This window comes from Ursus americanus, chromosome 3 (assembly GCF_024610735.1).
Source record: "Ursus americanus isolate L20-20 chromosome 3, mUrsAme1.1.p, whole genome shotgun sequence".
Classification (NCBI taxonomy): Eukaryota; Metazoa; Chordata; class Mammalia; order Carnivora; family Ursidae; genus Ursus; species Ursus americanus.
The window spans coordinates 71848038-71992216 of NC_142129.1; positions in this window are offsets into that span (position 1 = coordinate 71848038).

A 144179-nucleotide genomic window follows, 5' to 3' on the forward strand; every position below is an offset into this window, starting at 1 on the left:
CTTATCTTGGCTATTCAAAAATTCTGCAATAAACATAGTGGGTGCATATATCTTTTCAAATTAATGTTTGCATCTTTTTCAGGTCAATATCCAGAAATGGAATTATTGGATATGGTATTTTCAAGTTTTCGAGAAACTTCCATTCTGTTTTCTATAGTGTCTGCACCAACTCACATTTCCACGAATAGTGTGTGAGGGTTTCCTTTTCTCCACATCCTTGACTACACTTGTTATTTCTTGTCTTTTTGATTCTAGCTATACTGGTGGGTGTAAGGGGATATCTCACTGTGGTTTTGATGTGCATTTTCCTAATAATTAATGATGTGCATCTTTTCATGTATCTGTTGGCCACTTATAGGTCTTCTTTGGAAAAATATCTATTCAGGTCCTCTGCATTTTTAAAGCAAGTATTGTTGGTGTTGAGTTGTGTATGTTCCTTACATATTTTAGGTATTAACCCTTTACTGGATATATTGTTTGCAAATATCTTCTCCCATTTGGTAGGTTGTCATTTTGTTTTGTTGTTGGTTTCTTTATGCTGTGCAAAAGCTTGCTAGCTTGATGTAGTCCCACTTGTTTTTGCTTTTGTTTTCCTTGCATAAAGACACACCAATCCACAAAAATATTGCTAAGATCCATGTATAAGAGTTTCCTGCTTACGTTTTCTTTTAGGACTCTTATGATTTCAGGTCTTACATTTTGTGTTTACTTTTGTAAATGTTTAAGGAAGCGGTCTATTTTATTCTTATGCAAGTAGCTGTCCAGTTTTCCCATCACCACCTATTGAAGAGACCATCTTTCCCCTATTTTATATTCTTTCCTCCTTTGGTGTAGATTAATTGATCATAAACACATGAAATTATTTCTGGATTTATATTCTGTCCTATTGATCTATGTGTCTATTTTGTGTCAATACCACACTGTTTTGATGACTACAGCTTTGTAGTATATCTTAAAATCTGGGATTATGATACCTCCAGCTTTTTTCTTATTTCTCAACATTGCTTTGGTCATTCAAGGTCTTTTGTAGTTCCAAAGAAATTTTAGTATTGTTATAGTTGTTTGAAAATGCTATTGGTATTTTGATAGGGCTTGCATTTAATCTGTAGATTGCTATTTGGGTAAAATAAGGGCATTTTAATAATACTCTTTTAACCCATGAGCATGGTAAGTCTTTCCATTTGGTCATCTTCAATTTATTTTACCAATGTCAGAGTTTTCAAAGTCTTTTATCTTCTTGGTTAAATTTATTTCTAGGTATTTTATTTTTAGTGCAACTGTACATGGAATTGTTTTTCTCAATTTCTCTTTCTTTTTGCTCCTTAGTGTGTAAAAATTCCAAACATTTCTATATGTCAATTTCATATTCTGCAACTTTACTCATTTTTTTCTAATAGTTTTTTGATGGAGTCTTCATAGTTTTTTAATATATAATATTATCTACAAATAGTGAGTTTTTATTTATTTTTTTAAGGTTTGAGATAGAATGTGAGCGAGAGCATGAGCAGGGTGGAGGGGGAGAAGAAGACTCTACACTGAACAGGGATCCTGATGCAGGGCTCAATCAGAGGACCCCAAAATCATGACCTGAGCTAAAGGCAGTGGCTTAACCAACTGAGCCACCCAGGTGCCTCATGAGTTTTACTTCTTATCAATTAGTAAGGGTTTTTTTGTTTTGTTTTTGTTTTTTGTCTGATGGCTGCAGCTCACACTGTCGGTACTATGTTAAATAAGTGATAGATTCGTCTTGTTCCTGATTTCAGAGAAAAAGCTTACAGCTCTTCATTATGATGTTACCTATGGGTTTGTCATATATGGCTTTATTATGTAGAGGTATGTTCCCTCTATACCCACTTTATTGAGTTTTATATCATGAACAGATGTTGAATCGTCAAATCTTTTTTTCTGCATCTACTGCAACGATTTTTAACTTCATTTTGCTAATGTCATACTGGTTGATTTGCATATATTAAACCATCCTTGCATCCTTGGAATGAATCCCTTTTGAACAGAATGATCCTTTCAGTGTATTCCTGAATATGGTTAGCTAATATTTTGTTGAGGCTTTTTGCATCTATGTTTATCAAGGATACTGGCCTCCTCTTTTTTTTTTTTTTTTTTTTTGGAGTTTTTTGTTGTTGTGGGTGTGATTTTGATATCAGGGTAATGTTAGCCTTACAGAATGAATTTGAAAGCATGACTTTCTCTTCAATTTTTTCAAATAGTTTGAGAAAACTATATAACAACTTTTTTTTTTTTTTTTCAAATGTTTGTTAGAATTCACCCATGACGCCACCTGGACTTATGTTTATTGGGAATTTTTTGATCACCAATTCAATTTCATTACTAATCAGGCTGCTCAGATTTTCTGTTTCTTCCTGAATTGGCCTTGGAAGTTTGCATTTCTAGGAAATTATCCATTTCTTCTAAGTTGTTCAATTTGTTGGCATATAATTTTTTTTGTAATTATCTCTTAAAATCCTTTATTTCTGTGATGCTGATTTTAACTTCTTCATTTCTGATTTTGAGTACTCTTATTCCTGAGGAGTCTGATTAAAGGTTTATTAATTTTCTTTTCAAAGAACCAGCTCTTAGTATTACTGATCTTTTCTATTGTTTGGTAGTCTTTATTTCATTTATTTCTGCCCCTATCTTTATAATTTCCTTTCTTTTACTAACTTTGGGGTTGGTTCGTTCTTCCTTAGTTCCTCTAAACGTAAGTTTAGGTGGCCTGAGATTTTTCATGTTTCTTAACGTAGGCCTCTATTGCTATAAAATTCCTTCTTAAAACTTTTTTGCTCTACCCCAAAGATTTTAGACTGTTGTTTTTTCATTCTAATTTGTCTCTGGGTATTTTATTTCATCTTTTATTTCTTCATCCACTCACGGATTTTTCAGTAGCATGTTATTTAGTCTCCACCTATTTGTGTTTTTTCCCCCATTTTTTTTTCTTGTAATTGATTTCTAGTATCATACCATTGTAGTTCAAAAAGACACTTCAGTGATTTCAATCTTCTGAAGTTCATTGAGGCTTGTTTTATGGTCTAACATGTGATCTATCCTAGAGAACGTTCCAAGCACATTTGAAAAAATGTGTATTCTGTTGGTTTTCGACAGAATGTTCTATATATATGTTAACTTTTTCTGGTCTCAAGGATCATTCAAAGCCACTATTTCCTTCTTGATTTTCTGTCTGATCTGTCCAATGATGTAAGTTGGGTGATAAAGTCCCCAACTATAAAATTGTCTTACTGTCAATTTCTCCCTTTATGTCTGGTAATATTTATGTATTTAGTCACTCCTCTGTTGCATGCATAGACATTTACACTTGTTATACCCACTTGTTGGAATGATCTCTACCACCATGTATGCCTTTTGTCTTGTTAGATCACGCAAAACAGATTTTAAAACAAACACTGATCATTGCTACCCAGCTTTCTGTTTCCATTTTAATAGTATATGTTCTATTCCTTCACTTTAGTCTGTATGTGTCTTCAGGTCTGAAACGTGGGTCTTGTAGGAAACATATAAATGGGTCTTTTTTGTTGTTGTTTAATCTTTTTAATCTCCTGTCTTTTGGATTGGAGCCTTTAGTTTATCTACATTTAAAGTAATAATTGATAGGTATGTACTTACTGCCATTTTGTTAATTATTTTCTGGCTGTTTTTGTAGTTCCCTGTTCCTTTCTTTTTCTCTTACCTGTGACTGAAGACTTTTAGTGTTCTGCTTGGATTCCCTGGGGGTTTTTTTTTGGCAGGCCGGGGGAGGTGGTGGTGTTTATCTATTACAGGGTTTTGGTTGATGGTTACCATGAGGTTCATAAAGAACATCCCATATTTAGGATATATTTATCCTATTTTCAATTGGTCACCTAAGTTTGAACACATTTCAACGCACCTTATTATATTCCTCCAATTTTTAATGTATATTAGGTCTTAATTTTTTTTGTGGTATCCTTTAATTTTTGTAGATGTAACTGAGTTTGCTAATTTTATCTTTTTACCTTCATATGCCAGCTTTAATTGCTTTACCCTTTTACTTTTTGTCTGCTTTTACCAGTGATAGTTTTTTCTATCATAAATTTTTTTGTAAGATTTTATTTATTTATGAGAGAGAAAGAGAAGGAGAGAGAGAGAGAGAGAGGCAGTGAGAGGGAGAGCACGAGCAGGGAGGAGAGGGAGAAGCAGACTCCCAGCTGAGCAGAGAGCCCAACTCAGGGCTCCATCCTGGGACTCTGAGACCATGACCCAAGCTGAAGGCAGATGTCCAACTGGCTGAGCCACCCAAGTGCCCCTCTTTCATAGTTTTCCTACTGAGTTCCTGAGTTAAGCCCCACTAATTTTCAAAGGCAGATGTTTTGGGGGCACATCTTCCCAACGAAGATATCCCCAAGACAGAGGGTTCCCAGTGCAGGGCTTGATTCTCTCCCTCCTCAGGGAAGACCTCTGCACCTGTGATATCCCTCATGCAGGTGGGTTGCCATATCCTGTTCCCAACTAGGTCTCTGCCCCTCCTACCATTCTCAGTGTGACTTTTCCCTTCTATCTTTATCTGAAGTAGAGCTGTTCTGCTAGTTTTTAGGTCATTTTCAGAGGGAGTTATGCTATATATTTAGTTGCAGCCTTGATGTGTCGGTGGGAGGATGTTAGGTCAGGATTATTCTACTCTACCATATTCCCAAACTCCCAGAGTGACTCATTTTTCAATGTCTCTAAAATTAAGTGCAGAAATATTAAAAATATTGAAGTGTTATTTTTAAAACTTCAGCTTTTAGAGAATTGACTGACTTCTTGCTATGAACTATGAAGAAATAGTAAACATATGCTCCTAGACACTCCTCTGTACCATCTTCCTCCAGGGATAAATATTTTTAATGTAGTTTTTTTTTTTAAGGCATTTGCAATTTTTTATAGGTCCATCAATTTAATCGATTTAATGCTCAATAGATTTCCCTCAAAATGTAGTTCATAATTGCTACTACATTCCTTGAGTCCCTTCATATTTGTGAATACCTAATTACATAGAAGCTTAAATACTTCTGATTGGATAATTTTACTGCATACTGTTCAATTATTTTTGGACATCATATGCTGATATAGAAAAGTCTGAGCCCAACTTGATTTTTTCTCCCTTGTGAATTGTTATGTCTGGAAGCCTTAAAAATTGTCTTGAAATAGAAATAGTTAATATGCCAGTATTTTGATCAGAAATGACATCCAGTAATGTCAACCTACATTTAAAAATCCTAAATATCAGTGGAGCATATAAGTGTATTTTTGGAGGTTAAGTTATTTGTCATACTTTCCTGAGCCCATCATGGGCTGTTCTGAGTTTACTCAAGCAAGTAAGTAATTTTTAAAGAACAAGATCCTCCAAGGAGAGACAGGGCAAATCCATTCTTTCACCCATGGCAGAAAGTGGGTGAAAGATGTAGCTTTTATACAAGCAATTAAGAAATCAGTTGAATTTAAAGACAATCTTAAAGGCCACACATGGGAATTTATTAAAGGTCAAGTTTAAAACACCTGAAGAACCCGGGGGCGGGGGGGGGGGGAGTGCGGGGGGAGAAAAAGAGGCCTTCGCATTCAGTTGCAAGCTCTTCTTTAGTGGCCTCCGAGAGGCACTTACAAGACCTGGGAGGAAGCAGGAGATCAGAAAGTCATAGCAATGCAGAGGCAGTTGCTAAGGGTGGCAGAGACAGACCCCCAAAGTGTTCTTTTTTCCTAGACCTTCATTTCAAACCAAAATAACAAAAAAATTGCTACTCCACCGGAAAGCAGAACTTTTCACCATCAGGACACAGGTAAAAATATTCATGATTCCAAGAGACATATGAAAGATCCTTTGGAGAAAAGGTATGAAACCAGCTGCAGCCTTGGAAGCTACAGAGAAACCCCACTGGAGTAGAGAGCGAACTCCTGTCCAAGAGGAAGCATAGATACAAAGCTCAGTTTCAGTTACAGAAGGAGACAGTATAAATGTATAAAAGGCTTTACCCCTGGGGTCCAGGTTCTTAGTTTCTCTGTGAGTCAGTAAGTAGAGTGAGATAACAGAAAATAACTTGTTTAAAACAAGAACCTAGGAGTAAGAAACATCCCCAGTCTTATCCTGAGGGAAGAGAAGGGGTGTAGAGACCCTTATCTGTAGCCCAAGTTTGAAGGAACTGCTAAAAGCTCAAACAGACTACGATGACGTTGAAACAAAATCCTCTGGCACCCCAAGCACGCATTAAGAACAAAATAAGAGGCAGCATACCATGGGAGCAATTGGAATCATGATAAATAATATTTAAGCCAAACTCACTTGACTAGATGGACTCAAATCTTATTCCAGATGCCTGATGGAAGAGCTGTGCCCATTGATGTGCATAAACTTTTCATCACGATTTTCTGTTCTTCATTATAGAATATCTGGCATTCCATTAGGAGCAGAGATACATAATCTAAGCAAGAAAATGTGGCCCATTGCCAATAAATGAACAATCACCATGATCAAAGTAAAAATGATCCAAAGGGTGAAGCTATCCATGTAGGATTTTGGAATAACTATCATTCATGTTAAAGGATTTAGTGGGAAAATTGGAAAGCATGAATGGGCAGAGATGCAATTTCAGCAGAGGGATTAAAACCACAGACAAAGGCAAGTGAAAGTGCTTGAAACAGAAGCATGGGGTCATTGATGGCAAATTCCTTCTAAAGGATTATGAAAGAATGAACAAACCTAACAATCAGGAAGCTTCAATATATTGCAATAAAAATGACCCAAAGTGAAACAAAGGAAAAGAGTGAAAATAAAGTGAGTATCCATGAGACATTATTCAGACCATTTAAATCTAACATATGTATAATTAGATGAAGCCAGAGGAATATACAACATCAGACTTTTCATCAGAAAGGATGCAGAACAGGCATAAAACACTGAAAGATAAGGAAAAAAACACTTTCATCCTAGAATTCTATTCGAGCAAAATATCTTTAAGAATAAAAGGACTTGGTTAGACAAAAACAAAAACAAGAAACCAAACACCTTTGAAAATGTACTGTCAAAGCTGTGCCTCAAGGTAAGTTAAAAGACATTCTTCCTTCACAAAGAGTAGGATCCTGGATAAAAACCTGTATCTACACAAATAGAAAAAGAGTGCTTAGCAATGTAAAAAGACAGTAAATATAGAATACCATTTTTCCCCTCCTTTTACTTACTTGAAAATATAATGGACTATCTAAATAAAAAATACTGTCTTCTTGTACTTACAACATATGCAAAATTCAAATTTATGACAGACATAGCATAAAGGAGGACATGGAGGAGAAAGTATAATGTTGCGAGGCTTCAACACTATGTGAAATGATACAATATTACTTAAAAGTAGACTATGATATATTAATGTTGTATTGTTTGTGTTGATGAAACCATTAAAATTTAAAAAGAGAAAACTAAAATCAATAGTAGAAATAACATAATCATGATAATCATTGTTTTGTTTTTGGTTTTTTGTTTTTTTTAAGATTTTATTTATTTATTTGACAGAGAGACAGCCAGCAAGAGAGGGAACACAAGCAGGGGGAGTGGGAGAGGAAGAAGCAGGCTCCTAGCCGAGGAGCCTGATGTGGGACTCGATCCCGGAACGCCGGGATCACGCCCTGAGCCGAAGGCAGACGCTTAACGACTGCGCTACCCAGGCACCCCTGTTTTGTTTTTTAAAACAAGGATTAAGAGGAAAAAAGGCAGATAAGCACTAAAAACTAGCAAAATAAATTTAAATTCAATTTATTAAAAAGCTATAGTTTTATATTTGACATTCTAAACACCCAACTGGAAACAGATTGTCCAATTTAAAAAAATCTGTTTAAAATAAATCTACTTAATATATATAAAAAGAGTATGTTAAAATTAAAATTGGGAAAGACTCTTTAAAATTTTTATTTATTTGACAGAGAGAGAAAGAGAGAGAGCACGAGCATGCACAAGCAGGGGGAGCAGCAGGCAGAGGGAGAAGCAGGCTCCCCGCTGAGCAGAGAGCCCGATGTGGGGCTCGATCCCGGGACCCCGGAATCATGACCTGAGCTGAAGGCAGACACTTCACTGAGCCACCCTAGCACCCCAGGAAAGATGTTTAATACAAACAGTAATTAGGGGAGAGAGGAGTTGGCTATATCATTATGAAACAATGCAGACTTCCAAACAAAACATATTATCAGAGATAAGGAAGGAAAATTCATAATGAAAAAGAAATCGTTAAGAGAATACAATTTTATTCTCTCTATATAACTATGTATATTCACAGTTCCCTCAAAATATATAAAGAAACTGAGAGAAATGGAAATAAAAAACGTTTTACACTCACAAGTAGAGACTTCAATCCGCTCCGAGAGGCAGGAATACATGAAGACTATCATCGATCAACCTGAGCTAATTGAACATGTCAAACAACAGAACACACATACTCAAGCATTCACGAAACTCTCACCAGGTGACCATATTTTGGACCTTAAGATAAACAAATAGATTTAGAACATTGTAAACAAAAACCAAATTCACTACAGTAAGCAATAAAAAGATATCTCAGACATTCCCCATACACTTGAATATTAAAAGCGCACTTCTAAATAAGATTGGGTCAAAGAGAAAATCACAGGGACGTTAGTAAACATTTGAATTGAATAAAGATAATGAATATTTTTAAGATGTGTGCAACGCAGCTGTAGCGCCTACAGTTTACACATCATATGCTTATATTAGAAAACAAGAAAAATCTCCAAGTAAATCTAATCCTGTACCTTAGAGGAAAATTAAACTCAATAAAAATTTGACCTAAAATGAATACAAATACAGCTATAAAAATAGAGAAGTGTTTGCCAAAGACACTGATAAGTGACTTGTACACAAAAAATATAATGAACTCTATAAAATTTTCCAAAGAGAACATAAACATCCAGTTTAACACACACAAAAAAATTATAAAAGGACAAAGACTTGCTCAGACATGCTGGCAAAGATACGGATAGCAAATAGGCCTATGAACATCAGTGTGCTCAGGAAACTAGTCATTAGGTACGTGAAAAACAAAACCAAAGTGAGATATCACTACACATCTATTAGAATGTCTCTAAAACAAAAGGAAAAAAAATCCCTGACAATTCCAAGTTCTGGTCAGGATGAGGTACAGGTAGGGCTGTCAGACAGAGTTGTGAGGATGCAGAAGGACAGCACTACCTTGGACAATATTTTTGCAGCATCATATGAAGTGAAACACCCACTATTGTGTGTGACAGCAATCCCACTGGTAGGAATGTCCTGTTTCTCTAAGAGAAAGTTTTTCCAAGAGAAATGAAGTGAGACTTGCAAATAAAAACCTATTGCTGAATGTTTTTAGAAGCTTCGTCATTGCCAAGAGGAGGAGAGAATCCAAATGTTCACTGGTGAAAAGATAAATCGTGATACAGCTAAACAGTGACAGAACATTTAGCCAATGAAACAAAGTACTAACACATGCAGTGACACTGACGAAACTCCACGACATTATGTTAAGTGAAGAAAGTGAAATTCAAAAGTCTATGTATTTCAAGATTTCATTTATCTAACACTTTGTAAGAGGCAAAAGTGTAGGTACGGAATTCTTATCAGTGGTTGCCAAGGAATGTGAGTGGACGAAGGGAATGACCACTGACTGGCCCTCAGGAACCTTTTGATGTAACGGAAATATTATCTTCATCATTGTGGTGGCTATGCAAATTATTTATCAACACTAAAAGCTGTACCTTACAGGTGAATTTTACTCTATGTAAAGAAATTACTAAAAAATAAGAGAACATGGGGAGAATCTAGGTGTTTTTCCCCCAAAGGAAAAACAAAGATCATCCCCCTAAAGGAAAATCCTTATGATGAGACCAAGAGAAAAAAGTTAGCAAAAGGCAAAAGAATTAAAAATGAATTAGAATAAAGTTACAAAGTATATCATTTTCCACTTCAGGGTCATGGGAGCAAGTAATAGACTCCAGATAAGATGCCCTATTATGAACCTTAATATATTCATAAAAATTCATATTTGTATTTACTTTCAAGTTTATATACTGTGTTTTACATATATTATCCCTTTTGATCTAAATAATTAAGTGAGGTAAATGGCATTACATTCCAGATCCAGAAACTGATGGACAGAGCAATTCAGTAACACACACCAGGTCTATAAACCAAGGCCTGTAACTCCAAATCCAAGTCTTTTTTTTTTCTGTATCTTTCATATTGAAGAATATTCAGAAAGGTGCACATAGTGAAATGGAATGTGTGCTCAGAGAAATGCAGATAAAGGTACAGTTCAATGGATATTCACAAACACCCATGTAGCCAGAACAGAGATCAAGTGTAAGAACATCCCCAGCATACCAATGGTACCTCCGTCTTTTTAAGGGGGAGTCAGTATAGGAAATGAAGCCTTCATAAAATTTTAATTCTGTGGTGCTATTATCAATATAAATAACTCTCCTTTTAAGAGTTCTTTAAATAGTCAACTATTTTACTATATTTAAAATGATTACTTATAAAATATTATTTGCATATAGCCTTTTAGGAACATAGATAAAGGCAGAGCAATAGGAAAACAGCTCCCAAAAAGTATCAATGGGTAGTCACCACTTATAAAATTATTAACAGAGTATATTTAAAAAGTTCTATTGATTCCTTGTAACCATAAGCATGGTCAAAATGCATTGACTAACGGGATTCACTTCACTGGTCAAACACAATTTTTAAGATATTTCTTAAGCATGACTAAGATGACCTTAATGTTTCTTTCATCTTGACTAGACCTTAGACAGGTGTCTTCCTAACTATGGAAATAAGCCCAGAAATAAACTCATGCATGTAAGGTCAACTAATATTTGACAAGAGAACCAATAGTATTCAATGAGGATAAGACAGCAACTTTAATAAATGTTCTGGGAAAATTGGATCGCCACATGCAAAAGAATGAAAGTACATCTCTATCTTATACCATCAGCAAAAGTTAGCTCAAAATTAATCAAGCACTTAAACAGGAGACCTGAATCTATACAACTTCTAAAAGAAAATAGGAAAAAAAACTTCCTGACCTGTCTTGGCTATGGGTTTTTTGTTTGTTTTTTTTGTTTGTTTGTTTTTGGATAGGACATCTAAAACACAAGCTACAACATTAAAATTAAACAAATGGGACTAAACTAAAAAGCTTCTTCACAGCAAAAGAAATGATCAGCAAAATGAAAAAGCAACCTACAAAATGGTAGAAAATACTTGCAAACCACACATTTGACAAGGTGTTCATATCTAAGGTATAGAAGGAACTACTACAACTCAATAGCCAAAAAATAATTAATAAAGAAAAAACAAAACCCACAAATTACCCAATTTTAAAAAGTGCAAAAGACCTGAGTAGGCATTTCTCTGAATATACTCAAATGGCAAACAGGTACATAAAAAGGTACTCAACATCACTCATCAGGGAAAGGCAAATTAAAACCATGAGGAGATCTCTCCTCACACCTATTACAATGTCTAGCATCAGAGAGATAAGAGGTAACAAATGCTAGTGAAGACGTGGAGAAAAGGGAACCCTTACACACTGTTGGTGGGAAGTAAACTGGTGCAGCCATTGTGGAAAACAGTATGGAGGTTCCTAAAAAGTTAAAATTAGAACTACCACACAATCTACCAGTTCTGCTTCTGGGTATATATCCAAAGGAAACAACAATAAAATCACTATCTTGAAAAGTTATCGGCACCCTGGTATTCATTGTAGCATTTATAATAGCCCCAACCTGGTAACAACTCAAGTGTCCATCAATTTATGACTAAGAAAATGTGATACACACACACACACTGGAGTATTATGTAGTCTAAAGAAAGAAGTAAATCCCCCCCCCCCCAATTGTGAGAACAGAAATGGACCTTGAGGGCATAAAGTGGAGTAAGTCAGATTGAGAAAGACAAATACTATATGATTTCAGTTCTTATATGTGGAATCTGAAAAAACAAAACCCAAACTCCTAGATGCAGAGAGTATACTGGTGGCTGACACAGGTGGGGAGGGGGGTTTGGGGAGATTAGTGAAATGGGTGAAGGTGATTAAAAGCTACAAACTTGCAGTTAGAAGTTCTAGGGATCTCATGTACAACATGAGGACTATGGTTAACAGATTGTATTTCAAAGTTGATGATATTAGATCTTAAATGTTCTTATCCCAAGGAAAGAAAAATCATAGGAAGTGATGAATGTTAATTAAATTTGTAACCATTTCACAATACAGACATCAATCAAATCATTTTGTTACGAACTTTAAACTCACACCATGTTAGATGTCAATTATATCTCAATAAAACTGGAAAAAAAATTTTAAAGACCTGGAAACTATCTCCTGGAAACATCATCATCACAGAAGATGGAGCCCCTGTATCCCAGTGTCTGTGGGAGGGTGAAGACCCGACTTTGAGAACTGCCAATTAGCCAACATAGGTGGCAGTCACCACGTGACCAACTCCGCTCCTCCCGCGGGCTCCAGTACTTTTCCACTAGCTCACCCCAGTGTTCAACAACTCTCTCACATTTTGTTGCAGGGGAGTTGACTTTTCTCTCTCCCTGCCTTCAACAATCTTGAGGAAAGTTTTTCTTGCCTGTTTAATTTCCTCCGGTGCAATTTTTCTTTGCTAACCATCTCCCGTATTCTAGGTGATAAGTCCTAACCTCAGACTTTTGTTTCTACTCAGCCAGATAACTAAGCAAATAATGAGTGTGCAAAGTGCAATATTCACATTTACAAATATGCTGTAAAAAGCAGCTAAGCCAGGGTGTTCCCCCACCCCCGGAGTACAAAGAGCTTTAAGTTACAGATTAGAAGACAAAATTGAACCACGAAGGATTTGGGGCGGGGGGGGGGGAAGCTTGCCTAGTATACATCCTATGAAGGAAATGCTAAGCCAAAAATATATGAATGACAACATGGGCACAGAGGTTATGCTGTTTGGGGAGGAAGAGGTCAAGAGTTGCTGTAACATAGTGTCAGGATGTTTCCTGAACCAAAAAGGAGAGTTGAGGTAGCTGGTAGACAGACCACATTCAATTTATGAAAATTCTAAGTAATCCTGAGGAATGAAGACTGTAGGAATTGCAAAGTGAGTAGAACTAGATCGAAAGTCAGGACGTAGGGGTATCTGAATATTCTTCTACTAGCCGTGTAAAGGTTGAGGTGCTGGTAGACCGACTCTTCAGCAGGATGTGAATGGAAGAAAGCCCTCACCTTGCAGACCTCCCTGGTGTAAATACTCTCACTATGGCTGATATCAAGCTGCCAATGGTTTAATAATCAGATTTCAGAATTCCCGACTTTTAACAATTGTGTTCTCATGAGCCAGTGCCCTTTGCGCTAGAATACCACTGGTGTCAGGGCAAGAGAATGGCCTTTGTCTAGGTGAAACGGTAAGGTTACTAATTCAAACAGCAGCTGTGGCTACGGGCAGGGGGGCATCTAATCAGGGGCATTATAAGAGTAAAGCCCACAGCCCATGTGAGAGGTATTATTCACATTATAAACAGTCTTTTTCTTAAGGGTCCTTTAAACAGTCAACTATCTAAAGGTCAAATAATGTGTGTCAGGGGTCAAGTAAGGCACCCATGGTCTCCAACTTTGTCAGAGGCAACGCCTAGATTTAAACCCAGTCTGCTTGATTCCAAAATCCCACAGGTAGGATTAGGAGCTTGACTCAGGTTCACCTGGAGAGTGAGCCTAATACATTGCTCTAACAATTAACATAAAATATATCCTAACCTAAAACGACACCTGATACCTGAAAACACATAGGAAAAGTCAGCTAGCAATATATTAATTACCACTACCCCGGTTTTGCCACACCCCTTATGTGTAGTGGCTTGTGTTAGGGTAGAGATGCAGCAATGAATCATGAGGCGTTAACACAGAAAGCAATTTTCTGTGCTTAAAAAGTTTACAAGCTGGGGAGAACAGTACATTTAAAATACTGGGGATTTTGAATTTTCTTTCATAATCCTTTCTCCTCCGAGTATAAACTAAATCTTCTAAAACAAATCTATGTGAATTGGAACATCAGCTTCTTTTCTAGCATCGCAGTGTGGGATAGGCTTGACTGGTTATGATAAGCTCATCAAACATTCCCTCGGGTTAAAAGGTAAGATAATGGCCCTGTAAACAAACATTATGTTTCCTACTGTCCTGCTAAAATCCGAAGTAGAACTGCCGTTTTGCGTTATGCAGGTAATGATTCATAATCCTCAAGTAACTGAAAACTCTTGTTTCCCCTGGAATACCTCCCAAAGGGGAAAGACACCAACGTTCGGCCCAGCTTTGACCACTGGAAATTACATAACCTGTTGTCCATGTCACACACCATTGAGTTCAGCATCCGGGCAAAGAGTTAGCTGCACCTCAGGTGAGGTAAACCTTTTAATCTACATAGAAAGTAAGAATCTTGTTGGCCACAGCTTTATAACCTCTGGTGCTGCGGACCCACAAATAAATCACCCAGAAGATAGAAAATTTGGCAGAAAAATTTGGACTCTAAAATAGCCTGCAAATTATTTAACTTTAGAAATTCAATAAGTGCTATCAAACGCGCATGATGAAGATAAATGTGTCTCCTTCAAGTTTCACAGTTTGGCACACCAGGGAGCACCGGAACGGCAAGGTCACCAGAGCTGGGACTGCGTTCGCACTTTTGAATTTGAGTCCTTGATAAATAAAATATCTTCACTCAGAATCGAAACACACATTTATGAACAAGAATCCGCAAATAAGGTATTGCTTCTGACTGAACAATACTTAATCCTCAATGCAAATCAACGCCCAAGAATGCGTGTCACATTAATTCTTGCAGGAAAATTGCTAGGTTACATAATTACATTCTTCTGACATTCAGTATTTTTGTTTAATGTTTATTATTCTTTATCGCCCTAAGTTTTAGCCTTGGCATAGACACACTCACTGTGAAAACAAACAGCAAGTTGTTATTTTGTTCTGACCAAAAATAAATGTACTACAGCTTTTGTAATAAAAATTAGAACTGCATTTTGCATGTAAACATAAAAGAGATGTGCAACCAAAGCGTGATGTTCCGGAAAAAAAAAAGTTATTTAAGTTTTGGCACAGAGGGCAAGTTGAATTTCTTTTCTCAGCAAGGTCTCAAGTGGAAAACAAATATTTGCCCTATCTCTGTAGTGAACTTAGATTCTGTTTGTTTTAAAGGAAAGAGGGTTCACAATGTGAGAATTATGTGAAGACTTTATATGGCATCTGCTTGAAATCTGTTTCCCCTAAACCACTTCAAACTGAAATTTTCATTCAAGTCAGTGAAGGGGAACTGCCAGTTGCCCTCACACGCTGTGGCGTGACTCTTTAATCTACTTTCTCCATCTTTTGCTCATCCCTTATGAAGTGGATTCTGACGAAGACCTTTTTTAAAATACAGCATAAGTATAAAATACAATAAGAAAATATCACTCACCGTTTCCCAAACGAGGAGGCAGGACAGGCCACAGGAAGCCACGCAGGCAAGCTCGGAAAGCAAGGTCCATCAGCAGGGCCTAGGGAGGGAGGGGAATTGTGGGTAGGGCTATTTATTGTTGTTTCCTCGGATAGGAACAGGTGAGACAGGGCAAGCTGATTTGCTACTGGCTTGTTTGAATAATTTCACTGGGCTCTGGGGCAAAGGGCTATCCCCAGTTTTCTGGTGCCTGGCCTTGGGGTTCTATAGGGGGTATGCGATGGCCTGGAGTATAAGAGCCCAATTGGTTGGGCATACGGACTCTGGATTGGTTCGTTTTATTTGAAAAATACATCCTCAGGAGGCAGACTCCTCCTGGAGAAGGGGGGTGGGGACGGCAGGGAGGCAAGGCAAAGTGATCTTAGCATCTTATCCAGTTTTCCAGAACGAGGCAGGTCTAGACATGCATGCAGGGCATGTTTACAAAAGCTACGAACACGGTGCACACAAAGGGGTGACTTCCTCTCACACAACTGAAGCCTGGAACACGCGTATGGGGGGCTGTTGGGAGCCCACTCTGACTCCCTTCACGGGGCTGTTGAATCAACACCACTGTGAGGATCAGCTGCTGAGAGCTCCCAGCTTTCTCCTCGGCAGATCTGCTCTCAGTGCGCGGTGCTCGGAACGTGACTGCGTATCAGAATCACCTGAGGAGCTCGCGAAACCTAGATCACGTGTGCCCACCCCCATGCCCCCGAGTTTCTGATTCAGCAGTTCTGGGCTAAGGTCCAAGAAATGATCGTTTGGAGCAAGTTCCCTGGTGATGCCCAGGTGCTGGTCTGCGAACCGTACCTACACTGAGAACAACTGCTCTAGACCGACAGGAGTCACCTCCCCCAGGGATTATACCCTCTGGAGTCAAGGACTGACTGACAGCGGGTGTAAACGTCCAGCTCCCTTGCCTCAAATCAGGGTCGCTCTGCGCCGCCGTCCATTCTCCAAAGCTCCACAGAACAGGCTGTGGCGGCTGACGCCCACATTTCCCCAGTCCTCTTGCCCTCCCCACAGCTGCTTCCCTCAGTCCCTTAAGGGTTGCTCGTTAGTAAACCACGGACACGGTACAGACTACTGAGTTTTTGTTTTGAGGAAACCCAACTTAACACAGATTTTTACTCAAACTATCTTTTTACTACTGAAACTTCATCTGAGAATTGTTTTACCATTTTAAAGTTTATCTTCAATATTCTTGTTGATCCTTAAACACAGCAAAGGTTTTGAGGGTGGTCAGTAGAAGTCAAAATAGTGGAACAATTGGAGGTAATTGGGGCTATTTATTTGGACAGTGGAAGGCAAAAGGGGAGATTAGTTAGCCATCCCGGTCAAGAGCATCCCGGGTCTACTTACTGATGGCATTTTTGTTATAAGACAAATTAAAAAGCAATGATTCTACCTTCTGGCACTTTCCGCTATAAGGTATTGCCTGAAAATGAATTTACATTTTGGGAGGGGATGAATTCATGCATTCAGTATTGTGGGCAATATTTTGATATCTAAACTAACTCCCCACAGCAGATTTGTTTCAATTAATGAAATGTAATTAAATTATATGCATGAATGAATAAATGAATTAATATGCATTTAATAATCTAAATATATCAGATACCAGGCTAGCCACTTTTTCATATACCGTTTATTTAATTTTTGTGATTAAGGACTCTAAACAGGTTTTCAGAAAACAAAGAAATTTGGTGTATTTTTAAAAGATAAAGTAGAGAAAGAGCACAAACCTGTTTAGTGTTCCTGTTTTCCTGTCAATAATATAATTCTGTTAATACTGTTAAGTGATTTTAATGAATTAATATGATTAGTGTCATAATTAATGTTGCGAATGCCTGAATAATTAATGTCATGCCTACCAATGATTTTGGTAAAACAGTGCAAATTATGGGACTACCTCTCCTTCACCCTATTTCAAGCTTTTGAACAGAATTGACCACATTTAACTCCAACTCTAGAAGGAAAAAGGACAAGTATTTTTGACCTGTACTTTCTTATCAGAAGCCAGAACATGTGATGGGTGAGGTGGAATAGTATGAAACAAATTTGAGTTGATGCTTCTTAAATTAGTACTAAGAACAATTCATGCCGTGGATTTATGCAACTCATGCCCCCACTCTATGGTTTAAGAAAAATAGTTTTAGTTTCATCAGACTGTTTTAAGATGCAGCACATCGTAGTGGAATGAGTCCAATATCATGTGTTCAAATTCAGGTTTTTGTACTATCTCTGTTTAATCTAAACCAAGTTATAATTGTTCTGGTCTCAACTTCTTTATCTCCAAATGGGTGATGATGATGCCCATCTTGGTAGTATGTTGTGAAGACGAAGTTGGCTACGTAAATTTCTATACACCATAACCAAAACATCACAGGTTCACAACAAACATTAATTTCCCCCACTTTTAATTCTGTCTTTAGCTCCTTCTTTTAATCAGCACATATTATGCGCTCCAGTCAAGCTAAACTACTGCCATCTGGAAACAACTCCTGTAGTTAGCTAGCCCTCGTACCTCTTTACACCTCATGCCACTCACCTTGATTGATTTTCTCTCTATTTTTTCCCAGCGTTTTTGACTGGCCTCCTTGATTCTCTAATACGCTGTGGTTTATTCCTCCTATGAATATCCAAGGATACGTCTCTGATGACATTTGACCCATTTTGCCATGTATTATTCTTGTACACACATTTTTTCTTAGATGCTATTGAGTGCAGGGGCACCTGGGTGGCTCAGGTCATGATCCCAGGGTCCTGGGATGGAGCCTTGGGCTCCTTGCTCAGCAGGGGAGTCTGCTTCACCTCCTCTCGCTCCCCCTGCTTGTGCACTCTCTCTGTCAAATAAATACATACAATCTTTAAAAGAAAAAAAAAAGATTTATTGAGTGCAGTGTTTCATTCTACCAACAGCCAGTGCCCTTTGTATATGTCTCAGTTGAAATTATGACAAGAAATATCATAACTATACTAGTAGTTGTTTGTTTGTCTGCCTCCCACACTATATCATAAGCTCTTGGAAAGGATGGTGCATTGCCTCTACTTCCTCTTTATATTTTCTATTTCTCTCTGTATTTCTCTACATACTCTATTCCTCTATATTTCACCTCAGTGCTATACTTTCATTGCTACTCCCACTTTTGGAACAATATGGAAGTTCCATTGTAGAGGCATATATTTCCGAGTCTGTGTTTTATCTTGCCAAATTCAGTGGAAGTTTTAATATACTGAATAATTTAATGGCTAAAATCAGTGGCCAGTAACCTGAAAGAGGGCCATTATGGGAGAACTCTTATTGTGTTCAGTGTTCTCTATGAGACAATCATAGTTTATGGGGGCCATAAACAATTAGAGCCCAAGGGACCTGGAATCTCCAAGAAGCAACTTATAAGTTACAATCAGGTGGAGTCAAAAGTACCCACCAGGTCATTGGGGTCAGAGCTCCTAGGCCCCCTTCTCTTAGCTGGTGCCTGTCCTATCTTCCTCCTGATTTTCTTCAACCTCTGAAGCTATTCTTGCTGCCTTTTACTTAGTGGATCTGACTCTACTTCCCAATGTTTCTCATTATTACATGTTATCCTCATTTGGCTCTCCTGATTGCTGTATGTTGATTGGTGTGATTTGGACCCCATATTAATGCCTAATTCCAGACTGTTTTCCATTTTTCTTGTTTAGTACTGATCATAGTCTCACTGTTCAATCCGTCTTAGCATTACAACCAAACGTGATCTTTTTTTTTTTCTGTAAAAATAACCTTTTAAAACTATGGACATAGAATATTTCCCTTTCTTTGCCAGACATAACAGAACTTGAACTTATTTGGGTCCTTGTCATCATCTTGACAAGAAATAACCTGAAGTGTCAGGTTATTAATTTTGTGTGTGATATTGGGAAAGAGGAATGTGCTTTTCTATAGACATCTTAGGGAATAGGGACTCTAGAGGCCTCCTCAGGTCCTCTCAGCATATAACTTTAGAAACTAATTCATAGGCAAAATTTGAATCTGAATCTGCCATGTCGAAACCACAAAGAAACATCTGGATGAAATTGTTGAAAACATGCAAGCTGTGGCTATGTGTTTTCAGAATCACCCATAAAGAAGGCATAGGCAGTGTTGTCTCTGGCAAGCACGGTTTCCAAAACTGTAGTTATGACACCTCTAACAACACTTAGAAGTAAATGGTCAACATGCGTGGACAGGTAATAGAACACCTTTTGGCAGAAACACAATCTGAAAGCAGAAAGTGTGTTTGTTTGGTTGGGGTTTTCTTGAGAAATACGCAGCATCAAATTTTTCAATACAAACGTGGACTACAAAAGACTATGCATTGTACTGCTGGGGAATATGCTGAAGACAAATCTTCATAAGGGTAAATGGAGAGTTGAGGGGTATAACCAGATGTTTCAAGCAAAAGAACATCACAGAGAAGACATTTGATAGGTTATGTTAACATGAGCTACAACAAGGCCGAGACCAAGGCCATGCCCGCGGGAAAAAAATATCAGAGATGGAACGAGGGGTGAGCAGAAGGAGATGATGCCGTCATGCTCAGTGCTAAATGGCATAACCTTTTCATAGACTAAATCTGGGCATGCAAGAAAGCAGCACCATACCAAACAAAAATCCTCTTAGACAGCCCCACACTCCAACTTCAACAAAGTGACCAATTTCCAATTTTGGATATTGTATAAGCACGACTCCAAGCATTCTAGATGGTTGTACTCCCATTGTTCTGCTGAGCTTTGTCTTTGTAGACAGATTGTCTGGGTCTCATTTGAACCTATAGCTCTTCTAATAAACATGTACATTCCACTCTCTGAAATGCAAATCACCTTCGTGATCGCTGGGGAAACACGAACTACAAGCTATTTTTCTATTTCATCTCATTAGCAAGAATTCATTTTCCCTTTAGATATAAATATGATGTTTGGGTAAAAAAATAAAGGATTCTGTGAGATACATATTTTTAAGTTATATTTGCGGTACAGTTATTTTTAAATTTAATTCCATTTTCAAAGGAAAATAAGGCAATCTGGTTCTTCATTGAAATATATTTTAACTTCATGAGTTTATGTGTCTTATAGACAAGGCTTGAATAATACATGAAAACTTGACTTCACCCTTTGTTTAAAACTTGAAATCAAGGTGCATTTTACTTTCATCTCAAGCATTAGTAGAGGAGGCGAGAAACATCATTTTCTTAACTCTAAAGTCAAACTGCATGGCCAATCAAGGTTGATTGATTGAAGATGTCTAAAGACTGGCAGCCGATATCCTCCAGTCTGCTGACCTTGCGTTTCAGAAGACAGATTAAAACAGGCTGTCTCTTTCTAAATTCAAATGGATTGGGGGGAAAAAATCTTTGTGCCTTGATCCGTTATGGGGTTTGTGCTTAATTGATCTTTGACTCATTACTGCAGCTGAACATCTTACTGATGCTGACATGAATACTTGTTTACAAAATAGTAAGTCAGGATAGTAGATCATCTTCACCTTTAAAACAGAGTAACAACATAATAAGGCGATGAAAACAAACTATACAAAAAATTATAAAACAGCTCCGATCAAGCAGTACTCTATTCGATTACCTTCATTTAAGACGTATCAATAGCAGTGATAGGTTGCTGACATTGGTACGCCCCATATCCATACACCTAGCATATTTGCTGATGACTTTTTCAATATTTAACCTCAATATTATTTTCAATATTTATCATCAGCTTGCTAGAGTACAAAAAGAATTCCTGTATAGCTACTGTACAATGACCATATGTACTGTAACAACTCACTACTCTTTGGTAAAATAATGAGTTGTTTGCTTCTTCAAGTTACATAAGAACTTTGGATGGCTGTATAACCTGAAGTAATTTTTGGTGTCAATTCCATTTATAAAAAGCAATTCTTGGAGCACCTGGGTGGCTCAGTGGGTTAAGTGTCTGCTTTCACTTGGGTCATGATCCCAGGGTCCGGGGATGGAGTCCTGAGTCAGGCTCCTTGCTCAGCAGGGAGTCTGCTTCTCCTTTTCCCAGTGCCCTGCCCCTACTTGTGCTCTCTGTCAAAGAAATAAATTCTTTTAAAAAAAGTAATTCTTAAAAGTTTTAAGGTAATATTCTGATGTAGAGCAAAAAATTGCTAGTGTTCTTCCATGGCCATGATTTTCCTTTATTTACAGCAAATTGAAACACTTCTATTGCTTTCTATCAAATTATATATTCATGGTGAAATTTACAAGAATGTTTCAAAGTTACTTGATTGATAGAGGAATGAATTGTCATTGAATGGATTTGTAAGCTGAGCGTAATATGTTCACCATCAAATTATAGATTTTGCATGTAATAAGAAACATCCAGATGATATACCACGTGACTTTAGAATATCCTCCTTCTCAAATATCACGGGTAGGGCTTCATTCGTTTCCCATTATTTTATGTTAAGAAAATAGAATTCCCTTATGAGATCCTCAAGGATTCCCAAGAAAGAGTATTCAAATACTTAATACACTTAACGATGTGTGTGTGGGAGAGAGAGAGAGAAAGAGAGGAGTTATATTAATTTCTTCACGTGTGTGCTTCTGTTGTATAGTCACAATAAATTTCATTAGATCTAAAACAGCATCAATTAATTGCAAGACGCATTATTCTATTTACTGACACTAAAGAGAAGATCTGCCAATTAAACTATGACAGCACTGAGCTGCCATCAGTTATAAGACGCATCTGATTTCAGAGGTGTCAAACGTGCACAAGAAAGTGCATCTTAGACTACATGAACTATGGTAACTCCATCCTGCAGGTAACACAACCGTGCTCTTCCCACAGTGATTCCTGTGGCCGCTAAGAGTATGAATAAGGAGCACTACCCAGGTGCTCCTCCTACTTCATTTGGGCTCAGTCTCCTCTGGTGTGTCATCTTCTTCATTGTTCCTCATGGTTGCAGCGCTCCAGAGTTCAGGCCTCAGATGTCTCTTCTACTGTCTTTCACTCCATACGTGATCTTACCTAATCCCTTGCCTTTAAGTATCACGTATGTGGCAGACAGATCAATCTTCCATCGTGAGATCATTTCTAACCTCTCTCTGACCAGCTGCCAGCGTGATCCTCCCACAGGAGACCTGAAAGACAGCCCGTAATTCTGAATCTAACACAGAATTCTTGGCTGTTGCTACTTCTAGTTCTCCTAATCTTAGTAAATGGCGCCAGCCATCCAGCAGTTTAGACCAACAATTTAGGAGCCTTTCAAGATTGTTTTCTCAAACCCCCTATTCTCTCTTCTCAGGTCTAATTTCAAAATTGGTTCAAAATTGGTCAGCTTTCGGTCACCTCTGCCACCCTCACTCAAGTCCTAAGTACCCTCAGCTTTCTCAAGCGCTGCTGCCTTGGACTCTCCACTGGTCTGTTTCTGCTTCTATGCTTTCCCGTTCTCCGCAGTGTGGCCAAAGGAATATTTCTGCAAAGGCAAAGTAATGTGCTTCTGCTCAAATCCCTTCATGAGCCTCCAAACTTAGAAAAGTCTGAACATTTCTCTTCTATGGCATATAAAGTCCAACATTATCTGGCCCATGGGGACCTGTTAGATCATTTCCTAGCACTCTTTTATGTGCACAAACACACACACACACACACACACACACACACACACTCACCATGACTCCACTCAACTGTAGGATTCCCAACGCATGATTGCTACTGGAACTTGGTTTTATCTTATTTGCCCCTTGATAGCCAGTGCTTGAGACACTGACTGATATATCATAGATGCTGAATAAATATTGATGACTGAATGAAAAAAAAAATGATCGGATGGACAGATAAAGCAGGAAAAGGCTTTGTAAACACGGATTCACTGTCTCCCCTTCCCTGGGGTCTGGTGGAATACGGACTGGATGCAAATCTGATGCTGAGTCTGGGAGCGCGGAAGAAATGTACAGACTTATGAAAGTCAAAGGCTCTTGACTTCTGCCCAGGAATAGAGACATTTTGCTTAGAGAACTGACTCGAGACTGTTGGTGTTTTTAGATCAGCGCTGTCAACGTCTTCAGTAGCATGGTCAGTTACAATATTTGCTTTTAAAAGTCCCTAACTAACATTAAAAACATGCTATTCCAAATCTCAGGCACTCTTCAGATGATCGTTCCCCATGTTTGTCAGCCTGGCAATTGGGAAGTTAATGATCTGCCACCTATCAAGCATGGAGGCGGGGAAGATGTCTACGAGGCATTCAACTCGATTGCTGTCCAGACTGCTGAACCTAAGGCTAGGAATTTGATGTCAACGCTCCTCACCGCCGTCTGGCTATTAGGCTTGTGAGTCGCGGAATAACTGTTGTTATGAAATCCATCACAGAATGCTCTGTCCAAAACTTACATTGAGGCAGTCTGTGAAATCTGTCTCTGTGGGGCAGAGGGTCATCTGTCATTTTGAAAGAAGCTTATGTGAGCTCTGGGGCTCTGAAGGGGTTTCTCTAATATGAAATATTTATGTGCGAATGGGGATTGGGTGTGACTTTGGGGCTGTGGAGCAAATTATGGCACTATTTTTGCTGAAAGTCAGAATGTCATGGCAGTAGATAAAGCAGTCTGGGGTTCTGAATCTGTTCTGGTCACGTGGTTTCCTGGCTTGCAGCTCGCACCCAATGCTCTCTGCTCCTCCTCCATGGCTCTGAGCTTCTTAGCCTCTAACACTAAGGGCAACCACCAGCAGATCCATGAAAGGAGAGAGACACCAATTATGAAGACTCTCTAATACAAATGACCATCTTCTTCCCTTGGTAGAAATTATGTCTCCTACAGGTTCGGTGATAGTAAGCTATCTTTATGCTGGTAACTGTGATCCATTTTAAAACCATTTATTTTGGGTGGATATGAGGACCTTGAAGGTTTGGGGAGATGGGGAACTGGTGACCCTATCTAGGGAGGCCTGGATGACTCATTTAGTCTCAGGATACTCCTCAGTCGAAGGAAGAGAAAACAAAAGATACCTTGAGAATTTGATGGGTAATTACAAGGGCAACCAAATGGTAACTGTTAGTGGAATAATCAGTTTGACAGAAATGACAGAGCAAGTCAGGCTCACTTCTCAGAACTTCTAGGAAGTTCTAGGTTGAGACCTGAACTTAAAGTAATTGGAGAAGGAACTGTGTCTCACAAACACTTTCTCGTGTGAAACTCTGGGATAATGATGGCTAATTCACAAAATTGTTGTGAGAACTGAAAAGAAAAAAAAAAACACACATAAAAGTGCCTGGTAAATTGTGAATGACATAACAATATTTGAAAGTATTTTTTTTGTTGCTACTTTTGTTCAGTGGGAATGAACCTCAGTTATTGTCATAGCCTCCAGAGAAATGTTGAACTTCAGCTTAAGAAGGAAGCAGCTAATTGGACACATTCAGGTTTAGAGCATCAAACACAGTTTACATTTGTATCTACATCTCTCAGTCGCTCTCTCTCTTTATCTGACAAATATATATATATACACACACACACATATACATACATATACATATATATATATACACACACACATATACATACATATACATATATATATACACACACATATACATACATATACATATATATACACACACACATATACATACATATACATATATACACACACACATATACATACATATACATATATATATATTTTTTTCTCTGTTCTTCTGGAAAGATAGAGATAATTGGTATGTGGTCTGAAGAAGGGACATTTACTTTAGGTGAGCCCACACAATAAGTTTTAACAGTTCAGTCTTAGAATGTATTTAGGAGAATATTTAAACTCTGTAGGTAAAGTATCTAGGAAACATGGACAGCATGTAGCAATACTTTCCTGCTATCTTCCTAGCGTGGGGCATATACAAAGTGACGCCGTGTGTACCGTCCACAGCTGTAACAAAGGAGGCTCCTCACAGCTGGAGGCAACGGGTTAGGTGATGAGTGGCACCTAAACTCTGCCAGCAGCCTAAAAGCCGAGGTGGGGCACCCTGCTTAGAGATCTCTGGCTTTGGATCTACAAAGCATCAGATGCCGACAGGGTCACTTACTACCTTGGGAAAGTCGCTGAATCTCTGCGAACCTGCTGCCACACTTGTGAGACTCGCGTAATAATCCGTTCCCCTAGGTACGCTACACGAGGTTCAAATGACACGGTGTGTGTGAAAGATGAAAAAGTAAAGCAATGTATAAATTTTTGATATTAATACCAAAGATCATTTGAGCTTTTTACTTATTTGTCAAGGTTTGGATGCAATTGAGCAACTTGGAGCTGTAACTATACTTAAAAATAAAGAAGTTCTATAATGGAAAGTGGGAAAAGCATATTGGGTAGGGTGGAAATGGAAGAAAATGAACACGATTTTATTCACACATTGGTTGCTGAAGTTGTCACCACGCAAATGAGGTGGAATTATAAAAAACGAAAGAACATTATTTCCCCATGTTTCCAAAACATAAAATTTCTGCTCTTATTTACCATCTTATATTTAAATATTTAGTCTCTGAATGTCAATCCAGAATATGCCATGTTGAAATGCTGGGTCAGCATCTGAATCCTGTTCTTTTTCCAAGAGGACAACTGCCCAATCTCCCCTCCAGCCAAAGGATAAAGGAAGGTTTTCTAAAAGAAACAAGTTAAACTTACTTTCTATTTCATACACTAAAAATTCCTCATTTAATTTCCCCAGTCAATTACAGCGCTAAAAGATTTACTCCAGGAGTCGATAAGTAGATTGGTTGAATAAAGGACTTACTATTTACAATCTCTCCCCACTTTTTCTTACAATACCAGCAAAAATAATAAAGGGAGGAGGGAGAAAAGAGGGGAAAAAATCTGTTTAAATTTCTGTCAAGCTGGCCCAGCTAAAAACTCCAGCAGTGAATGGCTTGATGGCTAAGACTGATGAGCGCCATCTCCCTTGGCTGAATATCAAGTCTTGTCTCCTTTGTAATTTTCTCAGCACCTTTGGCTAAGGAAGAAGCATTCTGAGGTTGATCACACCTGCTTCCCCCCTAGTCCCGGCGAGAGCAACCTCTAACTAGGCAGACCCTCTTGCCAGATGAGAAGAGAAAGCAAAATATACAGAAAAAAATCTAAAAGCCACACAATGCCACAGTGGAGAGAGCTGAAGAGAGATGACATGGTTTTATTATTTCATTTCTAACTTCACAGCGACTCATACGTGGATAAATCAGATATGCACTGTCATTAAAATGTAGAAAGCCTCTTTGGAGGTAGTGAAGAACATTTTTGCTAATAAAAGCAGTGATGGGGCGCCTGGGTGGCACAGTGGTTAAGCGTCTGCCTTCGGCTCAGGGCGTGATCCCAGTGTTATGGGATCGAGCCCCACATCAGGCTCCTCTGCTATGAGCCTGCTTCTTCCTCTCCCACTCCCCCTGCTTGTGTTCCCTCTCTCGCTGGCTGTCTCTATCTCTGTCGAATAAATAAATAAAATCTTAAAAAAAAAAGCAGTGATAAATTAATCATGTCAACAACATGAAACTTTAAGTAGGTGTTTTATCATGGTCAGCCATGGTGTAATATTTTGAATTTGTAACAATGGAAAAAATAAGCCATACAACCTATATCCCAAATACATGATACGACATTGCTTTTAGGTTTTTTAATATAAGACATATCATACTTTCACTCCACTCAATTAGAATAATATATGTTTGGGGGCGCCTGGGTGGCACAGCGGTTAAGCGTCTGCCTTCAGCTCAGGGCGTGATCCTGGCGATCTGGGATCGAGCCCCACATCAGGCTCTTCCACTATGAGCCTGCTTCTTCCTTTCCCACTCCCCCGGCTTGTGTTCCCTCTCTCGCTGGCTGTCTCTATCTCTGTCAAATAAATAAATAAAATCTTAAAAAAAAAAAAAAAAAGAATAATATATGTTTGTTCACACAAAATAATTGCAAGGAAGAAAACTGTCTATGGATTACAGAAAATGGACTAGGAAACACTGCAAGAACAGGATAGGAAACACATAGTGTCAAATATTCAGTCCGAGATCAGCACGATTCTGTTTCTTCGGCAAATTCTTGGACCTTCTCTTTCAGGTTGCACTGGAATCTCCCTTCCAAGTTACTACAGCATAAATCAAATTTTATCATTTGTACTTCTAACAAGTAGAAAGAAGATGAAGTTCTCGTACGCTGCAGAGAGTGTATCAGTGCCTTGCTAAAGATGACCACGTCTGTTTCCCACGTATGGGTATAAGTGGAAAGAAAAACATAGCCCCCAGGGGTTTTATTTTACCAGTTGACATACTTACTGAGAAGGGTTATTTCTTGGTGATTTTCTTAATTTCACATGACTCACACATTTTTTTTTAACACCATATCTTCAAGCTCTATGCACTGGTGAAACACCTATGATGATATAAACTAGAAAGATGTTTCCAATGACCATTCTTAATCTTCTTTTATCTTCTCTTCTGAACTTGTTTCTTTCCTAATTCACCATAAAACATACTTTTAGAAGGATCCCAGAGGAAGCAGTTAGTTTGGATAAGAGAAGATGAAGAAGGATCTTCGGAAACTCTAAAATAGGAATGGGGAGCAGAAAGGAAGAAAAACCAGGCACCCAGATTCAAAACATTATAAACCCGCTTTCTCTGGCCACTCAGGACTTTTGCTTAGGCAAGTACATTCGGGAAAATGACTGTGATTATTTATTTAGCTTAACAAAATAGATATTCACTCTGAGAAAACCGGTGACCCAAACTGATGGGAACCACACAGTTACCTGCCTTTGTGAGAAACTGCGTTGTCCAAAGATACGGCAGAGAGGAAGATAAGCAAACCTCGGCTCCCTGAAGAGTCTAATCACATAACTTACTTAGAAGCAACTTCAAAGCTGCCAGGGAAACAATCTGAAAAGCCTGCCAGTGAGTCAGATCCTGCTGCTAGTAAAAGGTCTTTCAAAGGCTGGCATCTGGGTCCTGTGATTGCCATTCAGAAAGGGCGGCTGGGACTTCATGCTTAATCTCTGGCGATCATGTGCTCCGGCCATTACTGGACTATTTGGACTGTGAAGACTGTTGTCTGGATTCACGATGAAAGCCTATCTTGTGGTTTCACTTCGGAATAAGATTCTCTCACGCTATCCTTTTAATTGACTTACCATTTTGCATTGACTTTAGCATGTGTTGGCTCTGTGCTATGAATTCAGTAAACTCTCTTCTTTACAAAACTGGGGCAAAGTTAAAAACCCAGCTTTTTGCACACGTTGGGCTCATAAATCTCATAAAAAATGAGCTTCACGGGGCTCCTGGGTGACTCAGTCATTAGGTGTCTGCCTTCGGCAAGGGTCATGATCCCAGGGGCCTGGGATCGAGCCCCACATCAGACTCCCTACTCAGCGGGGAGCCTGCTTCTCCCTCTCCCTCTGCCACTCCCCCTGCTTGTGTTCCCTCCCTCTCTGTCTCTGTCAAATAAATAAATAAAATCTTTAAATAAAAATGAGCTTCACATCCTCTTTTTAAAATACTATTTTGAGACAGTTCTTTCATTATGACAAAGCTCACATTTGTTTTATTCAGAAATTTCTTTAATTCTTCTCCATATAGCAGCTACTATCATGTAGCTATTACAGACATTTGAAGTCATGAAAAAGCCTGTTGCATCTCCTGGTCCCTTCCCACCATAATACTCCGAATCATATCCCACGTTGACATGGTCTCCCCTGAAAACGGTTATGTCAGTAATGGAAATACTGATGCCAGTATTTTGGGGAAAAAATGTATTCTAATCTCTCTTAGGCTTGCCTAAGGAGGTTACCAAAACGGCACTTCCCCAATCAACCTGCATTTAGCCACCTGTGGAGGTAGCTTGCAGACAACCCAATTCACTCTCTTCTTTCTGCATGGCTCACTACCGCCGTCACCTTCCCTCAGCTCACTCCTAATGACTTGTCATACGACATCCTCCCCAACCGCACATAGTCCAGTAGACGATTGTATCCGCTTGGAATCCCTTCACAGAAGGTCCTACAATTCTCCTACAAGTGCATGCACCATTAACTGCCCCATATTTCAGTGGTCTTCTTCCTAGGTCTCAGTTTTGTTCTTGGCTACAGACCATCCTCTCTTTCCAAATCTCAGTCTGTGGTTTTAGCCTATTGTACTGAACCAGTCACAGTCTTGAGATGGGCTTCTTTGTGATAAGTCTCACTAGCTTGAGCGTTCTGCAATAATCTTCATGCAAGTGTGTATAATTCATATAAAACTAACATAAAATTGAGAAAACTCCACCTGAACACTGACACTTTTCTGAAGTCCATTAATTTTTTTTATTAAGACCATAATTATTATGCACAAAACTGTAGAGAATTACTGAACTTTAGAGGATTTTGAAAGATGACTGATTTCTAAGATATTTACCAACCAATATCCAAAGTTACAGAATTATAGCCATGAGACATGTAAATGTTATAGCTGTAGGCATTTGTTTGTGTCTTGAAAATTGTAATGTTAACTGAAGTTTCAACTCCAATTTAAAAGAGAAATAGGGCTGTAGATGAGGGTTTTGTGACCCTTAACTAAAATAAAACCCTTGACGTTCTGGTGTCTGTGGCTTTCCAAATACTATCATGACCACTTAGACCTGAAGCAAAGCATGATGGCTGATAGGCCACACCCATTTTTATAGCATGTCTAGCTAAACTGTTAATTTTAGTATGCAGCTGATTAGGGAAACAACTTATATACACAGCTGCGGTGGAAATATGTACCTGCTATTTAGATTAACCCAATTTTTAATTCTTAAAATATAACTGAATGGTCAAGTATAATTAGACAAATGAGAAAAATCAACAGCATTGGCTAGCCAGAACTGTTGACCCAAAAGACCAAAAATCTAAGAGGTAATTCAGGAAATAGAAGAGAGTTGAAAAATTCCAATTTTTTAGAATCAAATGCTATCAAAAGGTAACAAGGTAACATTGAGGGACCAGGAAAGGGTCCTTTGAAATTAAAATAAACACACACACACACACACACACACACACACACACAGATTGAGAGAGAGAGGGAAAGAGAGAGAGAAATCTGGAAGAATGCAGAATGTAAAAACTGATAAAAAGGGGATAGAATCTTAGATATAGAAGATTAATACAGGAAGTAGAATATCCAGCTAATAAAAATATCAGAAAAAATTGAGGGGAATATTGTCTAAGAAATAATTGAATTAATTGTTCATAGTTGAAGAAAGACAAAAATCTTTAGATTATATGGTCGCCCAGGGGCCTGAAGAAAATCCCACATATTAATAAAACCTGAACTCTCAGAGTGCAAAGATAAGAAAAAACAAAAGATTGTAAAAAAATTTCCAGAGAAACAAGGCATGTCTCCAATAAATGTACCAGTCATCAATTTGCACTACAGTTTGTGATCACTGATGTGATACGTTGGAAAACAGAGGAGTAGTATCTTCTGAGTTTTAATAGAAAATTTTGTATACCAAAACAATATAGCCTGGGTATTTCTTTTAAAAGAGGTAGAGAAGGAGGATTCATGGCTGTTTGTATAATTATGTAAAAATATATATATATAAAGACTCAATAGAACCTTCGTTAGTGTCACAGTATTACTATTTATTTATCTTTTTTTTTAAAGATTTTATTTATTTATTTGACAGAGACAGACAGCGAGAGAGGGAACACAAGCAAGGGGAGTGGGAGAGGGAGAAGCAGGCTTCCCGCCAAGCAGGGAGCCCAATGCAGGGCTTGATCCCAGGACCCTGGGATCACGCCCTGAGCCGAAGGCAGACCTTAATGGCTGAGCCATCCAGGAGCCCCACTATTTATTTATCTTAAAGATTTATTTATTTATTTATTTGAGAGAGAGAGAGAGAGCAAGCAGGGGGAAGAGCAGAGGGGGAGGGACAAGCAGACTCGTGCAGAGCAGGGAGCCCCACCTATGGCTCCATCTCAAGACCTTGAGATCATGACCTGAGCTGAAATCAAGAGTCAGTTGCTCAACCCACTGAGCACCCAGGTGCCCCTTGCAGTATTACTATTCAAAAAAAAAAAAAGAATCTTGTTTATTTCAATAATCCTCACAATCCTAGTTCCCTTGTTTTTGAAACCGTGACCACACCTGTTCCACCAGCTGATGACATAGTTGTGAGGAGGATGTGAAGTCATCAGTTTGAAAATACTTTAATAACTGTTAAACATAATTTAAAGATAAGTTTCTCACCTCTGTTTCTTGTAACTCTCACTCAGAAACAAGCCACTCACTCAATATCACTGTTTTATTTCTGGAGCATTCTTGGATAGACTGTTTCTTTTGAAATTTTGATCTTTAGATGTTAGTAAGTCTTCTGATCACTCGAATGGGCTGGTCACTATGGCATCAAAACGGAATGCGAAGTGTTCTGCGGTGCTCTGTTCATTGTCCATGTTGTGTATCCATAAAAAGTCTGATTTTTGTTTCAAAATTTAGGTTAAAATGAACAAATACTACTGTTACCTGCTCACTTTTGAACCCATATTTTCTAGTCTTTTTGCAATGAACTAATGAAAATACAATACTTTCTTGGGTACTGAGATAATTCTGTGGCCTAAGAGAACTAGGGTGGCTTTCCTTCTCTCTAAAACACATGGGACAATTTGGGAGCACATACGGGATTCTGGAAGCGATGCAGATTGTTTAGCGTACAGTGAAATGTTTTTCCTTATCTTAAAGCCTTGAAACATCCCAGTTCTTAGAGACAAATGCCAGCCTGCTTTACTCAAGCCTGCTGGCCAATCTCTCTCTCTTTACAATTTCTTTCCTGTAAGAAGAACAGATGCATGTATCGCTTTCATTGAAATTTTAATCCACTTCCTGTAAGTGCTATCCAGAAGCTGCTATTTCTTATTCACTTGAAGGGTCACTGGTGTGTCAGTACACATCCCTTTAGCCATGGCAGTTGCTTTTTGATTATAAATGGATGAGGGTTTCAGATGGATTCCTTTGATTGGAAGAGTGCCAGTGATATATTGCTTTGTCATCAGAACATAATTTCCTTATAGGAATAGTGAGTGGCCACCGAACATTTTTCCTTTGGATGTCTACAAGTACAATGCAGATTCCAGCAGGAGGCTGAGTAGAACATATAAATAAGCTATTACGTGTTGAAAAGTAGTCAGAACAGGGATTAGCTATTATAGATTGTCTATATCGATAAATGGTTTTTGCATATAAGTGATTTTCTGTGGGAGTCTATGATTACCTAGATAATTTCCCCAATTTACTTACATTAAATTTCAATTGTCTTTTGTGTTTCAGCAATCCCTGAGGGGGGCTGGGTAGGTGGGTGTGTGCAGGTGCCCTTCAAAAGAAGTATCATTTAGTCTCTGCTTTCAAATACAGAAACGGGAACATAATATTCTTTGCAATAAAAAATCAATCTAGGGGCGCCTGAGTGGCTCAGTCTGTTAAATGTCTGCCTTCTGTTGGGGTCATGACCCTGGAATCCCGGGATCCAGCCCGCATGGCTCCCTGCTCAGCTGGAGTCCGTTTCTCCCTCGCCCTCCTCCCATGGGCTCGTGTTCTTTCTCTCGTTCATTCTCTCTCAAATGAATAAATAAAAATTAAAAAATTAATCTATATTGCAGCTACATTCTTTTCATAAATGAATTGATGTGTCATATTCAAAGCACTATATTGCTTTTCATCTAAGAGAGGGTGCTTTGGCCAGAAGGAGAAGTTACCCTGTACCATCATCAGCCATTCGTTTTATCAGGTGCTTTTGAAATGTATCAATTCTATCTGCTTGTCTTTGTGCAGAGCCCCTGGATGCACTTTCGCTTCTCTGGTGGTCACTTCCGTTTGAAGATTACATGTTTCTTTGTAAGTATACTCTCCTGATCTGTTCCCCATTATCTTTGTGTGACTGATAAGATACGTTACTTTTTTACCCTTAAGACCTTTGGAAATAAATAATTCACATGAATAAATTTCTTATGGGAATACATTAGATAAGCAACTCTCTAATTTAAAGGAAGGTGACTTGTACATTTAATTGAATCTGATAAAGTAGTTGCAAAATACATTTTTCAACGGAATTCTTCTTATGTATATATTATTAATTCCCTGCTTCCTTACAAACATGTCTGTTGCAACTTTAAAATAAAAGACATATCAACAGATGCTAAGACAAAGGTTAAAGAATAAACCAGTATTATGTCTGCTTCCTAAACTGCACAGATATGTTCTTTTTGTTGTTGCTTGTTTTTTAGGGAGAGAGAGGGAGAGAGCATGCTCCTGCAAGGGGGGAGGGGCAGAGAGAGAGAATCTCACAATTTAAGGTTCCATCTCACGACCCTGAAATCAGGCCCTGAGTCAAAATCAAGAGTCAACACTTAACCAATTGAGCCACCAGGCACCCCGCACAATATGTTCTTAAAAAGCAACTTGGATAGAATACATATAACTATTCATTGTCGTTATCCCTGAATCACAGTAATGTCAACAACTTAACTTTTCTTTTCCATAACTACTGCCTCAAAAATGTTCAGCAAGGAGCATGCAAGACTTTTATGATCAAGTTACTATTTTAAAAATGAATAATTTTTATTTAAAATTTAAATAAGGAAATTATTTGAAAAAAAGAAAGCTCACCTAAGCACTACAAAAAGTATGGCTGTGTCAAGGCCCTGTGGTCTTCTACTACTTAAATTATAGAAATCTTAGCCTATTAAGATCAGATCATGAAACTGCCTTTTTTTTTTTTTTTTTTTGCAGATGAGTAGAGTGAATAGGTGACAAAAAGTTAAATTCTTTTTCCAATGGCTCAGTGGCTGGATCTAGGATTCCCAACCTCTGACAAGAGGTTTTCCATAATGAAAGCATCCTCTTGTTGAGGGAGATACTTCTAAGAATATGATAACAGCTTAACTAAAGAAAAAATTCATATTCATGCCTGACCTGTTATTCCTTTATTTCTTATGCTTAATTTTCATTCTCAAATAAAACTATCCATATCTGTCTCCACAAGAGCAGACAATATAATAGAGAGATCACACTTAATAAATATTAATTTTGCCACATATTTTCATTCATTTACCTCTTTCCAAGAGTCTAATACAAGTAAAGTAATGGGCAACAATTAAATAATGCAGGATAAGATGGGAAATACAGTGTACGTTGATAAGAGTCCGGGAAGAGAGAGGTAATTTAACTTTGCTTGCTAGCCGGAGCTCTCCGAAGTCGACTGGTGAGGGCGCATCTCCTCTCTCATGTCTCAGAGCCTGCCAGGGACGGGAGCCAGCACGGAAGCAGCAGCGCACTCCCCAGAGCATTATTTAACTGCTTGAACCAAGATGTTCTTGGGAAATGCACATTCCTGGACTTTTCATTTGCCTGATCTTACAAAGTTCCTCCTGAGGTGTATGATAATATGAGGGATTTTGTTTTGTTTGACCACTTTTATTTAAAATACTCTTTTTCTAAAATTCTAAATATTCTTGACAAATACATGGACCTTCTTGTTAGCTTCTGTATTAGTTTGCCAGGACTGCCAAAACAAGGCACCATGAACTTCGTGCCTTAAATAACAGAAACCTATTGCTTGCAGTTCTGGAGAGAAGGGCAAGGTCAAGGTGTCAGCAGAGCTGAATCCTTCGAGGGCTGTGAAGAAGAATTTGCTCCAAGCTTCTTACTTTACTTGCTGGTTTGCTGTCAATCGTTCATGTTCCTTGGCTTGTAGAGATCTCGCTCCAACGTCTGCCTTCCTCTTCATGCAGCGAGCTTTCTCCCCGCACATGGGTCTCTCTCCACGTTCCCCTTTTCATCAGGATACCAGTCATATTGGATGACGTACGGTTCACCCTAATTTCAACTTGATTTAATTTCAACTTGATTACCTCTGTAAAGACCTTATCACATTCTTGTCACATTGTGAGATCCTGGGGCGGGGGGGGGTGGTTAGGATTTTAATATATAAAATTTTGAAGGACATGATTCAACCCATAACAGCTTCTGCTTTAAGACCCAACTGGGCTGTGCCTTTCATACTTCTAACCTTCAGAGAAGTGAAGTCCAGAGACTCTCAAAATCTGGATGTCAGAGACAATTCCTTGTTTCTGCAATGCAGTTTTGAGAGTGACTATTCTCCTAAGGGTTCCCTCCTTGGCTTTTATTTTGCCTTCTCTGTTTCCCATTCTTGCCACTGAGATTCAGTTCTGGCGTCTTCAGTTCCAGGGAGACATGTTGCCCACAGGACTTTTGGGTCCCACTGCTAGTCGCGGGCCCTCCTCGGGCAGCTGCTCTGCGTTGGGACCCAGCAACCGCCATTGTATCACATGAGTATGGACTGTCTATAAAATCGACCCTACCTTCCAAGGAAGACTATTTCAAACTCTATTTTCGCTTCCCTAGCAATCACCTTTGGGTACTTTGGGTGAGTTTGACAATCTACCTTCTCTGCACTTAGATCAAGGGTCACTTTGTGGTCTCCTTCGTGTACCCTCCCTCATTCCTGTCACCACTGCAAATGAGTCCGCCATTTTGTGAGCAGAGTTAGTCATTTCACTGCTTCCCACACCAGCAAGTTCTCAGGCACCCACCTGGGAACAAAACCAAGTCCACTTGATCTAATTGCCATTCATATCCTAGTTACAGAAACCAACATATATTTGCTTGGTGAAACAAACACTCTCTAACCCTCACTCTTCTGCTTTGATTTCTCATCTCGCCAAAGCTCACACAAACTAGCACTGAGTACACTTAATCAGTTAAACCCTTCCATAAGAGCAATAGCAGGAGGTGCCAACGATATGCAAGAAACTCTCTGAATAACACTTTATCGATATTACCACTTCAGTCCACAGAAGATGCTCACGAGGGATGCATTATTGTTTACTGTTTACACATGTCACACGGAGACATTACTAACATTTGTTGAAGGTTTACTACAAACAAGACACACATCTACACATTTCACGTATCTTATTTAAGCCTTACCAAAAAACAGGAGGCAGGTTTAATTTGTGTCAGGCAGGGTCTCTGCAGGAAAAGGATGGCTCAAACTGAGATATTTTAATGCAGAGCTGTGACAAAGAAATAACACTGAGGTACCCAGATCATCTTGAGATGGTGAGATGTATCATCCCTGAGAGCCAACTGGACTAAGGAAGGAAGATAATTGATAGAGCCAGAGAGCAGCTGGGGCCCCATGGGAGCCGGAGCATGATGTAAGGGTCGACTGGAGGTGCCAAAGTCTGGAAGGGATGAAGATGCTGTCGAAGATAAGACAGGGCAAAGAATGAGCAAATTATCTCTTTTAAAGACTGAATCCTGAGGTTGTGCACGTTATTTCTGCTTCTGCCCCATTGATCAGAACTTAGCCTTGATCCCATGTCTAGATGCGAGGGAGCTTGGGGAATTCAGATTCCACTGTTAATTATGGACAGTCATGTACCTAAATCAAATCTGGAGAGAAAGGATATTTGAAGGCAAAGGGAAATTTCAAGCAACTGGATTGAAATTTGTTGTTGCCTTAATTTATTCCAATACATTATTGCTCTTAGGATGAATTAGTTTCTTTCCTCTAACACTGACTTCAATACTTCCACTTTGTTTCAACTTTTAAAAACAGTTCTTCTCTGCTCTCCTTCATAAAAGAGTTTTCAATATATACACCTCCTGGACTTGTTTACTTTTGATTAGCTTCTAAGCACCTTTCACCTCTAAATTACAACAAAGGAAACATACACTAAAGAAGAGAGACCTTAAATAATTATAAATAAAAATGCATGTCTGTGTTCATTCTAAGGGCTCAGAACCATCTTAAACCTTTTTATAAAAAAATCTACTTAGTTACCTTTCACAGGTAACAGGTACTTGTCAGTAGATATGAGTTTCTTGTGCTAAAGAAAACCAGGGTTTATGCCTACTTATAAAATACTTTCCTGAACCCTGAAAGCCAATTTAGCATTTCATGTCACTTTCAAAGTTTTTCTCACTTCAACAAGAGGCACTCATGTTGTCTGGGATGTTTGGTAATTGAGTTTCTCAAGGAATATGTGACACATTGTGATGTAGTGTAAAAGGATTTTAGAGCTACCCATTCCCAGACCCTTCATACTCGGCTAAAAATATATCTGTGTCCCTTGCCTGTGCCTCGGGAGGCCCTACCAACCTCATATTTCTTAATCTGATCTTATTTTCTGGCCATCAATTTGATTTCTCAGCAACTGGCAGTGCCTGGTCTTTTTTGAATAGCCTCATGTCTATAAATCTTTATCTCTATTTTTTCAATTTTCCTCCCAGTCTCTGTTGATCTTAACCCCTAAATTTTTATCACTTGTAGCCTGAATTACAGGTGACCTTTTCATTGCTCTCGGTCAAGTTTCCACTTAATAAGGCTGGAATGGCCCTTGTCATTTAAAAAAGAATAATGAACAGTCCTGAATGAAAGGTGAGGAATAGAAATACCCAGGGAGAGGGAAGGAGGGAGGGAAAGAAAAAGAGAGAGGAAGTGAGAGAGAGAGAAGAAGAAAAACCCCAGGGCCTTAAAAGTTGAGTGCTTCACTGCCTGTGTATTTTTCCTTCTTCTTTATATTCAATCTACTCCACTCCCTGTTTTCTGGAGAAATAGCTGATAAACTTGAATCTCTCTCTTGAGCCACTGTGAATAAACCAAGTACTTCATATGGTAGATAAACTATGATTTGAGGGAGAAAAAGACTAATACTTTTTCTGTTGACCTAAATGTACCTTTTTATAATAGCAAAAAGTAAATCACTTATAATTTTGTATTTCCTGTGTAACTTTTTTGATATTTATGGAATGTTTTAAAAGTGCTTTAAAGAAGTGACTATCTCCTTGTATAAAACATGTCTAGTCCCTTCCAAGCTACTTTGAACCTGACAAATTTAATTATGATGCCGGAGAGCATGTGGTAGACATCACCCTATGCAAACAGTTTTCTTTTTAAGTGTTCACCTTCTTTCCTGATTCTCCGATAAATCTGTCAGATTTGTATTTCGTTGTTCAACATGCATGAAGCAGGCATTTGAGTGAGTCGATGATAACTGCTATAAGATTAAACCACTGACAGGCTTCGCTGTCTGGGAATTTGGGCCCATGGGAAATACACACATGGTTAAACGAGTTCACCAGATGATGCTGATACTTCAACTTACTTCTTTAGATATAATTTTTGTTTTTGTTTTTTGAGATTTATCCATTTAGGAGAGAGAGAGCCCAGGAGGGGCAAAGGGAGAGGAAGACATTCAGACTCCCCGCTGAGCAGGGAGCCCCACAGGGACTCTGATCCCAGGACCCTGAGTTCGTGACCTGAGCCAAAATCAAGAGTCGGCCACTCAGTCAACTGTGTCATCCAGGTGCCCCTTTAGATACACTTCTTATTGCTTAATATATGAAGCAGTAACTTAACAATGTCAGAAGAAAATAAATCTACATGTTTCAGAATATTTTGGCAACATGAAAATCGTGCTAGATTGGAGCACCTGGGTGGCTGTCAGTGAAGCATCTGCCTTCAGCTCTGGTCCTGGGATGGAGCCCTGAGTCACAAGTCCGGCTTTCTGCTCAGCAGGGAGTCTGCTTCTCTCTCTCCCTCTGCCCCTCCCCCATGCTTATGTGCACTCTCTCTCTCTCTTTCTCAAATAGATAAAATCTTTAAGAAAAAAAGAAAGAAACTCATGCTAGATTAAGATAATGACAATCAGTACAATTAGTAAAAAAAAAAAGATTATGCGCTTAAAGGGCCTCAATTTGAATTCTTGTTCTACTATCTATTTTAGATAGAAAGATGATATTTCACAGACTTAATGAAGTGATAAATCTAGAAGAGTGATATAGTGTGATGTGTGTGTAACAGCCCCAGCAATGACCACCCCCCCAATCCCATTGCTGGGTAACCTCTCTTGAGCATTGTGGAAATGGGGCTACCCTGTGGCTTCATTCAATGCGTGTTTATTAAACAACCACCATGTATTTGGGCTTAGTTAGGTCTAACAGAGGAATAAAAATATATCTGGAAAACTTGCTAACTTGCGTGACAATCTGTAGCAGCTGTTGAGGGAAATGGTATATATCTCTAAAACGATCAACAAAGAACATGATCTCTGTCATCACGTCAAATACCATAGTGGGTAGAAAATTAGAAGATACGCCAGAGCACTGTGACATGAAAGAAACTAGAGCAATATTATCCAGACCACATTCCAAGGTATCTCGTAAGAAAATCTAAAAAACAAAAGTTCCAAGATCAAATATATGTGGGAAATCAGAGTGCTATAATACTGTTTTGGAATTCAAGACATGCCCTTGAGAATTGCTCCAGAGAGATAATCTTTTAATATTTGTGACTTGAATTGCTAGTATCTAAAATGGCATTTGCTTGCATTATATTATATATATAAAATATATAACATGTAATATATATCATATATATTATATGATATATTATGTAAATAATATATCAGATACATATACATATATATCTTACAATATGTAATATTATAACCTATATTACATATAATAAATAATCTAAATATAATATATATAAATATATATATAATATACAAATAATATAAATCTAGGACTCCAAACAAAAGGATCTACTGTTTTCTGGGAAGCCCACTTGAATCATTAATCAAGATCCCATAAGCTCAAGGTAGGTGTTTATATATATTTTAAAATGCTATCAAGGAAAATGTCTATTGTTAAAACTATAAAAAAAAATCCATGCTGTCAATTGAACTATAACACGTTTTCTTACTACAAAATTTCACTTTGTACTTACTGATATATTTTTATGGAACTTTATTACATATTACTTCTGTACATGCAAAAAAATATATCTGAAATAAATTGAAACTTTCCTAAAAAAATCTTCATATTTAGAGTTTGAAATTTGGAATCCTTGTCTGTCTAGTCGTGAATGTCCACATTTTTCACAAAATATCAAAAGCATTGGTGGCACAGAATTTCTTAAAATAATCTAGAAGCACTAAAAGTCCTTAGAGATGATTCCGAAGGTGGCTTTGCACCTGAATAAAGCTAGCCCGCTTGCTTTCTTAATTTGGGAATAAAGCACAGCCCTTCACTTGACCACCTGTTCCAACTCAGCTCACAGTCTTTTGAGGGTCATGGTATCGTCTGTGAGATTCTCTTCTAAGCTACCGACACCGAACATGCACATTTTGATCCCGCACTGCACATGTGCAGGCAATGACAATCATCCCCTCACCACAAGTGTAAGACACATTTGATTTCAAGAGGTGGTAACAAGTGGGCAGAAATGCACAGCAGAACTAGGAATGCCCATCATTCCTTTTAAAAGTCAAACATGGCATTTGAATGGGGATGTTTTGGCCCTCGATGAAACATTCTGAAATCAATGAGTGTGCAAAGGAATGACGGCAAATTTCCTTCAGTGAGTTTGACCTCAACGCCACTATCCTCTACCCAATGACAGAGGATTCCTCTTGGGGGGGTCAACATGAGAGCACAGCAGGAGATGATCTGTAAGAAATACTGTAGCTTCTTTCATGTATTTAAATGTGAGTAATTTGTTTCAGATATTCTCAATACCTATCTCTAGGACTTGCCATTAGCTTCAAGGAAAAAAAAAGTTTTCTTTTTTAAGAGCTGATGTATTATTGTTTAATAATGACACATTTTTCAACTTATACAATATGTAAGTTACATTGAGCAAAAAAGTGAAATTAACATTTTGAATTTCTGAGTCCTTTCTGTGTAGAGTGGGTTAAACAAAAGGGACTCCTAAGAGAAAAAGTTAAAATTTTTTTCAACATTTAATAGATCTACTTCTCAGAAATAGAAATGTGCTTGACTCTAGCCAACTTCTGTTTCCAAAAGGTTATAGTAGATGTATTGTTTCCTATTCCTCTCACAATACAAAAGAAAATGCTGGACATTATATATAAAACAATCATTCGAAGAGGCTAAAAAGTAGAAAAAAAACAAAGCAGATTGGCTAGGAAACTTGCAACCTGAAGAATGACACAGTGGTGTGTTCCCTGGATTTTCTTTTGGCTTCATATATCCCAGAGTGGGAGCAGAAGACATTGACAATCTGGAAATGCCAACAGGTGCATAGAAGAAAACAAAACAAAATGGGCCAGAAAGTGTGCTTTGTTTAGATAAAGAGACAAACTAGGGCAGTCTAGCAAAACACACTTTTAGAAAATAACCACTCTACTCCAGCCATACACTGCAGAAAAGAACTGGGGCTCCCCACCCCTACTCACCCAACTTAGCAATGGCTAAGTGGTTAGCCTAGACTTCTACCCTCATTGAGTTGTCAAAGGTGCCCCAATAACCCCTGGGTTAGTGTCAGAAAAGGTTAAGAAGGGAGGCCAGACTTCCATTCCCGTCAGCTGGTAATGAGGCTATTCCATACTTATGACATTGGTGTTGACCACATGGATACCTTCATGTCACCACCATCTGGCAGTAAGGAGGTGTCCCTCTCCCTTACAGTGGGATGATGTGAAGGAGAGGCCTGGTGGACACTCTTAACTCCCACAATTTGTCCTTCCTTCTTGGTCATCGCAAGCTTCTAAGGGATGCCTCCTATCTCAAGAGGCCTTGTCTCCCGCATCTCTAGTCTACAGCTTTCAATGCTCTGCCTTCTGGCTCACAGTAGCCAGTGCTATGCTTTGTCAAGTTTCATTCAACACTGATGGCAACCGTAACAGTATGTGCTTTCTCTCTGGGCTGCCTTCTGTTACCTGATTTTGAAAGTTTTGTGCCAATATAGCCTGCAATGGAATTTTACTTTTTTTGAGAATGACTCTTCTCAAATGTTGGTTGTGTTTTGTTTAATGTAAAATTTTGAAAAAAAACCGAGGGGAAAATTTGAGAACAAAAGCCATTTACTGAGGAAGACTGAACAGAAAGCTTGAAGGAAGCTGGATTTTAAAGGTTCTGTAAGGACAACGGTGGATTGCCAACTTCTTATTGACGAAAAGAGAGTAAATTGACGAGTAACTTCAGCCACCATTGTACAGATTGTCACTTGAAGAGAAACGCAGTCCTGCTACACTCGCTGTTCTGTGTTCCTCACCCTTGCAGAGGTATGGCTTATCTCGATGTTTCCCTGAGCTCTTAAATTAAGGCAGTAAATTAGATTTGAAAGGACCCTGCAGTTATTTACATATTCAAGGGAACGGTATGAACCAGCTTTCTGGAGTCCACAATATTCCACACATGGACTAAGATGGGGTGTAGTTAAATCCGAAGTGAGATGAAAGTCCTGAATTTGGCTCCATTTCAGGAGAGTAACATGGATGTGTGACATTCTAAAAGAAACAATTCTGTGGTGGCTTGGGCTCCATCTCTTAACATCAGATTGACAGAAGTTATTTGTCAGTCTGAACAAAACCAGGGTATTCAGGGAGGAAGACACTGTGTGGCCTAACTCCCTTTGATTCTCAGAGCAGCACGGGGCTGAGGGACCTAAAAGTTCCTCAAGGTCACAATATGAATAAAGGATTACTGTGGGACTGTCTATGGGATTAGAGGGCTGCAGAACCATGGAACCCAAGTTAAAGGAAATTATAATTATTCTATTCTGAGTTTTTAATCTTGAAACAGTTGTTTTGTTCTTCCATAGATTATTGCTGTCATGAAATAGCCCCATTTTCTTAATGAATACCTATTCATTAGGAAAACTCCTTAGAAAATAAATAAACACCAGCTTACTGTTTCATGTTTTACACTCTCCTGTAGAGCAATTGTTGGAGCTGTACTCCTCATTTATTGGGTGGTACTGGGTCCCATAACTGTCACACTCTTTAATGACATATGTTCATTTCCTTCATGGCATCCATCATACTCTCAGGTTATTACACATATTTAATTACCTGCTTATTGTCTCATGCTTCCAACGTGAATATTAACTTTATCAGGGCAGAGTATATCTAATTTGTTCATCCTTAACTTTCCAAATCTTAACACGTAGTAGGTTCATGATGCATTTATTGAAGAAGTGAAGGCATGGGTTATTAAGCAAAAATGAAAGTCAGAATTTATGAGAAGCTATTAATTTCAGGAATAAATGTATAACTTTGGAATTACTGTGAAATGACTTGAAAAATTATTTGAGATCCTGACCTACCTGGTATTATAAAAACTCACAGAATCCTTAGTGGCATAAGAAATGGAATGTTCCTGCCGAGTGACCACTGTAATCTTTGAATATGCTTTTTAAAAAAACGTTCTAAATGGCTTAATAATACTTTAAATTCTTGTATGTAGTTTTGAGAAATGTGTTAAGTTACCTGGATTTAGTCAAAAGAATGTTGTTACAATGGCCAAATCTATCTCAGCTGGAATACTTTACTGCAAAGCTACATACACAAAGAGACTTGAATGAAAAGTGACAAGATAGCAGAAAACTCTAGTTGATTGATCTTTTTCCCCAAATTCACCTGAAACCATGTATCTGTCCTTTGAACGTAGTCTTCAAATCCATCATACAACTTCATAGTAAGAGAATTTTAGTCTTATTTGAAAACTCATGGGATTTCTGACAAGTTCCAAAGGGGGGGGGATCTATTCAAGCAGAATTATAAAAAAAAATGCAATTCTACAGTCTACATATAGCCACAGACACAAAAATATTAACCCATAGAGAGTCACTCCTTTCTTGGGGAGAAAATACAATTTTTCCTCAAAGTTGGTTAACAGAAAATCATTCCTGTGTCCCTACATCCCATTGACATGTATGGTTTCCTGTGAATACTTTCAGGGAGATCTTTTGTTCTCTCAGGCAACATGAATATTACAAATGTGTATTTTGTGAAATGACAAGGCTTCTTTTAAATGGGAGGCTAAATAATTTACCAAATTCTGATATCGGACCATTATACACTTTCTGTTATTTTTTAAACATTTCTCAACAGACAGTGTTTTGTTCCGGATGCTGAGTGGCTTAAGAATAGGACTTATGGGTCTATTAATGTCACATTAAAGCCCCACCTTTAAAGCTTGAATTATAGTGTTGCCCAGAGATCTGTGTTAAAATCCCAACATAACACTTTGGGAAGAATAATCTATTAAATGTGTTCAGCAAATTCTGGCCCATCAGCCAAATCTGGCCCACTGTCTACTTTTGTACATAAAATTTTAATGGAACACAGCCGTGCCCGTTCATTTGCAAACTGCCTATGGCTGCTTTTGTGTCGTGAGGACAGGGCTGAGTAGGTACAACCGAGACCTTACAGCCTCAAAACTAAAAATATTTACAGTCTGGCCCCTAACAGAGAAAGCTGCTGACCCTGTATTAAACCGTTAGTGACAACTAACCTGACACTTAACTACGCTTTTGAGATTCCATATATTCCACGCCCTAGAGGACAAGTGAGAGTACAAAAGAACACTACGAATATGGGGCTGGCCATGCCAACTGGGTACAGGTGCCCTCACGGGGTTAATGAGGAAGAGGGGTTGAAACCAGCGGGAATGCACCAAAAACCAACTTCAGCCACGCCATCATTTTGCCAATCAAGGTCTTGCAAAGCAAAGGGGTAAAATTAAAAACAACAACAATGCGGGGTCTTCAGTAAGTTTCTGAGTCACTTGGGTCACTACGGCTGTTTAATGATGCCCAAATTACACACATACATTTCTACGTGAAGAACAACACCAACGACATATCCAAAGACTTACACCATTTGGTTCTCTGCCAAATGAAATAAGATGCAAAATTTTTTTTAAAAAGTGATTAAAAAAATTAATACTACCATTATTTTACATTCGGGCATTGCACACTTTATTCGCTTACTCAAAGTCATGTGAAATTTAAGTTAAAGAACAGCTTTAGTTTTATAGCATCTTAATTAGCCATCAGAAGCACTTTCTAGAGTTTTCTCATAAAACTTAATAATCCACAACAATAGCATTTTCTGACGTTATCAACATATGAAAACATAAGGAAAGCAAGTTCAGATATGTGGTCTCATTGCAAACCCCCAAACTAAAATCCAATTGTCAGTTAGAAATTTATATCTCCTTTCAGGGGAAATAGAAGCATGTGTTTATAATAAAGAGTTGTTTTTTACTAAATACATGGAAGGAAAGCTTTCTTCAGGTTCCTGTCTACCTCCTGGGAAAAGAAAAGACAAATTCAAAAAGTCAAACTAACAATCCAACTACGTATGGATTAGCAGCTTTAGATGATTGGCAAAAATTCCTGGCACTGGGACACATGTCATCCCACAGGAGTGCCATTCGGGTGACAGCAGCAACTTGTGCTGTGACTCAGCAGGCAGATGGAAAGAAGAAGAAGAGAGACTATGAACTCTGGGAAACAAACTGAGGGCTTCAGAGGGGAGGGGGGTAGGGGATTGGGATAGGCTGGTGATGGGTATTAAGGAGGGCACGTATTGCATGGTGCACTGGTGTTATACGCAAGTAATGAATCATGAAACATTACATCAAAAACTAGGGATCTACTGTATGGTGACTAACATAATATAATAAAAAAATTATAAAAAAATATATAGAAAAATACAACTGTTTTCCTTCTGAAAAAAAAGAATTGACCAAATGTCACTTAAATTTAAAAATAAGAAATCAACAACAGAAAGCTAACATCCATGCTCCAAGATATTTGGAATAAAGATAATCATGCACAATCTTCCAAGTAACTAATGAACCAAGTAACAAGTTATAGTAGAGATTGAAACATATTTAGAACTAAATTAGCAATGAAAACACAACGTGTCCAAACCTGTTAAATGTGGATAAAGCGGCAGTTTCACAAAACTTTTTGGTCTTAAAGTTTCTATTCAAAAATGATAAATATGGAGAATTAAACTTTTTTAAAAGATTTTATTTGTTTATTTCAGAGAGAGAGGGCCCACAAGCAGAAGGAGGGGCAGAGGGAGAGGGAGAAGCAGACTCGCAGACTCGCAGACTCTCAGGGGGTAACCTGAGATCATACCTGAGCTGAAGGCAGCCACCTAATCAACAGAGCCTCAGGCACCCTGGAAGATTAATCTTAACCAAGAAATCAGGAAAAAGAAAATAGAATAAACCTAAAGAAGAAGATGAAAAGGACCCCCCCAAAAAATAAGAGCAAAAATTAATAGAAAATAGTGAAGTGGCACCTGGGTGGCTCAGTCGTTAAGCGTCTGCCTTTGGCTCAGGGTATGATCCCGGAGTCCTGGGATCGAGCCCCACATCAGGCTCCTCCGCTACGAGCCTGCTTCTTCCTCTCCCACTCACCCTGCTTGTGGTCCCTCTCTCACTGGCTGTCTCTATGTCTGTCAGATAAAGAAATAAAATCCTTAAAAAAAAAAAAAAGAAAGAAAATAACGAAAACACAATTTTGTATAGAAAGAAGAAATGAAACAAGTTGCTAAAAGATACAGAGAATATATGATAATATGATACCGTTTATGCATATTTACACTCTTTAAGCAGTAATTCATATTATTTATGGACACATACAAATGCAGGTCATCTATAGGGTAGAACGTAAGGCAAAAGCAAGAAGATGAAGTGTTTGAAACATGCACCTAAGGTCTCTAACATATTATTTTAAAAGAAAAAAGGATTTCTGAATTAAATATGCAAAATGTTCTAATTTACTAAATAAAATATCAGTGATGTACATTAGATATCAGTTTCATTTTTTCATATTTCTATATTTTAACTGTTTGATAATTTAAATATTAGTTTTAATAATGATAAAATATGTATCAGAAGTTATTTAAATGTTCAAACTATTAATTAATTCCATTCTTGACAATTTATTCTAAGAAAATTACTCATTAAAAGAAAAGGAACAAAATCTATGAGGAGAATATATGTATTTCCTGAAAATCTCAATGATTTTTTTAATTCATAAATCATCTATGTTCCAAAATAGAGGAATAGTTAAGTAAATTATGATATATAAACTCAATGGACTGTTATACACTATGTTTTATTAAAGCAATGTAAAACAGTGGAAAATATTTAACATATAATCCTATTAAGCTAAAAGCACAAAATTGTTGATATTCTATTATTGCAATTATATGATACTATAAATCCATGTAGGAAAAATGAAACAAAAATTGTTCTAATTAGAAAAAAATAGATAAAATATGAAAGCAACACTGAAGGGAGTGGGAAAATCAGTATGTAGATACACAGGTTAAAAGCGGATAAAAATATCAATATTACAAAGTAACATATGTCTTTGTTCTGAGCAGTGACAATCAAACTTTGGAAATGAATACTTTGCTTCTCTGAGTTTTGATTCTCCAGGAAAAGAATGAGGAATGTCAAAGCCCTCATCAGCTATGGTTTAGTGAGGTAGGTTGTGACAAAGTGAAATGTTATTTTATAGCTATAAGAAATATAATTATCACCTGAAAACTATGTGAAGGAAAATGAATGGAATCTCAGTTGCAGGGCACTGAGTGTGTAATGTTAATAGATACGAGGAAAACTTAGGGCTGCGAACTGACCTGGTCCCAGGGTCTAGAGTAGAGCAGGTTGGGTGATAGACCCCGCCGTACAATTTGCCAGAACTCTCCCAAACACAGCTGCTGCACAGACAATGCTTCACTCACCATCCTAAACAAATAGTATAATCATCTTCACCTTCACACAGGAAGAGCAAGTCCCCTGGCTTTCTGCCCAAACCCAAGCTAAATACCAAACGTTCTCAGAATACTCTTTAGTACAATGGTTTCTACTGCTATATTCGGAGTGTGTGAAATGGAAGCAAACTTTTTTCTTCTAAAAAAGGAATTAAGAAGAGAAAAATTGAGTTTAAAATGGAGTTAAAATTGACACATCTCAGGGTTGTTTTTGTTATTTCAACTCTATGACATACAAAAGCTGAAAAAACATCAATAAAATTTAAAGGAGCTATGAAATTGATTTGATTTGATACAATCCTAAGTGGTAGCTTTAAGTAAGCCTCCCCCTTTCTTGTAAATTACCTTGAGCAGAGCTTTTTATGAAATAATGTGCCATTTGCCAAAATCCTATCTTGGTGTTCTGCTCTGCTAGTGAATACCTTCCATTAAGGTTGGGCCAATTACAGAGTACAAACGTTTAATTTTTTTTTTTCTTCTTGCCAACACAAAAGCCAAATGTCTGAGAACCCTTTGAGTGGAATGAATTTTCTTCTTGTTTCAAATGAGACTGTATACCTGTATTTCTTGGGATGCTCCCAATTTCTTTCTTTCTTTCTTTCTTTCTTTCTTTCTTTCTTTCTTTCTTTCTTTCTTTCTTTCTTTCTTTCTTTCTTTCTTTCTTTCTTCCCTTCCTTCCTTCCTTCCTTCCTTCCTTCCTTCCTTCCTTCCTTCCTATTTATAAAGATCTTATTTATTTGTCAGAGAGACAGAGAGAGAGGAAAGAGAGAGCACAAGCAGGAGGAGCAGCAGGCAGAGGGAGAAGCAAGGTCTTCACTGAGCAAGAAGCCCGATGCAGGACTCGATCCCAGGACCCTGGGATCATGACCTGAGCCAAAGGCAGATGCTTAACTGACTGAGCCATCCCCAGATGCTCCCAACTGTTGAAAAAGGCTTCTAAAGCTCACAAAATCATGGTGACACCCTTCTTCAGGCTACAGCTGAACAAGTGATGGGTTAGCTATACGGATTTTTGCATGGTGTAGCGACTCCTCTATCTAGTGGCACAGTGGGTAGTAACAAGGGTATTTCCCAGCAGAAATTGTTGGTTTTCCTTCAGTTAGCAAAATTAATTGAAGAGAAGAGGTAGCTGGCTAAGATCACTCTCTCAGCAAAGAGCTGAGAGATTTTTATTAGTAGAATTTCATGCAGTTGGATACTTAATTGCATGAGATTCTATTGTTGATATCTCTTTGGCTAGAATCTTTCTGACCAGAATATTTTACAGTATTCCAATCATATTTTTATGTGGTAATTTCATGCATTCCAGTGAATAGCAGATTTATATTTCCTATTTGGATATTGTGAAGAAAAAACTTAGATTTTTTCCTTCCTATGTAAAGAAAAACATAGTTCTTCCCCTATTATGTCTTTCTTCCCTGAGAATCTCCTTTTCTCCTCACACAGAACACTTCTGACACTTCTGGTCACCAAATGTGTGTGTGTGTGTGTTTTTCCCTGCAACGAGCCAGTCTCCAATATAGGTGGGCATCCTACAGTTTTCAATTCTGACGCTATCTACCTGGAGATACCATCAGATCTCACAAGCAGGGGCTCAGTCCCACAAGACTGCTCCCTGCCCCAACTTCAGATGACGGTTACCACCAGGTTTCTGACCAACTGGCTATAGATCGGAGCCTCCAACCACCTCCTATTCAGGTTTGATGAATTTGCCAGAGAAGCTCACAGAACTCAGGGAAGCACTTACTCAACGTTTATCAGTTTATTAAAGGATATGATGAAGGATACAGATGAAGAGATATGGAGGGTAAGGTCTGTAAGGGTCCTGAGTGTAGGGGCTTCTGTCCCTGGGGAGCTGGGAAGCATCACCCTCCCAGTGTGAATGTGCTGGCCAGGCTGGAGCTTTCCAAAGCCCCCACTATTATGATTTTGTGGAGGCTTCCTTCTGTAGACACAACCAACCATTAGCTCCATTTCCAGCCTCTGTCACCTCTCTGGAGGATGAATGGCAAGGCTGAAAATTCCAAGTTTCTAATCATGGCTTGGTCTTTCTGCAGACCAGCCTCCTTCCAGGAGCCCACCAAGAGTTACGTCAATAGAACAAAAGATGCCCCTAGTTCTGTTAGGAATTTATAAGGGTTTCGGGAGCCCCATGTCAGGAATGGGGTCAAAGACAAATATCAGAAAAGCAGATGCAATTAGTGTTCTTATATCACTTAGGAAATTATAAGGACTTTAGGAGCTCTGTGCCAAGAACTGGGGACAGAGACTGATATAGACATATATTTTTTCTATTATCTCACAGATACTAACCTCAACGACTTGAAATGATAAACCTTTTATAAATTGTATCTGAGAAGAGATGAGGGAAATAATAAATAAAAGACCCAATATGTTTAATATGCTTGATGAGAGGTTATCATTTCTACTGGGATGTGATCCCCAAAAGATTGACATTTCCATGTCCATAAAAACAAACTAGAATAGCAAAGCAAGTGTAGGGACACATTTAGTAAATTCCTGCAGCTGACTCTTTCCCATGACTGGTGTATTTCCTTATTCATTTGTGTACATACAAATTCAATGTTTCTGTCAGCAGTGGAAAGTTAGATACTTAATTATTCAATATGGTTTCACATTTGAGTGTCAATAAACATTCCTGCCAATTTCTAGAGATAACTTTGTGATGGCCCTTGAAAAATGTGATGAAAATGCTGTGTTTGGGCAAGCTGTGATTTCAGCGAACCCCCCTTTCCCGGGGCTAATGGAGTACCGTGATAGCAGAGATAATCCAGGACACGGGGATAATCCTATGTCATATAGATTTGACTTGAAGAACATCATATTTTCTAAAGCAGATTTACTTTTTTGGTTCAGCTGGGTTGAGGCTAACAATCAAACGTGTTGGTTTTTCCTTGGAGAGTGAAAGCTGAACTATTAGGTGCTAGAGGAAATGAGCTTGTCACTGCTACGTCTGTGGCTCCCTGTCCACGGAATTGATGGGCTGTATTTGTTCACAAATGCTGTTCAAAATATATTAGATGATAATGATTTTCATTAACTTCATTGTTCTTAATGCATTTTAAAGCACTTTCAAAATGATCTCATTTGAACCTTTCACTAAATTAGTGAGGATTTAAATTTGGCTTTAAAAAAGAAACAATTCGAGAAAAATTTTAGCATATGTCGTGGCCATAAAAAAAATCCCCTTTTCGTATGTAATAATGCCACCTTTTTCTTCTAGAGAATTATTTCAAGAATGATCCTAGTAATGATCACCAAATTACATGGCACTTTTAACATTTCATGTACTCTGAGAGTTTGATAATTTCCACTGCAGGACTGTCAACTTTTCTGCTTGTCAGCACTGGGTCATTTTATTATATAAAATGAGAAATATCCTTGTCAGATGCTCATTTGTCAAACTTCTAGGAACATGATGATTCAGTTTCCTATAGGAAAAAGCATTATTGCCTACTCCAATAATCATGCCTCCTGTGTTTCTCACAGGTAAGTTCTTCTCCCTGTGCTGTGCCATTCTGGAATCCCATCACCCATGAGGTACCCTGATTCCCCAGAAGAATCTCTCACAGCCTCTGGGCAATAGAGGAGAGCCATCACTGAAATTCCCAATTTCAGATGCCTCCTTTATTAAAGCATTCCTTACTACCTTATAACGATTTAAAAGTTTCATGTAGGCTGACTTTGTACAAAGAGAAAGATTTGTCATTCTTAGGCATTACAAGGTAAATCCGTTTTAACTTTCCCAACTCCTAAAGGCTTCTGAGTCCTTCAACACATGTCAAAAAATGTACAGCATCTCGGCATCTCCGCCTCATTTGCTATAGGCTGTTCTCATGCTTAGGCTTCAAGGAGCCATTTCTGAAAATTATTAGGTCCAGCTATAGGCATTTATGCTGACATTTTGAATCCAGAGTCATGGGCAAATACACTCATATGAACGAATGATCTTCTATTTAGCTTTATCTTTCGTGTCTTCGGCTCTAACACCGTCAAGGCCCATGATCATGCATATTCACTCAGTAGCTGCTGGTTCATATCTTCCAGGTGTCCTCTTCCTTTCACACATTTATAGAATTGCTTTCCAGCGCACTTGGGACATGCTAAAATCTGATTCTGGTTATTGGCCTGGAGGCAATAAATGGTGGTGAATTTCAGGAGAATGGTAACATTCTAGTAGACACTGGAGATCTTCCTGTGGTTTCCATGTTGACTTCAGAGATTCAATAGTCTTGACTCATCCACTCAAATTTTCCCATTCTACCCAACTTCGCTATTATGATACTGGCATTGACATCAAAGACCTTTGGAGACTGCTCATTTATTTTCCATGGAGGCTCTGATAACTTTATGATCATAGCCTGGGCCTGACTTTAATCATGATCTGCTATGTGTCCGCACTATATTGGAATCTCCTTTAAACTGAATAAGTTTTCTAGCTTTCATAGCTTCCCTTATGTTAGCTGCATTGCTCCTATAATTTTATTTTGCAAGCTCTCCGATTTAATTAAAATGGATATCTCCAACCACAGTCTTCATAATTAGCATTGTCTCCATAGTGATTAAATGATGTGCCCATCTGATCTCCTTAAGCCTTAGATTCCACTTGCATCTCATCAAAATTAACGCACAGGTCAAAATTTCAGTAATTGTGGTGTCACTTCATGTCAGGGGTTACAATCACCTCACTTATCACAAGACAGGTGAGCAAGCCAACCCTAAAATCTCACTCTGATATCTGCATTTGTGGGATATTCCCAGTACGAATTGTCTTAGCCCAGATTCCTTAAAGTATAGAGCCTGAGGTAAAGATTGTGAGCTGTGGCTTTATTTGGAAAAGCAACCCTGGGGCTGCGAAACTAAAGAGTGAGGAAATGGAAGAGTGAGTCAGGGAAGAGAAAAAAAACAACACAGATAGGTGCATTACCCACCTGGCCACAGCTTCAAAAATAAAACACAGTTTCTAGGCCATGAGGGTCATCTTCAAGACGGGATGTGTGAACCCAACTCGGCTTGAACAGTTTTCCAGGAAGAAGAAATGAGAGGAATTGATCATTCATTTCTCTAGTCTGCTTTTGGTTCCCAAAGTGGGTCATATTTCCCAGACTTCTGTGTTATGTTACTCAAGTCTCTGGGAGACTGAGTTAGGAAAACCAGATCCCATGAGCTGGTGGTTTCCAACTAACTCAGGAAGTGCTACAGGGAGCCAGAGACTCTGTGAGTCTGGCCAAGTTGTACTTTATTGTCACAGGTATTAGGAAAAGAGCTGAAGACAGTAATAACAAGGGATTTTCATTTATTCAAGATTTTGAGGAGGCAGAGATGACCTATCTGGAGAGACATATTAATTCATTTTGGTTCATTATTAATTTTTCCAAATCTCCTTACATTCCTTTTTAACTTCTTATACCATCTATATATTATGCAAATCATTGAATCAATTTTAATGAAACAGAACATATAGCACAAATTTGAGATGTCTTGAATTTGAAGCAAATTAATTATGAAGTACAGGTGAGCACCTAGTTGAAGATTTCTGATATATAAGATGGGAATTCAAAGCCCGGGATCAGAGCAGAAGATGCAGATTTGAGAGTCAGAAGTTGAAGACGTGCATCTGAATGAAAGTGATGAAAGAGAGATCACAGAAAGAGAGGGGGAAACTGCCAAAGGCTGAAACTGTATATTTTAGTGTATCTGCTTATATGGATTTGCAAAAGTGCTTCTTCAAGTTTACACAGGTCTGAATTCTAGCAGTAAAACTAACTTGTGAATAGTAGTTAAGGAAACATTATCACAAGTATTATGTAATTATTACCACATATCTAAAAAATAAGTTTTAATGTGGTAAGTGCCGCGTATGGCCTCTGAAAATAACCATTCCCCTGCCTTCTAGGTAGAGAGGTTAGAAATTGAAAAACTGATTTTCAAGGGTTCCTTAATCTTGACTACTGGATATACATTAAGTTTCTCCAGTTAGTTTTACCGCTTGAAGTTTAAGACACAGGTATGCTAGAGATGGTTGTCCTGGCGATATGACTGTGAAGGCTAACACAGATGCTGAGATCTGGAGATTTGGAAATAATTATGGTGACTGAACTCATGGATTCAGTGTCTGGTGAGCCAAAGGCATCACAGGAATCTCTCATCTTTCTTTTTCATAATTAGACCCCTTTCTTTCACTCCCACTCATTCCTTAACTCTGCAATGACTAATATGTTTTCCATTTCTGAATTTCCATTCTGAAATATTTTTTCATTTCAGTTATTCTATTGCTGGCTAAGGCTACCATAACCAAGCATCACAGACTGGGTGGTTAAAAAAAAAAAAAAAAAACAGCTTATTTCCTCATGGATCTAGAGGCTAGAAGTCCACGATCAAGGAGTCATCAGGGTGGGTACTTCTGAGGTCTTCTCTTCTTGACTTGTAGATGGCCATCTTCTCCTTGTGTCTTCACGTGTTCTTCCTTGTGTATTTGTCCCAATGTCCTCTTCCTATAAGGACAGCGGTTATACTGGCTTAGGGTCCATTCTAATGACCTCATTTTATTTCAATTACCTCTTTACAGACTCTTTTTCCAAATACAGTGACATTCCAAGTACTAAGGATCCGGATTTCAACAGACAGATTTTGGCTGGGAAACGATTCAGCCCGTAATAGTTATGTAAATGGAATCATACAGTATGTTATCTTTTGGATTGGCTTTTTTTACTCAGCCTAATTCTCTGGAGATTTATTCAGGCTGTTGTTGTGTTAAACAATTTGTTCATTTTATTGCTAAGCAATATTTCGTGGTATGCATATACAAGTTTCTTTACTCATTCGCTCCTTGAAGAACATCAGGGTTGTTACCAGTTTTTGACTGCTTGGAATAAAGCTGTCATAAACAGTCACGCACATGTTTTTGTCTGAACATGAGTTTTCATTTCTGTGGGATAAATGCTCAAGAGAGCCATTTCTGGGTCATATGGTAGTCCACCGTTTCGATTTTTAAGAAAATGACACAATATTGTTTTAGAGTGGCTGGACCATTTGTATTCCTACAAGCAGTATAGGAATGAACTGGTTCTCCGTATCCTCACCAGCGTTTGGTGTTGTCACTTTTTTCTTTTAGCCATTCTGATTGATGTGTAGTGATATCTAATAGTGGCTTTAATTTGCATTTCCTTAACAGCTAATGATAATAAATGGCTTTTTCATGCACTCATTTTACTTAGATCTTTGATTTTTTTTGATCAGTCTTGTTTAGTTTTCAGCATATAGTCACTGTAAATGTTTTGTTACACTTACACCTAAGTATTTCTCTTATTTAGCTTGTACACGGTATTACATCTTCGATTTTGGCATTCATCTGTTTATTGCTAATATGTAAAAATACAATTGATTTTTGTAGTTTATCTTGTATCATGAGACCTTACTAAACTGACTGTTCTAGGAATTTTTTTTAAAGATTCCTTTGGAATTTTTGCATAGCCAATTATGTTATCTGCAAATAGAGATAGCGTTTTTTTTTTTCCTTATCAGTGTGCCTTTAATTTTTTCTTGCTATATTCCACTAGCTACAACTTGTAGCACTGTATTGAATAAGAGTGAGGAAAACAAATATACCTGCCTTGTTACAGATCTTAGGGGGAAAGGATTCAAACCAGAGAAAAATGTTAGCTGTAGGACTTCTGTGGATGCTTTTTACCAAACTGATGAAGTCCCCTCATTCTTATTTTTCTGAGCACTTTTTATCAAGAATGGATGTTGAATTGTGTCAAATGAAATTTCTGCAATTGATATGATTATGTATTTTTTCTTAATTAGCTAATGCCGTTGATTGACTATTGAATATTGAACTAGTCTTTATCCCCAGATTAACTAACTATTGACCTAGTCTTACATGCCTCATCTTAACATCCCAAGGATTGGATTACTTGGTCATGGTGTATAATTCTTTTTATATATTGCTGAATTCAATGTGCTAATATTTTGTTGAGGATTTTTGGATCTATATTCATGAAGCATATTGGTCTGTACTTTTTTGTTTTTTATTTTGTACTGTCTTATCTGATGTTATTTTCAGTATAATGCTGGCTTCATAAAATAAAATGGGATGCTTTACCTCTTTTATTGTCTGAAGAGTGCATACAATATTCGTATGGGTAGGATTCATATTAGGCATTGTATGACAGTTTGGCAGAATTCTTCAGCAAAACTCTCTGGAGCCTGGAGATTGTTTTTGGTGGGGGGGGGGTGAAGAGTAGTTATACTCATTAGATTTACTTAACAGCTCTGGGCTATTCGAATGGTCTATTTCATATTAAGTAATTTTTGGTAACTTGCGTTTTTCAAGAAAGGGTCAGTTTCATTCAAGTTGTCAAATTTTCTTTCTCTCTTTTGCTCAGTCTTACTAGAGGTTTGCCAATTTTACTGATATTTCCCAGAGTTATACCTTTGTTTTATTGTTTATACTCCATTGTTATTGCTCTCAAATTCATTGATTAAGGCTCTCATCTTCATTATTTTTCTCCTGCTACTTGGTTTAGGTGTATTTTGTTCTTCTTTTTTATGTTTTTGCGATAAGAGCTTAGAATATTGTCTCTTTTCTAATTTGTATATTCAGTGCTATAAATTTCTCTCTCAACACTACCTATGATATGTCATGTAGATTTTGATATATTGTATCTTCTTTTATATTCAGTTCAATGTATTTTTAATATTTCCCCTGAGACTTTATCTTTTAATCATGGGTTATTTAGTAGTATGTTGTTCAGCTAAAAGTGCTCATTAAATTAATATATTAAGCTGTAGCTACTGTGCTACGTACCTGATTATGGGACATCAAGTCATTATGCATGATATGATAATACTGGCTGGAATTTATCTGTTGCTACATTATCATCCCATTAAAGGGTTATTTTTAAAAACAGTGTAAAGAAACATTCTTCCAGTGGCTAAATTTGTGAGCAGTACACTTGAACATCTACTTCATATGGAGAGAGAAACAGTCATAGATACAGATATGCACTCATGGGAAATAATGAACACCTTAGCTGTTTGGCCAGGAGCCTGAAAAAACAATGAAACATTAAAGCAAAAGAGGCCTAGGAAGAAGTGAATAGACTGACATAAATAGGCACGAAGTCTTCCGATCTTTATATCTTGTGTAGATGACTCCCAGAAGGCAACCACCGTAGAAGGAACTCTCAACGGGATCGACAGATGACCTGACCTCTGGAACTTACTCCTTGGCAACTTAATGTCTGTGTAATGGATCTACGAATGGAAGCATCACAGTGGCATCGTTGGAAGCTGTACAAGCATACCTCATTTTATTGTGTTTCACTTTATTGTGCAGACACTGAGTATTTTCTTTTTAACAAATTGAAGATTTGTGATAATCCTGCAAACGTCTATCAGGGCCAGTTTTATAACAGCATGTGCTCACATCATGTCTCTCTGTGCCACATTTTCATAATTCTCATAATATTCCATACTTTTTCATGATTGTTACAGTGATCTGTGATCATAATCCTTGCTCTCACTATTCTAATTCTTCAGGGCACCATGAAATGTGCCTATACAAGACAGCAAACCTCATCGATAAATAGTGTGTGTGTCCTGACTGTTCCACTACCTGGCTGTTCCTCCTCTTCTTCTGCCTCCCCTGGGACCTCCCTATTCCCTGGGAGACACAACAATATTGAAGTCAGGCCAATCAATAACCCTGCAATGGCCTCTAAGTGTTTAAGTAAAAGGAAGAGTCACATGTCTCTCCTTTTCTTTCTTTCTTTCTTTCTTTCTTTCTTTCTTTCTTTCTTTCTTTCTTTCTTTTTTTAAATTTTTTGTTTTGTTTTGTTTGAGAAAGAGCATGCATGCACAAGTGGGGGGTGGGGAGGGTCAGGGGGGAAGAGAGAACCTCAAAGAGACTCCCTGCTGAGTGCAAAGCCTAACATGGGGGTCAATCTCACAACCCTGAGATCATGACCTGAGCCAAAATCAAGAGGCAGATGCTTAACTGACTGTGCCACCCAGGCACCCCACTCTCCTTTTAAATCAAAAGCTAGAAATGATTCAGCTTAGGAGGAAGTTGTGTTGATAGCTGAGATAGGCCAAGAGCTAGGTCTCTTATGTCAAACAGTTAGCCAAGTTGTGAATGCAAAAGAAAAGTTCTTGAAGGATATGAAAAGTGCTACTCCAGTGAACACACAAATGACAAAAAAGCAAAACAGTCTTATTGCTGATATGGAGAAAGATTTAGGGGTCTGGAGAGAAGACCAAACTAGCCACGATATTCCCTTGAGCCAAAGCCTAATCCCAAGCAAGGCCCTCATTCAATTCTATGAGGGCTGAGAGAGGTAAGGAAGCTGCAGAAGAAGAGCTGGAAGTTAGCCGAGGTTGGTTCACGAGGTATAAAGAAAGAAGCCATTTCCAGAATGTGAAAATACACAGTGAAACGATAAATGCCGATGCGGAATATGCAGTGAGTTATCCAGGCTGTCTAGCTAAACAATGACAGTGGCTACACTAAACAACATTTTCAATGAGGATAGAACGCCTTCTATTGGAAGAAGATGCCAGCTAGGACTTTCATAGCTAGAGAGGAAAAGTCAATACCTGGCTTCAAAGCTTCAAAGGACAGGGTGACTCTCTTATTAAGGACTAACGGAGCTGGTGACTTTAAGTAGAAGCCAATGCTTCTTTGCCATTCCAAAAATCCTGGGGCCCTTGAAAATTAATTGGAATCTAGTCTGCCTGTGCTCTATAACTGGAATAACAAAGCCTGGATGACAGCACATCTATTTACAACAGGGTTTACTGAATATTTTATGCCCTCTGTGGGAACTCATACTCAGAAAATGAAGATGTTTTCCAAAATAATATTGTTCACTGATAATGCTCCTGGTGCTTCAAGAACTATGATAAAGATATACAATGAGATTCATGTTGTTTTCATGTCTCTTAACACAAGATTCAGTCTGCCACTCATGGATTGAAGAGTCATTTCAACCGTCAAGTCTTATTATTTTAAAAATACATTTTGTAAGTCTAAAGCTGCCATAAATAGTGATTCCCTCTGCTGGACCTGGGCAAAATAAAGGATTCACCATTTGAGATGCCATAAATAACATCCATGATTCATGAGAAGAGGTCAAAATACAACAGGAACAGGAGTTTGGAAGATGTTGATTCCAACCTGCATGGATGACTTTGAGGGATTCAAGGCTTCAGTGGAGGCAGTATCGGCAGGTGTGGTGGAAAAAGCAAGGGGACTAGCCTGAGAAGTGGAGCCTGAAGACAGGACTGAACTGCTACAATCTCATCATAAAACTTAGAAGGATGAGTTTTTTGCTTCTTATGGGTGAGCAAAGAAAGTGGTTTCTTGAGATGAAATCTTCTCCTGATGAAGATGTCAAGGTTGTTGAGAGGACAACAAAGGATTTAGAATATTACACAAACTTAAACATTGGCAGGGTTTGAGACTACTGGCTATAATATTGAAAGAAGCCCTACTGTGGGTCAGATGGTATCAAACAGCATCCCATGCTGCAAAGAAATGATTCATGAAAGGTAGAGTCCATTCATGTGGCGAACTTTACTGCTGTCTCCTTTTGAGAAACTGCCATGGTCACCCCATCATTCAGCAAACACCACCCTGATGAGTCACAGCCATCAACATCAAGACAAGACCGTCCACCAGCAAAAATATTATAATTCACTGAAAACTCAGGTCATGGTTAGCATTTGTTAGCTATAAAGTATTTTTTAATTAAGGTATATATATTTTTAAAAACATAATGTTTGAACACTTAATAAACTACAGTGTAAGGTAAACATAACTTTTATATGCCCTGGGGAACCAACAAATTCATTTGTCTCACTTTATTGTGATATTTGCTTTATTGATGTGGTCTGGAACCAAACCTGTAGTATTTCCAAGGTGTGCCAGTTCATGACCCAAGCAACATGAATTCCCATACCTCCACTGATCTAACTACTGCTACTGATGACTACCCAAACCACTAGTATCATTGATAGACTGATACTTAACCACTGATATGGTACAATTCCTCAGTGAGACCAAATAGCTTACTAGGTGGTAGGTTGATTACACTGGACCATTTCTACCATGGTGGAAGAGATACATTATCTTTACTGATACATACTCCATTACCAGTGCCTCTACCAGCACCAACAACTGAGATTATATGAAATACCAGATTTAGGGGAGTCCTAATATCCTATAACAATGCTTCAGTTCAAGGGCTCATTTCATGACCAAATAGTTACATTGATAGATACGTGACCAAAGGATTTATTGGAGAAGCAGCCAGCTGGATAGATGCATGGAACTGCCTGTTGAAGACAGATCTTGTATCAACTGAGCTTAAACACATAGGTTTTGAATATTATCTTCCAGGATGTGGGACAGCATCTAAACCAATGGCCAATACTGTGTCCTGTGTCTGGGCCAATTAGAATAGATGAGTCTAAAACCTATGGGAGTAAGTAGGAATAATCTCCTCACTATAATAACTACTGCCTTTCTCAGGGAATTTAAACTTTCTTTCCCCCAAAGTTGTAATTTTTAAGCTCCAATAGAAGCTTTGATTCTTTGTCAGACACAGGGGAATTCTTCCACCGTGGAACACAATAAAGGTTTCACTCTTTTGATACCTGAAATTATCACCTGATTATTTTGACTTTTCATGCCAAAAGAATAGCAGGCTAAGAATGGAGTTACTTGACTGGAAAGGGAAATTGACTCCAATCTCTAAAAAGGCCTACAGTTACAACTACACAAAGAAAAGTCAATCCCAGTTGATTCGCTAGAATGTCTTTTGGTGCTGCCATGACCGGTAAAAACTGTGAACAGATAGATCTCTGAACAAGCAAGAAACCAGACTCCTCTGAGTTTGAATTTAACATCTAGGTCACTCCAGAAAGCAAGCAAGCCAGATGAGAGAAAGTAATGGCCAAGGAAGAGAGCGATCGTGAATGGGTGGTGGAAGAGGGAGATGATAAGTCTAAGTGTTGGCTGTGGGGCTAGCTGCAGCATTGCAGACCACAGTTTCAATTTTCTGAGATTCGTTAATACTTTAAAAGAGACAAAGCCTGTGCATTCCCTGTTAGAGAAGATATGATGGCATCCTGTTCTCACATGAGCTCTAGATATCATAAAAGGCTGTAGGCAGATCTGAAAGGCACAATGGTGGACTCTACCAGACTCGGTGTGCCTGCCTCTTCAATCTCAGTCTTGTGCTTAATGGAGAATCCTGGACTCCACTGCCTTCACGTCTTCTTCTGACACTACCCGCAGCGACAGCCTGCCTTGGGATAAGAACTGAAATTTAGCACAGCCCCTGCTGCTATGGTGACAGAGGGGGCTGCAGCAACTCTAGTAGTAAGTCTCATGAACTGGACCCACAGGGACTCTGTTTCCTTCCATCTCTTTCTGACTCAGCAGAAGAACTAAGACTCAGGATATAACATCTACCTCGTCCAGCAATTGCTTAGACAGGCTGGGAAAGGCAACCCAGACCAGGCAATTTAATGCCTGTGGAGAGAATCTTAAAATGAGGGACAGAAAATTCTGAGAATCTGGCAGGTGAATATCCTTCCCTTCCTCCTCCCAGTGGACTTTACTAAGGCAAAGCGATTCCACATGGCTTTTCTGGAAGACACTTTTCATGACAGACAACCAGCTGTTTGCCTTCCCTCATTCTTGCCTCACTTCCTTTCCCCCCAGTCCTCAGCCTGGAACTGCCCCGCTCAATAAAGTCCTAGCACACAAGCTTTTCCTCATGCCTTGTTTTCCAGGGAACGCTTGATAAAGTAAAATAACAGAAATAAAGTTAATATGAGGTAAAATATGTAAAAAAGTAAAATAGTGTATTTATCAAACAAAATGCACATCTTACATTCTACAAAAACATTGGAGATAGGATTTTTAGAAATAAACATAAACAAAATCCTTGCCTAATTCAAATGTCCATAAGGTAATAAAAAACATACTAATCAGGAATTAACTGTACTCTGCAAAGTGGGTAAAATGGACAATCCTAGATTTCATAAATGACAGAAAGTACCTTGTCTTCTTCCATTTGTTTAAATTTGTGAGAACTAATACCATTTAGTGGTATCCTAGAGAGTTACCAGTTATTTTCATGAAGATTGGAAAATAATTCAGAGAGTATTTTGTATATGGAAGAAAAATCAATTTCAAAAAAAAATGTTTTATGTTAGGTGCTATAGTACATACTAGGTTCTGTTGAAACAAGTATTTCTGATGTCAAGAACTCATATAAACCAATGCATACATGTGTGGGTACATGTATAAAGTAGAATGGCATAGTTTCTAACTCAAGTACGTCAGGGAGCTTTGGGGGGGAGAACAGTGAATGGATTAGTTAGTTCTGCATGAGGACAGCAGGGGGGAAAAACACCACTTCACTAATGACGTGAACTGTAGAATGAAATTTGAAAAAGGAAATGTACAACCAGGGAAATAAATTGCACACACACACACACACACAAGCACACACACTTTTTGTTTTCCTGGCAAAGGGATCCGTGTGAGACATGAAACTGTGAAACATTTTGGGAGCTTTGAGGAACTGAAAGACGGACCATGGGGTCCCGGAAAACCAGCAGAATGGCGGTGGTGAGAAAGAATGTTTAATAGGTTAACAGGGCTGACTGCCAGATAGCAAAGAACCCTTTACACCACATCAGAATTTAAACCTTGTCCTTGGGAAATGGGAGCGGTGAGAGAGGATGTTTAACAAGTAAAGATACAGCAGGTAACACAGGACTGGTTACACCATGAAAGGATCTGTACCTTCCTGCTGGGAACCACTGAGGGGTCTTAAGCAGTGGGCTATAACATAAATTTCATTTTGGAAAAATCCCAGTGACAGTAACATGAAGAATGGAAATGGCTTTGGGAAGAGGTGGCAAAACTAGGGGCAAGAAATCATTTGGACATTGTTATGATAATCAAGCCAAGAGAGATGACAGGAGCTTGAATTAAGGTTGGATGGAGCGCTGGAGAAAGGAGCTGCGGGGCTGCTGGGCAGGTAATAGGGAGCGAAGCAGAGCGCTCCCTGGATGCAAAGGAAAACTCTGATAGGAGGCTGCTCATCAACGGAGAGCTCACTCGGTGTGCGGTGTTGCAGTAACCGCTCTGCATAAATTAATACGTTAATGTTTATCTTAGTTTGGTGACCAGATGGATGACAGTTCCATCTATAATTCAGCATACCTGGGAAAAACAAGTTTATAGGACTCACCACATTTCTTCCGCTTACTAGCAAAGTCAGACAACTCTGAATCTCAGTGTTTATCAGCTGAATATAATTTCAACCTTGCAAAATCACCGGGATAGTTAAAGGAGATATAATACAGAATGCGCCGTAACACACAGTAGGCTTTCAAAAATACTATTGTCCTCCCTCTCTTCTTTCTACTTTTTAATTTAAAAATTTATCTACAACAGAACGTGCTTTTTTGATAAAAGGAAGAGACTTTAATCATAATATTAAATGGCTAGATTATGCTAATATTGTGTCACGGTTTTCAAATTTGGGTTCATGACGGCAATTCCAGCTGTTACTACTACATATTTCAACTTGTTTTTTTTTTTTTGGATAAAATTTTACTGGAATAAGTGAAAAAATATACACATTTTGAGTTTGAAGCTATAGCAAAGTTCCTGCAACATTATATCCCAGTAGGCATAGGACACATTTATTGTGGTTGTAGTACAGATTTTTTTCCTTTTATTTTTTTTATAAGTCAAAGCATAGCTTTGGATAAGTCTGAACGATTATGTAGCCTATATATCTTATTGGAACTGTAATTTGTGTTTAAATAATTCTTTCTTCTTTTCTTACTTCTTTACTTTCTTACTTTAATTTAACATCTCATTAGTCAGGTCAGTCGCTGTTTTACCCATTAAGCCTTTCATTTAAATTTACGAAACAGTCAGGCTGTTACGAAAATATGAGATACCATAAAACACCCTCACTGGGTGGGTAGCACGGCTTAATTGTCCAGAGCATGGATTCAATCTCCTTGAAAAGTACCGCTGCCCTGTGATAGCTCGCTATTATTGCCGAGTAAATTATGTCTGTGTCTCTAGCACCTGGAAATGTTAAGAATGCAGTACATCCATTGCGTGCATTCATTGCTGAAATGCTCATGACCTTGACTGAGGACAAACAGATCGTTTTTACAAATAATACTCTTTGTTCGCCAACAACTCTCTGAAGGGAAAAGAAAACATCCCGTGGAGTCCCCAGGGATGACCAACTCACCATTGAGTTCTCAGCCACCCTCTTCTGGCTTTCAGCTCTTCATAGATGGCCAGGAGCTCCTAACATGGCAAGTATTCATTGAGATTACAGTATCTCTTTTGGAACCTATGACCAAACTACCAATTAGCCCATTGTTATCAGCACGGACTAAATCAGACAAACCCTGTTTTTCTGAAAACAATCAGCTCATGGATATTTACTGAGGACAAACCAAGTTAGTCACTCTATGTGTCTTGGCGCAGACGTTCCAGAGTTAATGTGGAGATTTCCAAGGGAAAGCCGGCATCGTAAATTGTCAGGTACAAGAAAGAAAAATAAAACCTTGAAATCAATTATTCCTGGAGACTTCTGACCAACAAGGTTTTGTGGATACTAACTGGGAAGTGTCAAGTGTGAGCCAACACATCTATGTTAAAAAATACAGGCAACCTGTCTATATGATTAATCTATTTACACAGCTAAGATATTTATAGGCTTAGAAGCGATAATTCTGAAAAACAACTGTTACCTCTCTGGAGCAACCTAACCTCATGAGTCAACGTATTTTAAGCATAGAATTAGCTTCATCTTGCTCTATTTCCAAATTGAAAATAGTTGATCTGATTTATATATATGATTATTCACACTTTTTAAAAATTTTATTTATTTTAAAAATATTTATTTGACAGAGAGAGAGAGAGCACAAGCAGGGCAGCATCAGGCAGAGGGAGAAGCCGACTCTCCACTGAGCGGAGAGCCCAAGGTGGGGCCTGATCCCAGAACCCAGGGATCATGACCAAAGCCAGAGGCAGACGCTGAACCGACTGAGCCACCCAGGCGCCCCAGGTCACACTTTTTTTTAAAGAAAAACAGAACTCTATATACACTTTAGCTCCTATTATTATTATTAAATCATACTACACATCTCATCAAAATTTGTTTTGACCAAGAGTATCTGACTTATTAAGAATACTTCTGCTGGGGCGCTTGGGTGGCACAGCGGTTAAGCATCTGCCTTCGGCTCAGGGCGTGATCCCGGCATTCTGGGATCGAGCCCCACATCAGGCTCTTCTGCTATAAGCCTGCTTCTTCCTCTCCCATTCCCTCTGTTTGTGTTCCCTCTCTCGCTGGCTGTCTCTATCTCTGTCAAATAAATAAATAAAATCTTAAAAAAAAAAAAAAGAATACTTCTGCTGAGGAACAATTAAGCCTTCTGTGAATTTTTAATGATAGAGCCAAAAAAAAAAAAAAAAGGACTAAAGTGATCTTTCTGTTAGTACCGGTGTTAAAATAAAAGTATCTATCTCGTATGGATACAGCTTAAATAACTAATTGCAGATGGTGCTGGATGTGGGCTACGTTCTTGTTTTAATCAATGAGAAGTTAGCCACAATAACAAGAAGAATTTTGTGCTCCTGCTAAAGGAAAGTTTATGTTTGGGGAAGCGACAACATGGAGTACCATGTTCTACAGTGTCAGTAGTTTTTTTGTTTTTTATTTTTTCTTAAGTCTACAGCAATCATCCTGCCGCAAGTTTCCAGCGGGAAATACCAGAGCTGATACTAACAAGGTACATTTGAGATACAAATTGAATGAGAACTAAATATTGCAATAAATAAAAGAGCCCGCTTTTCCTTAAGTGAACTGTGGGTAGGAACAATTCAGGGGGTAGAAAGTGGAGTCACTGTACATTTATTAATACTACCATCTTATAAAACATTTACTTCTTCCAACTTCTCAGCCCAGGAAAAGAACTGCTAATAAATCTACCTAGCATTTATTTATTTATTTATTTATTTATTTATTTATTTATTTATTTAAAAGATTTTATTTATTTATTTGACAGAGAGACAGCCAGCGAGAGAGGGAACACAAGCAGGGGGAGTGGGAGAGGAAGAAGCAGGCTCATAGCGGAGGAGCCTGATGTGGGGCTCAATCCCAGAACGCCGAGATCACGCCCTGAGCCGAAGGCAGACGCTTAACCGCTGTGCCACCCAGGCGCCCCTCTACCTAGCATTTAAATTGTTTTTTTTCGGTTTTACAGAAGAGTTTCTGGTTTTGTTAGGGAGTCAATTACATCTTCTATAATGTGTCTCTTAACGTAATGGACCTTTCATATTGTAGCTGTATAATAAGTGCATTTTAATTGTATTTCACTCAGTTTCATAAAAGTGTAATTAAAGTATATACTATAGAGTACAGAGAGTTTTAATTTTCAACATATCACTATTGGTTAAGATGTAAAGGAGTCTGAATCAAAAACAGAATTTTATTCCGCATGTGTCCTGCGGTATGTTTCATAAAATTAGCATGTCTAAAAATAATCATGTCTTAGGGATAGGAATAATTGCGACCAATCAAAATAGTTACACCTATTGGCAAAATGCAACTGGAAGTTTTACTTCAAATATATGAAAACTTACGGGACAATATTACCAAGTCCAAAGCAAGCAGTCGTATATGGAGGGGCCATTATAAAACATATTATAGCTTTTTAGGTCATGCAGGAAAGTGGTATATGACACCCTTTTATAGAAATTCTTCCTTTTGGCTACCTTCATGATGCATAGAATAGCATTTTGCAGCATAGCGGAAAAAAAGAGATTTAGCTTACCCACTTGTGCAGAGAAAACATTTCCCTGATTTTGGAACTATGTCAAAATGTCTGGAAGTTGGGTCCCTGAATTAAGGCAGAATCCAGAAAACCATCAACACAGACTATTCTCTTGGATTCTGTGCCAAGGTCTCTTTTTCCAAAATTTCATCCAGTTATTTTCCTCTTTGCAAGATTCTAAAGTATTTATAATGGCTATAGATCTAGGTCCCTGATGCTCACGAGCAAAGAAAAGGAAGGTTTTACAGATAAAATAGGGTTATGCATAAATTAGTTCATACTCTGTATATAAGATCATGTTACCGACTAGGAAGCCAAAGAAAATTCTGAGCATTATCTTCCTGGGTTTTGTGAAAGGATTTGACTGGCTCTGATATGAACAATTGGTGCTAGAGATGTAATCACACACGATATAAATGGAGTAAGAGATTTGTAAGCAGATCCAGTGACAACCGTGCGGCCAACATACGGAATACACGGTAAACCTGAGATAGAACAATGAACTCTGTGCCAACGTTGGTAATCATCATAGCTTCCCTCACTTTTTAAAAAAATGTATGAATTTTCGAGAAAAATAATGCCTCAAAGATTTTGTAATCAAATCAAATTGTAGTTATGAAAGTGATTTGTAAATTTTAAGGTCATTTATAAATTTTAGTTGTTAGTAAGGCATATAACATGGATAAGGACTTAATACCCAATAGCTGATAAACTTAGCTATGCACGTCACATAGGAAGCTATAAGAAATACTGATATGTGGGGTCCACTCCCACGTATTCTGGTGAATTTGTCTGGGATACAGCTGGACATCAGATCTCTCAGTAATTCTATTAGGTGCTCAAGGAGAAGAACTTCATTTTGAGCATATAATACAGACGAAGTAATTTGCCTATGTTATTTCTAATACCTTTAATGACTAGAAGTCACTATTATTCCCATTTTTTAGAATGAACAAACTGAAAATCAGAGAAGTTAAGATAAATTTCCAAGTCCACACTGGTAGCAAATACAGAATCTGGGTTTGAACCCGAGTATCTTTGTCCTTACACTTAATGTGCCATTTTGATTATATCATACTATATATGTGATTATAAAACAAAATATATGTGAGAAATATTTCCTGGGTAAAATAATCAAACATTTAAAAGGCAGGACTTTATTGTTACTCATTGCTAGTGCAATGTGGATTGCTACAATCATTTTGGAAAGTCACTTGCAAAATCTGCGAAAATATTCATAGTTGTTTTATGATAATTATCAATAATTGCATGCTTACTCTTCGATGATCCATTCCTAGGCACTGCATTTGGATTACCTCATTTACTTATCACAGGAACTTTATAATACAGATGCTATTATTATTCCTACTTTGCAAAAAAATAAAAGAAAATGTTTTAAAAAAATGCTTGAAGGGTTTAATCAGCTACTTGGAAATAATACAGGCAATCAATGACAGAACTTGATTCAAACCCATTGGCCTACAGTTTGACCCTATTTTCTTTTAACCAAGTAATTTTTGTATTTATGAATATGCCCTAGGGAAATAATCCTGAATAAAAAACAAGCTATGCACATAAATATTCTTACTGCAATATTCTTTCTTAAAGGTAAAAAACAGGAAAAAAATATTCAGCAACAGTGGAATAGTCAAGTATTTATGCTTAATATTTTAAAATGGAATATTACATAACTACTGAAAATAACATATACGAAAATTAAAATTATGGACAAAAGTTTATGAGGTCACTTCCACCTGTCCATGGGAAGTAGAAAACTGTAAAGATGGTCTCTTCTTCACTTGCGATAAGAAAAACCCAGATAATCGGTAGAATCATAACTTTCAAGGTTCACTGATTCCAAAGATGGACAAGTCTTTCCAAGGAGATACAGGGCTTGCAAAATATCTCACTTGTGGCAGAGCGGGGTAGAAAGAGGTGGCTGCCATACAAATGAGTATGGAACATAAGAAGTAGGAAGATCGGTAGGAGAAGAAAGGGATAAAGAAAGGGGGGTAATCAGAAGGGGGAATGAAGCATGAGAGACTATGGACTCTGAGAAACAAACTGAGGGCTTCAGAGGGGAGGGGGGTGGGGGAATGGGATAGGCTGGTGATGGGTAGTAAGGAGGGCACGTATTGCATGGTGCACTGGGTGTTATACGCAACTAATGAATCATCGAGCCTTACATCGGAAACCGGGGATGTATTGTATGATGACTAACATAATATAATAAAAATATTATAATAAAAAAGAAGAAATTAACATTTTAATGAATTACTAAAGGTCAAATAGGTGTCAACTTGTCATTTGGACCTAATGGGGCCCCAACACTCACTCTACATTCACTTGAAAGCACTTCTCTGTGGGCATCTACCCGATACTCATTTAGTGCAACGCTCAACACTAGTAAAAGTTCCCTAAATTTGGTTGTTGTTATTAGGTGGGTGGGAGACAAGAGAAAGAAATCAGTTTAAATAATTAGTAGGTGCGCATTTGAGCTATTAGGAACATTATTATCTATTATAATATGAAAACCGTATCATTCCATGGTTTTGGTGTTTGCTCCTATTGCATATTCCATCAGCTTCAGGCGACAGGATTAGAGGTACCTGCCTTACCAAGGGAAGAATATTGACCTTTTTTCAAAGACTAATTTTTTTAGCAAGGTTTTAGGTTCATGGCAAAATGGAGAGCCAAGTACAGATATTTCCCTTATACCCTCAGCCCCCACATACGCATAGCTTCCCCCATTATCAACATCAGTCACCAGAGTGTTTTTTTTGTTTTTACCAAAGATGCACTTACATTAACACATGACAATCGCCCCAAGTTCACAGCTTACATTATAGTTCATTCTTGGCGTTGTATGTTCCATGGGTTTGAACAAATATATAATGACATCGCTCCAGTATAGTATCAGACGGACTATTTTCAGTACCTTAAAAATCCTCTGTGCCCCAGCTATTCATCCTTGATCTTTGCCACCCTACCCTACAATCTCGGATCTTTCTACTGTCTTCATAGTTTTGCCTTTTCTAGAATGTCATATAGTTGGAATCATACAGGGTGTAGCCTTTTCAGATTGGCTTCTTTCACTTACTGATGTGCATTTAAGATTCCTCGTGTCTTTTCATAACCCAATACTCATTTGTTTGTAGTGCCAGATAATATCCCATTGTCTGGATGTATCATCATTGATTTATTCATTCATCTACTGAAGGGCATCGTGATTGTTTCCATGTTTGGACACTTATGAGTAAAGCTGTTATAATCATCCATATGCGGATGTTGTGTGGACACAAGTTTTTAACTCCTTTGGGTAAATACCAAGGAGCATGATTGCTGGATCTTATAGTAATAGTATATTTAATTTTGTAAGAAATCACTGAAATGTCTTCCAAAGTGGCTTTACCATTTTGCATCCCCACCAGCAGGGGACGAGGGTTCCTGTTGCCCTGGTGCTCATCAGCATTGGGCGCTGCTCTCTCTTCTGTTGTAATTTGCACTGCCCTGATGACACTGGATGCGAAGCTTCTCTTCATATATTTGTCATGCATGTATATATATATTTTTTCTTTTTTCTTTTTCCTGGAGAGCATTGGCTTTTGTTTAAACCCTATTTATTCAAATCCACCTTGAAAGGAATTAGTGGTACTATAAATATTTGTAAGTATTATGTTCTAGGTTCTCTAATTCCATATTCTACAATGGATTTTGTCAGTTCACAAGGAAAAGCCAGACAGCGAATCAAATGATTGTTTACTATTTTAATTGCAACATGCGTGTTGTGATTTGGCTCCTTAAACAGTTAATTATCCATTGATTTAATTCTGGAACAACTTAGTGTAGTTTCAAAAGATGGCTATATTGTTTCTCAAACACGTTGCATATCCTCTAGTGGTGAGTGAAATCATTTCACATAGCGTTTGGCAATAAGATGGTCTGTTTGGCAATAAGAAAGGCTAAGATAATTTTTTCCCATTTTATTACATTGATAGGATAAAGAGGAGATGTGTTTATATGCAAATGGATCACCCAAAAGGAAAATCACATATACACACACAGTAGGCACATATAATGTTACACCAGCACGAATTTTCTTGAGCTAAAGCTTTCCTAACACAGATTTGGGGTAATAGCATTTCTGCCATCTGTATACAATATTTAGAGATGGTGAGATATTGCAAATTCAGATGACAGTAAGTTCGAGCTCTTCACACTCATTGCATCTGGGAGACAGGTTTGAATTAATCTTGAGTAGCTTGACTGCTATGAAATAAATCTTCAGAATAAAACTGAATTGACTGTGTCTGTGTTTTTGCAAATGTCTTTTCAGAATAAAATTTGACACTTTTCCCTTCTCCAGGGGGTGGCGGTTTACTGCTGGTTGTCATTGCTGTTTAATGAAAGGGCTTTCAAATAAAGAAACTAATTACTGTATAATTTCAAGAGGCTTTCATTTCCCCCCCCTCGTCCCCCCCCACCGACATTCCACCCCATACATGCAATACAGGAGAATAGAGTTACATGTATTCATATCAAATAGAAACACAGTCTGACAATAAGGTATTTTTATAATGTATGAAGATAAGTAATTGAGAAGAGGTATAGTGTCAGTTTCTCAGGAACCTAAGCTTGGGTGTAGCTCAGGGAAATGTGAATGACATGGGAGTCTGCCCCTCTGGGCTCCCTTATGACTCTTTAAACTAGCAGAAGCCAAATACACCCTGGGTTTCTTTGAGCTGACAATTTAAATTCTAATTCTGGCTATTCATCTTTGAAGAAACAGGAGGCACCCAGCTCGGGCCCAGCGTGTAATTGGACCTAAGTCACAGTTTCTGCCTGTAATTATGTCCCTGAAGTCTGATGGTTTAAACTGAGATTAAGGCCATGTTTTTAGCTTCTTAAGTGTAGGCTTATATTTTTGGAATTAAAAAAAAAAGTTGCTTAATTTCTAGGATGTATGCCCTTTGAATATTTAAAACTGGACGGTTTAATTATAATAATTAGTAAATTGGAATCAGAGGTGAGGGGTATGAAGAATAAACATAGAGAAATAAAAACGAAGCACACCAACGAAAACAAGACCGGCTATTAGAATTTAGCTTTTGGAGAAAGAAATGGTGACGGACTTAGTCAATATTGAGATACTGTAGACCGGTAAACTATGCTGGAAGTTTATACTTGGAACAACAGGCTGGAGGCTTTGGATGTGGGCTGGAATTAGCAATTAGTTTTATTAATACTGGATTACACTGTGAAATCTGGACAGCCCATACCTACCAGCAGAGGTTCCAAACTCCAGTTTTAATTCATTCTGATAGTCTGAGAGACAGATTTTGATGAAGCCCCAAAGATACTCTCTCCATATCCCTTAGAAAATTCCAAAGTGGAGATAAATCCTATAGTACAGTAAGGGGAAGTACCAAGCTGGGTAAAGCAAATGGGGGACTAGGTAATGAGCACAGAGGTAAAAACAAAAACAAACAAACAAAAAAAGCAAATACAGGTGGCATATCTTCTTAAGTTTGAATTAATCTTGAGTAGCTTGTCTACTATGAAATAAATCTTCAGGATAAAACTGAATTGACTGCGTCCATGTTTTTGCAAATGTCTTTTCAGACTTGCGGATGATTCCTCACGTTTACACAGAAACGGAGAATCGAAACTCTTCTAAATACTGGGAGCATTTCTCCTCTAAACCTCAGTGTCTCAGCGTATCTCAGTCCACAGTATATCAGTACGTCAGCCTAAGGGGAAATACCGTGACCTACATTCCTGCTTATTCTGGGAGGCTTCTAGGGCAATGGTGTTTTTAACCGTCTTATTTTTATCTTTTAGGAAATCTTACCCAAGGGGGTTGTGATTCCTAAAAATACTGAATTTCCTCTATATCTGATTTCTCTTCCAAAACAAACAAACAAACAAACAAACAAACAAACAAAAAAACCCTATAAATCATTGTTGTCATATTGTTAATCAAGTTAGGAATACCATAACAACTTAGACTTATTGCCTATTTAGACTTTTTGCAATCCAATTCATGTGAACTCTTTCTATTTGAAAGGTAAGATTTATGGGACTCCTGATGGCTTCGGATGTTTACAGGAGTGATTTTACATGAGTAAAGAGGATGTCTTTACTTTTCAACAATTTCAGCTTCAAGTCATATTTGTATTTGACCTGTTTATATTGGAATTTGAGAGCTAATCAAGGAGGGTTAAAATGTTTGTGAAGGAAAGAAATTGTCAGTCATCAAATTAAAAATATTTTCTACTAATTAGAAAACTATGAAAGCAAAGGAGATAGAACAAGGTTTATGAACCAAATTTTTTCTTTTGCCAATCAGGAAACTAGTGTTGCAGCAAATGTGTGTACCTTCCTCTAAATCTCTGGGGCTTTCAATCCAGTCTATAGTCCCCATTAAAATGCTGAGCCGAGGTCATTCATTTACTTCCTCATCCCTCACACGTGTCCATCAACAAAGGGGTTTAATGAAGGAGATGTCGCTGCTATAGATACAAATAAGTGAGATACTGTACGCAAAGTTCTTTGAATTAAATGAATGGAAGAAACAGTGTTAATTGTGATCTAAATCTCAGCAATATAGTTGATATTTCTATTTTAGAGGACTAGAAAAATAAATCCAGTCACAGATGAAATGAAGGGGTCTGAAGTCTGCTAAAGATTAGTGGAGATTTGAGGCTTTGGTCTATGGACTATGAGCCAGGAGCGAAACCAGACCCCCTCCTGGGTTGTACTCCCGCTTACATCACTGCTACCTCCTAAGAACAAAACAAAACAAAACAAAAGAGTGTTCTTCTGTGGATTCTTGGACGTAGGGCTAGTATAAATCTAATTTTCCCTGGTTTCTGCTTCTCTTTTAGAATAAAATGTTAGGTTAAACAGAATAAAACAACTTCTTTATCTTCTAAACCTGTGAGGCTGGGCCAAAGAGAAAGTTAAGATTAGGAAAGAAGTGAGGGGCTAACCCTGGCGTTCTCCCTCTATACCATCCAGGTGGAGGACGGCAGGCACCCGTGGATGGAAACCTCAGGCACCAGAAAACATTCACTCTTCTACAAGATCTGCAGTTCAAGTACTTCTGGCTCCAGATATCTGCTCATTTCCTACTTGTTATTGACTAGGTTATTTTGGCCAATGAGAGGCCTAGCAGGCTTCAGAAAAGAGGCGAACTCTACACACTGGACATATCTAATGGTTATTTTGCAAGTACTTCCACTAATTAGCTTAGACATGTGATCTACAAAGCAACACATAGCATTTTTTTTTTTTTATATCCACAGTCATATGCAAGGTCCTTTTTAATGTACCTGAGATTGTTCTGGAATATCTGGTCGTCCCACATAACTCAGCCAAATCAATGTTGCCCCTGTCTAAACAGGTCCTGCGGGACTGAAGGAGTTTTCTCATTATCTCTACACACACATCCGTGGAAGATACTGTGGGTACAACCCAACTCTCTCTTCAGGGAAGAGAACCGGCTGCCCCAGCTGCTGGGAGTGATGACAGCAGACAGTGTCTCCCCAGCAGATCCTTCAGGGACGGTCTTAGCTGCAGAGAGCTGCCCTACCAAGGTCATGTCCCTTCTTAGGATGATCCATGTGCAATGACTACACAACGTGGGTATGTACAAGCTTGGTCATCTCAAGCCACCTTGGACCAACTCTGAGGGACCATTTAAGTCCAGAACACCCTCGGCCAATCCTGTGGTTGGGACTGCACTGTACCCTCCCTTCTCTCGCTGCTCAATCCTGCTTTCATCCCTGCCTTTCCACAGGTGTTAGTGGACGCTCAAGTGCAAGGTCAGCTCTCTCGAAATCTTCCTGGTGAACATGCCTGTGACAGTATCTCACCATTTTTTTGTCTGCCTCAAGCTCCTTCGGCTAGGATCTACTTCTTCTTTTTTTTTTTTTTTAAAGATTTTATTTATTTATCCGACAGAGATAGAGACAGCCAGCGAGAGAGGGAACACAAGCAGGGGGAGTGGGAGAGGAAGAAGCAGGCTCATAGCGGAAGAGCCTGATGTGGGGCTCGATCCCACAACGCCGGGATCACGCCCTGAGCCGAAGGCAGATGCTTAACTGCTGTGCCACCCAGGCGCCCCCAGGCTAGGATCTACTTCTAAAAGCAAATCGTTATAGCTTCTGGAGAGGATGTCAACCTAAGCATGTCTGTCTAAGCATCTCTGCCCATCTCCTTAAAATGATTCAAACAACGTTCAGTAGAATCAAAAAATAAGAAAAAAAAAAATGCCACATAGCTAGATTCCAGAGATTAGTGGCAAGCAAAAATTGTTAGCTTAAAAAAAATAAGACAAGTAATTATGATCCAGAAATGCAAGAAAGATTCAATATTAGAAAATGTAACACTACTAACATACAGAGTTAGATATTAATAAACAGTATATGATTATATTATAGTTACAGAAAAAAGCATTAAACATATCTCTACATTGATTTTTAATTTAAATGATCATAAATGAGGAATGAAAAAACTTTCTTAATTTGATAAAATATATTTGCTAAGACTATAAAGAAAATATCTTACATAATTGTAGAACTTTAGACATACTTGCATTAAAGTTAAAATTGAGTAATTGTATTAGTTTTCAATTGCTGTATAACAAATTGTCATAATCTCAATGGCTTAAAACAATACTCCTTTATTAGCTCACAGTTCTGTAACTCATCATATATATTGAAGATCTGTATTTTAAAATGAACATCATTCTACCCAACAGCAACACTCAACTAAAAATATAGTAAGTGAAAAAGTTATAATCTGTAATAGTATACATTTTATATATTTTATCACTCTATTTTTTCATGTTCATAAATTGCATTTTGATAATTTTTCCATGTTTTATTTTTCAGTAAATACATGTATATATATTAATAATATATAATATTATGATTTTATTACTTATTTCATTGAACATAATATATAATAAAAATACAAATATATATATTAATGTATATATATTCACTGGGAAATAAATAAAACATGGAGAAATATCCGAAATTCTATTTGTAAACATGAAAAATCTATAATTTGGGGCTTATATCATTTCTGTTGATAAGAAGACTCAATTGGTCTCAAGTTATTGATGTATTTTACAAAAGGAGGATCGAATTTTTAGTTTTCCATGGAATATGAAAAAATTATTTTTAGGATGCCTGAGTGTCTCAGTCGGTTAAGCATCTGTCTTTGGCTCAGGTCATGATCCCAGGGTCCTGGGATCAAGCCCCACATCCTTGCTCAGCCAGGAGCCTGCTTCCCCCTCTCCCTCTGCCTGCCACTCTGCCTGCTTGTGCTCTGACAAATAAATAAAAAATCTTTAAAAAAGGAAAAGGAAAAAGGAAAAATTATTTTAAAATTTATCTAGAGAATTGAAGTTCAAACATCATTAAAGACTAGACTCGAACTAACAGACCCCTACCTTTTTCTTGGAAAAACATAATATAAACATACCTTTTAATGAGAAACTGTTCAATATTTCAACAGAGAAACAAACAGGTAATTAAAAGAAGAGGAAAGAAGAATGGCCAATAAAAGTATAAGTAATATACGATCACACAGGGAAATACAAATTAAACCAGTAATGAGACAAAATTTTATACCCACTGAAGTATCTAGAAAGTGTAAAAGCCTAATACTACTAAGTATAGTCAAGGAGATGGGGAAAGAGATAATTGCATTATATACTCGTACACAAACACCAAAGTCTATTCTGGAGAGTAACTCAGCATTAGCTAATATTTAAATGTGCATAAATGATTACCTAACAATTACATTTTTTGGAATGTACTGTCACTCTCCAAGACAGTATAGCTACTAGCCACATGTGACTATTTAAATTATGTATATGTAAAATCGATGGGCATTAAGGAGGGCACGTGATGTGATGAGCACTGGGTGTTATACACAACTGATAAATTATTAAACACACGTCTGAAACTAATGATGTACTATAAATTGACTAACTGAATTTAAATTTTAAAAAATAAAATAAAATCAATAAAATTAAAAATTCCATTCCATAGGGGTGCCTGCATGGCTCAGCTGGTTAAGCATCTGCCTTTGGCTGAGGTTAGAATCCTGGGGTCCTGGGATTGAAACCTCCGCATTGGGCGTCCTGCTCAACAGGGAGTCAGCTTCTCCTTCTTCCTCTGCCCCTCCCCACTGCCCGTGCTTGCACTCGCTCCCTCTCTCAAACGAATACATTTTTAAAAAAGCTTTTTAAAACATTCCATTCCATAGTCTCACTAGATACATTTCAAGCCCTGGTGGCCACCTTATTTGACAGCACAATTTATAGAATAGTTCAGGAACAGGAAGTTCTTATTGCCCAGCCTTGGAGAGACCCTGAAGGAACTCTCATACATGTATATTGAGAGTATCAATATATAATATTTTATATTTTGTCTCTGCTTATAATTACACAAAAGTAAATAAGGGCAGAAAGAAAGGGAAGCAAAGGAAAGGAAAAGAAAGGAAAACAAAAGGAAGGAAGAAAGGAAGGAACCATGAACCAAAAAAGTGGTGAAAGTTCAAAGTAAAGTAAATTTGGGGAGGAAGAAGATAGCTATCAGTAACGCTGTGTGGGGCATGTTAAAGTCTGACATGCCCATTCATCACCCCAGTTAAGAATTACACAAGGTTAGGACTCAGGGGAAATGGGACTTAAGGCTGCAATTAATACAGTTCGATTTGTTCAATGGACCCTTGACAAAAAAGAAGTATTCATGAATGGGAGTTATATCCCCATATAGTTTTTTCCGTAAAATGAAATAAAAGATTCAATGTTTTATGACTTTTTCTTCCATCACTATCAAGAGGTAAGGGTTTGTGAGTGTGTGTGTGTAACTTACGCATACGTGCACTGAGGGGAATGGAAACAAAGTTAATAATGAGACTTTATTTTTTAAGTAGATACATTGCAATGCAAATGCTCCAAACCTCATTTAAAGAATTTCTTTACATATAGCAAACCTGCTCAAATGCTATATCTGCAAAATCACTCAAATGTCATATCCACAAAAGGAAAAGGTGCACTGTACACTCTTCCCAAACATCAAATAATTAGAAATATTTGTTCTTTTCCCTATGAACGTGAGGTGGATGAAAGTGATGGGATTATTCTCATGTTCAGTTATTTTCAAACATGCAGGCAAAACACAGGAGTCCATTTCCATGAGGTATATATACTGGAATAAAACCTAAATCACTTTTAACCCTGTTTCAAAAACAGCACAGAATTTTACATCTGCTTTGTAAGGCAATCTTAAAAAGGCATGCTGGCACTGTGTCTATATAACAGTATGAGAAATTCTGATAAAAGGCTTAAGGATGACTTTTCTTTTGACTACGAACAACGGTTTATATTGAATAATAGGTGAATAAAATATAAACCTCTGATGGCTTACAATGTAGCTAGAATTTGTTAGTTCTTCTGCTGATGTATTCTTTGTAAACAGCTTCCAGAAATGTGTTCCCTGAGGCTAGATACCACTGTTTCTCCCCCCTTTTTTCCTAATGAAAAATAAATAAATAAATAAAACAGCAGGGGCTGCAAAATTCCATATCCCTTATTCTTATCTAGCTTCGGCCTGATGGAACTTTTGAAAATTTTCATTAGAGCAAAGATTATTTTTGTCACTGTAGTCAAATATCTATTAGTACTTCCATTCCAAAGTGCTTACGCCTCTGGTTTATAAATTTAGGTCTACACATGTGGCACGTGCCTCATAAAAGACTCTCCTGGTTTTCTTCAGATGCTCCCATCTGTTGTACACTGTTCAATGCTAAATACAGTAAATAAGCCGTAATTATGTGTTATGCACAATTCACTACACATCTTCATTTTGCAACATTAGGCAAGAAAACAATGCGCTTTCTCAAAGGAACTTGCCATCTGCATTTTGCACTCCAAGTCCGGAACAGTGAACGTAAAAGGTAATATGATGCTAATGAAAATGTGAATTGTTATAGACCTCATAAATTACTGAAATTATCTGGCATTACTGCATTGCTGCTTGTATGTACCATCTATAAGAACCCCGGAGACCAGGAAAGAGACTGGTGCGCGCAGGCAGAAGGACAGAGGCGGTCGCAGCCACAAAACATGGCCTCCCACTTCCACTTCCTTGTTTTTGCACCATTTCCTTTCCCTTTTTTTCCTCTTTGGTTCTCTTTCTCTTTCTGGGACTTCCTTCCACCTTCCCACCTTCTTCCTCAAACTCAAAAATGTGTGTGTTACTAGGAGGTTAGGGGGGACGATAATTATTACTCGATTCTCCATCCTGACTTGGAAGTTCTGGGTCGCTGTTGGAAGTGATTTTAGCTGCGATCTGTTCTCCAAGTGTTTATCATCTTGCTTCAGCCCAAAATCCACAAGTGGAAACGACACCCAGAGATGAGTTTCCACAGGAGGAAACCTTATCTTTCTGTTAGAACTGCTTCTTATCAGGCGGCTGAGCCTGGGTGGCTCAGTCAGGCGTCTGTCTCTTGGTTTCAACTGGGGTCATGGTCTCGGGGTCCTGGGATCAAGCCTCTGGGTGGGCTCCCTTGCTTAGCATGAGTCTGTTTGTCCCTCTGCCTCTGCTCTGACCCTGAGCTTGCACTCTGTCTCTCTCTCTCATAAAAAAATTTAAAAAAACGTAAAATAATAATAATAATAATAATAATAATAATAATAATAATAATAATAAAAACCCCACCTGCTTCTTGTCAGTCCTCTTGTAACCCAATGGGCAGCATGTCTTCCTTTTTTTAGTCTCTCCTTAGGGAAAATGGAGTCTGAAATGACATAAATTACAGAAATAATTGAGAAGTGATTTCCAGTTTTTTTCCTAAACTTGCAATTCTTCTACCCAGGAAGTCAATTATGTCATTTTCTCATTTTTAAAAATTCACTAATAATTTGATGAATAAGTTGAAGGGACATTAGCCTATCAGCATAGGAGTCTGAACATGGCTGCATTAAGTCTTGTGTCTATGTGTTATTAGAACAATAGTTTCAGAATTTATGATCTTTCATGGCATGCAATGCAGGTAGCTCTGTTTCCTACACATTTTTGGAACATGAGCTTATAAACAGTTTTGTCACAGACAGAAGTGGGGGGAGCAAGTAGTGGTGAGGTCATTTCTCAAATTTTAAAATATAATTGTTCACTCTTACTCATCAGCGCCCAGCTGTCTCTCATCCTGCCAATCAGTCTACTTCATAGTTTTGGGGGAAGGAGAGCCAGATTTTGTAACATTACACATCCTTATTTTGTCATCTAAGCATTACATGATGGCCCACATTTTTTGATATTCCAAGCTAAGCTTTTTGAACTCAGAAAACTCCTTTTTACCTTTCAAAAAGGTATATGATTGAAAAATCAAAAAAAATATTTTGAAAGTGGTAACTTGCTACGAGTTACAAGAAATACATTTAGATTCTCAGCTAACTCTCTTATTTTTATTGGATTATTTTATATCTCCCTATCCCTGGGGCAAATGTGTGCTTCATAAAGTAAAAAAGACTTTTAATTCAATAGGTGGTGGTTTGCGAGGCAATGGCAAAAATCCGTGAAGGAATAGCCTATGAACTCGGTGTTATATCCCCTGCCCCATTAACATTGTCATAACCCAAAGAACTAATGGAATCATCCTTCATGAAGGTCTCTTTGCTGTTCATCCGGACGGACCAAGAATTCTACAAGTTAGGTAGAGTGATCTCTAAGAAGTGTGGTGGCAAATAACTGCTTAACTTCCACCTTACTTCTTATTTATATTATTTCTACAAATAACAGTGTTTTTCAAACAAAATTATATTTTTTTAATTACAAATAATCCATTGGGAAAAAATACAGACATTTCTATAGTATATATTAAGTAGGTAATGTTTAATTGATTTGTAAAGTAAAATAGTATGTTACCAAAATTAATATAATATTTGAAAATATATATATGCCTATGAATATTCTAAGATTTCTCCTTGAGTTTTTCTTGAGTTTGGGACACAATTTTCAGGTGAGACTTATTACGAAGGGGTAGGCTTCAAAGAAGAATTTCACATTTTTACCTGTATAAGAATTATATTGTTACAAGTACATGGAAGAGCAATTGACCATTTTCTAAGTTTTCATGCTTGTTAATGTTGACATTTTAAGTTCAAGTGAACAAAAGTTCACTTGGTTGTGAAGGTTTCCCAGGACCCAATACAATAAGTCTCCTACTAGCATTCATCTCTTAATTGTCTATTAATGGGGGCTATACATTAAGCCCTATCTATAAACTTACTTATGCCTTATTAACTTGTTTTCAGAATATTGCTGGCAAGTAGCAAAGGTAACTAATTTTCCATCTTACCACTCTCTCCCTTTTCCTTATGGTGGACATAATAATCATTAATCAAATTATTAAGACACTGGCAGCAGGAGATGAATACTAGTAAACAATAATAAACTGAATTATATGGAATTTAATCATTGAAAGCAAAATTCAAGAGATCCAATTTATGAGTTTTACAACTTCTTAAAAAGCTCTCCTTTATGATTAGATCTCTAGCTCTCACCTAACAGATTACTGCATGGTAAATCATGATTTAATTTTTCTCAAAGACATAGGTATTTTTCCAAGAAAAAACAGCCTGGGAGATCTTTGGAATGATGTTTACTTTTCTGACAAATTTTACTCCCTCCTTAGAAAATGATCACCCACCAGCCCATGTTTTTTCTGCCTTCAAACTCCATTCATTCTACCTCTGTAACATCCATATCCGTCTCCTCTCTGTATTTTCACTGCTACAAAGCTCATTCCTTTATCTTTACGGACAAATCAGTGCCGTGGCTTCTTAACTAGACACCTTTCTTCTATGTTCCTATAGTCTCATCTCTTTTTTTTTTTATGTTTTTTTATTATATTATGTTAGTCACCATACAGTACATCCCTGGTTTCTGATGTAAAGTTCGATGATTCATTAGTTGCATATAACACCCAGTGCACCATGCAAGACGTGCCCTCCTTACTATCCATCACCAGTCTATCCCATTCCCCAACCCCCCTCCCCCTGAAGCCCTCAGTTTCATCAACATAATCTTTGTACAGTAGATGTCAGATGACGTCCCTACTTAAAAAACTTTTTTTCATCCTCCTCATTAGCTGTTGACTAAAGTCCAAACTGAGTAAACGCATTTAAGAGCTCTTTGCAATATCTACTTCATACGTGAACTTTTCCGTAAAGACTTCCGCAGTCTCCATTTGTTTTATTATTAATTTGATTACTTATTTAGCATTTTGATTCAATTTGTGCTTTACTTTTGTGAAATACCATAAGGCAGTTTGTGGTATAACCACTTCAGTTATTACATATCATGCCCACTAAATATAACCTATTCCGGAACAGACCGGCTCAAACAAAATTACATATCGAAGGTACCAAAACATGCTTAAATATGCTTGTGTGCGCATGCGCTCACGTAGCCCAACTGATGACGTGTGATGTTTCATCTTTGTAACTTCCGCTTGCTATACCATTTCCCAGAATTGGATTCATTCAATAATCATAAATGTTCATGTTTTATTTATATAATTGCCTAGACGTCTCTTTTTTTGTTACTTATGATGAGGTTGTTCCCCACGGTGATGATACAATTTGTACAAGTAGGAATTGCCTGCCAAAATGATTATACCGACTATGTAAGGCCCTGCTTACCATTTATTTATGTCTTTATTTTTCCATTTCAAGCACTGAGCTCCCAACATGTACCAGACATTATATTAGATTATATATATATATATGTATATATTATTTTGTATTATATATGCATATATATTATATATATAAAACTTTATTTATCCCAACAATCCCATAACAGATATTCCCATTTATAGATACTAAAATTGAAGGGTTTTTGTTGTGTTTTGTTTTGCTTTTTGATTTAGAGAGAGGAGAGAGTGGGGTGGGGCAGAGGGAAAAGGAGAGAGAGAGAATCCTAAGCAGGCTTCAGGCTGAGCGCAATGCAGGGTTCGATCTCACAACCCTGAGATCATGACCTGAGCTGAAATCAAGAGTCTGATGCTAATTGACTGAGTCACCCGGGTGCTCCCAAATTGAAGTTGAGAGAGGATAAACAACTGCCCCACATTGCAGAAATGGAATTTGAATCTCCATTTTTCTGGCTTCAAAGCTTATGCTTACACATCATGCCTAAACTCTCTTTTTATGATTTTCTGCTACTTCTACTCTCCTTCTCTTGTTTATTTTCAGTTTTCTAACTTTTCCCATTCTATTGTCACTACTTTGAATTTCATTGCTACTGGTTAAGTCTTTTACCAAGACCCATCTTCTACAGAAACTTTCTCTGATTCTCTTAGTGCAAATGATGATGGAAATGATGGCTACTCTACTTTACACTATTTGTTGATGCTTGCTATGTGCTAAGACTTTTATATTCGTTATATCTTAACCCTTTCTTAGAATTTTGAGGATAACACAAATATCTCAGTTTGCAGATAAGAAAACAGGCTGAGAGTGATTTTGTAGGTGCTCAGTTCACCAACAGACATTATTTCTTTTCTTTGTTTTTTTCAAAAGACTCTATTTCTTATCTCACTGTAAGACCTATATCTAGCTACTGTTCATTTTTTAACCCTCCTTTAAGCTTGATTGCTATCTAATTATTTTGTGTTATTTTAGCTTGATTTCCCAAAATGAATTGCAAATTCTTTTGGAGTCTAGATAACCTGAGCAAATAACAAAGGGGATATTGCACAATTAAAAAAAAAACAAACTAGTTAAAAATTCTTACTATTGGACACATTATGGACACACAGCCATCTAAATACATATGGTTAAAAGTTGTAATTGTTGGGACACCTGGGTGGCTTAGTTGGTTAAGCGTCTACCTTCGGCTCAGGTCATGATCCCAGGGTCCTGGTATAGAGTCCCACATTGGGCTTCTTGTTCAGCGTGGAGCCTGCTTTTCCCTCTGCCTGTCACTCCCCCTGCTTGTGCTCACTCACTCTGACAAACAAACAAACAAACAAGCAAATAAATAAATAAATCTTTTTTTCTTTTAAGTTGTAATTGTTAATAGTTTAGATTTTTAAAAATGAGAAAATTAACTTCTAGGGCTTAAAGTCCTAATGACAACATCAGGTTTGAGTAATTATTCGACAGAGAACTAAAGGCAATGAAAACCATGACCCCAAGAGTGATATTTTTTTTCTTTAAGACGGTCAGTGATGTTTCCACCTGGTCACAGTTGGCATTCCTTCTATGTTCTGTCAAACAAGGGCATCTTTATTTGTGCAGGCAGTACTTCAGTGGAAGAAGTAGGGCTGCACGTGTAAGAGGTCTCCATGGGCGCACCGAGAAGACTCTAGTTTCCCTGGTTCCCAGCCTAGAGGTGATTTATCAGCATAAAGCACACTATCAGCATTACATGGTTTAAATATTATCAGGAACCTATTTCGATTTCTATAAATAAGGTAGGTTATGATATAGCAACAATTAGACCCTCAAATGTCAGTGACTTAACAAATGCAGGTTTATTTCTTGCTCATGTTATGTTTAATGTGGATCAAGCAGCTCTCCCAAAGGGTTCTCCTACAAGGGATAGTTCATGAAGCCAAGACCCTCCCATCTGTAGCTACACGCTACCTGGAACACAGGACCACAAAAGCCACAGCAACAGAGAAAGAGAGAGGTGGAAGAGGCCATGGGATGTTTTAGATGGTCGGGCTTAGAAAGGGCTTATGTTACTTTCTCCCACATACTTTGGTTATGACGAAGTAGTGTGGCCCCAAAGAATTTCATCTGACGAGCACTCTCTCTGACACATGATATTAGTTTCTTATTACTCCTGTAATAAACGATCATAAACTTAGTGGATTAAATACAGATTTATTATTTTATATTTCTAGATATCAAATCTCTGGGTCTCAAGAGATTTGGACTGAAATGGACTGAAATAAAGGGGTCAGTAGGGCTGCATTCCTTTTAGATACCTTAGAGAAGAACTCGTATCCTTCCCTTTCCCAGCTGATGGAGGCTACCCACAGTCCTTGGTTTGTGGCCTCTCTCCTCCATCAACATCGGGCCAATTCCACAAGGTACCATCTCTCCCAACTGCCTCCCTCTTCTAGTTTTAAGGATTCTGTAATTACAGTGAGCCCACCCGGATAATCTAGGTTAATTTCCTTATTTTAAGATCTATTAATTAAATCAACTAATTCCATCTGCAATCCTAATCTCCTATGCTATGTAACCTAACAGATTCAAAAGTCCTATGGATTAGGAGGTAGCCATCTTTGGAAGGTCTTTTTTTTTTTTTTTTTTTGCCCACCACACACATTATCATTTTATCTTCAATTTAAATGGTATGTATTCCAATTAAAGGGTAGAGATTACCGTATTGCATAAAAATAAGCAAGACTGAAAATATCCTGTCTAAAAGAAATCCATTTTAATATAAAAACATAGAAAGGTTAAAAGTAAAATAATAGAAAATGATAAAACTTGCATTCACTAAATAAAAAAGAGCTAGAAGACTATATTAATATCAGGGAACGAGTACTTCAAAATAGACTATTATAAGGGATAAAGAGAAATTTCATAATGATAAAAAGTGTATTAAGAAAAGACATGAAAATATAAAATATGTATGGAACTAATAACAGAGCTTCAAAGTAGGGTTGAACTTTGAGCAATGTTGGGGGTTAGGGGCGCTGACCCCCCCCCCACAAAAATCTATATATAACTTCTGACTCCCAAAACGTAATGACCAATAGCCTACTGTTGACTGAAAACCTTACCAATAACATAAACAATTAACAAATATTTTGTATGTTATGTGTATTTTTTATTATATTCTTCCACTAAAGTAAGACAGAAAAAAGAAAAGATTTTTTAAGAAAATCATAAGCAGGAGAAGTATTTTTATAGTAGTATATTATATTTATCGAAAAAAAAAAGAATACATATAAGTGGACCCACGCAGTTCAAATCCATGTTGTTCAAGGGTCAAATATATATTAAAAATCTGATGAAACTAAAAGGAGAAATTGATAAACCTATAGTTGTATTTGCAGAAATAAACACTCCTTTTTCAGTAATTGATAGCATAGAAAAAGTAAACAAAAATCTGCAAGAGTGTAGAAGGCTCACACACCATCAACTAATGTGCTCAAATTGAGATTTACAGAAAATTCTATCCAAAAAAGCAGAATATGCATCCTTCCCAAGTGCACATGGAGCATTCAAAAAGTAAGATCATCTTCTGTGCCACTAAATAAATTTCAAAAAATATTAAAAATTGAAATCATACAAAGTAGGCCCCATTAATACAAGAGAATTTAACTATAAATCAAAAACAGAAAGATATCTGGAAAATCTTCAAATGTTTGACAAGGTCACAGCATACGTCACCAGAGAAACTATTTACCCCAAATATGTGAAAATACATGTTTATGCAAAGATGTGTACTCAGGTGTTCATAGCATTCATAGCAACTTTATTTATTATAGCAAAAAATGAAGGGGAAAAAAAACCAATGTCTATCAACTGGTAAATTATACAAACGTACAATGGAAACATTCCTTAGCAATAAGAAGAAAGCTTCGTACATGCAGTGACGTGGAGAGAGAGAGATTGAGAGGGAATGTGGATGTTTGTGTTTCTGGGGTAAGTGCAGGCTGGAACTATCTACCTGCTTTGGACACGATTTTATTACCCATGTCACCTTTAACTAGATATTATGCAGTTTTCCCTATTGTCTGATACAGAATATTCTTTTCAAATGCTTGGTTGCCTTTTCTGCTTCTCCCAAAGAACCAAGAAGAAGATATTAATTGCCTTAAAAAATTTCTCTCAACTGGCACTTTACAGTCTAATCTCTTTTTAAAAAAACTGCTTGTATATGGGTGGGGTTTGGTTTGGTTTTCAACCTGCTAAGTCTACAGACATCAGCTTAATGGACTGGGAGTTCCAGTAACTTCTAGCTCAACTCACCCATGGCCAATTGAAAGCCATTCTTGTCTCCATCAAATGATTGCTTACATTCATGAGAGCCCTTATGATGTTTGCTCAGGAAGGAAAATGATTGTTTCTTTTAGATGGAGACTTGATTGTATGTGAAAACTGCAGGCATTGTGCAGACTATCTTTAGATTCCGTGGAGCCACTGGAGACACAAAGCATATGGGGACTGATGGAAAACTTAAAATTCTTCAGCAGTAAGGTAGGAGCACCGTTGCCATTCTTCACCTTTGTTTTTGTTGCCATGTCTTCACTCGGGGCTATTTTTAAACGGCTTTAAACTTTTTATTCTTTGCAGAAGTTATAATTTCTTGTTATTTCCAGGTGGCTGCAGTACCACTGAGAATCAAATAGTGGATTTATTTCATGATTTCCTTTTCTTGAGAACCTGTGAAGTCTTCTTACCCTCTCATTAGACTTTCACACATAGACTAGTGGAACTCAACGTGAGAACACCACAGTTCCAGTAATCAAGGAACAAGGATTTCAAAGACATTTATAATTTAACATACCCACGCATGTACACACAGACACACACATCACCACCATCGGCACCTTCACAAACACAACCAAAAACCTGGGGTTTGAAAGCTGAAGTGGATTTGCTTATTCAATATTTACAGTTTGTTTTTATGAAGATATTTTAAGCAGTTTTTTTTTTCTTTCCCGTTCTCAGTGTTTTATGAGTTTCTTTGGAATAAATAACACATTTAAAAACTCTTTCCAAACATTCACAAATTGTTGCCAACTTATGAAATAAACAAACTGGGGAAGCGGTATTTTTTATTATTCTGTTGAACTTTTTTTATATCTAATTTTATAAGGATTTCTGAAAACAAGTATTCAACAAAAAGATATCCTCTTACATGACCAGATATACCAATGTCTACATTCTCGGTCTGCTTAGCATCACTATAAAGTTCTATGTGAGGCCCCCGTGAGCCACGAGCTGGGATGCGCGTGCGTGCGTGCGCGCGCGCACACACACACACACACACACACACACACACATGCAGTGGACTGTTCCCTTCTGACTGATGCTGGACGTCCTTTACCTAGGGATCCTTTACGATATCCTTATAGTTATATCCTTATTCTATTCTTTACATAATCCCTAACCCACAATTTTCTTAATTAGAAATAAAACCTTAATGTCAATATATCTGAGAATGGTAACATGGAAAGGCTAACAGTGTTTGTAAGAGAACAGAATTTGAGTGTAGAAGACCTAAAAATTCTAAGAGTAGTAGAGAGGGTCTAATCTATAGTGAGAAATAGCACTGAACAGAGTACTGAGGAACCCGAGAACAGTCGTTACTTATCAAATTTGGTCGCGATTCAGCTTTGCCAAGGCATGAATGAAGTAGTAGAGGCTACTTATTCTCTCTTGAAAGGGTGCAAGTGCTCAAATATCACCTTACATAGAATATTCTGGAGGAGAGCCGTCTTCATCTTCTCTTCTTTCTCTTCCTCATCTTCCTCATCTTTTTTTTCTCTTTTTACTTTTATTCTAGGCAGAAGGATCATGTTATCCAGAGGCGTAAGGTTATAAATAGAGTAACAGATCTCTCTCTTTCCATTTCAAATTGCAAGTTGTAATGGTTATTTTTAGAGGAAGATATACCTGGGAGAAGATTTCAAAATTTTAGTAATAACTCTAGTTATGACTTATTGAATATTACCATTGTACATTCTTTATATTGATGGATCAAATTAAATATCTCAACAGCCCTGCCTGTCAGGTATTAGTAGATCCATTTCACAGGTAAGGCAACTGAGATTTAGTGAGATTGTATAACTAACTGAGGTCACATGGCTACTGCAATATTCAAATTCAGTAAGGCATCTTTGTCTCTAAAAGCCATGCTTTTCTACTTAAGAATTTTAATTACTTTTTCTCAATGAGGAGAGACAAGTTTTGTTTTGTTTTGTTTTATAGGGAAAGTACACATTTTACTAGGAAATTAGATGTTGGTATTTTCATTTTGTCACTATGTTGGGATTGGTATGGGCAAGTGACACTCTCTAGAAAAATCTCTCCCCATTCACAGGATTCCCTGTAACTTTAATATTCATGATCACGTTTTAGTGTTTTCTTTTACTATGCTTGAATGTCAATGGGTTGTGTAACCCAGATAGAGAAAAATGAGGATACTGAAGCATTACAGATGAAAAACCCTGAGTTCTTCAAGAAATGAGAGAATGTTTTACTTCAGAGACCATTCTTCTCTGGTTGGAACAGGTGGTGTGTGAAACTTACTAAAATGATGAATAATGAGTCTTTTTTCCATCTGCCTGTATTAAAATAAGTAACTTAACTGAGATTAATATGATCAATTTCATCTGACCAGCTTTATATTTTAAAGTAGAAATAATTGTACTCTTGATAAAATGTATTACTATTATGTTTCTCTCTAATTATCCTAGATTAAAAGAAAGCCTTCCATGAAAAAGGAGAGGAAAAGGAAGAAGGAGCAAGGATCATGGAAAAGAAAAAGCAGCAGCCATGGTTATTTTCTTTACTAGTACTGAATATTTTCCCATTTTTCAGGTCTGAGGTTCATTGAGAAGGTGCTGATTCTGGGACCATATTTAAAGTTTGGCTTATTTGTAAGAATTGATACTACTTCCTTTCCCCCCCTCCCTTAGGATTTATTTATTTTGAGAGAGAGAGAGAGAGAGAGAGACAAAAAGCAAGTGAGCAGAGGGAGGGGTAGAGGGAGAGAGAAAATCTCAAGCAGACTCACACTGAGCACAGAGCCTGACACGGGGCTCTTTTCACAATGCTGAAATCATGACCGGAGCCGAAATCTAGAGTCAGACACTTAACCTACTGAGCCACCCAGGCGCCCCTGAGGCTACTCCTTATAGAGGGAAGAGTGAGTGAGAGCTGAGTTGTGAGTCAACGACGTCAACTCCAGCACTCTCCTGACATACCCCTGCTCTCTCTTTTGTCCACCACACAAGGAGAAAACAGGAACAGAAAAAGGAACCTTGGTACTATTTTTCCTGAGTTTGATCAAAATATCTGAAAATGAGTAACAGACCGATAATTATTATTTTATCTTGTAGGAATATCAAAGACAAACTATGCTTTCAACAGTGAATGGAATAAAAACAGAATATGAGCTCTACTTCCAATTTTGGTCCAAACATGTACAGAGCTTATAACCTGTACTCTTGTCCTTACAATAAGAAAGAGTTAACAAAACAAAATCACTCACTTTTTTTGGACTCATCAGAGACTTGATGTTGAAGGGAAAAGCATTACCCCCACATTCAGAAAGTCAGACAATTCAGAGTCACAGGAGAGAACTGCCTACCAGAAGCAGAAGCCCCTGGCATCGTAATCTGATAGAAACAAGCTAAGTGGTAATCCTGAGGAACTTCTGGAGCCTGAAGGGGGATGACCCTTGGAATGAGAAATTCCTGAGGTCCAAGCTTAAGGGGTATTACCTCTAGGAAGCAAAGATTCCTGCCAAGCTCTGGCGGTGGGGGAGGAAAATTAATGATTGTAAAATATGCCTAACATATTCTCTGTTTCACTTCCCTTTTTTCCTCTCACTCCTTTTCTCAGACTCTGTTTTTGATGAAATCCTAGACTGTGGCCTCAGATAGCACGTTTCCTTTAGAATGGGATTTTGGATTTGGAATCTCTACCTGTCTGAAGGCAATAGTGACCACAGGGCTCATGGTTAATGAAGGAGGGTAATAACAGTTGATATTCAGAGGGAACGTAATTACTAATGTTTTGACCTATGGTTGATTGAAATTGAGTATAAACAGAAGGCAAGGCACTGGAAGATTAAGGGGCTGCATGCATTGATCATTATGGGGACAGTGATAACTGATCTTTTGGTACTATTGGAAACTTTGAGAAAAATAAAAATGACAGGCTTACAGCAGCTATTTCCCATGTAAACCAAAGTATCTTCACGGAAGCTTTCAGAAAGTCTCTCACATATTAGTCCTCCAGTAGATTGTGCTGAAAATTAAACCTAAGATCTGAATATAAACTGGCAAATCTGGAAAGGAGACTAAATGTGTCATCTTAATAAGCCTTATATGTTAAACCAGTCCTGGTTGGGAAAGAGTGGGCCCCTAAAAGCCAAGATGGTTATGTTTGGATAAATGAGCCTGAGAAGGTCAACTCGCTGAATTTTCCATAATATTCTTGGTCTGTAGAGACAATCCTAATAGAACTTGACAGAAGAGAACAATCTTGCCCTTTCCTAAGAACTATGTACTACCTTGACCTAAAGCAGGGGTCTCAAAAGATAATGTTTTTTTTCTATAAAATCTGTCCCTAATATGCTTCACTGGCTCCATGCCAATCAACTCTCATCACAGTCCAAACAAAGGAGAACAGGCTCTGCTTTGGGAAGAAAAGGGCTAAATGTCACAAAAGTGAAAGCCTGGTTAATGTGTGCCAACAACAGAGAACCAAACATGGGACTGGTCCTAACTAAAGGCTATAGACCAGAAACGTAAGGCTGGATATGCTTGCCATTACACAATGGAGGCAGAATGGAGTATGTCTGGGTCCCAGGAGAGTCACTAGTGCATATTTTGATGCTTCTAAGCCCACTGAGGATTATGAATGAAAATTTTCTGCAGCTATGACCCAACAAAGGCAAGTGAAGATTTCAAACCCATGAAAAATGAGTGTTGTGTCACTTCCCGAGACAGGCGGCACTGATTTGTGGAAGGGCTGTGAGAGGGTAAGGGAAGATCAGAAAGTTTGGGTGAAGAAGCATGATGGGAAATATTAATTCTATACCATGAATGGTTTGAATATGGCTTTGTTTTTCAAACCTCTTTATGTCTGTTTGGGAGACTGCACTGACCTTGAAAGACGAGATTTACGCCTCCCTTCCCAGGGAAGAATTACATGCAGTGTTCCCATGTGAAATCTGAAGATCATTAAAGTCTGTGAGTAAATAGGAGGGGTTTCTGCTTTCTGAATCTACTTGACCTCACCCGACGCTCAAGTCTTGGCAGTTTACCCATTGTGGCCCAAATGGGCTTAGGAATGACTCATGCCATTACCTCAATCATAAAGCCAAGGTCACTGCCACAGCCATCAGTGCCACCAGAACCATCACAAACCAAGTAACCCCCGTGCCCCAGACACACACATACACACAATCTTGGGGGAATCCATTGCACCAAGCACTGGCTGGACTGGACCTTCTGGAAGCCCTCATTTCCTCCATACTTGCCCTGAGAGCCCACGTGACACAACCTAGATGTAGAGGAGAAATAACTCATGAGCTGTGCTTTGGAAATAGGAAGCGGATGTCAAAGAGGAGTCAGTAGGCAATTCACTAGCCTTTCCTCCGTGCTTCAACCTCCAAGCACAAGATCTACCCAACCATAGAGTTCAACAACTCACGTAACAGAGCTATCCACTGTGCTGCTCTTGCAGCTGTGGCCCTGGGGGGTAATAAGCCAGCTTGTATTTGCTCTCCTTCCGTTATGGCCTCTCTTCCTTTTATCACTTACTTTCGTTACCAGGGATTGCCCCCTCAGCTACCCCCATTAAAATGGAAGTGCTTCACGTTTTGCCTCAGGTTCTGTTTTCTAGGAAACTCAGATTAACACCGTCTTCTTTCAGTCCTGGCCAAGCCAATAATAAATCAATGTCAGGGTTTTTTGTTTGTTTGTTTGTTCGTTTGTTTTAATGAAAATTGGTGATATAGCCGGAGCAATGCAAATTCACTCATAATACCTCTTTTCTCTTATTTCTTAAAAGTCAGGACTTCTTAATTTTATACCATTTAGTACACTTTGAGTTTTATAATATTTTTTAATTTAATTATTTGACAGAGAGAGAGCATGCACAAGCAGGGGGCAGCAGAGGGAGAGGGAGAAGAAGGCTCCCCCCTGAGCAGGGAGCCTGACGTGGGGCTCTATCCCAGGACCCTGGGTTCATGACCTGAGCTGAAGGCAGTCATTTAACCAACTGAGCCACCCAGATGCCCCTAAATTTTATAATATTAATGTATTTTCATTCTGTTTTCTGGTCAGCTGTATGTCCTAATTTAGCTATCTCTGTAGATAAAGATATACAGAATATAATTTCTATATATTTCTTTCTATATACATATGAAGGCATTTCTCTTAATTTTTAAGAAAATTTTTATGATTATTTTTTCTGTCACTGGAATCTAAATGAGAAATTTATCCATGTTAGTTTTTAAATGCTTGCTTTTTAAGCTATAGACAGGGGGATCGTTAATAAAATTTTGAAAACTACAAAACTTCCAAAATGCAAGAGTTGGCTTATTGTGCGTACATGGGTGATGAAAGCATAATGAAAGACGTATGAGATTCTATAACAAAAGGATTTTAGATACCACTTTACTTTAGTATTATGTTACATAAATTTATTTTATTTTATATAAAAGGATAATGCGATCCAGAAATAGGACTAGAAGTCAGGATGACAGCCCAGCATCGCCAGTTTTTTGGCCTCCTTATTGCCTGGCTCCAGCTCATACTCATACATTTATGTTGCCATTTTTTAATTAAAAAAAATAAAATGGGAAAGAACAAGAGGTTTACTTCACAGAAAGAAAGCTTCACAGAAGTCCGGTACTGAGAAATGGCTCTGCTCTGCTCTGCCACCATTAGGGTAAAATTGAAAGATGAGATTTCTTTTGTGGCAGTATTTATTAATATTTAATTAATGACAAATCCGAGGGGGCAAGTTAATGGAGACTTCTTGGAAATCTGTGCAGTAAACAGTGCTTCTAACATCAAACACAGTCCTCCCATGTACTGCGTGTTCACGAGTATTGCGGAGTGACAGTTTTCAGCCATTAGGGATATCAACATGCTTCTTTCTGTTTATCAGACAAGAGCATTGCCCGATGCTAAAGCCAAGGATCTTGAGATCTTCCCAAGTGTGCAGACTCTTCAGACAGGTTTTGAGGCTGTTTCTTCAAGTACCCTCTCACACTTTTTTTTTCTTTTTTTTCCCAGAGTTCGTTTCTCAAAGTAGATTAGGGAATGAACGATAATGGGAAAGCATGGTGAAAAGCTTCGGAATGTTTCACATTAGATTCCTTCTTTTCATGGGCATGGTATGTAATTCCCTTGAGCTCAGTGGTTTGTGAATTTTGGCTACCCTTCTTAAAGCTGCTTATTCCCACTATGCCTTCTCTGTGCAGAGTAGGCAAGTCCATTTCACCTGGCCATGAAGCTGAAGAAGTTTCTGACATTGTATCCTAATTTGAAAGGCATGCAGCATACACTGTGGCTATTGACCAACTTGGCAGCTTTCAAACTGCAGAGGGCATGGTGATAGACACCCCGAGAAAGGCAGGCAAAGAAATAATTTTAACAGTTGGCTTTCTACCCTTTCCTTGGCATCTAGACTGTGTTCTTCCCATGAGCGGAGCCACCCAAATGGCAATTTGTTACGAAATCTATCCATTCTCAAAACAAACGAATTGAGATGATTACTTGAATATGTTTAGAAAACACCTTTAAGATGATTGCTTTGTGCTAGCTGGGTCGACAAAGCCAACTAGTGCTGCCCAGGTCATTCCTCTCTCTTCACCCAAGGCTGTTCTCAATTTCTTTCCCAACAAATTGTGGAAGATGGCTCCTCTTGCCCAATCTAGACTCACAGGCCAAAAATCAAACACAAAATAAGCTTTTCCCCAAATGTCAGTCACCTTGGGCAGAAAAATATTGAATTCACTATGTAAATTAAGAAGCGAAAATTATTTTCTAGCATTTGATCAAGAGCAGAAAATGGGAGGAGGGTCTAACACCTGTGTTCTCTCTGTTAGAGAGTATGTATTCACCAAATTTAAATCCCAAGAACATTGGTCAATCTAGCACCTATCCTCAGTACGCGGCCACAAACTGAGAGGGAGCTTGACTGATCAAAACAACACCCATGGTACTTTTTCTAGCTCAGACTCTAACTTGAGCTAGAGATATGAAATGGTAAAATCATACCACGCTCTGAAAAGCTGATGAAAAATTTGCAGACACTGCATATTTTAACACCACTCTCCTTTAAATTCTCAGAGAGAAATTCTCCTCTGAACTTGACGTTTCTGAAATAATTCCTTTAACTGAGACCGGTTAAAACTCTGGGAGGAGCTTTAATGCCCAGCATAGCTCCTGAAATGTCTGAGCACTGGTAGGGAATTATGATACCATGTTAATATTTCCTCATAGAGAACACAATATTTACCTTCGAACTTGAATGGAAATAATTTGAAACAGGAGATTAAAGTCTTACTCTTTTCTTGAAGAAATATTAGGAACACCCTCTTTTTTTTTGACTAAAGACCACATCCTGTCCCTATGCCTTATAAAATTTGATGTTCTTGAGGGATCATGATTTAGTTAGAAGTAAAAACAGCTAATAACATGGTAATATGATTTCTTGATCTTGAACATCTTCCTTATTCCAGAAAAATGGGTAGAAGAATACAAAATCATTTAACAAGGTATATTATTTTGAAGTTTCAGAAAGAGATGCAGAAGTATCTAAATTTACTTGTATGTAGGATTACGAAAAGAGACGTTCGTATTGACTTTCTAAGAGTATCAATAACAAAATAGTAATACTAACTTTATTACTTTAAGTACCTACTGGGTACCATACCAAGAAATGTATTCATTGTTTCATATGTTCTTTGAGATAGGAATGATTATTTCTACTTATAGCTGAAGAGTCTTTACCCAAGGCTATACTAACAGTTAAGTGGAAGAGGCAGAATTTGAACTTATCGTGTCATGATGCCAGTATATTATACATCCTGCCCTGCAACGTAAGCTCACTAGTTACACTTTATTAACTTAGTGCAACACGAAGTTGCCATGCCGATTGGAGGCTCATATATGCCCGCCCAAAGCCCACCACCAATAACTCCCTTGCGCTGTGTTGTGCTAAGGAACTGCTTGCACCGTTAGCCCTTTGGTCCATTAAAGAAGTCCATGTCTTTCCCCCAAGTCTGGTAGTATTCTCCATGTGATGGGAAAAGCCTGCTGATCACGTATTTTATCCAACATCCCCTGTATTTATAGTCCCTCACATTTTCCCTATACTGTTGAAGTATTTTACATATTTGTTATTGTTTTAGTGTGTACATTTTAATTTTTTACATTTCTGAATATGACCTCTTTTCTATAGATATCTTTGTGGATCCCTGAGATTCCTAATAGTTGTAACTTTATATTGGCTTCTCGTTGGCCCCAGCCCTGGATGGCCAACATGTATCCAAATATGTAAGTCCTAGCTTGTTCTGGAGTGCTATATGTCCTTAATGTTAGCTTCTGAGCTTTTCCCTCACTGGTATTTTCCAAAAACTTACAACATCTACTAAACTTACCTGCCAGTTGTATTAAAAGCCAGTATCTCGAGCTCATTCTCACACTACATTCAGGTGAGGGACATGTGTTGATTTATTCCTATCAGCTTTTATATCCCCAGCTGCTTTGGAGAGATAAGGAGCCCTAAAATGATGCCAAGTTCAACACACACTCAAAACCTATGGGTTTTATCAACAGATACGAAGCTCTCAAGATACACTATAATAGGGAAACTCACAAAAAGGTTTCTTATTAAGCAACTTCTTTGCTTTTATTGCTGCAGTTAAGATTACATATTATTCTAAGCATCCTTTTCTCCTTGTAACTTCTCTGGCAGCTCCCGAGCTATGCTATGAAACAAACAAAAACATAAAAATTTTTTAAAAAGAGAACTAACATATATAATTGTGTAATTTATGGGAGCCTCCTAATTTGTTCCTTAGAGGTAAAGCCTAATTTAATATTTAAAACAATTTTGTATAATATGCTTATTTTCCCTAGGGTTACAGATAAGGGAATTAGAGCTGAACATAAAAATCACTTCTTCATGGTCACGTGGGTTGTAGAGGGCGGAACAAAAGTGGAAACCAGGTCTGAGAGAGTTGGCATTTCATTGTCTTTCACCAAACCACATTGTTTTAAATAGAGGAGTGAATCTTTGTAAATGTCCAATTAATTCCGATTTTTGTTCACTCTTCCGATTGTGCATTGCTCATCAGTGTAGTTCTCAAACTTTTGCTACTAAGCCTTACCTAACTGCAGAAGATATTGACATGAAACCTTGCATCAAAGGGAATTTGGGAAACTTACTCTAATTGTCTACAAACTTAAACTACCTGTAGGGTCTCCTGTAATAGCTTTAAAATTCATGCAAAATTTGCATCCTACCATATATCTCTTTATTTTAGTGTAAAAACTATTTTAAAGTTATACTAACTCATAAAAACACAAAAACCAACCTTTCTAACCTGTCACACTGACTAAGGGGATTATGTTGTTAGATTCATCCTAAGGATTTTGCAGAATGGGCTGAACAAAGACTCAAATAGCATCCCACACATAGGAGTCCTTATTATGGTCTACAAACTCAGATGTGCTCGCCCTGGGCTATTTTTCAGACCTCATTTCCTCTAAATTTCTCTTGACTCAGTTCAGCCACATTACGATTTTCTCTTCTTCAAATATCCGAAGCAAACTTCCAACTAGCACCTTTGCATTTATAGTTTCTCTGCCTGATATTCAGATAGGTCACTTCCTCTCTTCCTAGATTTTACTTAGCTTTAAGTGCTGTCCTCTGTGGGATTTCTGCTATTATCATGCCTTATAAAATAGTATCCTTTCTTTCTCTGTCCATGCTCTTTTTAAAAAAACAGCCTCGTACTACATTTTATGTTGATCGGTTCATTAGTTTATCTGTGGCCCCTCCTGGGATGGCAGCCCCATGAGGTCAGGAACTATTTTCATTATTTATATAAATCGTGGTAGGGTTAATTGTAAAAGGACCTAATCCATAGTTACTGTAGGAAATAATAAATTTAGGGGCACTTGGGTGGCTCAGTTGGTTAAGCGACTTCTCTCAGGTCATGATCTTAGGGTCCTGAGAAAAGCCCCATGTTGGGCTCTGCACTCAGTGGGGAGCCTGCTTCTCCCACTTCCTCTACCCCCTTCCCTCCCCCCACTCATGCTGGCTCTCTCTCTCTCAAATAAATAAATAAAATCTTAAAAAAGAATAAATTTTTTAAAAGCTTTAGGTTGCTTATGGACTCTCCAGAAGACAAGATTATCAGGTTCGGAAGCTAAGCCACCAGCAACAGCACTGCCACTATGTCACCACAGGGATATTCTGACAAAGCCCCACCCCCACTGAGGCCTGAGTCAGACAGTGCAATCTACACGCTGGTTACTTGCTACCCCTGGAAGCCCAGCTCCTCCGCTGTGGGCTCTGACTTAACACGTAAGACATTTCAATAGGTTCCCCTTTGACTCTTGCTTCCTCCAGTCATTTCTTTCAGGACCAAAGTCCTGAGTGAGAGCAGCTGATTAGCACATTCTAGGTCACACAGCTGAGCCCCAGATCAAGGGTGTCAAGAAAAGTGTTTCAGGTTTCTAACTTGAGAAGTGTTTCTTTTCTTTTTTTTAAGATTTTATTTATTTATTTGTCAGTGAGAGCGCACAAGCAGGGGCATCGTTAGGCAGAGGGAGATGCGGGACTCCATCGCAGGACCCTGGGATCATGACCTGAGCCAAAGGCAGACACTTAACTGACTGAGCCACCCAGACGTCCCCATGAGAAGTGTTTCTTAATGTAGGAAATCCTCTAGATAGGAGAAAGTTGCTCAGAACGTGTGGCGTGGGCCAAAGCAAGAAGCACCCGTCACTGTCACCACTGCATTCCCAGCACCTAGAAGTGTGGGACACACTTGAAGTATTCCATCATGGTTGTTAAGTGAATCAATGAACACATCATGTTCACGTTCCAGGTAATGTATTTTTCTCACGTTGGGGTCCAAATATTTTGAAAGCTGAATTTACACGGATTTGGAGCTATATATGGTAACAGGTTTTTTTTCACTATTTTGGAGATTCAAAGTACTGCCAAATAAATAGAAAGGTGATGTTTTTCAGGTTTCCTTTTGGTGAACAGTTTCAGGCATCGCCTTGCTGAGTTCAAATGAATCGCACCTTCGAGTGACAGAAGTGAGCTGAACTGGCCGGTCAGGCCCGTTTACCGTCTTAGGGAAGCCCACCCAGGTCAAAGATCTTCGCAGCCTAGAAAGATAGCTAATGACTCCTGTAATTTATTGTACATTCATCATCTGAGCAGGTCAACAATTTGTTTTCTCAGTTTGTGGGGCAGACATGCTTGGCTATTCAGAATTTGTAGATATCCGAATGTTTGTGGGTCCATACGCCACATATTGCATAACATTCTCAGCTGTGACGAGGGCAGCAGCCTATAATCGAGCCTGTTACTATTTCTGCAGCGGAACATAACATATCCTACTTAGTAAGATACAGACTATAAATAGCCTTACATCTGTTCACAGCAGGTTTTGTTCCCAAATAAGTGATACAATTGTTTTGATTTTCAGAAGATTTGGGATTTGGAATTGAGGATAGAGTGCGTGGACCTGTAAATTTATCAAGGGTCGGTGAATGGAGACACTGCATGCTCATTGTTGCTGGGATCGACACTCTTCATTCAACTATTCAACTTACTTTTAGTGCTCTGATTGGACATGGAAATTGAACACATCCCCCCTTTTTTTACCTTTTGATTTAGAATATTCAGCTCAGAAAAAAAATCAATAAATTTATACTTCCAACACACACTTTCCTCCCCTTAAATATTAAACTCATGTCTTACTAAAGCTCCTAACCGCATTCCGCAGTTTTCAGATTGACTAATTCTGCTTTACTTCGCTAGCTCCTTTGAGTGCCTACCTGACACCATCATTAACAATTTTTTTTCATTACCTTACTCTATTTATTATTTGAAGATTATATTTGAATTTATTGCTTTTCAATACTTACTAAAGTTCCCAGATGACACATCAAGAGATGGTTTAAAAAAATAACATTTCCAAAATAAAATAAGGTATAAAGTGCAAGAATGAGCAATAAACCATTCTCGCACCTGTTCATTGCCCATCTAGCCAGAATCACCTCAAATAACACTGTTTCATGATCTGAAAATCTTTTTAGTAGGATATTATTTGACAAGAATTGCATACCACACCATAATTATTAATTCTGATTTTCTTCCCTCTACATTATTAACTGATAATGACTGGAAATATTCCTTGATCCTCAGTACCCAAGGTATATCTCTTTTATTTACAGCAGTTTTTGTCATTATGTATTAAACAATGTTCACTGCTATTATCTGATCTCTACAAAGTGTAGTGCTGTTTGAATAGGAAAAATCAATTTCATTGTAACAATAGGCTTGACATCTAATATTTTTAAACTATCAGTAGTGCAACAGATATTAAAGTCTTTCCTAGCATATCTAATTTCTAACTTTCATAGTGAACAAAGCTACTTTGGACAAGGCTTCCAAGGGAATGCTGACTACATGATAGTTTTATTTACATTTTACTGAATTTGTTTATGGTTTTGTTTATAGAGTCCAGAAGTTTTGTAAATTAAATTTTTAGAAGACAGATGAATTCAAACTACATGGATACAGATATAATTTCTCTTTTTTGCCAAAAGTCTCAAAGAATTCTCCTTTGAGAGTAAAGAATTCTTTGACCACAGTCATTGGAAAAGAAAAGGAAAGTAGTTAAAACAAAATTATCATAAGTCCCACCTGCATTCTCTGAATTCTCTTGAATTCTGAATATCTCAACACAGACCAACATATCCTATTTTGAATACCGCCCATTGTCCTGAACATTAATATGTAAGAGATGTGGAGAGACACAAAGCCGGCCACAGGTTATCAAGTCTTGATTAAAGCCTCTCGATACTAATAATTGGACTTGTCACTTTGTTCCTTAGAAGTTTTTTCACTCCACCACCACGCAGCTCAGAAAGGTTTTGACAGGCTGGGGGGAAAATGCTTTTTTTTTTTTTTGTAGATTAAGAGAAGAGAAATTGTGAAAGGAAAAAGGGGGAGAACCAAGAAGAAAACTAGATAGCAGTTATATTTGTTAAGAAGAAATAAATATGAAAAATTTAAATTTGAATATTGTCTTAATATTAAAATATTAATATTGTAAAGGTTTTCTGTAACCCACAGCATGCATATCCTAATTTGAAGACTACATTTTAGGATGACATTTATCCTACATTTTAATAATCTATTCTCTCCCCTACAAAACCCAACGCTTAAGTGCCTTGATTTAAGAATCCTAGATTTAGGGGCACATGGGTGGCCCAGTCAGTTAAGCACTGGACTCTTGGTTTCAGCTCAAGGCATGATTTCAGAGTTGTGAGATTGAGTCCTGGGCCCAGCTCCTTGCTCAGCAGGGAGCCTGCTTGAGATTTTTCTCTCTCCCTCCACCTCTGACCCTCCCTCCACTCTTTCTTGCTCTCTTTTTGAAAAAAGAAAAAAAAAAAAAAAAGAATCCTGCATTTAGATTTTTGACATTAGTGGAAATTGATTTCCAGACTACCTAGCAGGGCTTGTCATGGGCACAGAACCCAGATGTCATTTGTGTAGAAAGCCCTAGTCTTCCAGCCCAAATGGTGGTCACATTCCTTTTAAATATAAAAATGTAATAAAATAGGTAAGGACTCCAAACCGTAGGTTTGTATAACTCTCATTCCTTCTTTCTTCTATATGTGGTCGTTCTCTTATTTTTGTTGCAGGGCAGGTCACATCTTGTCAGCCTCCTTACCTGGACTCCTTCTGACCTTCTATGTTGCTGGGGTTCTTCTTTCCACAATTCATCAGGTTGTCCCAAGAAACTAAAAATTCGTCCACTTTAATCATAGTAATTCAAAGATTTCTTTCTCCCCATTGTGGCTATGGAGAGGGGCACAGATCACATTTTAGACTCAAAAAGATTTTCCACAAATTTTCCTAAGGGAAAAGGAGTTGTCTTCCTAAGAGGAATTCTTAACATGAGCATATTCTGTTTATGCCTCTGCTCAGTACGGGTCTGCTATTTTTTCTTTCTTTTCTCTCTCGTGACTCTTCATGTTCTTGTTTTGTTTTTTAGCTAAAATAATGCAGACCCTATTATCCAGAGAATTTTCCGTTATTGCAATATTTTGAATAATATAAATTTGGTCTTATGTGGATTCTATTAATGGACTTTCTAAGAATTTGGACGTTTGTTAAATCATTAAGCCCATGCAGAGTTTTTATTTTTCCTTGATGAATATTGTGTTGTGTGGAACACTTAGTTTTGCTTCCCATTGTACACTAGCTAGTGACTTGGGTTTACACTTCTTCAAAATACTTTTTCTCCTTTAAAAACCTGAAAATTAAAATGACATTATGTTTGTATACACTTAAAGATCTCTTATGGGAAGTTAATATTGAATTATAATGTTTGATCTTTTAATTAGCCATGAAATGTGGAGGATCTAAATCCAAGAATATATAAAAATTAAAGTCTGGGCCTTTGATATGTTAATTATCACCTAAGAGTTTTGCTTGTTAATATGTTCTTTTAAGTATCTTTATGGTTGCTTTCCTGGGATGTACTCCCCTAAAACTGTGTATTTCAAGACTGGCTGCATATTAGAAACACTTAGGGGAAAATTAAAAGAATACAAATATCTGAAACCCCTGCCTCCCAGAGATTCTGAATTAATTGGTGTTGGATCAGGGCCCGGTTTTTTACAGGTTTTCTGTTTTTGTTTTTCTTTGTTGTTGCTTTTTTTTTTTTTTTTAAAGAAAATTAGGCATTTCTAATGTGCAGGAGGGTTGCAAATAACTGTTTTAAGGTGAGGGTATGTTTCCATTTTTCCCCCCCATCATGGCAACTTCTAATTTTAAAAATTATTATTCACAATAGCATTGACTATATAATGAATGCAGAAAATAGCAAAATGCAAGAACTTTATGTGCAAAATTACAAAATGTTTCTGAAGGTAATTAAATAAGATCTAACAAATATTTGTGGAGAAGAAGGTTCAATATAAATATTTCAGTCTCTTCCAAGTTGCTATGTTCTTTAAACACCAACCCACCAAACAGGGTTTTTTGTGTTTTTTTTTTTTTTTTTTAATTGTAAAGCTAATTCTCCAATGTATCTTGAAGATCAAACACTCAAGTCTAACATACTCTTAATGAAGACCAGGTAAAGGGACTGAGGTATAAAATATCAATTGATTATGAACAGTAACAGAAACAGCTTGTATCAGAATAACAACAGGCATGTGGACTATCAGTTCAGTACAATTTTACATTTTTTTCAACACCTACTGAAGTCTGATTTTGTTTGAGGTTAGGTGACACAACAACAACAGAACAATCAAAACTCCGTCCCTGTGGAGTTTAGGTGTATCTGAGGGGAAAGCAATAAATGAGATGGTAAGTAAAGCATATAATATAGTAGCTGGTGGTAGGTGTTCTGGAGAGACACTGAGCAAGGAATGTGGGTAGAAAGTACATGCGTCTTTGTTGAAGGGGTAAGTGAGATTCAATTTTAGGAAGGGAGACCAGTGAAGGCCTCACCGGGAAAGTGCCACTGGGCTCAAAAACCAGTAGAAATGACCAACGACTGAGAGAACTCTGATATATTACAATGGACATCAGTAGAGAAATGATTATTAAATAAATGGTTCTGAGACAATATTTTCATGTTTTTCTTTACATTTTTTATTAAGGTCAATTAGCCAACATATAGTACATCATTAGTTTTCAATGTAAGTTGAAATGATTCATTAGTTGCATATAATACCCAGTGCTCATTAGATCACGTGCCCTCCTTAATGCCCATTACCCAGTTACCCCACCCCCCCCAATTCCCTACCTTCTGAGCCTCAGTTTGTTTGCCAGAGTCCAGAGTCTGTCATGGTTTGTCTCCTTCTCTGATTTCTTCCCATTCAGTTTTCCCTCCTTTCCCTATGGTCCTCCGTGCTATTCCTTATATTCCACATATTAGTGAGACCATATGGTAATTGTCTTTCTCTGCTTGACCTATGTCACTTAGCATCATCCCCTCCAGTTCCATCCATGTCCATGTAAATGGTGGGTATTCATCCTTTCTGATGGCTGAGTATATATGAACCACATCTTCTTATCCATTCGTCTGTTGAAGGGCATCTCAGCTCCTTCCACAGTTTGGCTATTGTGAACATTGCTGCTATGAACATAGGGGTGCATGCGCCCCTTCTTTTCACTACTTCTGTATCTTTGGGATAAATATCCAGTAGTGCAATTGTTGGGTCATAGCATAGCTCTATTTTTAACTTCTTAAAGAACCCCCATATTGTTTTCCAGAGTGGCTGCACCAGCTTACATTCCCACCAACAGTGTAAGAGGGATTCCCTTTCTCTACATCCTCACCAACATTTTTTTTTTTTAAGATTTTTATTTCTTTATTTGACAGAGAGAGAGAGAGAGAATACAAGCAGGGGGAGCGGGAAAGGGAGAAGCAGGGTCCCCACTGAGCAGGGAGCCCAATGCAGGGCTCGATTCCAGGACCCCGGGAATGTGACCTGAGCTGAAGGCTGCCACTTAACCAACTGAGCCACCCAAGCGCCCCCTCACCAACATTTCTTATTCTCTGTTTTATTAATTTTGGCTATTCGAAGTGGTGTGAGGTGGTATCTTGTTGTGGTTTTGATTTGCACTTCCCTGATGGCAAGTGATGTGGAGCATTTTTTCATATATTCTTAAAAATATATAAAAGGTGAAATTTGTCTTCTCACATATTTTTTAAAAATTTAAATAAAAAAAACCCAATTGAATTCACAAGTGTGAATGACAAAACCTCAAAAGTACAAGAAAACAATATTAAAATATATATCTGGACATTAGAATAGGGAAGGATTTTTAAAATAAGACCCTAAAAGGGTCAAACCATCAGGGTAATGATTCACAGATTGGACTACTTTAAAATGATTCATACTATAAGGTGAAGGGGATTTAGAAGTATGAATCTGCAGTTATTGAATAAATAAGTCACAGGGATAGAAAGTACAGCAGAGGGAATACAGTCAGAAGCACTCTGGTAACTTTGTATGGTGACACATGGTGATGACACTGTGGTGACCCTTGCATCTTGTACAGAATTGTCCAATCACTGCGTTATACACCTAATCTAACATTGTATGCCAACTGTACTTCAACTTAAGAAAAAAAGATACCCTAAACTTGGAGAAAAGGTTTTAAAACACTTTCAGTCAAAAAGGAACCAGTATCCAAAATGTATGAAACATCTTACAAATTAACAAGGAGCTAACATTAAACAGAAACTGTAATTAGGAAAAGTTAAGCCACTCAAATTAAAAAAAAACCAAAACCCAAAAAAACACGAACAGGCATTTCACAAGAGAGGGCATACGAATGGTTACTCAAAATATAAAAAGACTCACAAGCTCAATTGTAATCAAGGATAGTAAATTTAATTTATAATGAGATGCCCTTCTGTACTGACTAAACAGGAGAACATAAACAATTCCATACAAAATCGTGGTCAGGTTATGGAATACTGGAAACTTCTAACAGACTCTTGGTAGGAGTGAATATTGGCACAATCATTTTAGAACACTATATATGTCTCTCTTAGATGTATCATTTTTCATAGGAAAAAAAATAATAGGCAGAGCTTCTAAGACATCAGGAAGGCTTTGGCTTTACCCACTGGAAGATAGGAACAGAGGAGTGCTGTGATCGGGCACGTGCTTTACAGGCACAGGCGGAATGGCTGCTCTTCAGACCACATATTCTAGAAGAGTCAGGCAGAAGTGCAGCAATTAGTTGGGAGATGCCTGGTTCTAGTGTTGTAGCCATGGAAATAGAGAAAGAGGTCCAACACTTGAAGACCGGATCTGGTATGCGAGGCAAAGAGGAGTTAATAACTCCAAGGCTTTTCTCTTGAATGACTAGCAGATAAACTGGCTACCTGATGTGAACCACACATTTTCCTTTAGCGTTCTCCTCCATATTATCTGCTAGGCTGGTGAGAACCCATCCCTAGGTTTATTCAGTAATAGAGAAATCACATCATTTTAATGTTCACTTTAATGACATTGGAAATTAAATTTTAAAATTTCTCTAAATATGTGAAAATATGTGGAATTATAGGTACCCACTATTAACGTTACTGATAAACCTTTTCTAACCTTGAAGATATACCAAGCAGAGTTAGGGATAAAAAAGAAAACTGTCCTGTTCAGCTCAGCTTTGAGATCTCCCTTTAATAGAAATTTATCTTATTGAAAGGGAAGGACCAATCTCTGGGAATGGCTGGTGTCAGCTGCTTCAGGCAACAATGATTTCCTTCACTTGTTTCAAAAAGGTCAAAAGACTGCAGGCAAGACCCCGCATGGCAACTAATATAATTAGGAGAGAAACCGCCTGCTCTCTAGAAAAGTCCACATCCCATTGGGTATTGTGCTTTCATGTTTATGCCAAAACATTAAGACCAATGCAGGGCGTGAACTCATGACAGAAGAGGGCAATTTGGGACAGTCTTTTTTGTCTCCAGAGGGTGTGCTTCAGGGGAGAAAAAGATGAGAGGCGAGGCTAAATGAGATAACGTGATTGAATTGTTAGAGGCTGTTTTACTGTTTTTGATCCATGTATTAGCAAACTGCATCAGAGTAAGGTGCTTAATATCTTCTTTTATAAAAATAAAATCTTTTGAATAGATGTGAAACCGATTTGTAGACGTGGAACTGTACTGTGAGTACAGCAGGATTTTGCCAGCAACATTTTCCCAAGTCATCACCACTGATTAATGCTATTATGTGGCTCATTAAAAAAAAAAAAAAAAAAAAGGTTTTCAGGTCTTCTGTACTTGAAGTCTCTTTTTAGAGGGGGTGGGGCAAAGGGAGAGAGAGAATCTCAAGCAGACTCTACACTGAGCACAGAGCCTGACAGGGGCTCGATCTCAGGACCCTGAGATCATGACCTGAGCAGAAACCAAGAGTCAGATGCTTAACAACTGAGCCACCCAAGTGCCCTGTAGAGAGAGAGAACCTTCAGCAGGCTCCATGCCCAGTGCAGAGCTCAACACACGGCTCCATCTCAGGACCTTGAGATCATGACCTGAGCCCAAATCAGGAGTTGTACTCTTAACCAACTGAGCTACCCAGGTGTTTTCTTTCTTTTCTTTCTTTCTTTTTTTTTTTTTAAACAATCTCCGATGACTCCATTTCCCTGAAATTCCTTGATGGCTGCCTGAGGTTCCTTACTTTCTTCAGCCCCACGCATCCATTTTCTACTATAGATTAGGTCTCTATTCATCTTCATCGTACTTGCAATTGTGCGTGCGTGTGTGTGTGTGTATGAGAGAGAGATAGAGAGACTGCTCTCCCATCATATATGCTTCTTGTGTAATCACTCATGCAAAATTTCTGTTTTAACACTAATCCTTACTGACTGAAAGTCTCTTTCTTATTTTCTAAGCAAGAAGTAATTGCCTTTTCCCTTATAATATTAAATTTCCTCTTAATCTCTCCTGAGTAAAATAATATAAATCCTGTTTCAATGTGGTCCAGAGAAAACAAAAACAAGGCTATGGAGATACAAGTCAGCAAGTGGATTCTCTGCTGGGGGCAGGGATGGAGGTGTGGGGGGTTGTCTGGAAAGGAGAATGAGAATCCTTTCTGAAATGATGGAAATGTTTCACTTTGGATGGTGATTTCACAGGTTTTTGGACTACAAAAAAAATTACTGAGCTGAACAGTGAATACCTGCACATTTTAATGTAGGTAAATAAAAGAAATAAAAAGAATAGAAAGAGTATAAAAATAAATTTTAATTATTTTTCCTGTTCATCATTCTGCCTATTAACTCTTGTCTATTTAGCTAACACAGTCACTTCTTCAGGTGTCTCTATTGTTCGAAACACATTTTTGGTCTCTGCTTTCTCCAGACACACACTTTATAGGTGGCAAATATAAGAAATAATAAGTAAATCATTTAAAGTAATTGGCAGGGACTGGACATCTGAAAAAAGACAAATTATTGAAGATTCAAAACACATTTTATGATACCACACGAGTATCATTGCATAGGGAAGTAAAAAGCAGCACAGGGAAAATCTCTCATCTGGTAGCTACAAAAGGCTAAATAAACACAATCACCCATCCCTGGAAATGCCCAATTTCCTTGATTGTGGATCAGAGAGGAAGTCCTCAAAATGTTTCTTCTAAATTTCTTTTGACCTATCCATGTCTATCGTCTTATCTGTATTTGTGTTTTATCTATATAAAGTTGTATAAAGAAAGATAGAGATTTTTGGAGTTTAGAAAAATTATTAGGAATTAAATATCTAAGGTATAAACACAGAAATGAGTGACTGAGATGAACTGGAAGTCAAAGTCATTGGAGAAGAAAAGGTCAAGGAACTGAGAGGTCAGTTTACTAAAAAATGTCTTCTAAATGAATGTGGAAAAGATTTGGACCAGAAGATACCATTATCTTTGATGATAGGGAGTTCAGCTTCTGAAGAAGAGGGCATCCTTTGGAACTCATGCCATTTAAAAATTTGCTTGGTGAATACATAGGACTTTTCATAGCCATGTGTATCTGTTAGCAACAACTACACTTGATGAATCACATTATATTGAGCCAAGAACTAAAATCACCAAGGAATGAGTCATCAGAGGTTTGTAGAAGACGGCAATGAGGGGAGTAGTCGGGACAGAGTTAACAGGCTGTAGAGCAGCAGCGGGGAGGAAGGCAATGGGTGCCAAGGTGGGCATCCGTCTTCATACTCAGGGATATAAGAGATGTAGAAGACAAAATGACCTCCACGTGAAAGAACTCTCATGAGGTATGACTCTCAGAAGAAAACCGGGTCACAGTTAAAACAAGTTACTTCGAGAAATATTCAGAAAAAAAATATTGAAGAAACACAAAATTGTGTGCATTATAATTTCTGAGGGCTAAGAGACACAGAATATTAGGCACTTCAGGAGGGATATAGACTAAGACCAGATGAGGTGACACTGGAGCTCCAGAACGAGGGTCTGACTAGAGAACAATGGCATGGCACTTTTTTTTTTTTTTTTTTTTTTTGCACTTCTTGTGATGCCAGGATAAAATTCACCAAAGGAGACTGTGGTGGCGAGACTCCGGGTTTGGAAGAAGGTTTTGTACAGACAATTTTCCAAGAAGAAGGATAGGAATGAATGATGAAGCTATCACAAAGATCAAATCAGACTCGTAAACAGCAGGTATTACCCAGAAACACAATTTGCCAATTAATTCAAGGATACATTCAATTAAGACTCACAAGCAGCACAGGAGAAGTTTGGACTCTCCAGTACAGCTCCCCAAATCCTCATAACAGACCTGTACTCTGGCCAAGAGAAACGGATTTGATCTCTAATGATGTGTATGAGTTACATAATGAAAGAGGGAGGTTTTAAGTCATAACACATATACGTTTTATACCCAGATAGCTATGCGGAATTTTCCATGGAGCCATGTCACCTGAATGAATAGATTCCGGATTTTTTTACTGTCAGGAATCCTGAACCAGGAGCAGCCCACTAAAAACAGCCCGTCGTTAAGGACTCTCCGCTAAGCAAACAAAAGCAGTCTGTACGTCAGGAGGTTCAGTTAACATCAAATTTAAAAGGGGGCTAGACTGGGACAACTTCTTGCCTTCTCCAGAGAGCTTTTCTCCAGTGACAGGAAAGAAACTGATCACAAGCAGCTGCTTTAATGGCTTCCTCTAAGACAATTATTATTTAATGGGCACTTTTTCATTTTAACTTTCAAACCCGGTTATTTTTTTCCCCATGAAGAGAAATGGTGAACAAATATCTGAGAGTTTATTTCCTGATATTGATATAAATCCCAAGTGAGAGCAACATGGAAGCTTCTTCTGATTTGGAGTCAGAATGAATATGTCATCTCTGCTTACAGTGGAGTTATAACGAATGATTTATTTGCATTGGAATCTTTGGGGGAAATAAAACTAAGTTCATATCAGCTAATAGCTCCATTTTAAGCCTTTGAGAGTTCATTCAAAATAGTTTTTATTTTTTAATTAATTTATTTTTTAAAGATTATTTATTTAATGAGAGCGAGAGCGCACGTGCGAGAGAGCGAGAGCAAGCATGAGCGGGGGGGAGGGGCAGAGGGAGAAGCAGGTCCCCACTAAGCAGGAATTCTGACATGGGGCTCAATCCCAGGACCCCCATGATCACAACCTGAACCGAAGGCACATGCTTAACCAACCAAGCCACGCAGGTGTCCCTAAAGTCGTTTTTAATGACAAATGCTTACTGACTGATGTTTTGTAGAAGTACCTATAAAATTTGGGGGAATGACAATGTTATATATTGTTGAATATGTAAAACTGATGCAAGATGGACAATATTACACAAATTTGTTAAGTGTGGGTTGAAAATACTGGAAACACTTCTCCAATTTTTGACCATGCTTTTATATTCTGGTTTTTACTTAACAGTTGCTTGCCGGATTCTCTTTGGCTAAATGTGTATGTGTGTGTGTGTGTACATGCATGAAAGTGTGCAGGGTATAGCGAATACCATTAAAACTTCTATTTACCGTTTTTTTTTTTTCAAGATTTTATTTATTTATTCGACAGAGATAGAGATAGCCAGCGAGAGAGGGAACACAGGCAGGGGGAGCGGGAGAGGAAGAAGCAGGCTCACAGCAGAAGAGCCTGATGTGGGGCTCGATCCCAGATCTCCGGGATCACGCCCTGAGCCGAAGGCAGACGCCCAACCGCTGTGCCACCCAGGTGCCCCTATTTACCGTATTTTAATCATTTTGTTACCATATAAATAGCTCAGTAACACAAAGGTGTCCACTTACGTCAATAACATGTATATAACAATAAGATAAATACAAACTTTTAAACAGAACTTTATTTAAGATTTCCTAGACTATAAAAAAACACATCTTTACCTTCAGACATTAATTTCCTGCTTTTACCAATACACATACACACTCATCAAAATATTTTCCTAAATATAATAAAATTGTAGAGATCACATGGACAAAACTGTCCTTTAAAAATCTCATTTTCTGCTTTAAAATTCTCCACATGCAAAGAATATCCAGATATCATGAAGATAAGCAGAATAGCAAAGAAGACTGAAGAGGTGGGGAAATGTGCCCCAGAATACAAATAAGAAGACTTGAGTTTTCATTTTGGTTTTAACACTGGACAGTTGTGGTCTGTGCCCATCAAGTGCGTTTATCCATTTGAACCTCAGAGTTTCAGCTGCTGCTGTTGTTCTGTTTTGCATTTTATTTATTTATTTTTTTATTATAATAATATTTTTTATTATATTATGTTAGTCACTATACACTACATCCCCGGTTTTTGATGTAAAGTTCGATGATTCATTAGTTGCATATAACACCCAGTGCACCATGCAATACGTGCCCTCCTTGCTACCCATCACCAGTCTATCCCAATCCCCCACCGCCCTCCCCTCTGAAGCCCTTGGTTTGTTTCTCAGAGTCCATTGTCTCTTATGCTTCATTCCCCCTTCTGATTACCCCCCTTTCTTTATCCCTTTCTTCTCCTACCGATCTTCCTAGTTCTATGTTCCATAGATGAGAGAAACCATATGATAATTGTCTTTCTCTGCTTGACTTATTTCACTTAGCATTATCTCCTCCAGTGCCGTCCATGTTGCAGCAAATGTTGAGAATTCATTCTTTTTGATAGCTGAGTAATATTCCATTGTATATATGGACCACAACTTCTTAATCCATTCATCTGTTGAAGGGCATCTCGGCTCCTTCCACGATTTAGCTATTGTGGACAATGCTGCTATGAACATTGGGGTGCATATGGCCCTTCTCTTCACTACGTCTGTATCTTTGGGGTAAATACCCAGTAGTGCAATGGCTGGGTCATAGGGTAGCTCAATTTTTATTATTTATAAATTTTTTTTAGATTTTATTTATTTATTTGACAGAGATAGAGACAGCCAGCGAGAGAGGGAACACAAGCAGGGGGAGTGGGAGAGGAAGAAGCAGGCTCATAGCAGAGGAGCCTGATGTGGGGCTCAATCCCATAATGCCAGGATCACGCCCTAAGCTGAAGGCAGACCTTTAACCGCTGTGCCACCCAGGCACCCTGTCAATTTTTAACTTTTTAAGGGACATCCACACTGTTTTCCAGAGTGGCTTCACCAACCTGCATTCCCACCAACAATGTAGGAGGGATCCCCTTTCTCCACATCCTCTCCAACAATTGTTGTTTCTTGCCTTGTCAATTTTTGCCATTCTAACTGGCGTAAGGTGGTATCTCAGTGTGGTTTTGATTTGAATTTCCCTGATGGCTAATGATTTTGAACATTTTTCATGTGTCTGTTAGCCATTTGTATGTCTTCATTGGAAAAGTGTCTGTTCATATCTTCTGCCCATTTTACGATTTGTTTGTTTCTCGTGTATTGAGTTTGAGAAGTTCTTTGTAGATCTTGGATACCAGTCTTTTATCTGTAGCATTATTTGCAAATATATTCTCCCATTCTGTGGGCTGCCTCTTAGTTTTTTTGACTGTTTCCTTGGCGGTGCAGAAGCTTTTTATCTTGATGAAGTCCCACAAGTTCATTTTTTCTTTTGTTTCTCTTGCCTTTGGAGATGTGTCATGAAAAAGGTTGCTGTGGCCGATGTCGTAGAGGTTGCTGCCTATGTTCTCCTCTAGGATTTTGATGGATTCCTGTCTCACATCGAGGTCTTTCATCCATTTGCAGTTTATCTTTGTGTGTGGTGTGAGAGACTGGTCAAGTTTCATTCTTTTGCATGTAGCTGTCCAATTTTCCCAGCGCCGTTTATTGAAGAGACTGTCTTTTTTCCACTGATGTTTTTTCCTGCTTTATCAAAGATTAGTTGCTCACAGAGCTGAGGGTCCATTTCTGGGTTTTCTGTTCTGTTCCATTGGTCTATGTGTCTGTTTTTGTGCCAGTACCATGCTGTCTTTGTGATCACAGCTTTGTAGTACAGCTCGAAATCCGGCATTGTGATGCCCCCAGCTTTGTTTTTCCTTTTCAACACTTCCTTGGCGATTCGTGGCCTTTTCTGGTTCCACACAAATTTAAGGGCTGTTTGTTCCAGTTCTTTGAAAATGTCATTGGTATTTTGATTGGGATGGCATTGGAATTGTAGATTGCTCTGGGTAGCATGGACATTTTAACTATGCTAATTCTTCTGATCCATGAGCATGGAATATTTTTCCATCTTTTTGTGTCTTCTTCAATGTCTTTCAAGAGTGATTTGTAGTTTCTAGAATATAGATCCTTTATGTCTCTGGTTAAGTTCAGAATTGATGGAGAGATAAAGACCTTCCAGAATCGCCAGTCACTGACCAATTTCGTAACCACGAAACCAGCCCTACAGGAGATATTAAGGGGGGTTCTATAAAAGTAAAAAGGCCCCAAGAGTGATATAGAACAGAAAGTCACAATCTATAGAAACAAAGACTTTACAGGCAACATGGTATCATTAAAATCATATCTCTCAATAATCACTCTGTTTTGCATTTTAATTCACAATCTGAGAGACTTGGAAAAATTGGCTGTGAGCCCCTCAAGCACTAACATTCTGTACTTTTGTCAAGCAGGTATTTAGGCATGAGCGAGGAGGGATAAAGCAGATGCTGGCCACACCCTCGGAGCCACCTCTAAGGGCTAGCAGAACAGGAAACGCCTGGCCTCAGGACGGGCTCACAAGCCACAAGGGGACTTCCAAGAGCTGAGCGTGCACACACAAGGGGCAACCTGTCCCTTAAGGTCACAGCAGAAGCTCCTTAGAAACTCATATACAACACATAAATCAACGATAACAATGCATCATGGGTAGGCACATGCGCAGAAGCTGAAATGTATATAACCACCAGCTGTCAGTCAAAAATGTCCATCAAAGCCACATTTACATGTACACCAAGCAGGCTTAAAAAGATGCAGCTAGAGTTTCTTGGTGCCACTGCCACTCTTCCTCTGAGAGTGGTCACTTTCTCTCTTGAAAGTGTACTATACTATCTGCTCAATAAACTCTAGCTCCACATTCTGGTCTTGGGTCTCCAATTCTTTGGTGCATCTGGGTCAAGAACCGAGTGACCCAGTAAAACTTTGATCATCTGGAAAGTACTGTAGCTGGCGCAGAAGCACAAGCAGGGCTGATCTTAGGAATTCCATGCAGTCCATGTCCTAAAAAGCACCTACAATGGCCCTTTGAGAGTCTGTTTGTATTCTTTGGGTTAAGCCTTTGAATGCTTTTAAAATATAAATAACCCTGAGAACACCATTAGTATGTGTGTAAAGATTTCAGCTTTTTTCTCCAGAAAGATTTTCATACAAGGAGTGTAGTGAAGAGATTTTCAAGATTCTGGATGCTTAAGGATTGTTTGGGGTAAAAACCAGAGATGAGTGTAACCAGGAAGACAGGTGGGGAAATCTTTCTCTCCACCTGATCGGTGTCAGGGTCTTCATAGAGATGAAGGGAGTGCTGAACCTTAGCCAGACTGGGCCATTGTCTGGCTGTAGGTCTGCTGCCCTTGACCTCCAAAGAGCCACAATACAGGCTATGACATTCCCTGATGAGGAAGCCGGGGAGCAAGGCTCCTATTGGACTCATGAGTGGGAGCCACTAACTCATTTGAGGAGAAAAGATAGCATCTTGTGACTCACTGAAATTTACCGAGCTATACTAGGCTATCCGGAGCTAGCAATTTCATCTTTAAAAAAGATGTATCAGCTCTGCTGTTTTTAGAACCCCTGTCATTCATTAGGTAATTGTGTATTTCCTTTGGTTCAAGAGAAATCTCACGTATCACCTGCTCCAAGCCCACATAACTGCAGATTCTCTTATTAGATCTAAAATGAGTCTCCAGTCACAAGGTGATATGTTAATGATGTGATATCCTATACCCTGAAGAACTTCCTCAATGCACAAGATTTCTATTATCTTATGCAGAGCGCAGTGCACCAGCCAAAATTTAACCCGCCCAGCCCTGTTAATGGTAAAATGCTAATGGAGGACAGGTTAACCTCTCATTCTCTTTGAATCCTGGATAATGTGTATATGTGTGTGTGTACATGCGTGTACACTATACTATGGAGAACTAATCAAATGAAAGTAGAACAATAAAAGCTATATAAATTTTGGCAACATCCTACTGAATTGATTTTTTAAATTATTTATGTAGAATTCATAAAAATGTAATTTAAGAGAAGAAAACATATTTTAAAAATTGCTCTCTGGAAACTTTTGGGAACTCTTTTTCAGCCAGCTGAACCATCTGGACAAATATCTCTCTGTAAGGTAAGAGACCACTGAGGCCAGAAATGTTACTATAAGTTGGTATTTAGTTTAATGACATTGCACAGAATGTTAAACTTCAAAAGTATCTTTGATATCATCTTGTTTGACCTTTCAGTTTAGGAATTTCTTTTACAACATCCTGCTGGAATACCTCATGTGACAAAGAACTCACTACCTTGCAGGACAACCCTGTTTATTTTTAGACAGAATTTAGCAATTATTATTTTTTTTAAAGATTTTATTTATTTGACAGAGAGAGACAGCCAGCGAGAGGGGGACACAAGCAAGGGGAGTGGGACAGGAAGAAGCAGGCTCCCAGCAGAGGAGCCCAATGCGGGGCTCGATCCCAGAATGCCGGGATCACGCCCTGAGCCGAAGGCAAACGCTTAATGACTGAGCCACCCAGGAGTCCCGGAATTTAGCAATTAACACTAAAATTAGAGCCACTTTCTTTCCTTCAAAAACTAAGTTGCTTTTTGATCTTTTTTGTTTTTTCTTTTTCTTTCTGGTTCTAGTTTTGCCCATTACAATTAGGCAGGGTAAGTTTTATTCTAATACCTAATTCCACTGAATTTTTTTTTCTTCTCTTCCTACATAAATATCTCTGTTTCTTTCACTTGTGTGCAGTCTTTCAGGTTATTACAATTTCTACCTGGCTTTCTCTGGACACACACGTGTTGGCCAATGACCCCTTAAAAAATATAGACTCTAGAAATTAGCCCAAAGAGATCAGCATTGGGCAGAATGTTATTTTTTTTCAAATAAATATAAGTTAAAAACATATAGCCAAACTGTGGAAGGAGCCAAGTTGCCCTTCAACAGACAAATGGATAAAGAAGATGTGGTCCATATATACAATGGAATATTACTCAGCCATTAGAAAGAACGATTACCTAACATTTCCAGCAACATGGCTGGGACTGGAGGGGATTACGCTAAGTGAAATAAGTCAAGCAGAGAAAGACAATTATCATATGGTTTCATTCATTTGTGGAACATAAGGAATAGCAGGGAGATTGTTAGGAGACGAAACAGAAAAATAAAGGGAGGGTAAACAGAGGGGGAAAAGAACCACGAGAGACTATGGACTCCAGGAAACAAACTGAGGGTTTTAGAAGGGGTGGGAGTGGGGGGATGGGCTAGCCCAGTGAAGGGTATTAAGGAGGGCACGTATTGCACGGAGCACTGGGTGTTATACGCAAACAATGAATCATGGAACACTACATCAGAAACTAAGGGTGTACTGTACGATGACTAACATATAATAAAAAATGTATTAAATGATTATTATAAGTTTATCTTAAAACATTCACCAGGTTTGTCTCTATTCCCCATATCACGCTATCTTGTATTTTTCCTTGATTTGCCTTCCCATTGCCTCTTGCGGAACCGCATCCACTGGGATCGCCTCTCTCATTTCCATGAGCAAAGGACACTCCCACCACACAGCGCTTAGCTAGTGTACCCCAGTGGCATTTAGTGCTCCGGACCCTGCTTGCCTGCTGGAGCGACAAGGCCCTGAACCCAGAGAAAACGAACCATAACTGAACTGGGCATTTCCTTTCACTTGTTAAAACTCTGCCGCTGGGCTCTTAAGGCTGCCATCTGCTTCACTGTATGCTATAGTGAAAAGGCAACTAGTGTGGGAATCCAGAACTCAGGAGTTTTGGGTTGACAGCCGTGTGGCCCTTCTTACGCCACTTGAAGTCTAATTTGCAGTGACATCATTCCCTCTCTTGCTCTCCTTGCCCCTCAAGCCCAGAGGTACAACGGCGCTTCACGGCTACTGGGCTACTCGTCTTGTGCTCTGTTGGTTTCCTTAACCCTTCCCGTGTCTCTGTAAATAGCGCATTCAGCTACCTCTTTCACTATTGTTTGTTTTCTAACAGGGTCAGTCAAACAGGGTCCTGACTGACGACTTCTCTAAGCCACAGTGTTCTCATCTGTAAAACTGCAAAACAATTCTACTTTATAGCATCACCCTGAGGGGTAGTGAAATGCTATGAACATTTAGCAGAGAAGCTATGTATTGTGTAATACATGTGAGATATGCATAGTATTACTGTTGTTATTAAGAAGCATTTACAGAGAATATATTTCAGCTATGAGAAATTTTCTTGGGATGGGACGCCTGGGTGGCACAGTCATTAAGCGTCTGCCTTCGGCTCAGGGCGTGATCCCAGCGTTCTGGGATCGAGCCCCACATCAGGCTTCTCCACTGGGAGCCTGCTTCTTCCTCTCCCACTCCCCTGCTTGTGATCCCTCTCTCGCTGGCTATCTCTAACTCTGTCGAATAAATAAATAAAATCTTTAAAAAAGAAAGAAAGAAAGAAAGAAAGAAAGAAAGAAAGAAAGAAAGAAAGAAAGAAAGAAAGAAAGAAAGAAAGAAAGAAGGAAGGAAGGAAGGAAGGAAGGAAGGAAGGAAGGAAGGAAGGAAGGAAAGAAAGAAAGAAAGAAAGAAAGAAAGAAAGAAAGAAAGAAAGAAAGAAAGAAAAGAAAGGAAAGAAAGAAAGAAAGAAAGAAAGAAAGAAAGAAAGAGAAAGAAAGAAAGAAAGAAATTAATTTTGTTGGGAAAACTGCATAGTCCTTTCAGTACAATAATTTATTAAATATCTCACTTGTGATCCTTGCCCAACAAATAACCTCAGTTCTCAATATCAAAGGCAAATAGAGTGCTTAGCGATGACCATTAGGGTTATCAGTGTCTTGCAAGAATGCTAGAGGAAAATTAAGATTTTTTGAGAAAGAAAAATGGCACTTTTTGGTTTTAGAAAAATCGACATGAATGTTTAGCCAGTTTCATAGTCATGTTCCATGGGAAAATGGGTGTGTATTGCCAGGTACAGTAATGACTCTACCGAGTGAATATGCACTTACAGTCTTCTCAAAATTCCAGTCAATGCTTGGTCCATGTTCCCAAAGGGACAGCTTAGACTCCGGTGTTGTCATCTCATGGTGTGCTCCTCTGTGTCCCGGGTAGCTATCGCTGACCAACGGAAAGACCAAGATCCAGGAGTCCTTTCTGTAAGGTTCTTGTCTTTACATTTTTTCGTCAGTTTATGTAGGGGTATGCTCCTTGCTAATACTTGCTGCGACAGATTTGTTATATACTTGGCAACCTGAAACTACTTTCCTACGTTTTCCTCTTTCCATCTCTATTGTCTGCTGCTTTCAGTGCTTTCACTGATGGCTGCACCCCATCTCCCCATGGCTGGGGTCATGTATTCTGCTCTCTTTGGCAGGAAGAGCATTTGGCGTCTCTATTTCGCCTGAATGCAGACAGTCCACTGCCCGGCACTCAACACTTCTGACGTAGCAGCAGCATTAAGCATTCCCTCAGCAGGAGTAGTCTAGAAGCATTTCTGCTTAGCCGTCATGCCCACGGCGTGTGTGCTATACTGGATACTGAATGCATGCTTGCTACATTGCCACATGCACATGTGGTTTTCACAATTGGAAAAGGAGGTGAGCCTCAGTAACATAAGAACTAAGAAAAGTAGAGTCGCTATTGATCTTTGAAATCCTGCTTGCTGTGTTAGCTCTCACCTAGCACTCAGGGCCGTGTGAACAGACTGTTGTAAATATCATAGTTTCCTGAAGCATCTTACTTTAGGCCTGCTGAATATAAAACATCAGCAGGAAGAGTTCCAGACAATCTATATTCCCTATTCTCAAGCTACATGTGCACACTTCCCGGGTATCACTTGCTCCTGGGACAGCACCTGTGTGGTGTGGGAGGTGGTTTATGACTTACTCGCCTGAAGCACGGATGTCTGGGCTCCAAGACAGGTCCACCCAGACCAAAGATCTCTGTAACAGTATTTAGGAGGGTTTGCTTTACCGCTGTTGTTTTAAAAATTCAGAATTTTATAAAATGAAACAAAACAAAATGCTCAGGTACAAAAGACATAAATGGCCTGTGCAAGTGAGACTCGCTTGCACGTAAACGTATAGTCAGCCGGGTAACCACAAGGTACAAAGCTACTAGCATACAAGCCACTGCCATTACGAAGTCGTCCTTTGCTCACAGCGCTTTCTGATGTCACTGCACAAAGTAGCCTGTGCATCTCACTCCGTGGTGTCACGGCTATAAGGACTTGGATATGCCCCGAACCAGGGCAACCAGTACCTGAAACGGACTGAGTTACCAGGGTTCTTTCCCCTCCGAGGTCCATAAATTAGACCACCGACAAATTCAGTGAGATTTCTATGAGCAGAGGGACTAAGAAACGAAGATCGTAGAGACTCCCTGCCTCGCAGTGGTTTCGTGGTGGCTATGAGGAGGCACAGCATGCTATCGGTGACAGACGGCGGACTTGGACAGAAAAGAGAAGGGAGGAAATATCAGAGAAGCTGAGAAAGCAATCTTTCCGGAATCGGTCAGAGAGGAACAAAATGCCAGCCCCAACCCCAAATTTATAAAGCCTGACACAAGGACGTACATTTCATAATTTTTTTCCTCTTCTTTGCTTAATCAAGAGTTTGTAAGATTTTATCCCTTGAATTTAAAAATCTTTTTTTAAAAGAGACACACTGAATTGCAATTGGGAAGAATTGGTATTATATTCTAGCATCTGTTTACTGTGAAACAAAGTTTATTTGCACCAGACAAGGGTCTGAAAGTCTCAGCCCCGCCTTTATTTTCTTCTAGGTGACCACGTATAGTTCTTGTGTCATTCTTTTTTTTTTAATTTTATTTATTTATTTGACAGAGAGAAAGAGAGAGAGCACAAGCAGGGGGAGTGGCAGAAGACAGACTCCCCGCTGAGCAGGGAGCCAGATGCAGGGCTTGATCCCAGCACCCTGGGATCACGACCTGAGTGGAAGACAGACGCTTAACCCACTGAGACACCCAGGCGCCCTCATGCCTCATTCTCGTTCCTCATGAGAAGTAACATTCTTAGGCCAGCCAGGGTGCTTATCTCTTTCTCCATAGGAACTTATTGTAAATTCATTTAGGAAAAAATAAAATAAAATAAAATAAAATAAAATAAAATAAAATAAAATAAAATAAAATAAAAATAAAATCACTTGGGGATTATGATCTTAATTACTTGTGCTTCCACATTTACTGTTTTCCAGTGTTGTACAAAATGTCTGAAATTGACTGTTTATGAAAAATATTAGTAGGTATGATATACACAGAAACAAATCTCAAAACATATCAAAGTGTATAGTGTAAAAATAGTCTTCTCTCACACCTCTGTGCCATCACCACTCATGTCTCCTCACTCCAGAGGCCACTGCTCCCTCTCAGACTCTCATCCACCCCCAAACTAACAACATTTTCAGTTTTTTTTTTATAGTTGTTAACTTTAACATTTCGAGCTTGCACTGCACTGTGGTTCAAAAATGTAGTAACAAAAAATACACAATTTTTTTTTTCTTTCACTCTTCCTCATCGGTCACATAACTTTCTCTCCTGGGGGAGATTAATCTTACCATTTTTTGTGTACTCTTTTGGAATTATTTATTTTAACAGTTTTTTTTTTTTACCAGTTTTGCAAAATAATGGATATACATCACTGTATAAGTTTAAGGCATATGGCTTGATTTACACATACTGTGAAATGATTACCACAAAAGGTGTAACTAACCTCTACCTTCTCAAACAGATAGAACAAAAAGAAAAAAGAAAACAAAAAGGACAGAAAAAAAAGGAAAAAAAGTCTTATGACAAGAACTCTTAAGATTTACTTGCTGAACATCTTTCCTGTATCTCATATGGTGATGTTCGCTACCGTCCGCGTGTACAGTACAACCCTAGTACTTATTTATCTCATAACCAGAAATTCATACCTGCGGATTACCTTCAAGCCCCCTCTTCTGATAACCACATCTGATCTTTTCTATAAGTTTGGTGTTCTGTTTGTTTTTCAGTTTCTACATTTAAGTGAGATCACACAGTATTTGTCTTTCTCTAAATTTTCACTTAGCGTAATGCCTTCCAGGTATGCGTAATTCCTTCTACGCCTAATTTGTTGTGAGTTTTTATCATGGATATGGATGGGTGAATTTTGTCAAATACTTTTTCTACATCCATTAAGATGTTTCTATGATTCTTTTGTTTCATTCCATTAATGGGATGTATCATGTTGATTGATTTGCATATGTTGAATCCAGGGATATGCACACTGGGGATAAATTCCACTTGATCATCGTGAATGATCCCTTTAATGTGCTGCTGAATACAGATGGCTAGTGTTTTGTTGAGAATTTTTGCATCTATATCCATCAAGGACATTGGCCTATAGTTTTCTTCACTAGTAGTGTCCTTTCCTGGTTTTGGTAATGGGACAATGCCGGTCTTGTAAAACGAGTTTGGGAGTATACCATCCTCTTCAATTTTTTGGAAGAGTTTGAGAAGGATTGGTGTTAATTCTTCATTAAATGTTTGGTTAAATTCACCTAAATTCAGCCATCTGATCCATCCTGGGCTTTTCTTCACTGGGAGATTTTTGATCACTGATTCAATCTCCTTTCTAGTAATTGCTCTATTCAGATGTTCTCTTTCTTCCTTATTGTCTTGGTAGGTGGTATGTTTCCAAGATGTTCCATTTCTTCTAGATGGTCCAGTTTGTTGGCATTTGTGTGCTCATAGTAGCCTCCTAACAACCTTTATAATTCTCGGAAATTAGTTGTAATGTTTCTTTTTTCACTTCATAATTTTGATTTGGGTCCTCTCTCTTCTTTCCTTGGTTAGTCTAGCTAAGGGTTTGTCAATTTTGTAGATCGTTCCAAAGAACCAACTCTTGGTTTGCTTAAACTTTTCTATTTGTTTTTATTGTTGCTGTTGTTCTCTATTTTTTTCTGCTCTAATTTTTATTATTTATTTTCTTCTGCTAACTTTGGGCTTAGTTTGTTCTTTTTCTATTTCCTTAAGATGTAGAGTTAGGGTTTTTACTTGAGGTATTTCTTGCTTCTTAATATAGGCATTTACTGCTGTGGATTTCCTTCTTAGCATTGCTACTGCTGCATCTCTCATTTCTGGTATGTTGTGTTTTCTTCTCAAGAAACTTTTTTAATTTCCTTTTTTTTTCTCTTCTGTGATCCATTGGTTGCTCAAGAGAGTGTTTACTTTCATGTGTTCATGAATTTTCTACTTCTCTTTTGTTGTTGATTTCTATTGTGGCCATTGTAGTCAGAGAAGATTCTTAGCATGACTTCAGTCTTCTTGACTTTACTAAGACTTGTTTTGTGGCCTAACGTATGGTCTATGCCCCTCAGAAAATGTTCTTTGTGCTCTTGAGAAAAATGTGTATGCTGCTGTTGTTGAATATTCTTTTTTTATCTGTTAGGTCCATTTGGTCTATGGTGTTGTTCAAATCCACTGTTTCCTTATGATTCTTTGTCTCAATAATCTATCCGTTCTTGAGAGTGAGGTATTAAAGTCCCTAATTATCATTGTAGTAGTTTATTTCTCCCTGTAACTCTGTTTTAGCTTTAAATATAATTTTTTATTTAAAATGTTAGACACGTACTTTGAATTGTTATCTTCTTGATGGATTGACCCCTTTATCACTATATAACCACCTTCTCTATTTTTGCCATTTTTAGTTTTAAAGGTCTTTGTTTCTTCCTAAGTATAGCTACCCCTGCTTTTCTTTCATTGCCATTTGTTTAAATTTTTTTTTCCATCCCTTCACTCTTAGTCTATGTGTGCCTGTAAGGCTGAAGTCAGTTTTTTATAGGCAGTGTACTACTGGGTTTAGCCATGGAAATATTTTATGAATATACAGATTGTCTCTTAGCTTACCCCACTCTTAACATGAAGTGATGCTGTATTATGCACATTTATGTGTCCTTTGACTTAATATATCTTAGAAGTTATTCCATGATGGCATATAAAGAGCTTCCCCATTCATTTTTATGATTGGTGCTCCCGTGTTATGGATTACTTAAATAGCCTGGTGACTGGCATTTAGATTTCTTTCATTCTCTGGGAATTATAAACAGTGTTTCACATGTTTAGTTTACATTAATGTTATGGTCATTTGTAATATTGATAGATATTACTAAATTGCACTCTACAAAAGCTATATCAATTTGCTCTCCAACTATGAGTGTGAGTCTGTTTCCTCACAGTTCCTAATGTAATAGCATATTATCTATTTATGTACCTATGTATTAATCATATAATTATATATTCCTAAATATATTATTAGATATAAAATTATTTGATATATAATTCAATATATTATCTTTGCTAATCTGAGAGGTAAAATATTATATCTGTAATTTTTTTTTGTTTTTTAATTGAGGCTTATTTTGTATATAATAAAAGTTCAACTCAATGAATTTTACATATGTATACACCTGTGTAACCACCACCTAAGTCATGACATGCAACTTAACCAGTATCTCAGAATCTCTCTTGCTCATTTTCCATATCCAACCTCCCCAGAGAAAAACACATTCTGACTTTAACCACAATAGCGTGTTTTGCTTATTTTTTAATATAAATATAAATTACTGAATATAAACAAAATCGTGTAATATGAAGATTTTCATTTCCAACATTTTTATGCAACACAACATTCCTGCAAATGTTGGAAATTCATTCTTTTACGTTGTATATAGAATTCCACTTGTTAAATATATCAAATCTGTATCTTTAATTTTGTTTTTAAAGTTTCAAAATAATTTCTATTTAAATGAGATTGAGCTGGAATCTTGTTTCTTAAAAGGAACATTTGCATTTTTAATAAACTTTTGATAAGAGTTATTTGCTCCTTTTTCTATTATTTACAATGACTAAATATTATACATATATAATATACAATCATACATATATTTAGACATTGTTTATGTCACAACTATTTTTTTCCTGTTTGCCAATTATCTTTTAATTTTCTGTGTGGTATCCAAATATCTCACCTTTCTTATAAGACTTTCATCAATTTTTAACATTCTTAGAAAGATCTTCCTTATTCCAAGATTATTTTTAAAAATCAATGCTTAGTGATTTTATAGTTTTTCTACATTTAAATATCTGAAAAACTTAAACTGTATCCTACTGAAAAGTGTAAAGTATGAGTTCAACCCGTCCCCCTGGCAATTTCCCTCCTTCAGAACTTGACTTCCAGATCTTGCCTTAGAAGAAAGTTGTATGGATGTGGTCTCTGTGTTGACTACTCATCACACGGAAGCAAAATTCAGCCTCAATGTGAGATTCAGGCAGGAAAAAGGTACTTCTTTTCCTCAAATGAATTTCAAAACTGTGTAATGTTGTGTAATTAGACCACAAACTAGTACAAGATAATTGCTTCTGAATATTTTTTTCACAAACCCCACAAAAATGAAACTAGAAAAAAAAAACACCAAAAACTTTCAGTAAGATACTACCTTTCTCCTTGCAAAAGATTCTGTGCTGAGTCCCAAATCACCTCACTTATTGACCATGGGGACTTAACGTAGCAAAATACCCCTGGTGATGAACAACTGGGAGTTTATCATGTATTATAACACTAGATTCATCAGTTTGCATTCCAGAAAACATGGGCCCAGTTATTTCAAAATAAAACCAACCAAAGGAAAAAAAAATAAGTAAATAAAAGCTTCTCAGTGTCTATAAAAAGTCTTATGTAATCAATACATTCACCACAGAAACCAAGGAAGTGGAGGAAAGGAAAGAGATGAAAGTCTAAAATTGCAGTAGCATCAATCTGATGTGATTTATCTGGTATAAAATGGAATTAAAAGACCACTATTTTAACATTTAACTGCAGTATTACTCAATTTCTCCGAGCTGCTCTATCTCATATTTAAGTAAGATGTACTTTTGAGAAAGTATATCATCCAAAATCATTCTGTGAACATATTGGTCATTGGCCTGTGGCCAGTATTTTACAGAATGCACAGTATTTAGAGGAAGAATGAGCCCAGAAATTTCGAGAATGCACTGGCCTGAGCTAGAAGAACTATTTGACCTGGTCTGTAAAATATTACTGCAAGTTTCTCAAACTAGGTTAACATTTTTCTTACCATATGGTCTCTCTGTGGTTCAAACTAGAGGAAAGAATGTTGTGCATGTGAGAGGTGTATTAATAATCTGCCATTTGCTGAGCAAGCCCAATATGTGAAAATACTAAATTGCTCAGACACTTGAAGAAATGATTATCTTTAAACAAAGCTAACTTCAGAGTTCATCTCAAAAGCAAACTTCTCTGGTTTATCTTCAGGACCAATCCTATTACTAGGAGCAAAGTCTCTCACAGAACTTATGGAACAAGAAACAAGTCAAGTGCAATCATCAGAAAAAGGTGCCAAGGTAGGGTGGGTTTCCAAGCACGGCATGTGTAACATTGTTGGTTACACCGCAAATACTATTAGAAGAGACAATTCCTTCCCCTTGCGAAGTAAATGCCAGTTTTGATTCACAATATCCAATTGTGATTTTTGAAGAAGTCAATGAAAAAAGACATACTAAAAAGTTACCCATTTTTCAGTGTAAAGGGCAGATGACTTGTGAAAGCAACAACAAATGAACGCTGGTTACAATTTCCATGTAAAGGGCATGCACGTCATGGGTCTAGATGCTGTGACCGGGGCGTTGGACTGTGGCATATTCTGCGACCTAGTAAAGTAAATAAATGCCTTTGTTTCATGATAAGAATGAGTCTGATCTGGAAATGAATAAAGGAATGTTTGATTTTGAAAATGATGAATGTGATTAAGTATCAAGATTTTTGCTTCTTAAATTTAATTGTCTGAAACAAAGTTCAGTTCAGTGCAACAGACATACAAGGAAATGAATACGTTTCAGGCACTGTGTAGACACTTTAAACCTAAAAACTTTTTTTTTTTTCATTATAAAAGTAATACAGTAATTTTCTATTTTTGGAAAGTAAACTCATGTTCAGATCTCCCTCACGTACATGCAACCTGAAAAATGACAGAAAATCTATGAAAATTAAGCTTAGTGATACACAGACAAACTCCTGAAAAGTAAGAGGGACTCGATTCAGAGGAGACTGTAGTTATAGGGCATGCCTGGCCAGTGATACTGCAGGGTCGGCAGGCCTTGGCCTTAGGTAAGCCATGCCAGTAGGTGGCAGTCCCAGGTGGGAACACTCAGAGGACAACCATCCCATGACATCGCCCACTACAGCGAGAGAAAACACTTACAGCTACTACCAGGCAGGATGTTAAGGATTCACAGAAATTTAGACAAAATAAATAAATAAATAAATAAATCTGAGGAAGGCCAATATTATCATAGAGGCACAACTAGAAAAAGATCTTAAGTTGAAAGAAAGTAGAGTTATTATAAAAATCAGAAGAGAGCTTTAAAATGACTGTGAGGGGCTCCTGGGTGGCTCAGTTGGTTAAGCATCTGCCTTCGGCTCAGCTCATGATCTCGGGGTCCTGGGATCGAGCCCCGCATCAGGCTCCCTGTGCAGCGGGGAGCCTGCATCTCCCTCTGCCTGCCGCTCCCCCTGCTTGTGCTCTCTCTCTGTCTGACAAATAAATGAAATCTTTAAAAAAATATATAAAAAAAAAATGACTATGTGAGAGATGAAAGGAATCATCACTGAAATTAACACAGGATGCTATAAAACACAGATGACAAGAAAAGAAATGAATGAAGAATTTAATTGATATAAAGACAAAATAAATAGGTAAAGAGCACATTTTACATAGTTGAAAAATTAATTAGCGAACCAAAGATCAAACCTAGAAATTCTTCCAGAATCAAACAAAAACCTAAAAAACAAACACATTAGAAATGATAAAAAACAAAAGAGCAGACAATTATGGAGAAAATTAAAGGTTGTATTTGAAAAGAACAATAACTTAGAAATTTGCAATTTAATCATTGAGGGAGAGGAAAGACACCAGGAGCAATTACAAAGAGGAAAAAAACAAAAACAGTAATTAAGTACCAGTAGAAAAACGAACTAAAAAATTGAAGAGCAATGTTGGTAAATTTATACCAGTAGAATTGAAAACCTAGTAAAGATGACAAAATGAATACATTTCTAGAGAATACCAATACTAAAAGCAAATCTGAAATATTAAAACCTGCACACATATACAAAATCACCAAAAGTGTAGCTATCTTTTTGAAATCTTCAAGGAAAAGATAATTATCATCTTACACAAATGGTTTCAGAACGAAGAACTAGTTCTATTACGGACCAATTGATTTTACAAGGGGCGATTTAAGGCATAGTACCCGTATCAAAAATAGACAACAACTGAATAAAAGAAAATATATAGCTTTCTCTATAAATATAAGTGAAATGAATCAAATTTAAAATGCAAAGAACTAATAAAATTCAATAAGACTGCTGGATACAAATTCAACATTCAAATTCAATGGTCTCTATGCAAAAGCAACAACCAAATAAAACTTTAGAGTAGAAAACGATGCATGTCATCATAGCAACAAAACCAATGTATTGTACATTTATTAAATGCAAAAAAGTTTATAAATTTTAGTAAGTTGTACAAGTATTTTATGAAGACAATCCAAGAAATTTATAAGAAGACAGAAAGAGTCTTAAAGTCTAGAGTTAATATAATTATGGGGATATGTCAGTTCCATGTGGATATCAATTCTTTGTAAATCTCTCTATAAAGCCAAATTAATACCTTTTAAAATCCCATCAGAGTTTCATGGAGCCTCACAGCCTAGTTATAAAATTAACTGAAAGAGTAATTGTGCAAAAAATTAATCAGGAATTTTTTTAAAGCATGAGGATGGGTTGATATGAAATCATTTAAAGAAAAATCAAGATATGAAACTATACTAATTAAAACAACAGCATTACAGCAAGAGGAGGAGACTAAATGTTGCTGAGATTGCTATTACTATCAATACGGATATTTATTTTATGCATAGTCATAAACAATCACATGTGAGCATATTTGCAATCTGTATGTATCTATCTTATACTCTGACAACTTGCCTTTATTTTTTTTTAAAGATTTTATTTATTTATTCGACAGAGATAGAGACAGCCAGCGAGAGAGGGAACACAAGCAGGGGAAGTGGGAGAGGAAGAAGCAGGCTCATAGCGGAGAAGCCTGATGTGGGGCTCGATCCCATAACGCCGGGATCACGCCCTGAGCTGAAGGCAGATGCTTAAGGACTGCGCCACCCAGGCGCCCCAACAACTTGCCTTTATAAAACATACTGCAGCACTCTTTTCTATACTCATAATTCTATTTCATACCTCTTGATGACAGTATAATATTCTATTTCATAGGTACAACTTTACATTAAATAATTTCATTATTTATTTACCATTACATTATTTTCAGTAAGCAGTCTTGTCCACAATCTTTCTACCTAATACTAGGACATAAATAAGGAATATTCCCTTGAGTGGAACTTCAGGAACAAGGATATACGAATTTTAAGTTATACAAAAGAGTATCTCATTTTCTTTGCAGAAGATCGCATTTATGGTCCCACCTGCTGTGCTTATAATACCATCTATTTAATACCAGCCTTCATTTGGCTTATCCATGTTGGGTTACACTGAGAAACTCTTTCCCTGGTCTAATCGTAGGTTCCTCCGTATGTTTTACTTAAGATACCTACAATTTAATTCTAGAGGGTGACAGGAGTATGGCCTTCTATTATTTTTTCCCGTACAGCTGGATAGCTCTTGAAAAGTTTATTGAATGGTGGTTAATTTTTCCACTAGTATGAAATACTACCACTCCTACAGCTAAAGAGCCTTGTAATGTTGAGCTATACCATAAGTCTGCCTAGTTTCCTACTACCAAACTCTGTTTATGGTGACGTTTCATTTAATATATTTTAGTAACAGGTCGGGCTACCATATCCTTTCCATTCCCACATTCATAATCAGATTTTTTAGAGTATCTTTTGCATTTTTCAGTACTTATAAAATAAATCCATACCTTTTTTCTTAAAAAATGTTAATTTATAATATAAATGTTATATCATTAAAAATATGCCTAGGAATAAACTGAACAAAAATTTCAAAACCTATATTAGAAAAAACTTTAAACACTACCTAAGTACATTAAAGACAACGCAAGGAAATGGGAAGGCATTTTTTCTTAGAAGGAACAGTGGTATTATGTCACTTATTTATAAAGCAATCAATAAATTCATTTCTACCTCCAACAGATGAGCTAATAGGTATTTTTATCTTGATAAAATTATAAAATAGTTCCAGAATAACACACACACACCCCCCCCACACACACACACAGACACACACACACCACCACCACCACCACCACCACCACCACCACCACCACCACCTCTAACAACAACGGAATAGATGGACTAATTGGATTACATTAAAACAAATTCATGCAGTAACATTCGCAAGATGGCAGAAGGAAGGCTTCCTCACTTGTATCCCCCCTCAGGCATACTAGTTTGGAGCTACTCATGGACAAAAGCCCATTTGTGAGAGCTTTGGAATCCAGATTTTAGAGAAGGCAGGCCATGTGGGGTGGCAGGCTCACAGACTGTGGTCCTGGTTCGAGCCCTAGAAACTGTGCTGACCCCTGTGGATTCAGCGACAGCCTGTTTGACTTCGGTTCTGCCGACAGTGCCATCTGCCAGGGACCTAGCTGGGAAGAGTCCTGTGTCCCTGTGCCTCAGCCAATAGGCTCTCCAACCTCTGACCTTGGTTTTGGCCCCGAAGCATCCAGTGACCTGGCTCTGGCTCCTCTCAGCCATGGTCGAGAAGCAGTACGGTCCTCGCAGGACAGCACAGAAGGAACACACACCCATACTCCTGAGGCAGCCCCATCCTATTGTCTGACTGCTTATCCTGGAACTGCTCTTCAACTCTGCTCTAGGCCCTGTCCTCTGGAGTGTGGGAGTGGTCCTGACTGCACAGAACCCACGCAGGAAACACTCACCCACACCCGGGCAGGCAGACCTGCTGACCTCAGTTAGACAACACGGCCTGGATAAGTCCTATATGCAGCCCAGCCCCCCTCAGCCACGGTCTGGCAGCAGCACCGTCCTCTCAGAGATAACGTGGGAAACACCTGAAGACAGACACACCAGAACACAGCATGACTTTGGACCCTGAAGCAGCCGTGTGACCGACTGGAGGCCAGCTCAGCCACGGTCTGAGAACATTCCTGCCCATCCAGGAACCTGGCGGGAGGCACTCTCATCCGTGCCCTGGAGGCAGACCTACGCACCGCAGCCCCAGCTCTGAGCCCTGAAGCAGCCCTGTGACCCTTTCCCAGCCGCTCTCAGCAGAGGTCTCGGGTCATCTGCCTACCCAGGGGCCTACCCTTCCCCGACCAGGCAGAAGCCACAGCCACCTGCACCCCTGGTAACGGGTCCGTGGTCTGTGGATCCAGCTGCAGACAACGAAGCAGACGCTCGTCCCAGTGCCGGCTACTGGCCAAGACCATAGATGCAGGTCTGTCTGTCCAGGAACCAGACAGGATCCATGGCCACCTGAGGCCCTTGGAATCGGGTCTACCAGCCATGGACCAACCCCACAAGCGACAAAGAAGGTAGTTATATGAGGATATCATCAAGATGATATAAAAGTTGTAAACATATATGCTACCACCTTTAAGGACTTCAATGTATAAAGCAAATATTCACAACTGAACATGCACTATCTTAATATAAAAAATGAGAAAATAACCCTGAAGGTCTAAGTAAGAGTTTAGAGGTAACTAAAATACAATTATAATCGCCTTTTGTTATTGCATATTTATCACATGGAAGAAATTATTCCACTACTCGCCATAGTTCTAGAAACTTTTTCCCATACCCTTTCCTTTAATTTCAAGCCCTACCTAACCCTTTTCAGGGTTACTTTCTCACAAAGGAAAGGTTGAAGGCAGGCCTTAAAAAAGGCATCAAGGAAACAGCAATCAGTTCTGACATTAAGGAAGTGAAAACAGGCTCGCAAAATGGTAGATCATGTACCAAGTAAGCAGATTTCCTTAGTTAAAAATAACATCTACGTCCATCGGAAGCCTGGACGCAAGGTACACATACAGACAAAACTCTCAAAGTACATGAAATGTAAAAGTGTCATATGATCTGGTGATCATTACTAGTACCATCTTTGGCGTAACTAGGGGGAAAAAAGTAACATTCTTACATACAAGAAGATGCTGTTTTATGACCACTAATATAAACTAAATTTTTCTTAAATTGTTTCTTTTTTCCAATGGTCAATTGTAAAGCCTCACCAATTTATTGAAATATTCAAAGGAGATCATTTCGCAAGTGTTTTAAAATGCTTTAAGAACAATGGATTTAGGGCGCCTGGGTGGCTCAGTAGGTTGTATGCCTTTGGCTCAGGTCATGATCCCATGTCCTGGGATCGAGCCCCATATCAGGCTCCCTGCTCAGCAGGGAGCCTGCTTCTCCCTCCCCCTTTGCCCCTAGCTCCTGCTTGTGTTCTCTCTCTGTCCCTCTCTTTCTCTCTCTCTCGCTTTCTCTCAAATAAATAAAATCTTAAAAAAAAAGAACAATGGATTTAATGAAATGTATTATTTAATGTATTAAGAAAAGCCATACTATCGTTTGCTCTCATTTATGAATGAATAAAACCCAGCCGTTCTGTAGACAGGGAGCCACAGACATAGCAGTGACAAGCTCATTTCCTCTGGCACCCAATAGCTCAGGTTTCTCTCTCCAAGGGGAAAATGACACATTGACAACTAGCCTTAGCCCAGCTGAACCAGAAACGTAAGCCTGCTTTAGAAAATACAATGTTTTCGAGTCAAATCTATACGACATAGAATTATCCCTGTGCTCTGGATTATCTCTGCTGTCGCTGTACTTCACTGGTGACGGGAAGGGGGTGTTCACTGAAATTGCATCTTGTCTGTAGACCCTATTTTCATGATAGTTTTTCAAGGGCCTTCACGAAGTTATCTTTAGAAATTGGCAGGCATGTTATTTACATTCAAATGTGAAGCAGTATTGAATAATTAAGTATCTAAGTATCCGATGCTGACGGAAACATGGAGTTTGTACGTACACAAGTGACTGAGGAAATAGCCAGCAGTGGGAAGCAGCCAGATGCATTGGTTTACTAAATGTGTCCCTGCACCTGCTGTTCCAGTTTATTTTTATGGAAATGGAAATGTTAACCTATTGGGGATCACATCCCAATAGAAAAGCTAACCTCTAATCATGCATATTAAACGTATTGACTCTGTTACTCATTATTTCCTTTGAAACCTCTCAGATAGGATTATATAAATAGTTGATGGCGTCAAGATGTTGAATTTGTATCCAAATAGTAACAGAAACCTGGTATTCATTGGAATGAATAAAATCACCACGTAAAAATATTATCAGAATACTATAATATATTCTGGTTGCAAAGACTCTAGCTGAAGATATGTCAATAGCACTAGAATCTTATGTAATTAAGTATAAAACTGCATGAAAATCTATGAATAAAAATTAATGTGTCAGCTCTGTAATAAGATTTAAAAAATGATCTTAACTAGCTATAGCTTCTCCTCAATTAATTTTGCAAATTGAAGGAAAGCCAGCAATTTGTGCCGGGAAATCCCTTCTTTACCGTCCACTGTAGCACTAGACAGAGGAGCTGCTCCACCACACAAAAGTCCTTGTAGCTAACCCATCGCTTATTCAGCAGTAGCCTGAAGAGCACGGTTAACAGTGATGTTATGAGCTCTAATACCCTTCTCCAAGAGTTAGGAGCATACTAAGAAATACTGGCACAGAGTCTTATTTGGAAAAAGAAGAAAACCCATTCCACCCAAAGATTTCTCAGACATTTGACCTTTGTGTTGGCAGAAAGGGGAAAAAAAAATTAAACAGCATTTGTACTCTGTAATTGGCACAACCTCAATGGAAGTCGTTCACTAACAAAGCAGAACATCAAGCAGGATTTTGGTAAATAGCACATTATTTCATAAAGAGCTCTGCTCAAGGTAATTTACAAGAAGGGGGGGAGGCTTACTTAAAGCTACCGCTTAGGATTGTATCAAATCAAATCAATTTCACAGCTCCTTTAAATTTTATTGGTGTTTATTTCAGCTTTCGTATTTCATAGAGTTGAAATAACAAAACCATCTCTGAGATGTCTCAATTTTGACTCCATTTTAAGCTCATCTTTTTTTCTTCCTAATTTCTTTTCTAAAAGAAAAGGTTTGCTTCCATTTCACACACTCTGAATATAGCAATAGAAACCATTGTACTAAAGAGTATTCTGAGAACGTTTGGTATTTAATTTGAGTGTGGGAAGAAAGCCAGGGGACTTGTTCTTCCTGTGTGAAGGTGAAGATGATTATACTATTTGTTTAGGATGGTGAGTGAAGCATTGTCTGTGCAGCAGCTGTGTTTGGGAGAGTTCTGGCAAATTGTACGGCGGGGTCTATCACCCAACCTGCTCTGCTCTAGGCCTTGGGACCAGGTCAGTTCGCAGCCCAAAGATTTCCTTGTATCTATTAACATTACACACTCAGTGCCCTGCAACTGAGATTCCATTCATTTTCCTTCACTTACAGCTTCAGGTTAATTTGGGGGTAATTATTACCTTTCTTGTAGTTATAAAATAAGAACATTTTGCTTTGTCACGGCCTACCTCACCAAATAATAGCTGATGAGGGCTTTGACATCCTCATTCTTTTCCTGTAGAATCAAAACTCAGAGAAGCAAAGCATCAGGGTTGGTTTCCAAAATGTGATCATCACTGCTCAGTCTGTGCAATACCACCAGGCCAGAGACCCAGCGGAAGATACTTCTCTCTGTACTCCCAGGAGAGTCTGAAAGGGCCCTATCATTGATTTCCGCCCCTCCCAGCCAAAGTCCACAAGCAGTGATGTTGGCCCAGGGGCCAGGTGGGAAACCCTCACATCTGCACCTCAGGAAATCCTGAAAGGGTTCTATACTTAGTTTCAGCCACTCCATAATCTGTTAACAGATTCACAATATTTAAAGAAATAGATCAGATATGACCTCAATAGCGTAATATGTGGGGAATAGAGAAGGAAAACTGTACTTCTTGTATACAACTGAAAATAAGCTGTTATTAGCTTCAGATAGACTGTGAGATCTATAAGATGCTTCAAGGAAATCTCATGGTAACTACAAAGAAAAAACTTACAGTAATTACACAAAAGATGGAGAGAAAGGAATTAAAGTATACTCTAATAATAATGAATAACAAAGGAAGACAGCAAGAAAGGGAAGAAAGGAACAACAGAACAAGAATACAACAGAAAGTGTTATTAACAAAATGGCAATTTAAACTCCTTACGTATAAATGATTAATGTAAATGGCCTAAATTATCCAATCAAAAGACACAGAGTGACTAAAGGGATTAAAAATAAGATCCAAGGAGGTGCTGCCTCCAAGAGATACACTTTAACTTTAAGGACACACATAGGCTGAAAGTTAGGGATGCAAAAAGATAGTCCACGTAAATGGTAAATAAAAGACCTGAGATGGCTATATTATATCAGAATAAACAGATTTTCTGTCAAAATCAGTTACAAGAAACTAAGTAGAACACTATATAGTGAAAAGGGTGAACAATTACAAATATATATGTTCTGACATTGGAGCAATGACATATTTAAAGAAAATATTAACAGAACTGAAGGGAAAACCAAACAGCAGTACGATAATAGCAGGTTATTTCAATATTCCATTTCAACATTGGATGGATCATCCAGAAGGAAAATAAGGAAACAGCAAACCTGAATAATATTATAGAACAAATGAACCCAACAGACATATACGGAACATTCTATCCAACAGCAGAATGATACACATTCTTTTCAAGGTAACAGTCTCCAGAGTAGAACATACATTAGGCCACAGAGTAAGACCTTAACAACAACAACAGCAAAAGCTGAAAGCTTTTCCTCTAAAATCAGGAGCAAGACTAGGGACCCATTCTCACCACTTCTATTCAATATAGTACGGAAGTTCTAGACAGAGTCATCAGGCAAGACAAATAAAGATCACTCAAATCAGAAAATAAAAGTACAACTGTCTCTGCAGATGACATGGTCATTTATATAGAAACACTAGAGTCGCCATCAAAACACTGTCAGAACTAATAAATGAATTCAGTGAAGTGGCAGGATACACAATCAACAGACAGAAATAAGTCACATTTCTATACAATAACAAACATTTGAATGATAAATAAAGAAAGCAATCCTTTTTATAACAGCATCAAAAACAATTAAGTACTTAGGAATAAATCTAACTAAGAGGTAAAAGATCTCTACACTAAAAACCATGACACTGATGAAAGAAACCGAAGACACAAAGAAATGAAAGATATCTGTGCTTGTGGATTGGAAGGAGTGATATTGTTAAAATGTCCATAGCACCCAAAGCCATCTGTAAATCCAATGCAATCACTATACAAATTTCAGTGGCATTTTTCACAGAAATCCAAACAGTCCTAAAATTTGTATAGAACCATCAAAGACACTGAAAATCCAAAACAAACCTGAGAAAGAAGAAAGCTAGAGGTCTCACACTTACTCAATTCAAAGTATACTACAAAGCGCAAAACTTACAGTAATGGAAATAGTATGGTACTAGCCAAAACAAAAAACCAGAACAAAAAACCAGACACGCAAACTAGTTGAGTAAAGTAGAAAGCCCAGAATAAGGCCATGTATATACAGTCGACCGATATTTGATGAAGGAGCCAAGAATATTCACTGGGGATAAGGCAGTTTTTTGAATAAATGGTGCTGGGAAAGCTGGAGAGTCACAGGCAAAAAAAAAAAATGAAATTGGACCCATATTTTACACCATTCATTAAAAATTAATTCAAAATGGATTAAAAACTTAACTGTAAGACCTGAAAAAAAATAGAGAAAAGGCTCTTGACATGGGTCTTGGTTACGGGTTTTGGAGTATGACACTCACATACAAACAAGAAAATAAAAAATAACCAAGTGGGACTGTATGCTTTAAGTGTCAAGTGGAGGGGTTTAAGAAATATAGCTGGAGAATTAGGCAAGGCGTCAATAATGGAGGACCTGACGTATGCCATGTTTGGAGGGTTGATCTTTTTCTATTGATTCTGGGTAGCTATTAAAAAGTTATGAGCAGAGAAGAGTCGAGACCAGATCTGTCTTTTAAATAAACACTACAGAATTAAAAAGGAAGTTTGGGAGCCCTGTGATAAAAACAGAATATGGAGATAAATTAATTTCTTTTCTTTCCTTAAGATTTCTCACAAGCTAATAAAGAGAAGTCATAAGAGATCAAGAGATACAAACATCATCTGGCTCCTGAATAGCCAAAAAGATGGTTTTGCTTTGAGTGATTTTTTTCTGACATTAAGCAGTAGTTCATGTTTGCACTAACTCACCCACACTTTATCCAATTTCCTGTTTACCAGTGACATATTTGCGAATAGTTTTAAACCATCAGCACTGAACACATTAGGTGCTCAATAATTACATTGTTGATTTGTTGTGGTTGCTACACAGGGTTGAGAACAAGGCATGGAGCCATGTAATAGTTGGGTTTTTTTTCCCCTCTGTGTGAAGTTAAATGGACTATGTAGAAATTCAATTCTCAACTTGGACTTAAAAAAAACACACACACACACAAAAAACCCTCTTTTTATCGTCTCAGTAGGAAACTCATTTTAGGCTTTTTAAGCATACTTTCATGATTTTGATGAGATTATCATTATCATAATCATTATTATTATCCCTCATTAAGCTCCTGGAATACAAGGACATAACATCTCAAGACAGGAAGCTTTTTAAATAGCCTTCACGATTTTTTTACTGCAATAATTACAGCAAATTCTGAATTCCAAGACTCTCTATATGGTCTGGGTTAAAATCCTTGGGTCCTTTGGTTAAGAGTTGTCTTCATTTTTATAGAGATATGTTGATAGCCTTAAGCAACCAAATAAGACTTTGTAAACACACACACACACACACACACACACACACACACACACACACACCCCTAATAACTGCTGTAGAAATATGTATAATGTATGATGCTTAACAGGTCTTAAGGAATAGGTTTCTCTTAGCTAAAATTCTGTTTCCAGTCTAAGCAGCTCTATCTTGTACAAAAAAATATAACAAACCAATATTATTCACATGATACAGGAAAAAAATAATCTAATATTCTTAACTGAACTCTGTGCCAGGATCTCTGCTTTCTAATCCAGACTGCATGTTGTCACCAACAAATGGAATGTCCCTGAGGCACAATTCTGGACATGTGCCCTCCCACAGCTGGAGCAATTCCAATAGATCCCTTTCATGCACCTGAAAAAGTGGCGTTCAAAGCCCTTTATTGTCAGGTGTCCACACAGTTACCATCTGCCAGGAACTATTCTAGGTGAAGTGGATATAGCAGTGAAGATGGCCGACTTGAAAGAGTGTGTATATGGTGGGGGAAATGGATGGCAACCATGAGGAAACATAAACTATTGCTCAGGGCCATGAAGACTACGAAACAGGATCATGGTATATGATGACACAGGAGGTGCCTTCAGATAGGCAGTCAAGGAAGAATCTCTGAGGAGAGGATGTCTGAGTTGTGTCTGAAGGGTGTGAAGGAAAAATACATGAAATCATACAGATAAATGATATCACAAAAGGAAGTAGCATCGAAGACTTTGATATGGAACAGCCTCACTATAATTGAGGTAGAAAGACAAGAGTGGTTTGGCCAAACCTATCCTTCCACACATCAATTCTTCCTTCACTGAAAACCCAAACCCCAAACCCCAAACTGAAATATGTTTCTCACTTTCTCTAAGTGTTGCCAAAGGGGAAAAAGAAGTATAGCAGTGGAGAAGGAACAGAGAAATGGACACTTCCAGGTTCTTCCAAGGCTAGTGTTGTACTCAGCCTGCTAGAGGGAGCTTAGGAAGCAGAGCAGATGGAAGATGAAGCGCCAAGCAAGTGTTCAGGAAGCAGGGGAGTCAGCAGAGCTCACCACTGCGCATGCCCAAAGGAAAAAAATATCCTCATTGCCATGATTCTCAAAAGGCCATGAGTGATGGGGATTGCATTTTAGAGAGCGTAGTGTATCAAGAATCTTCGTACTTACATTCTGTTCATGATCTGATGATTCTTGTGCATTTCAGTACATAGATCGTGTCTGGGTAACTTTATCTTGGAAATACATAAAAAAAAAAAAAAAAAAAAGGAGTGTTGGCTTGTGATATCTCCCAGTTGTGTTTGAAGGATATTAACTGAAGAGAGCTCACCTGAACTGTCATCTATGGTCCCATGATTAAGGGCAAGCAAAGATCATAAGAAGTGGATTTTTTTTTCTCTCAAGGCACTTCATATACCATTTTCTAATATCATGATTCACTTATTTACTTATTTATTAAGTTAATAAATATTGAGGGCTCACTATGTGCCAAAATCTATACTGTTGTCTGGAGATAGGATGGTGAGTGAAAGAAATAGTGGCCCGTGGTCTTTTCTTCTGGATGAAAACGGTCTTAACTTTAAGAATCCAATTTCATTCCTCATTATATGCCCCTGTATTACCTGTTCACACATTCATTTGGCAAGAACCTAATAAATACTCGGAGAATACCTGAATTTAAAAAAAGCAAAAAAAGGAAGAAGCATACAACGTGAATGTATACCTAGGTTCAAAGGCTACGCAGAAACCCTCGGGAAAGCTGCAGGCTTAGGCTCTGCTGTGGAAAAGCCTGGGCTGTTTTTAACAAATGCATTGGAATTTGAGAGGCAGAACGGGGACAACTCCTCTAAATGTATTGCTCGGGAAGTCCACAGGAGGGGAGAAGACTAACCTCATGGTGAAGCCAAGATTCTTAGGTGCTTTCTTGATACTCTTGCTGCGTGGACATTCTGACTCCCAGATAGAATTTCCCTAGGAAAATGTTTTCATAATCAAAGAAAGAGGCATGTGTGTCATTGGTCTTATTTGCAGAAAGCTGCCTTCCAACAAAGTTATAGAGCGTTATGCTTACTTTAGGTTTCTAGTCCTGGGGACTTAAAATAGTTCCACTGTCATTTTAAGTAGAACCACGCCACTCCCGGGGTTACACCGCCCCTGAACTAAAAAGCTAAGACTCATTATGACTGAATGGTTTGCGGTATTACCCACTGTCAACACAACTGAGATGTTCTGCATGATGTGTGTGTGTGTGTGTGTGTGTGTTTAAGATTTTATTTATTTATTTATTTGACAGAGAGAGAGAGGGAGAGGGAGAAAGCATGAGCAGGGTAGGGGCAGAAGGAGAGGGAGAAGCAGGCTCCCCGAGGTCAGACGCAGGGCTGGATTCCAGGAACCCCAGATCATGACCTCAGCCAAAGGCAGATGCTTAACCAAATGAGCTACCCAGGTACCCCTTTAATACTATTTACCAACTACGTCAACTTGAAAATGCAGAGAATGTTTTTCTATAAAGAATAATTCCCTGATCCTCAAGAATACACTTCTGTTTATGAAAACAAACAAACAAACAAACCGTGTGTGCTAAAAGGCTGGCTTGCTCAGTATTGTTGAAGGCAAGGGGTGGAGGGGGGTGGGCGAGCTGTGTGAAGCCGGACTGCTGACGGTCGCCAGCCTGGCCCCAGATGAGGGAGGGGTTCTCCTGGGCATCAGCAGGCGTGGCCCTGAGCAGGGGCTGCTGCCTCTCTTAGATCCAGACATGTCCATTTCTCAGGGGTACAGTGGCACCCATGATTTTGGGGGGGGGGCTCCTGAATGTTTCTAAGGGGTATGATTCCTAGAGCGGCCCCCACTGCAACTCTTAGTTTCTAATGACATGTAAAGACAAAATGTGAGCTTTTATTTTACAGCCTTGTAAGACAGGTCATCTTGTGGTACTTGTGGTTTTGCGGGCAGGGTTTTTCACTGGAGTTGCTAGTATTCTTCACTGAAATCAGAGAGTGAGGAGGTTGGCGTCACTTGCTCCTCGTGCGCTGGGAGCAGCTCCTGAATCTGTAGGTCAGTTTGCAGCCCAAGGCCAACTGGGACCTGGGTGGTGGGCGTGCATTTCTCACACAAGTAACTACAAAATCATCCAGTTCGTGCATAACTTATGCTTTGTTACCTACTTTGCTGATGGAAGATTCCAGGTGTCTTACCACTGATAAACTTGTTATACTTAAGAGTGGAAGGATATATTATATTTGGATAGTATTTTATGATTTACAAAGATGTTCACATTGTATTATTTCAGATCATATACATGACAACCCAGAAAAAAGAAGATACTTTTTCCATTTTGCCGATAAGAAGCTAAGGGTCAGGAATGCTAGATGTTCACAGGAATACAATTAGAAATTGAAAAGGACTCAAACCCAGGCTAACAGCCTTGGGCGTCTGTCCTTTTACCTGCGCCATACCTTCTTTCTAACACGGGTAGAGCCCCAGCAGATCCCTAGTTATAGGATAACCTGCAGGCACTTCTTGCTCTTCAGGGCCAAAGGGAGTCATCCAGGCTTACACCCGTGACCACGCGCTGGAGGGGGCAGGAGTGCGCTGGGGTTTCCTCTGGGGCAGGAGGCGGGGAAACAGTGGGCGTGCCATCACGGAGCGGCCCCAGGAAAGTACAGACACTCTGCACGGGCAAGTCCGTATCTAGTGGCCCCTGAGAAGCAGCTAGAATGCAGTTTCGGCAGCCCCTTACGGTTCTTTCTAAAAACGAAATACTGATGGAGCATGGGCGGCGGCCCAGGACTCGCTGGGTGCTCTGGAGAAGAGGATGTGCTCTCTGCCCTGGAGGAGCCTATAATTTAGGGAACAAGACCAACACGCCAACTATGGAATTGTCTCCTAGCAGGGCGCGCCAGAGAGACAGCAAGAGGGACAGAGGCAAGTTTTCTCTGTTCGGATTTGCTACTTTGAGAATCGCTGCTGCAGTGCGATGTTCCATCCTGTCTGCGCCCTCTTTTCTGAGGACTTGAACAGGAGAAGCTATTTTTTTTTTTTCATGAGAAGAAATAAAACTTGCGGAAGCCAATATGACACACATTTCAGATTCCCGAAAGACGTGATATAACCCAGCTTCAATTTCGGAGCTGAGTTTTTATGATAAAATTAGACTACCTAGAAAACAAATTCGGCATCGACTGAGTTCAAACGGGGAAAGTTCACAGCAACCTTCTGATTGATGTTAAAAGAAATGCCAGTGGTTCAGGAAGTAGAAATGAAGCTGAAGATGGAAAGGCAACATTAGGCTTTACGACGAGAGCCTGGTGAGACTGGCCGCCTTTCATCTTAAGCAGTGAGCACTGGAGAGCGGCTCTCTAGACGCTTCTCTCTGACTACCATGCCCCATGGGGCAGGGGCCAAAGGGGCAGTGGCCTTCTGTGGTACACCAACCCACCCTTCTCATCACCAGTCCTCGGTTTGCTCGCAAGTGCACACCTCTCGGCTCCTTTTTGGGCTTTGGGCCATGAAGGGACTTCATGGCTGGGTGCTGAGCAGGCCTGGGGCATTCCTGCACCTGGGTGCACCTGGAACCAGAACGGCGCATTTCGCTGGAGCTCAGGTGCCTGCCGTCGGTATTTCTCACATGGGGAGCTTACTTTAAAAGCCAGACCTATCGACATTAAGGGTTAGAGAGTGGCAGCAAATTGGTGGCAACTGAAGTATCCAAGCAAATTGGGGGAAAGTACGTACTAGAAGTGTCATGATTTTTATTCCGTTGCTCTTCAACTTCCTAATGTAGCATGAACGTGGTGAGAGGTAAAGAAGTCCAGAGTATCCAAGCTATTTCCCGAGGGCACTGATGCCTACAATGGGGACCTGTCACTGTTAGCTTTTGGTTCATAAGATACGTTTTTGTTTTTTTAATATTAAAATATTAGAATTTCAGAGTAAAAACCAGCATGTGTCCGTCCGGCTGCCTGTCGACCTATCTTGGTATAAGGCAGGTACTCATGACTATTACTGTGAAGAAGGGTAGAGCGGGAACTTCTGGCTGAATGTGACATCAGATCAGTTTTGCCAATAAAGTCTGACCTTTCTATCTGAAATCGTATATGTGTTAAAATGTATTGAATTAAACAGGTGAAGTCTGACTAAGCAGTATAGCGATCCAAGGCCAGTGAGGCCTCTGAGATGAAATTAAACCTAAGGGAGAAAGGGTCTACACTTGGGCATGGTACTCTATACCCTCTGAGTGTTAGGGCAAAGGGGGTTTGAACTCTGCATTGTAAGTGCCCACTGATATCACCTTGGGCGTCTTGTTGGAAAAACAACTGTGTGTGTGTGTGTGTGTGTGCGCGCGCACGCGCGTGCGTGTTTTTGTGTGTTGCAGATGTGTGACAGTCTTAATGACAAAGAAGTGTAACAGTCGGGGCTCAAGTGGGTTTTGCTGTAGGATTGCGCTGACTGAGCTGGGTGCCCGGGCCGCTCGCCAAGTGCTGGGAGAATCAGCAGACTCACATTAGCACCAGAGGCAGTAAGAGGGTCCTGGGCCTGCAGTGAGGGGTACTGCAGACAGGCCGTCGCCTCACGGTGACGTGCTTTAATCCGTAACCCTAAGATCCTACTTTGGCCGTGGTGGCCCTGGAAACAACCAACACCAGCAGACCAAGAGGTCACATTTATAGCAACTGGCTTGGAAGAACATCCCTGAAACCTCAATTTCACAGCACACCGCTTTCAGTGCAAAGAAGAAAGGAAATGCTGATCTTTGTAAAGAACTTGGGGGAATCCATGAAAGAATTTGGAAAGAGAACACAGAAGGAAAAGAACATACCTGTGGCTAATTTGCAAGGTATTGTCATTCGACCTGCTGTGAACGTAGGCTTTGTTATAGCTGGAGATCTGAGGGTATAACAATTATTCTATGTGATGGACTGAATGTTTGTGCCTCACCCCCCAAATTCACATACTGCAGCCCTGACTTCCAATGTGATGGTACTTAGAGTTGGGGCCTTTGGGAGGTAATTAGGGTTGGATGAGGTCATGAGAGTGGGGCCCCTGATGGGATTAGTGCCTTATAGGAAGAGACATCAAAGGGCTTGCTCTCTTCATCTCTCCACCTGTGCACGCAAAAAGGTCCTATAAGCAGGATGGTGGTTGCATACAAGCTCAAAATCCACAGCCTCAGAATGAAGCCTGTTTTGTTGGTACATTGATCGCGGACATCCTACCATCTAGAACTCTGAGAAATTTCTGTTGTGTTAGTTTCACTCAATCTGTACTATTTTGCTATGGTTGCTTGTGCTAAGATGCTACAGAAAAAATCCTGTGATTCTTTACCTTATTTGGGAAAATAGAATTAATAAAATTAATTGCAAAGCACTGTGAAATTAACTCTGAGTTTGTCTCTTTCTGTTTCTCTAGCCAGAGATTGACTACAAATCCTTCTTTTCATACATCATTTACAACTTGCTACAAAATTGTTCCGCATCTGAATGTTCTTGAAATGTTAATGCGAAAAGTTTGGCTATGTACATTTGGAAGCTTGGTAAGTTGATTATTTTCACTGATTTGAAGTTTAATGCTCTTTTCTGTAAAGTCAGTGTTGTAATTGACTTTATTATCATCATTGTTCATCATATCGCATCATTGCTTAAATTAGCAAACCCTGATGAAAGCGAAAGCAAAACTCAAGGGAAAGAGTACTGTTTATAGATTTGGAAAGACTTCGGGATGTTTGAATGTTCACTTAGTTTTACAATCAGATCACAAGCAGCATCAATGAGCAAAGCACAAGAGTGATGCAGACCGTTGCCTACACCCTGTTTTCACACTCCCATCTGCCTTTCTGAGTCTCTAAAGTTTCATGTGATTAGTCCTCTACTGTAATTTATCAGTCTTGGCAAAGATAAATGACAACCGGAGATCATGCTTGCCCTGGGAATTGTTATTTACATGCTGTATCTCTAGTGTTTGGCGAATCCTTAACCCTAAGTGAAAAATAATTTAAACCTCACAGTTGTCT